Genomic DNA, 144,179 nt, shown 5'->3' with positions numbered 1-144,179 from the left:
TAGAACTGAGGACAAAATTCTCACCATCGAGATTAAAAAAGGGTGGAAAGAAGGCACCAAAATTACTTTTCCAAGGGAAGGAGATGAAACACCAACTAGTATTCCAGCAGACATTGTTTTTGTCATTAAAGATAAAGATCACCCCAAATTCAAAAGGGATGGGTCAAATATAATTTATACTGCTAAAATTAGTTTACGAGAGGTAAGTTAGTAGGATATTGGATTCTGAAACCAAACAGAATTATACATGTAATCTTAGGGAATTTATCTAAATAATAACTAACAATGTTTACTACACAGCATTCTTACAATTTTCATAAGAACCCTCTAAAGTAGTACTACTACTTTGCCTCTTTTGTGGATAAGATTATATTTTCTAAGTTTAGTTATTTATACTAACAATTTAAATGCCAATTTTGAGTGCTAACGAGATTATATACTATGAGGCCTACCTAGTGTGGATTATCTGTACTTTGTTTTTGCAGTTTGTCAAATCTGCATTACTGTAATCTCATTACCTTAGTCCATGTATAAGATTTCTTCCAAAGTTGTTAACTTGAGTTAATAATTATATAACAAACAAGGCATTAAAAGAGAAAATAAGTTATGAGGGTACTGCTTTAATACATTAGTTTGTATTTATTCTATTTTTAGGCACTCCTGCAAATATGCCCATGTCAGTTCCCTGCTTAAAATTCTTAAATAACTTCATAGAGCATCTACCATAACGTCTAAACTCTAGCTTAAACTAACAGGTTGTTTTTAATCTAATTTCTATCCATACGTGTGTATACATTTCCCTAAGTTTGATATATTATTATCTTGTATACCTCTGTATTTGTCTGAGTTGTCCTCTATGGAACACTGCTGTTCCTTGCTCTACCTCAACACTTACTAATGGTCCAGTGCTTACCTCAATCTGTATTCCCAGAAGCTAAGAGGGTACATTGAGTGCCCTTTGTCTCAGACAAGAATTTTGCACATACTTCTCTGACAACTTTATACTGTAAAGTTATTATTACTGGTTTGCTTCTGAATCCTTTGTGCATTCCTTGAGGTGGGGTCTGTGTTCATGGTCCCTATATGTTCAGCATCTAGCAGAAATATATGGCATATATGGTACTCAGTAAATATTTACTGACTAAAACAATAAATATATTTATTGTTCTAATGTTTTCACTCTGGAGAAGTATGTAGTTGCTCCTATCTTTTTCTTTCTGGTTCTTAATTTCTCCCTCTTCTCTTCTCCCATTCCATCCTTGCAACTTGAATGTTGTAATAGCAGCCTCAAACAATTCATTTCATTCTAGAACAATGTGAAAGACATTCTTTCCTTCTCTTTTCCTTTTTCCTTTTCCTTTCTTTCCCCTTCTCCTTTCCTTCTTTTGTAAACTATCTGATTATGTGTATCCTGAAGGGACTTTCTAGTGGGGAAAAAGTCTTAAAATTATTGATATTCTTTTGGAGGTTAAAAGTTTACCTTAGAATCATTCTTTACAGCTGGTAATATTTTTGTTTAGACTTTTATATTTTGAAGTTTGTTAATTTTATTTGGTTCATTTTAGGCATTGTGCGGCTGCTCAATTAATGTGCCAACCATGGATGGAAGAACCATACCTATGACAATAAATGATATTGTGAAACCTGGAATGAGGCGAAGAATTATCGGATATGGGCTACCATTCCCGAAAAATCCTGACCAACGTGGTGACCTTCTAATAGAATTTGAGGTTTCCTTCCCGGATACTATATCCTCATCGTCCAAAGAAGTACTTAGGAAACATCTTCCTGCCTCATAGAATGAAAAACTTTGTTAACCATATTTTGATAAGGCACTGAAAATATAAAAGGACTGGCCATTTACTGATGTAGATGTGAATTCTGTATAAAGACATGTAAATTATTTTGAGGGTTCATTACATTGCATGAATAGAGACGGGTCAAATAAAAAGGCAAAAGGGATTTTTGCAGTTAGAGATGAAGAGAAAACTACTCACTGTATTTTATTTCATTTCTCCCAAGTCAGAATTTTTTAGTATTTTGCTTACATGTAAAATTCATTTCTGTGGAGTTAATAGATGTATTTCTAATAAAGTACTAGGCTATCCAAGTACTTTATTTATTATATATTTACACTGTCAGTGTGATAGCTTCTCATTTATAATGGAAATTTAAATTCTTAACTAAACTATATATGTGATAGGTACTTCTAGAAAAGAAGAACCCAAGTTACTTGGAAATCTGGTTAACTAGATTAAAATCATATGAAATGCTGCTATAGGGCTGGTACCCATAAAAGAATATCCTAATACATATATTTCACCATTTTGATTTTTAAAGTATGCTGTAGCATTTCTTAATAACATAGTTATAATGTTCTTAAGACAGATGTTTTCTTCATAAAAAGGAAATTAATGGCAATTTATCTCCTGTGGAAATCCCAACTGCCTGAATTACTGATATTTTAGAAATAGGTTGTTTTTAAAATGCCACATATAATTTTATGGAAATTAACTATATATCTTGGACTTAATAAATTATAGGTACATTTTATTGTCCATTAGTTAAGGATAATTTGTTTGATAATAAACGTGTTTTTAGAGGAAATATTGTTACTTGGAATTAATTTTCCAATTACACAGTCTTCTATAACTAACTCATAATATGCTATATGTACCATATGCAATTTCCCTAAAAAGAATAAACTACCACTATGGTGTTAAACCAAAATATGGGGAAAATAAACACTAACTGCTGCTTATGAATGATGTTGCTACTACTTGTTATGCATATAAATATTTTACTTTTTCATATGTATAGATTGCATTTCTTAGGTGTTTTAATTTTTTTAATATATTTACGTTTAAAAAATTATTCTGTTTTCTGTTTTATAGCTATAGTAAGAATGATATTTTGAAACAAAGATTTTGGTTCAAAAGAAATTTTCAGGATAATTGGTATACAAGGTTTATTGGACCCTATCACCTTTTAGCAGAATATGGTCTTCTTTTAGAAATTCAAAACATAGATTTTAATCACCATATACTTTATACAGCTTTATTGAGATATAATTCTCATGCTAAAAAGTTTACCATCTTAAAGTACACAATCCAGTTGTTTTAGTGTATTCACCTTGTATAGCCACTTTGTAATTTCAGAACATTTACATCACCCTAAAAAGAAACCACATAACCATTAGCACTCACTTCCCATTCCTCCAGCCTCTGGCAAACACTAATCTACTTTCTACTTCAATGGATTCATCTATTCTGGACATTTCTTATAAGTGGGATTAAACAATATTTGGCTTTTTTGTTTGTTTCTTTGACTTAGCATAATGTTGTCAAGATACACCCGTGTTGTATCATTCAGTACTTCGTTCCTTGCCTTATGGCCGAATAATATTCTGTTGTTTGGATATACCACATTCTGTTTATCCATTCATTAATTGATGGGCATTTAGGTTATTTCCACTTTATTGGCTATAATGAATAATGCAACTCTGAACATTTTTGTACCACTTTTTCTGTACATAATTTTTTAATTTTCTTGGGTATATGACCTAAGAATAAAATCGTTGGGGATAACCATATACTTTAATTGCAAATGGAAAATGCTTGAAAAGTCAGAGAATTCATAATCATGCATATTTTTCCATTAATTTATAAATAATTCCTTTATAACTTTCTCTAAATGACAGTTAAAACTCCTTAAGGAAGTGTGAACATTGTGGAGATTTTCTCACATCTAAAGAGATAAGAGCTGAAAATCATCAGTAAGATTGGTAGGCATGGTTTCTATGTTAAACCCACTGTCATTATTTTCTTGATTAAGCATTTTCTCCCAAGTTAAATGATTTGTAGATTAGATAGATGAATGATCTCTGGATTAAAGAGTATTTGTTAAAGTACAGAATTATTCTAATACTAAAAAAAAATTAATTGGCATTGCTATATAAACAGTTTATCGGGGATACCCTGGTGGTCCAGTGGTTAGGACTGTGTGCTGTCACTGCCAAGGCCCTAGGTACAGTCCCTGGTCAGAGGACTAAGATCCCACAAATGGCGCAGCACAGGCCAAAAATAAAAAACAGTATATCAGTATCTCCCGGGTCTTAAAGGGTGTCAATAATACCTTCATATGTAGTAAGTGCCCACTTGTCATTTGTTGAGTGTTGACTTAATGTAGAAGTAGAGTTTTAAAGTTTTCTTACTTGCTTATCTTATGAAGGTACTTTTGATTTTAAAAGGTTCTCTTACGTTAAACCAGGTTCTTGGATACCTGGAATAGTTTTGAAAGTATTGTGGATCTTAGCAAGCTAATAGATAAAAAATTACCTATCCTACAACTAAAATTTAGTACATCATCTCTGTAGCTATTAGAGTTTGGGGTTTTGTGAATGTAGTTCTTCTTTTCTTTTTTCTTTTGGCCCCACCACGTGTCTTGCTGGATCTTGACCTGGGATGAAACCCCAGACTATGGGCTATGAAAGCACTGAGTCCTAACCACTGGGCTGCCAGGGAATTCTCAGTTTATGTAAATGTAGTTCTTAGCCATTCTTATAAAGAGGAAACTGGAGATTTAGGAAAAGAAAACTGGAGATTTATGTCAGTTTTGGATGCAACCTTAAACATGAGAAATAAAACAGAGGCAAAGAACTCTACTCCTATTTCTGTTAAAGGGATGGCACTGAGATGAAGATAAAAAACTTGGACCAGAAGGACTCCTGTATTAAATTATAATAGGAGGTCTATGTTAGAGAAGAGCTTGAGAAATATTTAGTTTTGTTTATCTAATAGATTAAAATGTGCACAGTGTTTTTAATCTCAAGTATATATTTTTCATATCTGGGACTGGGAATGAAGGGGTTCAAGAGATGGGATTAACTGAGAATCCTAAAACTTGGAAAATATGAAACTTTTGGAATGAGGGTAGGTTTCTTTTTATTAATTGCCTTCTTTATATGTCTATTATCTCACAAAGTAAAAATAAATTTGCAAGCATCTTAATGGAAACTGTGAGAATGAGAGATCCTGAAAAGTTTCTAGAAAGCAAGGAATGGTAAACCATATTTATTACTAATTAAAAATATAAATATCACTTTTTATTTAGTACAACCATCATTTTAGTTAGCATTAAAACTGACTTCTGGGTGCAGCCCTCACCCCAACCTAGATCCCCCACCCACCTCATCCCAACCTCTCCCACTCCAGGCCTGTCAAAGTGTGCCCCACTCCTGGGCAGCCCCACACCCCCTGCTCAGGAGCACCACGCTCTCCTCTGTGCAGACCTCCTCCCCACCCTCCATAGGATTGGGTGCCACCTCCAGGCCACACCCCCTCACCTCCTGCGCCCCCTTGTCCCTCTGGTTGAGTTCCCCCGACTCCCAGGAACATGCACGTTGACCAACCCACCTCTGGTGACCCCATTTCCCTGGCCTCTCTTCTCAAGTCCTTGGGCTCTTCGTGCCCTTTGGTACATGGGGTCCCCTCTTTTCACCCAACCCATCCTACATATTCACAGCCCCTCCTAGGGCAGCCCCCAGGCCCTTGCTAGCCAGTGGCTGAGCCTGGCTCTGGCCAGGCAGATTCACCGGCCACAAGGAAGGGCGGGTGCTGGGCCTCATCAGAGGGCCTGGCTGCTGGGGCTGGGGTGCCAATCCACCTTCCCCACGTCACAGATCCTAGAAAAACATTAATCTAAGAACCCCTTGAGTATGATGACCATTCGGTTGGAAACCCATATGCCCAGGCTCTGAAGGTCTTTATTTCTGTGTGATATTCTCAGCAGAGGGCGGCAGGGGTGTGTGTGTGTGTGTGTTCATTTTTGTCCGTCTCTTCAGAAACTTTGGGTGGGGTCGTTTCTGTTTGCTTCAGCAAGTTGTTCCTGTTTTGTGGTCTTTATGAGGAGAAAAGTCTGGAACCATCCAGAGGTTCCTGTTTGAGAGGTCGTTAAAAACACAAGGTCAGTTACAAACCGTACAGTGACCAGCAGGTGCCCAGGTGTGACCTACACAGCCAGGGTCAGTCTCTGCCTTTGCATCTGTATTGCAAGTGTGTATGTGTGTACATGCACATTTCCTGTTTTTTTGTGTGTGTGTTTCCTGTGTGTGTGTGTGAATGTGTGAATCCTCTTTACCTTATTTAGATTTTCTGATTTTTCTGTAATAAACTTGCTTTGCATTTGGTGAGGGTGGAGCAGAACTAGGGGTAAGGAAGCATAAACTACAATAGAAAGGAACACCAGTATTTTCAAGTTTGGATTTTAAAGTCTCAAATCCAAGAAAAGAAAAATGAAAAAGAAAACTCTGACATCTTAGGGTTCTGCCTAAAGCTTTTTTTTTTTCTCTTTTTCATAACAACTTAAAATTTCTTAGGTAATTGTTTTCCTACCAAATGCTTTCAGAAATGTAACCCTCTCAACTGGGGAAATTATATTTCACTCTAGCTTTTACAAATTACACTCCCTCACTTATTAAAGCAAACATGAGCATTGGCATAGCCCACTTCAGAGTAGTAATTATACAATAGGACTAGTTAAACATTTTATGTCTTTTTTCCCCCAAAATATTTGACTCATAATTCTTGAAGGAAATTTTTCAGAAGTTAGAAGTGGAACCCTTAACTGATAATGGGTCCTTGGTGGTGGTGGTGGTTTAGTCACTAAGTTATGTCTGACTCTTTGTGACCCCATGGACTGTACCCCTTCTTTTGTCCAAGGGATTTCCCAGGCAAAAATACTTGAGTGGGTTGCCATTTCCTTCTCCAGGGGATTTTCCCCCACCCAGGGATTGAACTCCAGTCTCCTGAATTGCAGGTAGTTTCTTTACACACTATGCCATCAGAGAAGCCCAGAGGGGCCTTGTGTGCTGTGCTTAGTCGCTCAGTCATGTCTGACTCTTTGTGATCCCGTGGACTGTAGCCTGCCAGGCTCCTCTGTCCATGGGGATTCTCCAGGCAAGAATACTGGACTGGGTTGCCATGCCCTTCTTCAGGGGATCTTCCCAACCCAGGAATTGAATCCAGGTCTCCCACATTGCAGGCAGATTCTTTACTGTCTGGGCCACCAGGGAAGCCCAAGAATGCTGGAATGAGTAACCTATCCCTTTTCTAGGGGAACTTCCCAACCCAGGAATTAAACTAGGGTCTCCTGCATTGCAGGCAGATTCTTTACCAGCTGAGCTACCAGACCTTAGTATTATTTAAAAATTAGTTGCTTGTTGGCAGAGTTTCCTCACCTTTCTGCTTGCATCTCTTACAAGCATCCTATATTAATTAATCTATTTCTTGCCTACTACTTTTCCTCTTGCTGAATTCCTTCTGTGCTGAGACACAAAGAACTTGAGGGTTAGTAAGTCCAGACAGCAGACCTGAAGATCATTCCACAGGCAGAACAACTCATTGACCTGTTTAACTTGGCCCTAGGCATGCTTGGTACAGAGATTTCCTCTTCTGAAGAATTCTGACATAACTCATTGGGGGAAAATATGCATTTTAATTGGCAAACACCAGAATCACTGAAATCTGTTACTACTAAATTACAATTCATTAAAATCTGGAAGGATTTCAGAAAAAATTTAGTTGTTGGCTTATACAAGTTTATTCTCATTATCCTTGAAGAAGGTAAGTGGGATTTATTTTAGGAATGCAAGACTGGTTTAGTATTTGTAATTTCTCCAATACAGCATTGTTCTCACCTCCTTTGTGTTGTTCTTGGCAAATATTCTACAAATATACCACATTTTTATATGTTATGGTTGATACATTACATACTCGTTGTTTTATACAATTGCTTCCTAAGTCAGTTAAGAGAAAGAAAGGAGAAGAAATATAATCTGCATCGTCTTTTATAATTATGTAATTATAATTACATATTACCTCATCCAGGGCTCTTTGTTTGTTCATGTGGATTTGAATTATTCTCTGAGGCCACTTGCTTTCAGCCTTAAGATCTTCTGTTAGTGTTTCTTATAATGTGGGTCCACTGTCAACAAATTCTCTCAGTTTTGATTTACCTGGGAATGTCTTTATTTTGCCTTCATTTTTGAAAGGCAAATCCTGAATACAGGATTCTTGGTTGACAGGTTTTTTTTCTTTGAGCAATTTTGATGTCTTATACCACTGCCTCTGGTCTCCCTTATTTCCAGTTATAAGTAAACTGATTTTATTGGGGTTCCTTCGTAAATGATGACAACAAATAGTTAGTCTCTTTCATTCAAGATTTTCTCCTTGTCATTGACCATCAGCATTTTTACCATGACGTCTATAGATCTCCATGCTTATCCTATGGGGAGTTTGTTGACTTTCATGGCTATATAGACTAATATTTTTCAATAACTTTGAGAAGTTTCCAGTCATTATTAAAAAAATTTTTTTTTCTTCTTTTTTCTCTCTCTCTCTCCTCCTTTTGGTACTACAGTATTGCATGAAAGTGAAAGTGAAGTTACTCAGTCGTGTCAGACTCTTTATGACCCCATGGACTATAGCCTACCAGGTTCCTCTGTCCATGGGATTTTCCAGGCAAGAATACTGGAGTGAGTTGCCATTTCCTTCTCTAGGAGATCTTTCCAACCCAGGGATTGAACTCAGGTCTCCCACATTGTAGGCAGATGCTTTACCATCTGAGCCACCGGCAAAGTCCACCATGAATTTAATGGTGTTCCACATTTCCTGAGGCTCTGCTCATTTTCCTTCATTCCTTTTTCTGTCTATTCTTTCTTCATTCTCTCTATTCTATTAATTATATCTTTATCAATCTATCTTCAAGTTTGCTAATTTTTTTCCTCCTGCCAGTTCAAATCTACTGTTGAGCCCCTCTAGTGAATTATTTCAGTTATTATCATTTTAGCTCTAGAATTTCCATTTGTTTGTTTTTCATAAGTTTTCTGTATTGACATTCTCTATTTGATGAGACATGATCATCATATCTTCTATAATTAATCATGGTTTTCTTTTGTTCTTTGAAACTATTTATAATGGCTGCTTTGAAATTTTTGTCTGTTAAACCCAACATCTGGTTGCTTCACATGCAGTTCTTATGCCTTCTTACTTTCTGATGGAGGGATCATACATTGTTTGTACGTTTTGTTATTTATTTTTTGAAATTAAGCATTTTCAGGCAACTCTAGGTACTGGTCCCCACTTTCTTTTTGGACTTGTTATTTATATGTTTGCAGGCTTCCCACGTGGCTCAATGGTAAAGAATCTACCTGCAATGCAGAAGGTGCAGGTTTGGTCCCAGGTTGAGAAGATCCTCTGGAGAAGGAAATGGCAACACCCTCCAGTATTCTTGCCTGGAAAATACCGTGGACATGGACAGAGGAGCCTGGTGGGCTACAGTCCATGGGGTTGCAAAAGAGTCATACGTGGCTTAGCAACTAAACAACAATATTTACATGTTTAGAGACTGGCTGAATAATTTAGTGAAGTTTATTTTCCCTTGTGATGGAAAGCCTCTGTTATTGCTCTTCAGAGGATGTAGACTTGAGTATGCTCAGTCACCCCAGGTTGACAGTGGTTTTAGTAAGGCTTTCTTTGTCTCCCTGACCACACCCTGAGGTTACATTGCTGACTGACACAACACCCTTGGGCCATAAAGTGCTCCACAAACTGATCCAATCAAATTCCTTTGAAAGAACAGTACTGAAATCTTGTTTGAGATTTGTTCTGATCCCAGGAGGCTTCCTCTCACTTGTCTCTTTTCTCTCTCAGGCAAATTAATGATGGCAGGTAGGAACAATATTGCCAGTCTTTCTGAGTGACACCCCAGCTTTCAGAGATGAGTGCTTCTGAGGTGGGGACAATTTGAGAGTGACACCAGATCTCAGCTCGTCTCTCCCAGCATGGAAACTCTGCCAATCAGTGTAATGGCACTGAAGGCTCCAGGCTTCTCAGCTGTGCCACTCCCAAGGTAGAGCCTTCATCCTAACTCGAGAGTAGAAGAAGCGATCCCTCAACTCTCCCTTGTGTGTGTATGTTAAGTCACTTCAATCGTGTCTAACTGTTTGCGACCCCTATGGACTGTAGCCCTCCAGGCTCCTCTGTCCGTGGAGATTCTCCAGGCAAGAATATTGGAGTGGCTTGCCATGCCCTCCTCCAGGGGATCTTCCCAACCAGGGATTGAACCCGTGTCTCCTGCATTTTCTGCATTGCAGGCAGATTCTTTACCACTGAGCGACCAGGGAAGCCCCCAACTCTCCCTTGCATGCACTCAGAACTTAGCCTCAGCAACAGAACAGGACAATATGAGAAATACTTGCATCCTGACTTCCTAGAAGATAATCTTCTGACTGGGTTATAATTCCTCCCGTTGGAGAAACAGGGTTTTCTTGGCTGTGGTGGTCTGGAGTGGAATTTCCATCTCACTGAGTTGGAAGAGGGAGGGGTAGTGTGGTTCTTGGTTCAAATACCAGATTCTCACTATTCTTATAAAATTGTAGTGGCTTTCCTTGAATAAATGTTTCTTTCTTTATGTGCTATAGGCCATTAGAACAATTTCCAGAGACTTTAAATAGTTGTTTTTAAAAATAATTTTCACCAGTCTCATAGGGGAGTAGATCTGTGGAGCAGATCATTACTGTCTCATACCAGAACCACATAAGTTTTAAATCCTAATAGATTTAAAAAAGCTTCTTATAAGGGTGATTGGTAGTTGCTTATAATATATTTTAGTTGTTTGTATTAGTGCAATTTTTAAGATGCCTAAGCTAGTAATGATATATTTTAACAAGTGTCTTTGGAGAAAGACTATGAATGTGCCTTTATTCTTTTTTTTAATGAGTAATTTTTTGTTTACTTCTGAAGTATAGGCTGAAATAAACTGCATAATAATATAGCACTAGAGGGTGGTCTATTTAAAATATGATCCACTAATGAAGGAAAACAAAACGTTGGTGGGAAGAATACTATTATGCTTCAGGTTTTACTAATAACCAACATTTGTGACCTTGGGCAGGTGGTTTAACTTCTCTGCTTTAGGTGTCCTCATTGATAAAACGTTTTAAAAAAAAATAAAAGGTTTAGTAAAACAATCTCTAATATTGTATTTCTAAGAAGGACACTTGAAAATATTGTATTTCTAAGAAGGAAAATTATGGAGTGATGACTTCAAATTTTTCTTTTCAAATTATTTTTCTCAGCAGGTCAAATTTTTAAAATTAGGGTATGATGCTATCTATAGTGTATCTATAGAAAAAGACTGGAACGACTTCCCTAGTGGTCCAGTAGTTAACATTCCATGCTCCCAATGCAGGGAGCCCAAGTTCAATCCCTGATCAGGGAACTAGATCCCACATGCTGCAACTAAAGACCCCATGTGCTGCAACAAAGACTGAAGATCCTGCATGCCACAACTAAGACCCGGCATAGCCAAATAGATAAATATAAATTTAGAAAAGGAAGAAAAAAGACTGGAGAAAAAGAAATCAGAATGTATAACAGTGAAGACTTTGAGATGGTGAGATTAAGGATAACTGTTGCCTTCATTTTAATTTTTCAATTTAAAAAATTTTCTTCAAGGAGCATGTGCTACATTTATAGTCAGAGAGTTGTTTTATAATGACCTGTGTTTAAAATCACATGGCATTAAGTAAAGAGAGGACAAATGTCTTTAGAGGTTGATTTGCTTGTCCAGAGTCACACAGCCAAAATTCATTCAACAACATTTTGACTGGTATCTGCTCAGATGTCAGGAGCTGAGGGAAGGAGCAGTGGACACAGACAGCTAGACTACAATGCCAGCCTCCCTTACAACTAGGTGTGGTTACCGAAGTCTCCTCCAGGAAATGTGAGCAGTGTGCTATCTTTTAGCACACACAGAATCTAGCTTGTTTTTCTTCCCAAGTCAAGAATTAGAACACTGGAGACTTCCCTGGTGGTCCAGTGGTTAAGACTCTGTGCTTCCACTGTAGCAGGTGTGGGTTCAATCTCTGGTCAGGGAACTAAGATGCCATATACCAGCAAGGCAAAAAAGTTATTAGAACATTTCTAGGACCCCAAAGCACCCTGTGTACCCTTTCCAGCACTAACCTCTTCCCTCCCTTACAGGTGACCAGTGACCTGATTTTACAATAATCTTTTTCTGGCTTTTGGTATACTTTCTTCTGTATTCCTAAGAATATATTTGGTTTGTATGTTTTTCAGTGTTCCGTGGTGAGACTCATATTTCCTTTTGTGTTTTGTTGTTGCTTAACATGTCTTTGAGGAGAAGGCGATGGCACCTCACTCCAGTACTGTTGCCTGGAAAATCCCATGGATGGAGGAGCCTGGTGGGCTGCTGTCTATGGGGTCGTAGAGTCGGACACGACTGAAGTGACTTAGCAGCAGTAGCAGCAGCAACATGGCTTTGAGATTTATCTGTTTCGTTTCCTGGAACTGGAGTTCATTTTTATTGCAGGATACTATTCCACTGTATAAGCACACACCACCTACCAAAGATGGATATTTGGGTTGTCTTTGGGTCTTGCTTACCATGTACAACACTGCTGAGAAAATTCTTGTCCATTGATTGCCCTCAGCACACACGTGCAGAAATTTCTTTAGGGTAAATACCCTGAAGAGAAAAGACATATCTTAGGATGTGTCCAAGTTCATATGATAATTTCTGTTCTCCAAAGTAGTTAAAATCATATTGTCAGAGCTCTTACAAACTGGATGTAAAAACAGCATCTCATCCTGTTCTTCTTTTGCATTTCCTTGACTACTGATGAGTGAGCAGCTTCTCACCAGCTTACTGCTCAGTGGTGTTCTCTCTTTGGTGAAATGAAATGACTGTCTCTGACTTTTTCATTTTTTATTGGGTTATTTCTGTTTTCTTATTGTAGTTCTGTATATTCTGTACATTAATTGAAAAGTGAAAGTGAAGTTGCTCAGTTGTGTCCGACTCTTTGAGACCCCATGGACTGTAGCCTACCAGGCTCCTCCGTCCGTGGGATTCTCCAGGCAAGAGTACTGGAGTGGGTTGCCATTTCCTTCTCCAGGAGATCTTCCCAACCCAGGGATCGAACCCAGGTCTCCCACATTGCGGGCAGATGCTTTACCATCTGAGCCACCAGGGAAGCTCATTGATTAAATGTGTTTGCAAATATGTCTTTCAAGGTTGTGGTTTGTCTTCTGGGTTTTCTTCATGGCATTATTTGGTGAATAGAAACTAGTAATTTTTAATGTAATCTGGTTTCTCAATCACTTCTTGTATAATCTGGACTTTTTGTGTCTTCAGAAATCTTTACCTATCTTGAAGTCCAAAAGATCTTATTAATATATTTTAAAAAAATGTTTTCAATGTTTTAAAAATATTAATCTACCTAGAAGTACTTTTTCTGTATGGTATGAGGCAGGCCTCCAGTTTCATTATTTCCACCTGAATATTCCTTGCTGGCTCATACAGTAAAGAATCTGCCTGCAAAGAGGGATCTCCAGAAAGATCCCCTGGAGAAGGGAATGGCTACCCTCTCCAGTATTCTTGCCTAGAGAATCCCAGGGACAGAGGAGCCTGGACTAACACATTTACTTTTCACTTTCAATCAGTGGTCACAGTATCATTTATTCAACAGACCATCCTCACCTTGGTTGATCAGCAGTGCTGCCTTGGGTATTTCATCTTCTGGGAAACCAGGAATCTAGGAGCAAACATTGTGGTGGTTCCATCAGATTTCAGCTCTGGGTTCAGGCATCAGGGAACTTGAGCTGGAGGAAGGGAGCGAAGGAAGAAGGAGGCGGGCAGGGGGAGCAGCAGGAAAGAGGTTGCAGGATGGGGGCATCCAGTGAGCACTGCGTCTGAGCCCCAGCTCACTCTGAGCTGGAGCACATGCTTACCTTTTTTGAAAAAAATTCAAATTCATGATTTCTAAGGAGTTTATTTTTCACATATTGTTGTTTCCAAATTCTCTAAATTTTATTTTTATTTATTTATTTTTAAAATTTATATTTTATTAGAACATATTGTTTTCATTTAAAAATTTTCAAAGTATCAAAATAAAATTAATTTATCATTTTATTTAAAAAAGCCATTTAGTTATTAGACAAGTCTTTACTGAGTATGTGGTATGTACATCACTGTTGAAGATGTGAACAATACAGTCCCATCACTAAAGACCTTATGTTCCAGTCATGGAAGCTAAAAATAAAAACGTTTAAAAATAATATATTTTTTGGATGATGATAAGCATTAAGAAAAAAAAAAAGTGGGATAGAAACTGACTGGTAAAGAAAGAACAGTGCAGCCAAAGAATGCCTCTTTGTGAAGAGTGACATTTGTACTCAGACCTCAGTGACGCAAAGGGGACAGCTGTCCAAGACCTGGTAGGAGAGCATTTAAGGAAAAAGGAATAGCAATTATAAAAGTCCTGAAAAACAGGAACCTTTACTGAAAAGAAGAAAAATACATTTAAGATTTACAGTCTAATTTTCAAACAGTGCTGATATAATGTTTCCTAATTCATACCCAAGAGGCAGAAGATAATGTTAAAAAAAGAAAATGGAACTAGAAAATGTCAAGGTGTTGACCTCTGATCCTGGCTTTCAGGCTATGGAGACTCAATCAAATTTCTTTTCAGGCTTGTTTTGCCTATTTGTAAATGGAGAATATTTATTTCTTCCTAATAGAATAAGATAATATATAAAGAATACTAGCTATGGACAGTTAAGTTCAGTTCAGTCGTTCAGTCGTTTCCAACTCTTTGCGACCCCATGAATCGCAGCACGCCAGGCCTACCTCTCCATCACCAACTCCTGGAGTTCACTCAGACTCACGTCCATCGAGTCAGTCATGCCATCCAGCCATCTCATCCTCTGTCGTCCCTTTCTCCTCCTGCCCCCAATCCCTCCCAGCATCAGAGTCTTTTCCAATGAGCTATGGACAGGATGATATTAAAAGAAAAGTTTACCAATACATTTTAAATTACAGTAAGTTAAAAATTTATATTTGGCTGAAGATTTTCAAATGAAGAATTTAAAAGACATATGGTTCTATAGCTCTTAGGCTGCTGATTCATATATAGGAGATAATATTCCTGCACATTTTTGGAGTTTTAAATTCTTACCTTTTGAAAATAAAAGTACAGAAAACATTTACAATCAAAAGTTTTAAAAAACATAATATTTTATGGTAGAAGCAATTTATTTTGTAGTCTTGGTTTCAGCCTTTCTATACCAATTGACCTTACATTATTTCCCCCCCATTAAGTCTTTTCAAAGAATTTTTTCTGCTGAAGAGACTATATTTATTAATAAAGATAATTTAATATATCAAACAATGCACCTGCATGTCAGCTACTGATAAACAGAGTGTAAACAACTAGAAAAACAACAACTAGAAAAAAAGACCTTGATGTTTAAAAATTATTCTCAGTTATCTGTTTGAGGATGTGTGAGTCCTCAATCAAGGTCCATGAATCAAGGCAAATTGGAAGTGGTCAAAGAGGAGATGGCAAGAGTGAACATCAACATTTTAGGAATCAGTGAACTAAAATGGACTGGAATGGGTGAATTTAATTCAGATGACCATTATATCTACTACTGTGGGCAAGAATCCCTTAGAAGAAATGGAGTAGTCATCATAGTCACACAAAAGAGTCTGAAATGAAGTACTTGGATACAATCTCAAAAACAACAGAATAATCTCTGTTGGTTTCCAAGGCAAAGCATTCAATATCACAGTAATCCAAGTCTATGCCCGAACCAATAATGCTGAAGAAGCTGAAGTTGAATGGTTCTGTGAAGACCTACAAGACCTTCTAGAACTAACACCCCCAAAAGATGTCCTTTTCATTATAGGGGACTGGAATGCAAAAGTAGGAAGTCAAGAGATACCTGGAGTAACAGGCAAATTTGGCCTTGGAGTACAAAATGAAGCATGTCAAAGGCTAACAGAATTTTGCCAAGAGAACGCACTGGTCATAGCAAACCCTCTTCCAACATCACAAGAGAAGGCTCTACACAAGGACATCACCAGATGGTCAATACCAAAATCAGATTGATTATATTCTTTGCAGCCAAAGATGGAGAGGCTCTATACAGTCAGCAAAAACAAGAGCAGGAGCTGACTGTGGCTCAGATCATGAACTCCTTATTGCTAAATTCAGACTTAAATTGAAGAAAGTAGGGAAAACCACTAGACCATTCAGGTATGACCTAAACCAAATCCCTTATGATTATACAGTGGAAGTGACAAATAGATTCAAGGGATTAGATCTGATAGGCAGAATGCCTGGAGAACTATGGATGGAGGTTCATGACAGTGATCATGAGAAGAGGTTCATGACAAGAGGCAGTGATCAAGACCATCCTCAAGAAAAAGAAATGCAAAAAGGCAAAATGGTTGTCTGAGGAGGCCTTACAAATAGCTGACTAAAGAAGAGAAGCAAAAGGCAAAGGAAGAAAGGAAAGATATACCCATTTGAATGCAGAGTTCCAAAGAATAGCAAAGAGAGATAAGAAAGCCTTCCTCAGTGATCAATGCAAGGAAATAGAGGAAAACAATAGAATGGAAAGACTAGAGATCTCTTCAAGAAAATTAGAGATACCAAGGGAACATTTCACGCAAATATGTGCACAATAAAGGAGAGCCATGATATGGACCTAACAGAAGCGAGGATATTAAGAAGAGGTGGCAAGAATACACAGAAGAACTACACAAAAAAGATCTTCATGAGCCAGATAACCATGATGGGGTGATCACTCACCTACAGCCAGACATCCTGGAATGCGAAGTCAAGTGGGCCTTAGGAAGCATCACTACAAACAAAGCTAGTGGAAGTGATGGAATTCCAGTTGTGCTATTTTAAATCCTAAAAGATGATGCTGTGAAAGTGCTGCACTCAATATGCCAGCAAATTTGGAAAACGCAGCAGTGGCCACAGGACTGGAAAAGGTCAGTTTTCATTCCAATTCCAAAGAAAGGCAGTGTCAAAGAATGCTCAAACTACCACACAATTGCATTCATCTCACATGCTAGCAAAGTAATGCTCAAAATTCTCCAAGCCAGGCTTCAACAGTACATGAACTGTGAACTTCCAGATGTTCAAGTTGGATTTAGAAAAGGCAGAGGAACCAGAGGTCAAATTGCCAACATCCATTGGATCATCAAAAAAGCAAGAGTGTTCCAGAAAAACATCTACTTCTTCTTTATTGACTACACCGAAGTCTTTGACTGTGTGGATCACAACAAACTGTGGAAAATTCTTAAAGAGATGGGAATACAAGACCACATGACCTGCCTCCTGAGAAATATGTATGCAAGTCAAGAAGCAACAGTTAGAACTGGACATGGAACAACAGACTGGTTCCAAATCGGGAAAGGAGTATGTCAAGGCTGTACATTTTCATCCTGTATATTTTAACTTATATGCAGAGTACATCATATGAAATGCTGGGCTGGAAGAAGCACAAGCTGGAATCAAGATTGCCAGGAGAAATATCAATTACCCCAGATATGCAGATGACACCACCCTTATGGCAGAAATCGAAGAGGACCTAAAGAGCCTCTTGATGAAAGTGAAACAGCAGAGTGAAAAAGCTGGCTTAAAACTCAATATTCAAAAAATAAGATCATGGCATCTGGTCCAATCACTTCATGGCAAATAGATGGGGAAACAGTGACAGACTTTGTTTTCTTGGGCTCCAAAATCAGTGCAGATGGTGATTGCAGTCATGAAATTAAAAGACACTTGCTCCTGGGAAGAAAAGCTATGACCAACTTAGACAGCATATTAAAAAGCAGAGACATTACTTTGCCAACAATGGTCCGTCTAGTCAAGCCTATGTTTTTTCTAGTAGTCATGTATGGATGTGAGAGTTGGAGCATACAGAAAACTGAGTGCTGAAGAAATGATGCTTTTGAACTGTGGTGTTGGAGAAGACTCTTCAGAGTTCCTTGGACTGCAAGGAGATCCAACCAGTCCATCCTAAAGGAAATCAGTCCTGAATATTCATTGGAAGGACTGATGCTGAATCTGAAGCTCTGGTACTTTGGCCACCTGATGGGAAGAACTGACTCATTGGAAAAGACCCCAATGCTGGGAAAGATCGCAAGCAGGAGGAGAAGGGGACTACCGAGGATGAGATTATTAGATGGACATCACCGACTCGATGGACATTGGTTTGAGTAGCCTCCGGGAGTTGTTGATGGACAGGGAAGCCTGGTTTGCTGCAGTCCATGGGGTTGCAAAGAGTTGGAAACAGCAGCAACTGAACTGAACTGAAGACTATTCAGGAGAATGTGGCCTAAGTAGATACCAGGGCATTTTTCTCTCCATGCAAAGTGGACAATCAAATGAGCAGCCTAAATTTCTGCACACTGAGGGGATTTCCCTTAAAGAAGTGTTTCAGGGCCACCCAAAGTGGAATGTCATGCAATAGCTTTCCATTTCTGGCTGGTGCCAGCAATACTGTGCAGATTCAGGCTTGTGTTTTTTCCTAACTAGTCTTTACTTGGCCCCAGTATCACCATATAATTTCTGTTTAATAAAATGTGTGTGTGCATGCTCAGTCTTGAAGTCATGTCTGACTATTTGTAACCCATGGACTGTAGCACACCAAGTTCCTCTGTGCATGGGATTCTTCAGGCAAGAATATTGGAGTAAACTGCCATTTCCTTCTCCAGGGGATATTTCCAATCCAGGGATCAAACCCACGTCTCCTGCCTGGCAGGTGGATTCTTTACTACTGAGCCACTAGGGAAGCCAAAAATCGAACTATATTACCTTAAATGATGGAAATTATATTATACTGATTATGAGTTTTCAGATAAAATTATAGTTTTAAAGCTTTCTGGGTAAGCTCAGTTTTCTAATTTTAATTATCAAGCATGGCAAAATATTTCTGGATAACATTTACTACTATAATTTTTCCAGTAAGACCGAGGAACAGTATGAAAAATATTTGGGCATGTTTGAGAACTGGTTATTTGCATGTATTTCAAATTAAAAATGGAACAGTTGGGGACAATTATCTCATCACCACTAATGACTATCAGGTGCTTACAATCTGTTACCTTTTCCCCCAGCAAATGGATAGTAGATCAACCTCAGATTTCATGTTTTTGACATATAACTGCTCCAGAATTTTTACCCTTACATGAGATAATTTTTCCCAAGAAAAAATACTTTTTTTGCCTTTGCTATGTCTTGACATCTCACATTCAAAGGTTACTTAGTTATTATTTTCATTAAAAATATTTGTTACTCTAAACAGTCTTTGCTCTAAATACTATTTTGGATTCTGTATAAAGGAAATTATTTGGCCAACTCTGAAGAGTCATCAAGGGCTTATATGCCAACTAATTACTATTTTCAGTTTTGAATATAGTTCTTGAATGATTAAAATATGTGACTTCTGAGACTTTCTAAATCCTACACAGCTTTTTAATATTTATATTAGTATAGAAGGACTTATGTTAATTTAGTTTACTGTTCACATTATTTTTGTTTCTTTACTCTTTTATTTACTGTAACCTTGGAGATGCAGAGTAAGTTGGATTCCAAGCCAGAGGATTTTCTCTAAGTGTCCATGGATGAGATGATGCATGTAATATAGTGGACACTATGCCAGGCACACAGTGGGTGCTCAGTGAACATCTACTTATTATTAACTTTATTCATCCCACTATATTACTTTGTTTTCTTTTCTTCTTCCCACTTTCCAGTTCTCAATTTCCAATTATTCCTACAAGGATTTAATCTGGATTTCAGCTAAATAAGGGTTATTTCTGTGCCTACTTGTCATCTTCAGTTGTTCAGTGTTGCCATGCAACTATAAAACACACTATCTTTAGTTCCAGGGAAAACTGCATAGGGTTTAACAAATCCTGTGTTTATTTTCTCCCAAGTACTTGCTTATTGGATACATATATAACTGGGGTCGGGGAAGGGAAGGGTGTTGAGGAGGTTGGGTAGTGTGTGTTTTGGTGGGCAGTGTGTATTTCTTCAGAATTCCTAATGTTACATGTAATTAGAGGTTATGTTTCCTGGGAAAAACAAAAACAAGTTAGTAAATCTGTCTTATGATTCATTTGATGACTACACCTTTTCTTTCAAACAAGGTAATATTATTGCTTTTGGCGGACATGTAAGTTTATATTAATTTAATCCTAGAATTTTTTTTGTGACTCACTCATACTTGGGCTAGAAACATGAAATGCTACTTAGTGGAAATACAGATTAATAACCTAAGTTGAAGTGTAAGCCTAGATATAAAGCAAAGACAATATTTTTGATTAGTTGTAGTTAATCATTTATCTTAGGTAGGAAGAAACAAAGATCAGTTTATTATAGCCAGTCATATTTACTGATATATATTACATATACACGGAGAAGGCGATGGCACCCCACTCCAGTACTCTTGCCTGGAAAATCCCATGGATTGGAGGAGCCTGGTGGGCTGCAGTCCATGGGGTCGCTAAGAGTCGGACACAACTGAGCGACTTCACTTTCACTTTTCACTTTCCTGCACTGGAGAAGGAAATGGCAACCCACTCCAGTGTTCTTGCCTGGAGAATCCCATGGATGGAGGAGCCTGGTAGGCTGCCGTCTATGGGGTCGCACAGAGTCGGACACGACTGAAGCAACTTAGCAGCAGCAGCAGCAGCATTACATATACAAAACTACGTGAAAATCTGGAGAGGATACCAAAACAGAATGTGAAACGTGTTTTCTACCCTCAAGAAACTATGTGGTTAGGTAGACAATTTCCCATACAAGAAAAAAGTGAGCATATATGCAAGTTCAAAACTGAAGAGTCATCAAGGGCTTATATGCCAACTAATTAATATTTTCAGTTTTGAATACAGTTCTTGAGTGATTAAAATATGTGACTTTGGATAGAACTCTCTCTGGTACAATAGATGGGGTTAAGTGGGCTGGTATTCCAGCCTCTCTAGACCCAACTTTCATTTTTTCCAATTTTTCCTGGAGACATCTGCAGTGTTGACAATATTAGCAGAGACTTTCTCCTCTGGCATCTGGTTTGGTTCAGGGTAGAGTTTGGTCCCGGAGAAGGCAATGGCAGCCCGCTCCAGTACTCTTGCCTGGAAAATCCCATAGGTGGAGGAGCCTGGTAGGCTGCAGTCCACGGGGTCGCTAAGAGTCGGACCTGACTGAGCGACTTCACCTTCACTTTTCACTTTCATACATTGGAGAAGGAAATGGCAACCCACTCCAGTGTTCTTGCCTGGAGAATCCCAGGGACAGGGGAGCCTGGTGGGCTGCCGTCTATGGGGTTGCACAGGGTCAAACATGACTGAAGTGACTTAGCAGCAGCAGCAGAGTTTGGTCCAGTGACCTGGGGAGGAAAATGAGGTCAGGGTAGGCATATATGTGGGACATGGACACCCAGATACCATATCCTAACTACTGAAAAATAATTGCTTAAAAACAAACTGTCAAATAATGTATGTTCTAGCTTCCTATGTGACCAATACATTTTAATAATGATCTAAAAGGTCAGGTTCAATATTTGAGGTTCCCAGTTACATAGAGGAGTGTAGCGGGACGTGGGGAGAAACAGGTCTATGCCTGAAGACTACCCCATTCTATTCCTCTGAAGCTCTGCTCTGTGCTCCTCCCCTTCCCCCACCTCATACTGTGCAAAGAGCGGCTCCTGGGCCACCGCCCCCCACCCCCCACCCCACCCAGGCATACCTTTGTGCATATCAGGTGTGGGCCTGCCTTGACCCTGGGAAAAAACTATGCAGTTTTTGGAACCAGACTTGGGCCCACCTGGGCAGGGAAATCCAGGATCCTGGGTATCCAGAGCATATTCTAGAAGGGAGGGCATGAGTTCTGGGTGACCATATCCCTTGAACCTATGGAGTCCATATCTTTTCCTCAGGTCTAAGGGTAATATTGGGCTTTTCCAGGTGGTGCTAGTGGTAAAGAACCCTCCTGCCAATGGAGGAGACATAAGAGATGTGGGTTTGATCCCTGGGTTGGGAAGATGCCCTGGAGGAGGGCATGGCAACCTACTCCAGTATTCTTGCCTGGAGAATTCCATGGACAGAGGAGACTGTGGGCTACAGTCCACGGGGTTGCAAAGGGTTGGACATGACTGAATATGCATGCACACATGAACCTCAACTTGAAAAACAGAAAATTTCAGGCCTGAATTGACCCAAGAGGTTAGGGAAAAGGAAAAAGCTTGGTATGATGACTCCAATATGTCTGGTTTGGGCCACAGAGTATGTGATCATGATTAGTGAAATCAAGAGAAACAAAGATATTTTCAGGAGAAAGGATGAGTTTGTACAATCTCAATTTTAGTCTCCTACAGTGCATTCTCTTTCTGGCAGATTGAACTGCAGATACAAATTTGGAGGTCAACAACATCTACTGAAACCGGAAGACTAGAAGTGGTCAATCAGGGAGAGTATGTAGGGTAGAAAGACAAGATGGCCAAGAAAAAAATGCCTCCAGAACACAGTTCCTCGAGAGTAGCTCTTAGCAAAGACAGGAGAGGTACCCCAACTAGTGAAGGTTGATCACCATTCGGCTCTACAAGAATTGAGTTATTAGTCACTGCAGCTGCTAACCTTTAACATATCCTGACAGGAGGTCAGGTTGAGGTACTCTGTGCTTTGGCACATACTGGCAGAACAAGCTTTCAGACAGTTAAATATTTTCAGGAGAATTTTCTATGAACCTGGATTCTTGCATCTTTCCACAATTGAACAAGCACCAAAACCATTAATGAAGATATCTGATCCTCATGACTAGCAGCAACCTTCTACTGAGATGTGTGTCTGCTTATATGTACTCCCTTTGCCAAAATCACATATACACTGACCTCCCCGCTTACCTCTTTTGGGCAGTTCCTCAGAGCCCTCCAAGAGGCTGTCTCCTGGTTTATAGTCCTACGTCTCTCAATAAAACTGAAACTAAGAGCTCTCACATTCAGTGTTTTTATTTCAGTTGATAGTTTTGGTGACCACTAAGGGAACCAGGGGCTTCCCGGGTGGAGCTAGTGGTAAAGAACCTGCCTGCCAATGCAGGAGAGTAAGAGACGCAGGTTTGAACCCTGGGTGGGTGCAGAGGGGGGAAGATCCCCTGGAGGAAGGCATGGCAACCCACTGTAGTATTCTTGCCTGAAAAATTCCACAGACAGAAGAGCCTGGCGGGCTACAGTCCATAGGGTTACAAAGAGTCAGACATGACTGAAGCGACTGAGCACGAACACCAGGGACCTAGAACAGACCTCTCTCCTTTACCTGAATTCTATGTGGAGCTGGAGCCTTGGTACCAGCAGGGCCCCTAGTGAGTGTCTACCTCCTTGGTGTGTCCAGACAAATTGGAGTAAGCTCTTCTGGTTCTTAGATCTTCCAATTATTGGTTGATGAACCAAAGTTTTGTTTAGTGGTATAGAACAGGCTCTCCATTTGAAAGATACTGGAGTTTTCTCAGAAAGACACTGAGTGGTCTGGTTGACTAGGTGGGAGGCTGGCCTAACATTTTTCCTAAATGAGGGTTGTCAGAAGGCCAGCCTCCCACCAAAACTTAAGTCAGGTTATATAAAACTTATATTTACAAGTACCAACTTAATTGAGAATTAAAGGAAATTTTGTCCCCTCAACTGGTCAAAATGGGCTCTTTTATTGCTTATGCAGTTAAGTTAAAAAAAGCCAGCTTGATGAAACGTCTTTTCACAATCCTGATCCTAAGAGAACAAGTCCTTCTAGGAGAAACTTGCATTTCTCTTTTTGTGTCTTGAGATGTGTATATTCTACCAGGGCTCTTAGGAACTCATCTCTTATCCTAGACCATCTCCAACTTCTGAGACTGAGAAAAAAAAGAAGGGAAAAGCCTTTTTAAATTCAGGTGAGTAAACAATGTATTCCAATTGTTATTTATAAACTAGTGAGTTTTATAGTGTAATACTTGATTCATGGCTAAGTTTTAAAATCAAATTGTGAGATCTCTGTGTCTACATGGATGTATATATGTCTGTATGTATGTTAGAGATATGATATGTCTCTACCTCCAGGTGGTATAACCAAAATTAATTTGGAAATGAGTTCTATTTAGTTGATTTAACAAAAATTAAGTGCTTACATAAATTCTGAGAAATATAAAAGAAACCAACCCAAATGAATTTCAGGTTCATATGAACTGGGAAATATTCAGTATTAAAGTAATATTTATTATTAAAGTTAGTTTAAGTTTGTTGGTTTAATACAGACATATCTTTAGAGCTATCAACATTAAGTATAATAGTATGATTGTACCTAGGTTTACTAGAAGTCAAATAAGACCTTATTATATCCGGTGCAAAATTTATAAGGAAGAAAAATCACTTGGTATGATAACATTGTTTATAAGTAAATTAAATGTAAATAAGATAAGAATATTTAGGTAAACTCTTTAGGAATAATTATGTTTTAGGCCTATCTACTTAAAAATAGCTTCTCCAGATTTTGGAAACTTAAAATTTTAGAGTTTTACTAAATTAAATTAATGATGAAAGTTTATTGACTAGGTCATTCTCAAATAAAATAAGATACTGAAACATTAATTACTGAACATTGGGTTTCTTTTACAGAGAAACTAAAGGTATTTAGGACTATTAATAAGTATGTTTGCTGCAACACTGGGACATTTTCTATAAGAAAGCACATGTTTTTAAACATTATGAATAATATTTAAAATTTTGCCCATGTTTAGGATGATAATGTAAAAGTTCCTAAGTGCTTACTTCTTATTTTTCACTAGAAATTGATTTTCAAGAGTTGAGAATTCTAATTAAAATATGTATTAAAGCTACTAGAAATAATAATGGAAACATTTCAGTATGCAAGAAAAGTATAAGTTGTATTTTCAATAAAAGATATGAGGAGTGAAAATGTGTTTTGTTGAGGGTAAAGAAGGGGCTTCCCAGTTGGCTCAGTGGTAAAGAATCTGCCTGCCAATGCAGGAGACATGGGTTTGATCCCTGGGTGGGGAAGATCCCCTGGAGAAGGAATGGCAACCCACTCCAGTATTCTTGCCTGGAAAATCCCATGGACAGAGGAGTCGGGCAGGCTACAGACCATGAGGTCACAAAGAATCAGACAGGACTTAAGGACTACAACAAAAAACAATCCTTGTAAGCAGAATTGAAACATTTGTCTTTTCTCTCTACTTGATTCCTCCAGAAATTGGAAACTTTTAGGTTCCCAGCAGCCTTATCAGGTGAATAATGAAGGACACCTCCTGACAAGTGCAGGAATTTTAAGATATCTTAGCGATTTCAAGAAGAGAGGAGTTCATACCAATTTGTAGATATCACAACTGGAATTGAGTTATTAGCCACTGCAGCTGCTGACCTTTAACACACCCTGAAAGGAGGTCAGGACACATTAAGAGCAAGACTTTGGCAACACTGGTAGAACAAGGCTTCAGATAGTCAAATATTTTGAGAGGAAATTTTTTTTATAAACCTGGGTTCTTGCATCTTCTCACACTTAGAAAAGCACTAAAACCATTAATGAAGGTTCCACACGACTAGCAGCAACCTTCTACTGAGATGTGTGCTTGCTTGCATGTACCTACCCCCTTTGCCAAAATCACATACACATTGATCTCCCCCCTCATCTGAGCAGTTCTTCAGGCTATCTAAGGGGCTGTCTCTTGGGCTTTGTTGTTGTTCAGTCACTAACTCATGTCTGACTCTTTGTGACCCCATGGATTGCAGCACACCAGGCTCCTCTGTCTTCCATTATCTCCCAGAGCTTGCTCACATTCATATCCATTGAGTCAGTGATGCTATCTAACTACCTCATTCTCTGCTGCCCTCTTCTCCTTTTGCCTTTAACTTTTCCTAGCACCAGGGTCTTTTCCAATGAGTCAACTCTTTGCATCAAGTTACCAAAGTACTGGAGATTTAGCTTCAGCATAAGCTCTTCCAAGGAGTATTCAGGGTTGATTTCCCTTAGGATTCACTGGTTTGACCTCCTTGCAGTCCGAGGGACTCTCAAGAGTCTTCTCCACTGTTGGAAGGCATCAGTTCTTCTGCACTCAGTCTTCTTTATGGTTCAACTTTCACATTGCACACACTGGGCTATTGTTGTTGCTCGGTCACTAAGTCGTGTCTGACGTTTCGTCACCACGTGAACTGCAGCATGACAGGCTTCCCTGTCCTTCACTATCCTCAGGAGTTTACTCAAACTCCTGTCCATTAAGTCGATGATGCCATCCAACCAGCTCATCCTCTGTCACCTGTTTCTCTTCTTGCCCTCAAACTTCCCTGGATCAGGGTCTTTTACAATGAGTCAGCCACATCAAAGTATTGAAAAGTATTGAAGTGGTCAAAGTATTGAAGTTTCAGTTTCAGCATCAGTCCTTGCAATGAATATTCAGGGTTTATTTCCTTTAGGATTAACTGGTTAGATCTCCTTGCTGTCCAACTGAGCTCTTGAGAATCTTCTCCAGGACCACAGTTTGAAAGCATCAATTCTTTGGTACTCTTCAGTCCTTAGTAAATCTCCAAATAAAACAGAAACTCAGAACTCCCATATTGTACATTTTTATTTCAGTAGACAGAATCCAAAACAGAGGCATGATTTAAGAATAAAGGTGGTCAATGCAGTCAGATACTCCAAAAGTTGAAGTAAGATAAAGACCGAGAAGTGTTTATCATATCTGATGACTAAATGCTGACCATAGTAAGAGCAATTTCAGTGACACGTGGGGGTAAAGTCTGATCACAGCGAGTCTAAGAGCAAAGAGGAATTGAGGAAATGCAGCTAATAATTTAAGGCTGTTTTGCTTGGTTGTGAAAATGTAGAGGTGACTGCAGGGGTGGAGGTGTGGAGGACTTGAAAACAATGTGAAATATTTGGGCTTTTGACCATCAGTGGGTGGCACCGAGTGGGGAGGAGAAACAAGAGTCAGCTGGTAGCTTAAGCATAGAGACCCTTGAGGAATGAAGAGATCAGAACCAGGGTGAAGTAAAAAGAAGAGATTTCTTCAGAGTTTGGAGAAAGGAGGTGAGTGGAGTTACAGACAAGGGGTTGGGAATTAAGGAAGTTCAGGAGTCACACTGAATGGCCTCAGTTTCCTCTGTAGAATGAAACAGGGTTTTCTGCAGAGATCAAGGAGGGCAGAGGTGGAGAAATCACTTAGGTAGAGTGCTGAACATTTGGGAGAGAAAGTGAAAGTGAAGTCACTCAGTCGTGTCCAACTCTTTGCAACCCCATGGACTGTAGCCTACCAGGCTCCTCCATCCATGGAATTTTCCAGGCAACAGTACTGGAATGGGTTGCCATTTCCTTCCCCAGGGGATCTTCCTGACCCAGGGATCGAAGCCGGGTCTCCCACATTGCAGGCAGACGCTTCACCATCTGAGCCACCAGGGAAACTGGTGAGAGAAAGGTACCCAGGAAAAAGTAACAAGGATTACTGAGAGTTGTTGAGGGGTCAGCTGAGGGTATGTGACTATAAACACATGTATACCTGTGGCGGATTCATTTTGATATTTGGCAAATCTAATACAGTTATGTAAAGTTTAAAAATAAAATAAAATTAAAAAAAAAAAAAAAGAAAAAAAAAAAAAAAAAAAAGAGTCTTCTCCAACAAAAAAAAAAAAAAAAAATCTAATGCGGTACTAATCTCAAAACTTTTCCTTCCAATTCTGCCTTGCAGGGTATATGCTGCTGCTGCTGCTAAGTTGCGTCAGTGCGACCCCATAGACGGCAGCCCACCAGTCTCCTCTGTCCCTGGGATTCTCCAGACAAGAATGCTGGGGTGGGTTGCCATTTCCTTCTCCAATGCACGAAAGTGAAAAGTGAAAGTGAAGTCCCTCAGGTGTCTGATTCTTTGCAACCCCATGGACTGTAGCCTAGCAGGCTCCTCCGTCCATGGGATTTTCCAGGCAAGAGTACTAGAGTGAGTTGCCATTGCCTTCTCCAATGGTACAGAGAAAAAAGATGGAGATTGTCTTCCACTTAAATTCTTATCTTCTGTGTACAGACATGAAAGCATGTGGCCCGGCCACAAACATGTGAGCCCCTACCACACGTTTATGACTGTCACCAGAAGGGCCATCATGTTATATCCTAAGATGTGGTGCTCTGTAGAATCAGCATCCTAAGCCTTTTATAGAAATTGAGCCAAATTTTTTTATTTTTTAAAGAGGGAAAAGAAGCTAGGAGATGAGATGAGGGAGTGGGTTATCAACTGAAGAACATGCACAACCTAGAAGTTTCGAGTTAAGTTTCACTTGAGGACCTTACTTTAGCTGAGTAGACAGCCTCTCAGATAGCTCTGAGAAACTGCTTAGAAGAGGTAAGGGAGGAGCCAGGATATATGAGTGTTTCTGTTGGATAAAAACATGTACTGGAATATCAAAAGATTACTGCCAATCACAAAGAACAGACATTTCAAGTTAATGACTGTAGAATTTTCCTATGTAAGAGAAGATGAAAGAGTCTGGGTTCACTGAAATTATTCCTTAAGATATGCATCTTAACTATCTAGGGACACTCTCCAAAGCACAGAATGCTTCCTTGTTTCCGCATCCTGAATTCCCCTCAGGGCGCGGGATAGGGGTAGGGTCAGCAGCAGAGGCTGATGGCTTGATCTTTGTAGAACTGGAAAGGCAGGCAACATTCCCTATCCTGAGGTCCAACTTTTCTTCTCGCAGATCCCTCCAGAGGGCTAGTGGCCGCTCCGCCTGCAGGTGCAGCTCCTCCCAGTGGAGCCCCCAGTGGAGGAGGGGGCCCTGACCAGACGGGGCCCGGCCGGAGGCCCTCTGCTATTGGCCCAGCCCAGGCTGCACCTGCCTCGAGCGGGCGGGCCGCTGGGCACAAAGTCCAGGGGGCCGGCCAAGGAGGCAGCAGCCCGCTGGCAGCGCAGGTGGGCCGCCGCCCTCGGCCAGGCAAGATGCCCCTGGGGCTGCGGAGAAAAAAGAAATTCAACACCAAGGAGACCTCCCGACTGGTGGAGGGCGAGCATACGGATGCGGCTGTCCGCAGCCTGCCCAGCCCTCCGGCGCCCGCCCGCAGGCTGGTTTTCCACACGCAGCTGGCCCACGGAAGCGCCACGGGCAGAGTGGAGAATTTCTCCAGTATCCAGGAGCTCTATGACAAGATCGCGGGCGTGTTTGAGATCCCTCCGTCGGAGGTAAGGGCCGGGCGCTGGGGCTCAGCATCTCCCACCCCTGCTGCGCAGGCTTAAATTGGCTCCGGCTGCGCTTCCCCGATTCCGAGGTAGAAAGAGGGATGGGGTCCCTCGTGGGGGTCCCTCGTGAGCGCCCCAGGGGCAGCCAGATTGTTTTACTGGGAAGGGAAAACGGCAGTCCCAGGACCGGAGAGAGTCACGTTCTCCAGGCTCAATGTGGCTTCTGGGAAACGCGGGACGACCTTTCTTCCTCATGCAAATGAATAGGCTCTAGTAGCCCCAGATTCAGCAGCTTCAGCAGCTTTCCAGCGTCGAGATCTGGTTGGTAAATTAACACCCTTCACTTCATCTGGACCTTGCCCTCCTGCTTCCTCTGCTGGGGTGAGATGGCCACGCTGAGAATCTCCAGGATTGAGGGGCTAGGTGATGCCAAACTAGGTGATGCCTTCTAGGTGATGCCAAACTGAGCCCCACTTTGTCCCTCATATGTCATGTCCAGCACCAACACTTTGGTGTTTCCAAGAAGATTATTATTCCAAGGGTGGATAACTAAGAAAGTTATACTGAACTGCAAGGGACTAGTTGACAGAAATTTCAGAGGGGCGAGCTCTACATTTGACACCGTATCCTTGAAAGGGGACTGAAATTTGCCTTAATTAGATTGATGGCATGTGTGCCAGGAACTGGAGTTTGTTATAGCTAGTTTCAGGAGACATTTATGTGACTTTTTATACTTAACAAGCTAACTGCAAATGCAGGTGTGAGGAGTTAGTCCAAGAAAGTATTTTGTCCATATTTCAAGGAGAAGCACAAGGTCTTGAGGCCCTGAAGACCTCCCTGGTAGCTTAGGGGGTAAAAAATCTACCTGCAATGCAGGAGATCTGGGTTCATCCCTGGGTGGCAAAGATCCCCAGGAGAAGGGACTGGCTACTCACTCCAGTATTCTTGCCTGGAGAATTCCATGGACAGAGAAGCCTAACGGGCTACGGTCCATGGGGTCGCAAAGAATCAGACACAAACCGAGCGACTAACACTTTGTTGCCCTGAACTCTTGGGAGTACCTAGAACTGTCTTTGGCTGGCTGTCCTTTAATGTTGTTTATCAGATCGGCTCAAGTGAAATTGAGGTAAAGACAAAATTCCAAGATGAGATGAAAGAGATTGAAGCTAACCTTTCAGGGTTCCCAGGCACTGAGGGGCAGGCAAATCACAAGCCCATTCTGTGATGTTTCAGTTCACAAAGTACTCTTGCAGGAGTAATGTTCTTTGATTTTCCCTAGGAGAGGTAGGTCATTTGGGTAGTTAAGTACAGGATTTGGAGACTGATAAACCAGGCTGTGGATCTAGGTTCTACCAGTTACTAGCTGGGTGGCTTTGAACAAATTTAATTTCTCTCAATTTCAGCCATTTGTAAAATAGAGGTAAGAGCCTCTAGCTTGAAGGGTTATTGTGAAGACTGGAGCACATAGATAAACATCAGATTGCGTTGGCATATGGTCAGTGCTTTATATATAGTAACTATTAATATCATTAATACTTAACAATTAAATGAGGGGGCTGAGGTAAAATGTGACTGGCCTTTGGCCACGGTCACATAACTAGTAACAAAAAGGCTGGGCCATTATTTAAACTTGGATCTTCCGGGTTCTAAGCTAAGTGAGCCTGTTAGCATTCTTAATTGACAACTTTAAACTTCTCTGCTGTAACTAGGGACTCCAGATTTATTTACTTTGCATTAAGTCTTTGTCATCATAATGTGTTATTATTTTGAGCTCAAGATGCATGACTTTACTCATTCCACTTAATACCTGAGAAGTATTATTATTAGCTCTGTTCATAGATAGAAAATTAATGCTTTGAGGTTTAGAAAATTTTCAGAATTTGTGTTTCATTTGTGTTTCAAATTACATGTGTTTGTGAGGTTGTTTTTTTGGCTGCCCTTCAAGGCATGTAGGATCTTAGTTTCCTGACCAGGGATTGAACCCATGCCTCCTGCAGCAGAAGCGTGAAATCAACCACTGGACCTCCAGGGAAGTCTCTAAAATCAGGGTTTTTCCTGGCTCCAAATTCCATGAGGTTATATTGCTATATTGCTTCCCATGTTTTCCAGGGTGTCTCAGTAATAGCTTGACAACCATGTTCAGCATTTTTGGTTTCCAATGTGCTGACTTGCATTAGAATTTCAAGACAAACAGTGGGTATTTTGATGTGTTTTATCAAAGTTCATAAATTTTTGTAACCCTAGGCATATATCTTAGTATGTTGTTGTTGTTTTGTCATTAAGTTGTGTCTGACTCTTTGTGACCCCATGGGCTATAGCTTGCTAGGCTCCTCTGTCCATGGGATGTCCCAGGCAAGAATACTGGAGTGGGTTGCCATTTCCTTCTCCAGAGGACCTTCCCGACCCAGGGATCGAAACCAGGTCTCCTGCCTTGCATCTGAGCTATGAGGGAAGCCCCATATGTTAGTATATTTATGTATATAAACAATGTTAATGCAGGTTTTCCATTTGGATTAAAAAGAGTTAAGTATATTGAGGATTAAGTATATGCATCATCATAGTATATGTCAGAGTATTTCGATAGTTACTTTTTAAAATAGTTAATTTTTGGCTGTGCTGGGTCTTCATTGCTGCACATGACTTTATCTAGTTGTGGTGAGCGGGGGCTACTCTCTAGTTGTGGTGCATGGGCTTCTCATTGTAGTGGCTTCTCTTGTTGCAGGGCATGGGCTCAAGCTGTGGGCTTCAGTAGTTGCAGTGCATGGGCTCAATAATTGCAGCACATGAGTTTAGTTGGCCCGTGGCATGTGGGATCTTTCTGGAACAGGGATGGAATTCATGTCTCCTGCATTGGCAGGTGAATTCTTAACCATTGGACCATCAGGAAAGTCCTCAGTAGTTACTTTTGAAACAAGTAATTTATTAAAATAAAATGCACACCAGTGAGATCCATTTGTCATCCCATCCTCCCAGCAAGAAGAATAGTGGTATAAACTTGAGATGTCAGTGGGGAGGAAAACCCCCCAAACAAAAAATTTCTCCCTTTTATATGATTATCTCAGAAGTCCTGCCTTTTCTCTAGAGAGGTGGCTCTAAGGATACAAATGGCACTGTCTGAAGAGCTGTACTTTCTCTGCTAAGGAAGAAAGGGAAGGCTTTGGCCTGACCTGATGGCAGGTGTAGCAGATCCAGGTGGATTTACTGGGAGTCTATAATGTGCCCCTGGCTGTGCCAGGCGTGTAAGTCTACATGGTGGTCATCCCATCCTTGCCATTGCACTGAGGCAAGATTCTTTTCATTTTGCCATTGAGCCAAGTGAGGCTCTGAGAAGCCAAGCAGCTTGCCTAGAGTCACGGGACTGGCGTGGGGTGGAGCTGGGATTCGAAATGTTTCCTGGTTCCAAGTTGACTACGTAGCAGCCATGGGATTCTCAGTAACTTCATTTGAATTCCAAATACAAACCAGCAAAACTTCTTTTTTAAGCAAATGATCTTTTCAAGAAAAGCCTCAGACTCAACCACAAAAATACTTACTGCCTCTGAAAGAGGCTGTTGTGAATCTGATAATTATGGATTTCACCTATTTCCTGGTTCCTGAAGGAGGAAGCTAACGAAAGCTATGGGTTGCTTGCAGGGTGCAGTCTGTAATCATTACCTTGAAACAGATGGCCAATTATGCAAAAAAAACTCTTACAGCTGATATCATTTTTCTAAACAGCTAAATGAGCAATTCAGTAAAGGGAAAAAAAAATCTCATCTAAAAGAACAGTTAACTCATAAATATGGGGACAGTCTTACAAAAAGTTTAACACCATCTTTTAAAATATTCAGGATTCATTTGAGTTGGTCACTACGCTCTTGAGCTGTGGTCATAAAACTTGTTGAAGGGCATTTTGATTATCTGAACCACTGTAATTGTTTGAGAAGCAGTTTGTGTCTTGATGTGTTTTCTTAATTCTCTATTATGTGGAAAGATTGCAGGAAAAGAGTGAATTTGAAAGCTATTAAGAAATAAATTTTGTTAGATACTTTACATATCCAGAAACTGAAACCTCTAAAGATTTCTGAAATGATTAACTTTGATTTAGTTATATTAGTTTGTATGTGATGTAACTACTAAATAATTTGCTGATTGAATGGGTCAAGCAAATACGGCCCCTTGTCTCTCAATAAGCAGTCAAATACAACAAGGTACTTGGGAAGCAGATAAGGCAAAAATTGTGATTTTTAATTTCAAGTTGTATATTCAACATGCAATCATGCTATTTGTCTTTAAAAAAAAATGAAACAAACTTTTTCTTGTCACCTGCTCCCCACCCTCCACACTATTACCCCATTTCTCCTTTATAACAAAACTCAAAAGTTGCCATCTCCAGTGAGATAACATTTCATATCTCATTTCTCTGTTCAAGACTGATAGCTCCTCATCTTACTTAGAGCAAAAGTCAACATCCAATGATGGTTACAGGCCCTGGGGCCACTCTGTCATCACTGTTCTTTATGCTCCACCCAGTATGGCCTCCTGGCTAGTCCTTAAACTCTAGAGCCTTAGGGCTTGTGCATCTTTCCCAGAAGCTATCCCTCCTTAGCAGAATGCTCTTCTTTTTTTGTTTTTTGTTTTTTTTTTTTGGCCAGATACCACCCAGTTTGAGGGATCCTAGTTCCTTGACCAAGGATCAAACCTGCACCCTCAGCAGTGAAAGCTCAGAGTCCTAACCAGTGGACCACCAGAGAATTCTCAGAATGCTCTTCCTTAAGTCGGCTCTAACATTGCCTTCTCACTGAGACTGGTACTGATCATTCCATTTAAAATTACAGTACCCCTAAAAAAAGAGGGAACAAAACACCTAAGTTATAGCACCTCCTGTTCCCTTCAGCACTTAATTTCCTCCATTGATACTAACATCCTATATATATTTAACTTGTCTTTTTCTCTCCCATATACTAGAGTATAAGTTCCACAAAGAATTTTGTCTATTTTGTTTTCTGATGCAGCCCACAAGGGCCTAGAATTGTACCTGAAACATTGTTGGAGTTCAAAATATGTTGAGTAAAAGATTCTTCATGAAAATATGGCATTTAAAATCCTGAATCTTTAGCATAAAGCTTTAGTACTGATTACAATACTGGTATCTTATGTATGTGTTAATTTTTTTTTTTTTTAATACTATAGTGTGAGGAAAGAAACTAGTCTTTGAGGGGGTTAGGCATGAGGAGCATCACTCATATCTTCACTGGGGAGTAGTAAGAGGGTGAAGTATGAAGACTGAGAAGCTAAGTAAAAATGACTTGGATCCAATGTTTACGTGTCCACAAATTCCAGAAACTGCAAAGCTGGAATCTCTGTTGGTAAGTAGAATGCTTCCTAAGTAAGTTACAGTGTATGGGGTGCTGTCTCGTGAAACCTTCCAGAAACTGAAACTGCTTGCTTTTCTCAACTTGCTGACACCAGCCCTGAGCCCCTGTGGAAGTCAATATTCTGTCATTGTGGCACTTTCTGGAGACTGTGAACAGTGATGCAAACTTGATCATTTCCCAGCAGTGCAGATAACTGGCAAGTTGAACAATGTCTTTCTGGTTCCCATATGAGAAATCTAGGAAGAGAGAACAAAATGGGGCTCATTGACTTGTATGCTGCTCTCCTAGGAAAAACAGTAAAAACACAGGTAAATGAAGGAATTGGGAGTTTGGTGTGCACTTTATCATTGAGATCTGAGGATTATGAAGCAAGCCCAACAACACTGAGCAGAAAGAGTGTGAGAAAGAGAAAGTCAGTTCCTGATATCTGGGAGTAGACCTGACGCTCACAGGCAGGTCATGATGGTTTCATGTTGGACATGATAATTTCATAGAACATCAGCATCAGACGGGACCATTCTGTGACTGTGATGGGTCAGACAGAAGTAAGACTACTCTGTAATCATGTCTGAACAGAGACAAAAATGCAAACATTGTCCATACCACAAAAATAATCAGACATCCCCTTGCCTTGACTAATCGACTGAAGCTCCTTTTACCAACCACAGCTTTACTTTTGACATTTTTTTCCCACCTTTTAATAAGTTTACTAGGATATTGAGTCATAGATTTGGCACCACTTCCTGACAGCAAGTCCACGCTTCCCTAACATCACCTGACACAAGCCCAAATCTTTTCTAATACCCTCCTACTCAGACTCTCCCCACAGTTCTCCATGGTGTGCTGTCTCCTTTGTTGCAAGGGACAGTAAACTAGAAATGAGCATTCCTGGTGGCTTGTGACTGGAACGCATTGACAGTGGTCTATTACAACACAGATTCTAAAGGGGCACCCTGAATATGATTTCCCTGATCCCACCCATCCTTTATCTTTTTCTTTTAAAAGTTTTTTTGGTCATGCCACGCAGTGTGTAGGATCTTAGTTCCCTGACCAGGGATTGAACCCTTGCCCTTGCACTGGAAGTGGGGGTCTTAACCATTGGACTGCCAGGAACTGTCCCACACCCATCCTCTATTTTAATATTGATGCTCTGATTATACCAGTCTGAAAAAACCACAGGGCTCCCAGTTACTGTCTTATTCCTTTCAGGCTGCTATAAAAAAGTAACACCAACTGGGTAGCTTATAAAAAACCAAAAACTTATTACTCACAATTCTGGAGGCTGGGAATCAAGGTGCCAGTATGGTTACCTCTGAAGGCTCAGTTTCCTAGTTCATCACCAGCACCTTCCTTCTGTGTCTTCACTTGGTGAAAAGGGCTAAGGATCTCTCTGGAGCCTCTGTGATTAGGCACTAATCCCATTTATGACAGCTCCACCCTCATAATTTGAGCAACACCCAAAAACCCCACCCATTGACACTAGGATTTCAACATTTGAATTTTAGGGGAGGGAAGATAAGCATTCAGACCATGGCACTTACAAATAACCCCCACCAGCCACATGTTTTCTAGTCTGGCCTGCCTGTCTAGAGTCCTGCTTCATGTGTGCTTAAGTCTCATGTCCTAACAACCTTTTAAATCCAGAATGTTTAACTGTTTAAGTCCTCTGTGCCTTTTCTCTTGATGTTCTCTCTTTTTTGTTCTGATAGCTCCTACTCACCTCTTGAGTCTCAACTGTCACCTCCTCGAAGAAGCCTTCTTTGTGAATCTGTCAACCTAGCCATGTTTAATACCCACAACTGCATATTTTAACATAGCATTAGCACATTTAGTTACTTCCCTATCTCTTACTGAGGGCTGGGAGGATTTTTTTCCTTAAAATCTCATTTTCAGAGTTGCTAGATGGCTTAGATGCTCCATTAAAGTTTAATAAATAAAAGTAGATGTTGAAAGATATATGTATATGTTGAACAGATTCATTTTGCTGTACACCTGGAACTAACACAACATTGTAAATCAACTGCTGCTAAGTCGCTTCAGTCGTGTCCGACTCTGTGTGATCCCAGAGACGGCAGCCCACCAGGATCCCCTGTCCCTGGGATTCTCCAGGCAAGAACACTGGAGTGGGTTGCCATTGCCTTCTCCAATGCATGAAAGTGAAAAGTGAAAGTGAAGTCGCTCAGTCGTGTCTGACTCCTAGCGACCCCATGGACTGCAGCCTACCAGGCTCCTCCGTCCATGGGATTTTCCAGGCAAGAGTACTGGAGTGGGGTGCCATTGTAAATCAACTACACCCCAATAAAAATTTAAAAAAATAGATGATGAATCCAGTAGGAGATGAAGCTGAAGATGTAGACAGTAGTGAGATTACAAACGTCCTTAAAGGTGTATAGGTTTTATTCTGTAGGCAATAAGAATAACTCAACTGTTTTTTAGCAGAGGAATGATCCCTGGCTGGTGTTTTATCAAGTTGAAACACAACTGACTATTCATTTGCTGTGTTTTCTTCATAAAGTTTTGTTTAAGTCAAATAGGATGGTATTTTCTGGAACTGCGCAGTACTATCTGAGAAGTTCTAAATATACTACAATCATTATGTGTGCTCACTATGCCTATTGAGCATCAGCCTTGGTTTTATATGAAGAATGCAAGCAAAATCAAAGAAACAACCCCCGCCCCCTCCGCCCCCCGACAAGAGCTGTAACTCATTTTGAAAAGTGGGAAGTTACTCTCACCAGACTGTCCTATAGACCTCGTTGCTATGAGGAGGATAAGAAATGGATTTAAGATTGTTGCTCTGTGTTTTGGAGATCCTCTGAAGTAGGTGTGTAAACAACAGTAGAATCAAGTCTGAACCCCTCCCCAAGCCTCTGCTACCTCACAGACAGATGGTGGCCCCTTTGCCATCCCTCCCCTGCACCCACCCCTCCAGACATCCTGAATGCATGTGGTAAGAGATGGACACACTCAGGTTACCTTGGACAATGTGCATGTATTGGTTAGGACATACAGGGAGGTGAGAAAGCCCAGAATCACCTCTGTAGCTGGACAGTCCGGTTCTGTAGACTGCTGGAATATCACTCATGCTTGTCTGAGTGAAAGCAGTAACTTTAGACTCTGGGAAACCAAGAGCAAGTCCTTTACCTTCCCTCTCTGCCACTCTCTCCCTACTTCTTACTCTTTTATTTTTAATTTTATTTATTGATTGATCTACTTTTTATCTGTTTTGGCTGTGCTGGGTCTTTGTCGCTTTGCACAGGCTTTCTCTAGTTGTGGCGTGTGTGGGCTACTCTTTGTTGTGGTGTGAGGACTTCTCATCGCAGGGCTTCTCTTGTTGCTGAGCACAGGATTTAGGTGCATGGGCTTCAGTAGTTGTAGCACTCCGGCTTCATAGTTGAGGTGAGGGGCCTCAGTAGTTGTGGTGCACAAGCTTAGTTGCTCTGTGGCATTTGGAATCTTCCTGGACCAGGGATCGAACACATGTCTCCCACATTGGCAGGCAGATTCTTATCCACTGCGCCAGCAGGGAAGTCCCTCTTACTCTGTTCTTGACTGTCCTCTCATCCTTTGATTTTGCTCCTTTAAGGCCCTTATTGCCTCCTCTTTGTGTCTTTGAGTTTTGGTCTCTGTATTTGTGTCCCACTCTGTCTCAAACTTGAACTGCTTGAGAATGAATTTCTGTTGGTGGGTCAGGGTACAGGACAGGTGGGGCAAAGGTGGCCTGTCGATCAGTGCTCGTCTCTGGTCCAGTGTAGGTCCTGTAGTACAAAGGCAGATGAACAGCAGATAAAGAGTCGTGTTGGAGAGGACACTGGGGAGAATATGTAGCCCAAGACTTCTTGATTTAGGGGTGTTGCAGATATCTTCCATGGCTTGTACAGAACGTGAGACTATTCTTAGTTCTCTGACTTTTGTCTATTCTTCCCTTTACCTGGAAAAATACCGTGATTCTTTCCCCATTTACTCTGTTAAAAGATAAACTGAGCCTTATTAAAATTGAGTATATTTGAACAAAAATTGATTTGGGCAGCAGCAAAAACCAGGAGGGGTTAGGGAGTGCTCTGCCAACAGGAGTCAGAGGCAAGGTTTTTACAGAGGAGTGTGTGCATGCGTGCTCAGTTATGTGTGACTCTTTGTAACCCTATGGACTATAGCTTACCAGGCTCCCCTGTCCATGGCATTTTCCAGGCTAGAATACTGGAGTGGGTTGCCATTTCCTACTTCAGGGGATCTTCCTGATCCAGGAATCAAACCTGCGTCTCTTGCATCTTCTGCATTGGCAGGTGGATTCTTTACCGCTGTGCCGCCTGCGAAGCCCAATTTAGTTATATGTGTATATGTATCTTTTCTTTTTCAGATTATTTTCCAATATAGGTTATCACAAAGTATTGAATAGAAGTCCCTATGTTATACATAGGTTCTTATTGATTATTTTATATATAGTAGTGTGTGTATGTTAAACCCAAACTCCTAATTTATCCCTCTCTCTCCTTCTGTCTTTCCTCTTTGGTAACCAAGATGAAGTGTTTTAAACTCAGTAGAAATCTTGGGAAATAGAATGCCATGTATCTGATTCAGTAAGGTACAGTAATATGAATTGAAATAAAATTTTAGGAGCTAAGACATTTTCTGCTTTTGTGACATCAAATATGTTTCTTAGACATTTGGGATTGTGGTATCACACAAATTCTTTTGTAGTTACCTCAAAACTTTTTATATATAAACATGAGAGCTATAATCAATGCTATGCTATGCTATGCTAAGTCACTTCAGTCGTGTCTGACTCTGTGTGACCCCACAGATGGCAGCCACCAGGCTCCCCATCCCTGGGATTCTCCAGGCAAGAACACTGGAGTGGGTTGCCATTTCCTTCTTCAATGCAGGAAAGTGAAAAGTGAAAGCGAAGTTGCTCAGTCGTGTCTGACTCTTAGCGACCCCATGGACTGCAGCCTACCAGGCTTCTCCATCCATGGGATTTTCCAGGCAAGAGTACTGGAGTGGGGTGCCATTGCCTTCTCCGGCTATAATCAATATATAAGATATATTCCTAATCCAGCCTGTCTCATCTCTTGACCTCCTCTTCAGTGTTATTAATTATAACCTACCTTCCCTTCCATTTGTTGGCTGTTAGTTAATGAGCCTGAGAAGGCAGTGGCATCCCACTGCAGTACTCTTGCCTGGAGAATCCCATGGATGGAGGAGCCTGGTGGGCTCCAGTCCATGGGGTTGCTAAGAGTTGGACACGACTGAGCGACTTCACTTTCACTTTTCACTTTCATGCACTGGAGAAGGAAATGGTAACCCACTCCAGTGTTCTTGCCTGGAGAATCCCAAGGACGGGGGAGCCTGGTGGGCTGCCGTCTATGGGTTGCACAGAGTCGGCCATGATTGAAGTGACTTAGCAGCAGCAGCAGCAGTTAATGAGCATATCTATGTTTGACCAAAGGCCACCAAAGGAAAATGGTTTCTGTGGTTTTGTTTTATTCATTCACTAAATCTCCAAGCAGAAATAACTCTCTGAAGCAGAAGTCCACAGTGGAGCTATATAGTAAATGTTATTTAAAACCAATTGTTAATTTAATTGAAAAAATAATATATGCACTTAGTGGAAAGGGTATCCACTTTTTTTTTGGTGAGGAGGGGGGAGTGGGAACCATAGTTCCCTAGTCCTTTTTCCCCAGAAGCATCTGGCTTGGCCACTTTTTTGACCATCTTTATAGAAAAATAAAATTTGTGAATTTATAAGTATGTGTGTGAAAGTAAATGCATATCTGTGTGGATGTAAACCTCCTTTCTACTTTTAACCAAATTAGGAGCATACAGTATATCTGTTCTGTACAGTTGGTAGTAGCAGAAGCAAAAAAGTGGACCTGACACTGAAGCCTGGAGATGATAAGAGTCATTGCAGTCTTTTCAGGGTCACAGAGGGCCATCAGAGTGTCATTCATGTCAGGAGAGCTGAGAGTGTGTCTTTAATGGCAATGAGCCAATTTTTAGTAATTTCTAAGAAGCCTGTTTTCTGAAAATATTTCCTGTACTTTTGCTTCCCTGTGTCTCCTTATGATAAACCCCTATCACCTGACATAACCAGAGGTATTCATTTTTTAAAAAAATTGAAGTAGAGTTGATGCATAGCATTATGTTTCAGGTATACAACACAGTGATTCACAATTTTTAAGATATATTCCATTTTTAGTTATTATAAAATATTGGCTATATTCCTGGTGTTTTACAATGTATCCTTGTAGATTATTTTTTATATATAGTAGTTTATACCTCTTAGTCCCCTATCCCTCTCTTTCTCTCCCTCCTTCCCTCTCTCTACAGGTAACTACTAGTTTGTTCTCTATATCTGTAAGCCTGTTCTTTTTTTGTTGTTCTTTATTAACTAGTTTGTTGTACTTTTTTTAGAGTCCACATATAGGTGATATCATATAGCATTTCTTTTTTTCTGTCTGACTTGTTTCACTTAGTGTAATACTCTCCAGGTCTATCCATGTTGCTGAAGTGGCAAAATTTTTTTCTTTATGGCTGAGTAGTATTCCACTGTATGTATATACCACACCACCTTTGTCTATTCACATTTAGGTTGTTTCCATTTTTTGGCAATTGTAATTAATGCTTCTGTGAATTTTGGTGTACATCTAAAGGTGTTCCTTGAAACTATTTATTCAATAAAGCAACTAGCAAATACTTTTGGGCTAGATACTTGCCAAGGTAAAGAAACGAGAAAGCCAACTGAGAATGGATGACTGTCACTGTTTCTCTGTATTGTGATCCAAAAACTGCTTTTTTTTCTCACTGTCTTAGAAACTCTAGCTTTTCTGTTTGGGGTGTACTGAGTACTCTGAAGTTTTGGTGATTAAAATGTGGAGTAGAAAGTTGAAGCTTGGACATGGCTAATACCAGGGAGGTCCTATGGCTTCTATAGATAAGTGAAAGGGTAGAAAGGATCTTAGATCTTGTCAGTGATAGAATATTTGCCTTTTAGGGATGTATTTGGATCCAGTTAGTAGTGGCTAAGAGGCTCAAGAACACTAGCACTCCAGAAAGTGCATCTGCTATTGTATAAAAATCTCCATGGAGATAATCAAAGCACACATAGAGGAAAAGTTCCAACCTTAAAAAAAAAAAAAAAAAAGGCTAAAATCTAGGATCTGTATCTCAGTCTGTAAAAGTCACAGGTTCTTAAGTTACAGTGTTAACTTTAAGTGGTCTTACAGGGATACACAGTAACAAGATTGAAGAAATGATAATTCTGTATCCATTCTTAGAACAATTTGCATAGCCATATATTGCATTAAGTAGTAGTGTTTGTGTGATTGGCATTAACAACCTGTTCTTCATGATCTAGGGCCAGAATGTAACTTGATCTAGGGCCAGAATGTAACTTGAACCTTCTCACATCTGATACTAACAATGTGTTCTGGGTATAGTTAAGTATTAGGTACTGGTCATGATTTGTTACTCCCTTTCTCCTTTTGTGTTCTTTATACTTCCTGCTTCCTATCTTAATTTTCCTGCCTTTTTGTAAAGCTAAGTGGGGGAGGGAAGCACAGCTTGAGCATTGAGATGGGAGTTATTGTTGAACACCTATCATTACTACTTAACCTGTGCTATTTAGTCTGAAATAGCAGTTCTTAACAGCACTCCCGGAAATGACTGTGATTGATAGATGAGGCAATGGTAGCTCAAAACAAAAATAAACTACTCATATCATGTAGTCCAAAGAGATATCGTTTATCTTATGTTTGTCAAACTCCCAGCTCATGCTCTTTCCTTTATACAAGTGGTTCTTAACCTTATTGGACCCAAAGTTCCCCTGTAATAACAAATATTTTGCGGCATCACTTTTACTTATCCTGAAATAAATATTTAAACAATAACATCTACCTATGTATATAAAACTTTAAAAATTAATATATTCCTTAACAGTAATACTAGAAACAAATATGGATTTCAATGCAAATACTTGGGAAAACTATCTTAGAAGACATAATGAAGCAGTCAGTTGCTTGTATCTATACTTAATAGCTAATCAGTTTAGTTCAGTTCAGTCACTCAGTCGTGTCCGATTCTTTGCGACCTCATGAATTGCAGCACGCCAGGCCTCGCTGTCCATCACCAACTCCTGGAGTTCACTCAGACTCACGTCCATCGAGTCAGTGATGCCATCCAGCCATCTCATCCTCTGTCGTCCCCTTCTCCTCCTGCCTCCAATCCCTCCCAGCATCAGAGTCTTTTCTGATGAGTCAACTCTTTGCATTAGGTGGCCAAAGTACTGGAGTTTCAGCTTTAGCATCATTCCTTCCAAAGAAATCCCAGGGCTGATCTCCTTCAGAATGGACTGGTTGGATCTCCTTGCAGTCCGAGGGACTCTCAGGAGTCTTCTCCAACACCACATTGCAAAAGCATCAATTCTTCGGCGCTCAGCCTTCTTCACAGTCCAACTCTCACATCCATACATGACCACAGGGAAAACCATAGCCTTGATTAGATGGACCTTTGTTGGCAAAGTAATGTCTCTGCTTTTGAATATGCTATCTAGGTTGGTCATAACTTTCCTTCCAAGGAGTAAGCGTCTTTTAATTTCATGGCTGCAGTCACCATCTGCAGTGATTAATTTAAAAAGAATAGAACAATAGAAATAAGACAGGAATATTTTGATTCTATCTTATCTTTTGCTCTCTTAAATATTTGTAGATATTCGTAGAACTATTTAACAATAATAGGAGCAGCTGATATGTTTTATGTTAAATTCAAATAATATGGACACAGTGACTTGACTTTCTGAGATGAACAACTCTTGATAAGGTTCTATGCAAATAAGAAAGGCTTTCTTTGGTTTACGTGGCAATTGCAGTCCAGGAAAACTCATAACAAAGCCTACTTTATCTGTAACACAGAGGATCTAGGTTTTAATCATTATGTATATATTCTCTTCCCGACATGAATCTCTAGTAGGACATTTGAAAATCATGCAGGGGACTTCCCTGCTGGTTCAGTAGCTAAGACTCTGTACTCCCAATGCAGGGGGCCCTGGTTCAATCCCTGGTCAGGGAACTAGATCCTGCATGCAACTAAGACTCAGCACAGCCAAAAAGAAAAAAAAAAAAGAGAGAGAGAAAATCATGCAGAATGCCAAACAGCTCTTCACTGAGCTGAAGCTCTCTGAGATTAGAGTTCATGCAGTATCCTTACCTCATCCTCTACCTCTCCCACTGCCAGTGGTGTCACATCATCATTGTAACAACCAAAAAAGCTCCCACAACATTTCAAACAGTTTTCCAGTATCACCTCACCCACCCACTGGCAACATTGCTTTATGCCAGTTTGCTTGAGGTTGAGCACTTGCTCTGTGCGGTGAAGCTAGGCAGTAAAGGAGGGGGCGGTGGGCAAAATGGGAAAGCAACAGGAAGGGAGAAACAGTAGAAAGGCCTCCTGTTTTACATTTTTAGTTTTAGGATCAGTCTTATAGGACTGTAATTATATGGAGTGAAACATGGATAGTTAAATTTGTGAGATTCCAAGCTTTTGCAATAGCTCAAAGCTACATATCTGCTGTGGCTATTTCACAGGCTTGTAGGATCCTGTGATAGATACTCAGGGTGGCATGACCACAATGCTTTAGGTCAGTCTAATGGGGAGGTGCTTTCTGGGTAGGATGGTGTGCCCTGAGTTTGGTGCCTAGAGATGCCACCGAGGAGCTTCAATTTTCTCACCTGGAAAATTGAGTAATGGAATCGAACCCGGAAAATATACAAATAATGTCTGCCTTATAGGAGTGTTGTTAGAACTGAATGAAATAGCATATTAGGTATCTAGAACAATGATTCAATAAATGTTAGTTCTTATTCCTTCTTTTCCTCAAAAAAGATGCTTTTTAGGCAATTTTTGACTAATCTTTTGTAATTTTTTCCTTTTAATTTTTCTATTCTAGACCTGTACAGTTTCATTCTCCTACTTTTTGCCTAATCCCAGAAAGTGTGGAAAGCAAATTTAAAAGTTTGTCTCTATACATGATCCTCAAACTAAGCTATCTCAGTATGGAATTCTATGTTACGGCAACTAACGTGGACTCTTGTGAGAAGGGCTTCTTCAATGAAGCTTAGTGTAAACCTAATAAACTATTTCAGTCAACAAAAATCTCAGTTAAACTTGAAATATTAAATATATTAATTTATTCAGAATTATTTTGCATTGCATTATCGATGCTTATTTCTCTTGAGCCAAAAATAACTCTGTAGGAATACCCATATTTCTTTTTGTCATATCTCTAGATATACCTGTGACAGAATTTTCCTCAGCGTGAAATTCTAAATTATTCTACTCTCTTTTGCCACAGAACACTTAGAGCTCATTTTCAACTCTCTCCATGTTTGTTAAGACTCATAGAATCTTAATTGTGCTTCAATCATGGACACTGACTTCCAAGAAGTTTCTGGGTAAGATTACTTAGGTGCTAAAGGATAGAGGAAGAACTCTACCATTACCTTACTTCAACATGCAAATCACATGTTTTTCCTTTTATCTCATGTTGTCTGGTCTTATCATCCTGAAAAGGAAGCGTGCTTATTTGATCAGCTTAATAGAAGAAGTATTATAAACAGATGGCTAGGGAACTTATATTTCCTACCCAGACACTTCACAGAGTGAAAAGGAAGGTATTAATAATTACTCTGGGACAACAGGGATAAACTAGGACTCAGAGTCCCTCTAATTATAGAAAAGGAAAAAAAAAAGGTGACGTGAGAAAGTTTATTGTACATTTGCTAACTAAGCACCCACAAGTTAAGCCAGTTTCCTGGGCAGTAAGGAAGGTTTTGAATGGTAGGGATTTGGGGACGGTGTGGGGAGAGGAGGGTGTAGGGATAAAAATAGAAGCAGGTAGTGAAGGTACAGTGTCAGCACTAAGCTTGAAGCCAGGAGACACTGGTACTGCCTGTCCTGGCTCTGGCCTGCTGACACATTCTTGGGAGTTGAGGACGGAACCCTGCAGCAGCCTGCCAGCTTCTTCGGGAAGCTTCCTGGCCCTGCGGGGTCCTCCTCCCCTCTTCTCTAACTCCTCCCTCTACCCCAGTCCCAGGAGTCCCACGGGCAGGAAGGGCAGGAATGTTGGCCAGCAGAGGGTGGGAAGAAGCTGGTTCGTGAGGGGGTGGGGTGGGAGCGGGTCATAAACAACTCTGGAGCAAAGGTGAGAGGCTCTAGCCGGGGTTGTGACTAAGTGTCTCCAATGCTATGACAGGATTCTATTCCTGGCAGCTCCTCTCCATGTCTTCCCAGTCTCTCTTCTTGGCGCTGTCTACCCGTGGGGTGGGAGGTGGCTCAAAATTGAGCAACCCAAGCCTAGAAGAATCTTCACACACTCTCCCTTGCATCTCACTGGCCCTACCCATGGGTGAGGTTTTCTGTGCATCTCAAGCCTTCTAATGAATAAGGGTCTAAGGTGGTCAGTAAGTTGCCTCCACTCCCTCACCCCAGCCCTTAGTCACCTCTCATCGAGGGAACCCCATAGTACATTTTCCTTTGTCTCCTCTTGCCCTGTCACTCTGATATTTTTCTAATGTCTTTCAGGTGTCCTAGTTTAGAATAAAAACCAATTGCAATTTTTCTCTCTTCTCAAGATGTTTACAGTTTCTTGCATGGCCCATTTTCTTCATAAAGCGCTCATCTCTTTCCGTCAGGATCATATCCCCTCATCACTCTGTTTTGACCCCTGGTGGCTCCCCATGCTTACTTCCCAGTTTTCCATGATTTATTTGGATGGGTTTTTTGTTTTGTTTTTGTTTGGCCATGCCGCAGGGCTTGTGGTCTTTTAGTCCCCTGACCAGCAATTGAACCCGGGCCCTCAGCAGTGAACATACAGAGTCCTAACCACTGGACTGCCAGGGAATTAATTCCCTTGGGTTTTGAAATATCACATACCTCATAGATAGTTCATTGTAAGTGTTACAAGTCTGCTTCCTGGTTAATATGAATGTGGTAATACATGAGCATTTTGCCAAACAAATTTCAAAATTTTGTTTAAGGACCTGTTGGGGATCAAATAGCTTTTTTTTTTTTTTTTAATTCATGTTTGTATATTTAGTAAACTGGAAAGTTTAGTCATAGGTCTCTTTACTAATATAATTTAATGGCTCACAAACTGCTACATTCTTGGATGTAAAACATCTCGTTATAGTTTCTCCTTCCCATTTGAGGTTCTCTTGCATCTTAAGTGTCAAACAAGAGGAAGCGTTTAAGAGGATAAGTGGTTTAGAAACCTGGAAAATTTGAGACAGCACCTGACATGGGGAATATTGGTGATTTATGATGTCTTTCAAATTGGCACCTAACCTTACAGCATTATTATACTAGGCTAAAGCTCAGATATCTCCTCTGACCTGAAGCATATTGTGGAAGAGGATAGATATATATAGCTATCCATGTTTGATTTATCTTACTCGTTGCTTTAGTGTCTATGTAATATCCACAAAGGCTAGACTAAAACTTACTGCTATTCTTTTAACCTTTTCATATGTTTCAAGAATTGGTTTGAGATTATCAAAGACTTTCTTTGATAACATAGTTGCTTTGATTAGATTTCATTAACAAAGTAAAATGTTTGGTTACTCTGGGAAGTCATTTCATAGATTAAAACATGTGACTTGATTTTCCTTTTTTGGGGGGTAGGGAATAAAATTATTTTTGTCACATTATTTTGTCCATTAAAAAAAATGGGGAAAAACAGTGGTTGTACCAGGGAAAGAACAGTACAAAGAATGAATCACCTTTTATTTAAGAAGCCACTGCTGACCCAGGACAGCTAATTTAGAAGTGAATCATTTATAGAAAGTTCTACATAGTTCGAGGCAGGGCTTTGTACAATATCCTTATGAAGGTCTAAAATAGAGCATACAGTATCAGGTTTCTAAATATCTGTCTTGTTGCCAATTTTATATCTTTGAGAAACTGAAACTTTTTTCTAGATGACTGTAGCCATTGTCAAGGTGAAGGCAAAGATATCATATTTATAAAATGATATATATTAAAAAAACAAATCTTTAGAAATTTATTACATGTGTTATACTGAGAAAATAACAGATCTTAAATATCCATTTAATTACATCATTTCTTTGGGTTATGGTCAGTTTTAAAATAAACTGGAAGAAATAATTTAAAATGACATATTAAGTCAAACAATGTATTAATATTAAAAAAAATTATTTGTCTGTGTTGGGTGTTAGTTGTAGCATGCAGAATCTTTGGTTGCGGCCTGCAGAACCTATCAGTTCCCTGATCAGCAATTGAACCTGGGCCCTCTGCACTGGAAGAGTGGAGTCTTAGCCACTGGACCACCAGGGAATTCCCTGTATTAGTATTTTGATATTAATCAAATATATTAGGTGGTTAATATCAATATTTTGATTGATATTTTATTTTTTAATACATTTGATTTTTAAAATCCAATTACAAAAGCTCCTTTTTGTAAGCTACCTTAACTCATTTTTTTAAAAAATTAAAAAATATATTTATTTATTTGGCTGCACCAAGTCTTAGTTGCAGCATGTAGGATCTAGTTCCATGACCAGGGATCTAACCCCAAGCCCCCTGAATTGGGGGCATGGAGTTTTAGCCACTGGACCATCAGGTTAGTTCCTTAACTCTTTTAAAGAAGTGGGTGGTTTATTAAATAAACAGTGTATTTGGCTCCATGTAGAGCAAAAACTTTGTAGTCTCTGCCTTTTAGGAGTTTTAGGTTTAAAGCTAAATTTATATTTGCATCACAGCTATGGTATCATGGCTTAGAAAAAGCACAAAAGTCTGAATTCCAGTTTTGACTCTGTCATTCACTAGCTATGTGACTTTAGACAAATCATATAAGGGGTGTTGAGCTTTTTTTTTTTTTCCTTCTGCATAGGGTGTAGTGATGCCTGCACTCCTGACCTGATGCTCTGAGCTAATGGATTAGCTGAGCTAATGCTTTAGGAAGTGATCAGTAACTTGGATCTCTCTGTGCAGATATTAGGTATGAGAGAGGCAATATTGTAGGGGAAAGAGCTTAGGGTTGGATAACCAGGGCTGAAGTTACATGTGCACCAAATACTACTTAATCACAAACTGTTTTTATCTCTCTAAATATTTATATTCTCATCTGTAAAATATTTATGTTCTCATCTGTTCTTATCTCTCTAAATATTTATGTTCTCATATCCTATGTTCTCATGAGATAAAAATCTCATCTCATTTTATGCCTCTCACATAGAATTGTCATAGGATTAAATGAGGTAGTATGTGGAAATGCCTGGTACACATAAGTGATCAGTTAGTGTTTCTGAGATCTTAATTTTTATTTACTTTGTTCTTCCAGACCTTTATCTTCCCAGTTCTTTCACTTTTACAGTGGTCTACTAGAGCTGGGAGCCAGTCTCCAAACTGTGTAGAGCTTAGAGGGATGGGCAGGTGTCCCAGTCATGAATGTCATTGAAGAATTGTTTGAGTTCTAGAAGTTCCTTGATACAACACATCTACCAAATATTTTGGGGAATCATGTAGAATAAGACACTCAGTTTTTGGAGAGAGTTTTGAGTAATATAATTCTGTCACTAACCTGGCTATAGTTTCTTTTATTCAAGCACTCAGGATAAGTGGGTTATCTTTTTTACTCAATAATTATTCTTAGTTTCAGGTTGTTTTTAATTCCTGCTATTTTAAAGGCAATTGACTAGATGGAAATACAGTCTTTTTTCTCTTTTTGAGAAAAAGTCTGTGAGGTTTAGATAATAGCCTAAGTAGTTCTATCTGAGAACAGCCCAGATAGAACCTTAGTCATTAACAAAGAAAACATAATCCAAGTGGTTTTCTTGTGTACAAAGATGGTGGTATTAACTCCGGATGAAAGTATGGTTAATTACTAGGTTTAGTATTATTATGTACTTTCTCATCTTTATTTTCTGTAATGACATTGGCTGATATTTCTATAATGCTTATTTTAGAAAAATATAAAGAGTTAGCAAGGTTCTTGTTAGAATTGAGATGTAGGAAAGTAGTTGTATTAAAGTATTTGGTAACACTGTTATTTTAGATAATCACAGGAGGTAGCTGTTTTAGTTGCTTATGTTTAAAATCACATTCCCAAATATTGTAATGCGAGCCATATAAGCCCATAATTTATTCCAGAGATTTTGGAACATGTGGAATCTTGGGCCAACTCAGTTCCTGTTTAAGGAAGGCATTAAACAAAAAGTTGGAAATGGACTTCCTGGAGTTTTAAAAATGAATCTGATGTGTTTCTGGAGAGATTTGTGATCTGTTTGTGGGCCAGAATATCTTTTGAAACACTAATGGCAAATGATTTATTTAAATGTATTCACAAGACATACTTATGGAATATATAATGGCACCACCAGAGAAAAAGTAATATTATTTTATATTAATGGCTCTATACAGTAGTTCAGACTCTTATCATCCTAGCCATATTGAGTTTCTAGGGTAAATAATCATAACCATGTGATAAGAACTGAAAAAGCAATTGAAATATAAAAGCATGGTAAACAAATGGTCATAAGTTACACTCAACAAAAAAAGTTGAAGGATACTGTAATTTATGGGAGAAAATGAAATCCATCTTGGTTATGACATTAAAAAGGAGCAAATCTAATTTTCAGGAAAAATAATGCAATTTAAGAAGCTGTCAAACGTAGGTGTAAATATTATTCAAGGAGCACCTGTATTCCAGGGATAATACTGATAATAACCTTTAGAAGCACTTTTATGTATACTCTCTTACTGAGTTTTAGTAATAGCTGTGTGATGTTGACCAAGCTTTCCTAATGCCAGGATGTCCATGAAGACCAAGAAGGTCAAATGACTGAACTCGTGGGAGTACAGAATTGGGACTAGATGTGGGTCTTTTACCCCTTAACCCACTGTTTCCTTCTTTTGTTTACTTCTATTTTTTTCTTTCTTTTTCATAACCATTCCAAGTATAACATAGCTCCTTTCTAGATATCTGTTTTGCTGGTATTGGAGTAAGGGAAGGCTTTACTTTGTGCCTGAAATTTTTGAGAGGATATGAAATTATGGGATAAGAATGCATAACACTTCAATGCCTAGCATTTCATTGCATAACACTTCAATTCATAACAATTACATAACACTTCAATGCATAACACTTCTATGTATTAAAGGAAACACAATTCACCATAGACCTCAGAGTTACCTCTTTTTTTTTTTTTTTTTTTAAGGATAAAATGAGATAGGTAGAAAGAACTTTTAAACTGTGAATTACAAGGAGATCCTGTAGTCTAGTGGTTAGGAATTTGTGCTTTCAATGCCTTGGCCCAGGTTCAGTCCCTGGTTGGGAAACTGAGGTCCTACAAGTGGTGTGGTGAGGTCAAAAACAAAACAAAAAAGCCCTCTGTGAGTTATGAAGACACAAAAAATACCCCCAATTAAAATAAATTTATATTAAAAACTAATTCTATCAGTTAGAAATCTGTTAGCCCGGAATTGGTTGGTGAAATTATTGGCTTCTGGGATAGGACTGTATATCAGATAGGATTTTTTCAGCTACAAGTAGCACAGAGCTAGTTAAACTGCCTAAGACAACTTGTTTTACTTACAAGAGGTATTGTGGTTGCCAGAGCTGGTTATCAGAGCAACTCACCAATGTCAAGGACCTAGGTTCACTCTAAATCTTTGCCTTTCTTGGTGTTGATCTCTTCCTCAGTTAGTAGTAAGGTGGTGGTGGAAGGTCCTAGATCACATACAGGTAAGGGTACCTACAGGGGCAGAGGGGATGGTTGTCTTACTGTGTTTGCTTCTTAGGAATGAAAAGATACTTCTCTGAAGCTTCCTGGACTTCCTCCCACGTCCTGTTGGCCAGGATTGGGCCACATGCTTACTCCTGTCACTGCTTTACTAGTTTGAGCCTTATGTCTGTAACGGAGGAGGTGAATTTTCCTCCAAAACACATAGAAGGTGTAAAAGTGAAGTCACTCAGTCATGTCCAACTCTTTGTAACCCACGGACTGCAACTCACCAGGCTCCTCTGTCCATGGGATTTTCCAGGCAAGGATACTGGAGTGTTTTGCTATTTCCTTCTCCAGGGGATCTTCTTGACCCAGGGGTCAAACCCGGGTCTCCTGCACTGCAGGCGGATTCTTTACTGACTGAGCTACCAGGGAAGCACTTCACTATCTGAATATTACCTTAGGAGGGGAAGCGGGTAACAGCTTCCAGTGTCCATTACTGAATGTCTTCAGGTGAGACGGGATCTAGAGGCTCTACCTTCTGCATGTGCTTTGTCCCCAGGGTCAGTCTTCTAATGTTGAAGTGACAGCTGCAGTTAGTCACATCAGAGCGGGAGAGATACCTTTCTAGGAGCTTCTGTGGAGAAGAAGAATCCTTCCCCAGAAATCTTAACAAATCCTTTCTTGTATCTTTTAAAAATAATTTTATTTGTTTGGCTGCCCTGAGTCTTAGTTTCGACATATGGGATCTTCTATCTTTAGTTGCAGCATGTGAGATCTAGTTCTGTGACCAGGGATCAAACCCAGGCAGCCTGCCCTGGGAGTATAGAGTCTTAGCTACTGAACCACCAGGAAAGTCCCTCTTCTTTGTATCTCACTGGCCTAAGTTGGATTATAAATTAGTCATTAACTGATTTAAACCTAATCATGAGTCATTTCTGATGGTACCGAGGGTGGGGTCACTCGTCCCCAAGTTACCATATGGCTTAAAATGGGGAATGAAAGGGCATTTCATTGACAGGGCAGGGGAACGGGTACTGTAGATATTGATGTCCAGCACAATAACAATTTAAGGCTCTCCATCTGTCCCCAGAGGGCCGTGGCTTTCTCCTTGCCTTAAGCTGTCTCTCCTATAAATCAGTGACAGGCATGCAGTAAGACAAATATGACAATAAGATGAATTCCTACCTACCAGAAGTTTACAAAGCAGCACATGGTAAGTTCCACAAGAAATGTATAAAATTTGATAGGTGTATAGAAGATGAAGTAATAGTATTAGCTTAGGGTGTTGTTAGAAAATGTTGTTTAGCTAGACTTTATTGGATGGGGAAGATTTTGATAAATATAGACTAGATTTAGAAGTCGAGTTTCAGCCATGGCGTGTTTGGCCAAGGGAATGACATGTATAGATATATGGAGATGGGAAAAATACAAAGTATAAAATTATTAAAGACAAAAAAAAATGTTAAAGACATGGGATTCTAGAACAAAGCTGCTCAATGGTAGCTGCAGTGTTCTTGCCTGGAGAATCCCAGGGACGGTGGAGCCTGGTGGGCTGTCGTCTATGGGGTCGCACAGAGTCGGACACAACTGAAGCAACTTAGCAGCAGCAGCAGCAGCCAAATATAGATATTGAGTATTTTAAATGTGGCTAGTCCAAATTAGGGATTTCCCTGGTGGCTCAGGGGGCTTCACTGGTGGCTCAGATGGTAAAGAATCTGACTGTGATGCTGGAAACCCAGGTTTGATCCTTGGGTCAGGGAGATCCCCTGGAGAAGGAAATTGCAACCCATTCCAGTATTCTTGCGTGGAGAATTCTATGGACAGAGGAGCCTGCTGAGCCCCAGTCGGTGGGGTCACAAAGAGTCAGACGCAAAAGGGTAAACATACGTTAGATCTTAAAAACTTATTAAAAATGTAAACTCTCAATTTCATTTTTAAAATAAATGATTAGATGTTGAAATGATATTTTGGATATATGGGGTTATATGAGGAAATTAGATTAGTTTCACCTATATCTTTTGTTGATGTGATTTTTTTAGAAAATTTAAAATTATGGTGCTTGTGTTACATTACTATTGGGTAGTACTGCTTTAGGGAGAAGGCAATGGCAACCCACTCCAGTACTCTTGCCTGGAAAATCCCATGGATGGAGGAGCCTGCTAGGCTGCAGTCTGTGGGGTTGCTAAGAGCTGAACACAACTGAGTGACTTCACTTTCACTTTTCACTTTCCTGCATTGGAGAAGGAAATGGCAACCCACTCCAGTGTTCTTGCCTGGAGAATCCCAGGGACGGGGGAGCCTGGTGGGCTGCCGTCTATGGGGTGGCACAGAGTCGGACACGACTGAAGAGACTTAGCAGCAGCAGCAGCAGCAGCAGCAGTACTGCTTTAGAAAGTGAAATAGTCATAAGTACTCCATCAAGCTTATGAAAATTGGCAATGGTGTTGATAAAACACCAAATATAGATACCCCAGAAGATGTTAAGGATTTCATTTTACAATAAAAATCATCAGAAAGGTATTTCTAATGGTTGGATAATTTTCCTCATATAGTACCTTACTCTGAGTTTACTTTCCTTTGATTTAATTTGTTCACCAGAGAGTATAAAAAATGATGTTAACTACCATGTTGTCCTGACTTTTACCTAGTATATCTCTGGAAGCGAGTATTTCTTAGAGGAGCATTGAATCTATAATTGCTTCAGTGTTTCTTTTCTTGTATTTTTTTCCCCTTTCTTTTGACATCAAACATTATAGTGCTAATTGGATAAAGTCATAATTTTCTCATCCACAAAATGAGGTTAATAAAACTTAGTACACAGGTTGGTTTTATTAAATGAAGTAAGTGAATGTGCAGAAAATGCCATTAGGATATCAACTGAGCAGGGCACTGTATTAAGCTTCATAGGAGAGAGAAAGATGACTAAGATCTCATCTCTGAGTCAGGGTGACAAATACATGTTACACCAATTGGACTTGAAGGGAAGGTGACTCAGACACTCAAACGAGGTGCTAGATTTAAATGATGTGAGAGAAGTGGAAAGAGTGATTCCACCCAGGCAGTCACATCCCTGCAGAGTCTCAATAGACAAGAGCATGGGGATAGGGTGGATGCATGGGTGGCAGGCATTTTAGATTTTGGATTGAAGGAAATGTCTGAATGGAGATAGGAAAGTTCCCAATATGTAAGAGATTCCTTTTTTTGTTGTTTTAAATCTCTAAGACTCTTAATATATTGTAACTGGATTATGTTGCTCCACTGTATGTCAGTGGATCATTGCCTAGCCTGGGAGTTTCTTGTGTACAAGGGCTGGTCCTAGTCATCTTTGTACATCTAGTATGCACCACAGAACTTGGCAAAAAGCACCTGTCCAATAGAGGATTGTGAGTAGATGAATGAGCATGAACTTTCCAGCATTTAGAGAGTCATATATCACTTTTTTACTTTTCAGTTCAAAATACAGTATCTATGAGGAGTCTTTGAATCTCTAGACCTTTATGACATATAGATGTATTCACTGATAAGCTGTGCATTGAGATCGTGTGAGTGATAGGATTTTTTCTTTCCTTGAGGGACTAATCTAAAGCCACAGAGTTTCAGTTACCTGCTGCTACAGAGGGCTCTTTCTCCACCTCCCAGGGACCATGACATTTCTGTTGATTTTCAACATAACCTTCTGTGGAACTCCATTCCATGGCTTTACACCTTCCAGGAAAGAAACCCTGATGCCTTGTCTGCCAACTGCTGGCTGCCCAGAGCTGAACATAATTCTGTCTTGGAGGAAGCATAATGGGGAAGGGTTATACCTAACAGGAAATCTAGTATTTGCTCTGCAGTGAAGTACGTGAAAAGATTGAAAGAAAGGATGCAGCTTAGCAACTAGATGTTCACTTTGTGTGGGATTTCCTTTGAGGGCTTTTCCCCTACCCTATTTTGTCATCATTATGTTTTAATGTTTTATTTCCTGTCTACTCAGTAAGTTGCTTTATTAGTGGTGGTTGGATCTACTATGAACACCATTTAACAATTCACTGGAAAAAGAACAAGGAGAAAACTTTTTTACTCACTTTCTATCATTTTGAGAAAGGAAGTGAGAAAAGCTGTTTTCTATGCATACTACTTCTCCCTTTTATCCATTAATAATCAATTTTGTTAGTGGACTAATTAATACTACTGACTTCACAATTGGAGTAAGAAATTGGGGCCATTATTGGCCTAAATGACTTCTCGTCACTCCCCACCTTGAATAATAAAAATTTAACACCAGCAAATATTTGCAAAGAGTAACTATAAAGCCAAATGTATTATGTCCTCACTGGGACACAAAGGGTTACGTTAAAGGTCCAGCAGTTATTAGCACAGCTCACCGAAGACCTGGATGAGAGAAGGAAAGGGCAGGGGCAGCAATTCTTGCCTGCAGGCACTGATCCTTCGTACCCTGCGGCCTCTTCCTTGTCCTCATCACTAGCTCCTTTCATATACCTCTGGGATTTGATCAGGCCTTTGATGAACATGCTGGACCTCTAACTGTAGAGCAGGGAGAGCTGTTCCAATTCAGACATATTTTAATAGGGCTTAAAAGCCATTTAACAGGTAGTAATTGTGCAGTTTTTGAACTCCAGAGGTTTATGGGTGTTTATGGTTTAAAGCTCAAGCAGGGAAATCAGAAATGGTGTGAAACTCGGAGAGGTAGAGAGAGGGTTGGAAGTTGAGAGCTGAGGCCAAGGCTCAGGAATGGCAATATCTATGGCAAATGTTACTTGATAACAAAAGGTACAATTTTTCACTTAGTCATTTTGGTATAAAAAAGCTGCATTAAAACATCTTTGGTACACAGAAGGTACTCAGTAAATATTTATTGAACTTAATCTTTAAACCAATGGCATGTTTTTTAAATTTTTAAAAAATATGTATTTATTTATTTGGCTGCACCAAGTCCTAGTTGCATCACACAGGATCTTTGACCTTTGTTACAGCGTGAAGGATCTTTAGTTGTGGTGTTCAAACTCTCAATTGTAGCATATGGGTAGTTCCCTGACCAGGAATTGAACCTGTGACCCCTGCATTGGGATCAAAGTCTTAGCCACTGGACCACTAGGCAAGTCCCCAGTGGCATATTCTTAACCCTCCTTCTCCTCTTCCATTTTGTAGTTGGGCCCTACAAATTACTGAAATTATGGTTGGCAACCTTGAGTAGCATTGCAGATTTTAGCAAAATAAATTGTATTTTTTAAGGAAAATGAGGTCAAACAAAGACTTGGTAAATGTAAGAAGTCCCTTTACAACCTCCACACAACTTCTACCATCCTGTGTATCTAAGTTGCATTAGCCTCTCCAGCCCTCACTCAGTTCCTCCATTTTTAGACCCAAGGGATTGCACTAGTCTTCAAGGTCCATTTTAGACATGTTTTAAACAATTTTTAAAAAAATGACTTCACTCACCATTTACTTTTCTCAAGCACAAAAATACAAGATCAATGAAATTTTCTTTATTTTAAAAAAAACTTATGAGTTTTCCAAAATAGTGTTGCCTCTATTTTCACTGTGTTATACATATCATGACCTTTGGGAACACGGCCTTTGATGTCAGCATTGTAAATAACAGGTAACAAAGCAATGTAAACCTCTTTGAAGTTGGTGAGAACTGATCTTGAATCCTGGCTCTGACAAGTACTATCTTTGTGACCTTAGGCAAATAACTTACTCTCACCAAGGCTCAATTTCCTTATTGGTAATACGAAGATGATAATGTATTTAAAAAGCTGTTGTGAGGATTAAATATAATAATGGATATAAATTGCTCAACACAAAGCCTGGCCTGCAGGAAACACACAATTCATATTACCTAATGTTAATGACCAGAGAAGGCAATGGCACCCCACTCCAATACTCCAATACTCCCACTCCAGTACTCTTGCCTGGAAAATCCCATGGATGGAGGAGCCTGGTAGGCTGCAGTCCATGGGGTCACACAGAGTTGGACACGACTGAGCAACTTCACTTTCACTTTTCACTTTCATGCATTGGTGAAGGAAATGGCAACCCACTCCAGTGTTCTTGCCTGGAGAATCCCAGGGATGGGGGAGCCTGGTGGGCTGCTGTCTATGGAGTCGCACAGAGTCGGACACGACTGAAGCGACTTAGCAGCAGCAGCAGCAGCAATGTTAATGATATAACTGCTGGCATTGTAAATTGTAGACTATTTCACTGACATTGTAAATTGAAGTATTGATTGAGTAAACTAATGATCAGAATGTTTTCCTGATGGAAACTGACTTAAAATATTTCTTTTTCTTTGCAGATCTTATATTGCACTTTAAACACACCTAAAGTTGACATGGGAAAACTCTTGGGAGCGCAAATAGGTCTTGAAGATTTCATATTTGCCCACATAAAAGGGATCAAAAAAGAAGTGAATGTGTACAAATCTGAGGATTCACTTGGTCTCACTATTACAGATAATGGTGCTGGCTATGCTTTTATAAAGGTAAGTATTTAAACAAAACAAAACAAAAACAACTGTGTGACTTAACTGAGGGTAACACTTAAGAAAACTTACCAGGTCAAAGAAAGTTTGAAATGATCTTTAGAGTGAGAACTAGTTCAGTAGGAATGGATGGAATGGTAATGTTTCCTTTAAAAACTGTTTCAAAGACACCATTCTTTTGTTTACCTCCTTGAATTTTTTCCCCTTCAGTTTAAACTTCCTCTAGGATTTTGCATTTACAGAAGAGGAAAGCCTGGCCCTGGTGCCTACTCATCGATATGGGCTCTTGTACATCTGTAAGCTCATCATCTGGTGACTTCCATGTTGATTTCCATTGATTTAGTGTTATTTCCAAGTGCATATTTATTTGGCCACCTATTTTAAACAAGGCTCTTTAAAAATTTCTAAACTATGTACAGTTGCTTCTTTTTTTTTTTTTTAATTTATTTATTTATTTATTTTTCTTTTTTTTTTTGTACAGTTGATTCTTGAACAACACGTTTGAACTGTTGGGTTCATCTATATGCAGATTTTTTTCAGTAGGAAATGTTATACTATAACAGTCTATGCTATGCTAAGTCACTTCAGTCGTGTCCAACTCTGTGTGACCCCATAGACGGCAGCCCATCAGGCTCCTCCGTCCCTGGGATTCTCCAGGCAAGAACACTGGAGTGGGCTGCCATTTCCTTCTCCAATGCACGAAAGTGAAAAGTGAAAATGAAGTCGCTCAGTCGTGTCTGACTCTTAGAGACCCCATGGACTGTAGCCCACCTCTATAACAGTCTAAGGTTGGTTAAATCTGTGGATGTGGAACTGTGAATATGGGGAACTGCTGACATGGTGGGATTTTGTACAGGGACTTTCCATTGAACAAAGTGTCAGCACCCCTAGCCCCTGCATTGTTCAAGGGTCAGCTGTAATTACTTTATCTAAATACAAAGAGCAATATAGAACTGCAAAGGCAAGAAAAGGAAGTTTGAAATGGTATGAAAAACTTTTAAGAACTGGAGTGGTAAAAAGATTCATCTTTTAAATAACAATTCTATTATTATAATAAGTAGTTTTTTTTTTTTTTTTTGCTGGGGTGGGAGAGACATAGGGCTTGTGAGATCTTAATTCCCCCAAATTCTAAGTCCCTGTAATGAAAGCTCTGAGTCCTAACCACTGGACTGCCAGGGGATTCCCTGTAAAGAGTAATTGTAGCACTGACTGTTATTGAATGCGTCTCAGGCATGTTGCATACATTTTCTCATTTAATACTTACAATTCTATTCGATACCATGTTTCCTTTTTAATTACTTAAAAAATATTTGGCTGCTCTGGTTATTAGTCACAGCATGTGGGATCTAGTTCCTTGATGAGATCAAACCTGGGGCCCCTGCATTGGGAGCATGCAGTCAGCCCCTGGGCCACCAGGGAAGTCTCTTGATTACTTTTTTGTTGAGGTGTAACAGATATAAATCTTTAATGAATGTTCACAGATCTGTGTAAACACCGCCCAGAGCAAGGGAAATTTCATTTCTACCACCTAGAAGGCTCCCTTGTTCTCCTTCTCTGTCAATACCCTTCCCCAACAAAGGTAGCCATTAGTTTGACGTCTATCACCATAGTTTTGCTTATTCCTGAACTTCATATAAGTGAAATCACATATTATTTACTCTACTGTTTCTGGATTTTGCTCAACATGTCTGTGAGGTTCATCTCTGGGTAGGCGCTATTATCAACTTATTTTATAGACATAGAAACAGGTTTGGGATGGTTAAGCAGCTTGCCCAAAGTTATGCAGCTAGACAAATTCAGGATTTGAATCCAAACTATCTGATTCCAGAGCTGGCGGTCCTAACCACTGTGCAAAGAATTACTGATGAAGTTTCTTCATACATTTTTTTTTTGTCCAAACAAAATAAAAAATTTTGCTGACACGTCGTCATCGTTGAAAAAAACTAGCCTTAGGGAAATTATCCTCTTAACTGTAAATAGTGCTTTATTTAACTTCCCACTTGATAGAACGGCTATTTTTAGCTCTGCAAAAGATATGACTCTGCTGAAGGTTGAGTGGGTGACCAAATGGAAAATCTGTGAGTTGGGAAAGTCATGTGGGATTATCTGGGGGAAGCTCAGGACATGAGGCACATGGAGCAATGCCTTTCTAATGTCAGCAGGGAAGGGCTTGGAAGTTTTGCAAACACGCATGGAGTTTTTAGATCTTAGCCTCTGATGTCCAGAGCTGTGTTTCTATTTTTTTATGCCTCTTCAAACATGTGCCTGCCTCAGAGTACTAGTCACTAGCCCCATGGAGACGGAGAACATGGTGTCAAAGAGAAAGTGGAGTCTAAGCCAAACCTCTGGCTTATAGTTCAACTTAGAAGAGAGATGAATATCATACAGCATAAAAGATTGATGTGTTTTTTTAAAGTTAAGAGGGGATGATTTCAAACTTCTTGAAAGTTGTAATAATACAAAGAACTCACATGATACCCTTTACTCAAAAAAAATTTTGCCATTTGTCGTATTTGCTTAATTCTCTTTCATGTATATATATATATATGAACACAATCAAATCTATATGTAAATTTTCCTGAGCCATAGGAATAAGCAGAATGCACATATAATATCTCTTTATTCCTTAATAATTTAAAAATGTAGTTTCTAAGAACAAAGATACTCTCTTCAATATACCTACAGTATAGCTATAAAATTCAGAAAATCTAATAGTGATACAAAACTCCCAAACTAATCTAATGTTCATATTGCAGTTTTTATCAGTTGTCCTAATAATGTATTTTTCCTGGTATAATTCCAATCCAGGATCATGTATTTTATTTAGTTATCATGTCTTTTTAGTGGTCTTTAATCTAGAACATGGAGAAGGCAATGGCACCCCACTCCAGTACTCTTGCCTGGAAAATCCCATGGACAGAGGAGCCTAGTAGGCTGCAGTCCATGGGGTCACTAAGAGTCGGACACGACTGAACGCCTTCACTTTCACTTTTCACTTTCATGCATTGGAGAAGGAAATGGCAACCACTCCAGTGTTCTTGCCTGGAGAATCCCAGGGACGGAGGAGCCTGATGGGCTGCCGTCTATGGGGTCACACAGAGTTGGACACGACTGAAGCGACTTAGCAGCAGCAATCTAGAACAATTCCTCAGCCTTTTATAGGATGTCCCTCAACGTGGACTTTTCTGATGTCTCTTCATGTTGTGAAAGAGGTTATTGTGCATTTTTGGCATGAAAAGTAAATAAGTGATGTTGTGTCCTCAGTGTATTATGTCAGAAGGTGCATTTTATTGGTTTGTCTCAATATTCATGATGTTAATTTTTGTCCCTTGTGTACTCAGTGTCTGCCAGTCTTATTCACTGCAAAGTGATGTTTTCCTTTGTAATAATCTGTGGGGAGATACCTTGAGATTATGTATATATCTTGTTCTCTTACTTGCATCCCACAGATTTAGCATCTATTAATGAGTCTTGCCTGACTCATTTGCAAAATGGTGATTTTTATAATTCCATCATTTCCTATATTTCTTTAAAACATTCTAATAAAGCATGCCACTTATTTATTAGCTATTAGCAATATGGTACATGCTTAATTACTCAGTCATGTCTGACTCTTTGTGACCCTTGGAGCTCCTCTGTCCATGGGATTTTTCAGGCAAGAATATTGAAGTGGGTTGTTAATTTTAAAAAATCACCTGTTAGCAATGGACACATGATTTTTTAAAATTAATCTTTATTGCTATACAGTTGATTTACAATGTTGTTCTAGTTTCTGCTATACAGCAAAATGAATCAGCAAAATGTATACATACACATTTATCCACTCTTTCTTACATTCTTTTCCCGTGTAGGTCATTACAGAGTATTGAGTAGAGTTCCCTGTAGATACAGTAGGTCCTTAGCAGTTATGTATTTTTTGTATAGTAGTGTGTATAGGACACATGATTTCTCATTCAGTGGGTTCATTACAATCATTTATTTTGATGCTCAAATTTCCTGAGGTTTGGTCTGCAGGAGTCCCATCCAGACAGCTCCTGTATCCTTTTGACCTGCCTCCCATAATTTTATTGAGCAGTTCCTTCTTTTCTGGTGCAACAAGATGTTCTAAACTCATCTTTTATCTTCTTTTCTCCAGACTGGAAATCAGCCATGTCTTCAAGGAACTCTTGTTTGTTTGTTTTCAGTGAGAACTGGTATTTCAAAATCAAGATCTGAATGCTGGTTGCCTGCATTCATTGCTACCAGTGTGTCACTGTTCTAGATCCTTTCAGGTGCCATATAAGAGGTTCAAAAACATGTATTTTAGAAATTATGAATTCATAATTATGCCTCCAGTTCTAATCCTGCCTCACAGTGTTCTTCCTTGGCTTCCCAACTGAAATATTTACTTTCAAAATTATTGAAATATTTACTTATTTCCTTAGTTCTGTAATATACACAAAACAGTTTCAGAATTTCTATATATTTGTACTCTGAAAAATAAACCTATTAAGAGTTCAAGATTTGTAGGGACTTCCCTGGTGGTCCAGTGGTTAAGACTCTGCACGAATTCAGTCCTTGGTTGGAGAACTAAGATCCCACATGCCATGTGGTGTGGCCAAAAGATTAAAAAGATTTCAAGGTTTGTATGTCCTTTTTGTCTTTAAATGCATGTGTACGATCAAAGTATTCTCTTCAGGAGTTATGTGGAATAGGTTCTCACTTGCTCTGCCTCCCTTCACCCCATAATTTTTATTCATTTGAAATACTGTTGAATCCGTTTGCTTCTCTTTGAATTGAGTTTTCCTCTCATGTTGATTTTAATTTTCTGAATACATAAAATGATTTCAAAAGTCAAAACTATAATAAAAGTTGTATTCATAGATGTCATTCCTTCCCTGACTCCCATTACTCATTTCCCCCACTCCTTAAAGTAATCAATTTCATTAATTTCTGGCTCACTCTTCCAGTATGATTTGCCAAGATAAGCAGAAAAAGTGGAATGTTCCAAGAGTTTGCATGTCATCCTTGTTCAGGGGCTATTCTAATCTTCTCTGTATGGTTCCAATTTTAGTGTATGTGCTGCTGAAATGAGTACTTATATGCTTTTAGCAGTGGTTGGAAGTCAGAGTAGGTTGATGTAAGAGGATGTAAGGGGATTCAGACAAGGGTAAGGAGGCAGGAGTCCCTGATTAAGAAGGCAGAGCTGTGTGGCCCACAGGACCATGGGCTTTAGAATCAAGCCTGTTTTCACTCTTGTTTCCACCATTTATTTACATGCTGGGTGACACCTTAGACAAATCATTTTATGCCTTCTTTCAGATAGCAATATTAGAACCCACTTTATATGATTATTTGGGTATAAACTAATGACACATCTGCAATGTTTGAGAGTACCTATAATTGATAGCTAATATCTTAATATCAGCAAATCATCACATAATTAGGAGATGAGACTGATGGCAGAGAGATGTATTTAATAGTACTGCATGGTGTTCACACTAGAGGGGTTGGATGAGAGGGGTGGGAGGGAGGTCTAAGAGGGAGGGGTATATGTATACTGATGGCTGATTCATGTTCTTGTATGGCAGAAATCAATACAACATTGTAAAGCAATTGTCCTCCAATTAAAAACAAATTAAAAAAAATAGTACTGCATGCTGCTGCTGCTGCTAAGTCGCTTCAGTCGTGTCCGACTCTGTGCGACCCCATAGGCAGCAGCCCACCAGGCTCCCTGGTCCCTGGGATTCTCCAGGCGAGAACACTGGAGTGGTTGCCATTTCCTTCTCCAATGCATGAAAGTGAAAAGTGAAAGTGAAGTCGCTCAGTTGTGTCCGACTCTTAGCGACCCCATGGACTGCAGCCTACCAGGCTCCTCCATCCATGGGATTTTCCAGGCATGGTTCTCGTAAATGAGCCTCTTCAGGTGGAGAGACAGCAGACTTACATATTTGTAACTTTTGTACCTAAATGTTAACATTTCCCAGGAAAAAGTGTATAAATAACTTAATCAGAAAAATCAGAGTATATTTACAACTAACTTTGCAAATTCCTAAAATAGTTTAATACTAGAGTTGGGGTACATTTTCTATAAAGGGTCAGATAGTGAATATTTTAGGCTTCTTTAAAATTTAGGGTCATACAGTCTTTGTTGCAACTACTCAACTTGACATTGTAGCACAAAAATTATATACCATACTTAATAAATATAGATGTCTTCTAGTAAAACCTCATTTATGGACACTATAATTCAAATTTTGTATAATTTTCATATGCCATAGATATTGTTTTATTTTTTCCTGACCACTAAAAAAGGTAAAACCATTTATAACTCATCGGTTGTATAAAAGCAAGTTGTAGACCATACTCGACCTGTGAACCATTGTTTGCTGATTCCTGGTTTAAGTGAAGAAAATAATTTTAGATTCAAAATAAAGATAAGGGCTTTACCATGCAATTAAGACATGAAAATCTAATTGACTTTGAATTAAAGTAACTTATAAATAACCACAGAATGGTCATTTTCAGAATGTTTTCATATAGAAATCTTCATGATTTGAGGTACTTTTACTTTAGCAAGATCTTCTAAGAAATACAGTATTCATTTATTTATAACATTTTGATTGTTTAACCATCCAGAACTAATAATTAGTAAGGTTGGACATGTACAAGGTCAAGAGGTGTGGGGGGTTCTGGGATGGGAGCTAGGATCTCTGAGAAGAGGTATGTACAGTGAGAGTATAAGTGGTGAGAAGTGGTGATCTGAGAAAAGAGGTAACATTGAGATCTGGAGGCCTTGATACAGATGAAGAACAGCTTAGTAGAGGTAAGAAAAAGTAAAGTAGGAGGGTGGGAGTTGTTAAAAAAAGAATCAGAGTTCAAAGATGATAGGTCATTTTTTTCTAGCTTTATTGAGGTATAGTGGAAAGTGGAGTCGCTCAGTGGTGTCCGACTCTTTGCGACCCCATGGACTGTAGCCTACCACGCTAGTCCATCCATGGGATTTTCCAGGCAATAGTACTGGAGTGGGCTGCCATTTCCTTCTCCAGGGATCTTCCCGACCCAGGGATCGAACCCAGGTCTTCCGCATTGTAGGCAGACGCTTTACCATCTGAGCCACCAGAGAAGAACACCATGTAAATTTAAGGTGTACAGTGTGCTGATTTGATACACTTACGTGTTGTAAAATGACTATCAAGGTAATAGGATACATCATCTGGGATAACTACAAACTCCAACTCTAATCCTGAGGTCAGAAGACTTTGGATTCTTCATCTGACTTTTCTTTCTTTCTTAACCAGCCATGTGGTCTTGAGTTAGTTAGATCTGTGTTGATTGGGAGTGTTTTGAGGAAAGAGCATGATGTCTTATAATTATACTACCTTTGTTTGAAACTCAGTTTGCTTGCTTATGAGCTATGCTTCTTTGATTAAGCCATGTCATTGTTGTGCTTTGAGTTCCTCATTCACTAATGGAATATTAAACATTCCCTCCCAGGCTTATTAGGACTAAATGAAATAACTATGTACAATTTTTATTTGAATGTTTATTATTATGAACAAGGTTTGAGGTCAGTATTTGGAGGGTCAGTAGCAGAGACTCAAAGTTGCTGACCATGAGGGCAAGATCAGCTCAGACAACCTTGAATGAGAGCTTGCGACTTTGAGGATGGTAGAATGCCATCCTAGAGTTCTGATATGTGATGAGAAGATAGAGTTTTGTAATTATATGGGATGAATCGATAGAAGTTAATATAATAATGATCTGAAATATTTGGGAACTTCTAAGTTTAATAATATTGTAAATCTTATCTTTTAAAAAATATTTAAAGTTGTCTTTACATTTTGTAGCATCAAACTCTAAAGCCTGATGACTGAAAGTTCCAAGTGTTATAGAGAATGATATTAAGTGACTCAGTAAATATAAATATAGAATTAATACCTCTTTTTTTCTCCGAAGTCCTTTGTGCCTGAGCAGCACTTTTAGCAATATTTTTAACCCATATCAAGTTATGGTATGATTATTAAAGTATAATAGATTACAGAAGCTTGTCGCGGTTGCTACCTCATTCTTTATTCTATACTTAGGAAGTTGGGGTTCAGGTAACCCACATAGTATAGCATCAGTGTCTCCCACTTTGCTTCTACATATGATTCACCTTATGATACCCTTCTCCAAGTTTCTTATGTTGGTTTTCCTCTCTCTTTATCCCAGATTCTTATCTGCTGGCTCTGATGATTACCTATGCTTTGATTTTTCTCTTGCTCACCTGGATTCTCACCTTGCTGCCTGCTGACTTCTGGCAATTGTCTTTCCACTCTCTGGACACTGATCTGGCTACCTGTGGCTACTCATAGGCTCTGGTTACCCTATATTCTGTTACTCTGCCCTTTAATTTACTGGTTTGATTCATAGTTGTCTTTAAAGTCTTTCAGTTTTATATAATGCTTATTTTGTAAATAAAATGACAACAATAAGTCTTAAAAATTAAAAATACGTGGAGCTGAAATTTGTATAATGTAGGTCATCAAAGGAAAAATAGGTTCAAGATGTATCAAAAAATAAATTAGAATAAAAATTAAGAATGAGTTATAGATTTTCACATTTGCCAATGACTTAAAAATGGTGAGATGACAAAATATTAATTTTTTCTTTGTTTCTTAAGCTCTAGTCTTTTGTTTAATTTCACTTATGTTTCTATGACAGTTTAGAAACTCCAATTGTACTGAGTGGTACCATGTGTTGTGGTTACCCTTGTTTGTTTCTGTAGCTTGTAAGTTGAATATGGATTTACTAAAGAAAATATTGTCAGATTATGAAATTTCTAGTTTTTTTGCTTTATAAGTAATTACTTGTAATGATAATAATTTCCACTTGAATTGGCATTTTTGTATCATTTGCATAAAGCATTTTAACAGTTATTACAATGAACATAGCCATGTTATTGAAATTGGGTGATAAAAAAGAAACCTACTATAGGATTTGGTATATGGTTATAAAGTTTAAAAATTAAAAATGACTAGCCTTCCTAGGTTAGTCTTCTACAACTTGTTTTTTCTTGTGACAATATTATGGAGATGCTAGGGTACATGGGATCAGTTTTTCTCTTAACTCCTGGACACAAGGATCAATCCCCTACTGACTCAGAAGATGTTGTTATTCCACCTGATAAAAATGTAGGATACACACAGATCTATTACACAATAACAGCTGCTGCTGCTAAGTTGCTTCAGTCGTGTCCGACTCTGTGCGACCCCAGAGACGGAAGCCTACCAGGCTCCCCCATCCCTGGGATTCTCCAGGCAAGAGTACTGGAGTGGGGTGCCATTGCCCTCTCTGACACAATAACAGCAGGCCCTAATAATTCTATCAGGTCATTCTCAAAAAGGATTTGTGATGCCCAAGGCAGATTGTGGCCTGCATTTTGCCATGTTCTTCAATGCTGTTGAAGAGTTTGTATATCTTCTGCTGGGTTGTTACCTGTGCAGAGTTTTCTGGAAGTTCTTGTCCCTAAAATTCTTTCAGAAATTCTTAGTATTATCTTAGGGAGTCTTACATCTCATTTTGAAAGTCTGGACTATTGATGTATTGTTTTCATACCTGTGATAGGAGGGAAAGGTAACCTGCTTCAATATTCTTGCCTGCCTGGTGGGCTACAGTCTACAGGGTCACAAAGAGTCAATAGGACTGAGGTGACTTAGCACACATGCACATACCTATGATAGAGTTGCTGCTGCTGCTGCTGAGTCACTTCAGTCGTGTCTGACTCTGTGCGACCCCATAGATGGCAGCCCACCAGGCTCCCCTGTCCCTGGGATTCTCCAGGCAAGAACACTGGAGTGGGTTGCCATTTCCTTCTCCAATGCGTGAAAGTGAAAAGTGAAAGTGAAGTCGCTCAGTCGTGCCTGACTCTTATCAACCCCATGGACTGCAGCCCACCAGGCTCCTCCATCCATGGGATTTTCCAGGCAAGAGTACAGGAGTGGGGTGCCATTGCCTTCTCCGATGATAGAGTTAGGAAATACCAATTTGACATTTCTACTTGGGTCTTAAGTTCTCCTCACCTGAAATATATAAATAAAAAGTGATATGTAAATGAAAATCCTTCTCATTGGCTCCCCGGTGGTGACTGCACCTATCTACTACATATCAATTTTCTTGGTTAAGGTTGTACTAATTCTTGTCTTGGCTTTGTAACTAGGGTTTAAAGAATGTAGTCAATAGAAAAAGCTCAAGCTTTATTCTGATGTAATGTGCCTTAGTGATTGAGCAACAACAATAACAATGGGTCTCATGTTGAAATGATTCAACAACAATTTTCGGTAGGTATTGTGCTAGGCATGGGGCATGCGATGGTGAATAAGAGCATCTCTATCCCCAAGGATATTACAGTTCAGTAGTGGAGTTTGTTGTTTAGTTGCTAAGCCGTGTCCAACTCTTTTACCAGCCTATGGACTGTAACCCTTCAAGCTCTTTTGTCCATGGGAAAGTGGAGGCTGACAAGAAAATGGAAAGTTGCCCTGTGACGGTCTGTTGAACTTGACAAGTTGCTTGATCTTCCTGATCTAAGACATGAGACTCTCATAAAGGTTGTTAAATGAGATCGTGACTGTAAAGTGCTTAGCTTCGAGCTCAGCACATGTAGCAGAAAGTACTACAGAGGCATGAGATTAGGCACCGTGCCTAATCTTGGAGGAATGGGCTGGCAGTTGTCAGGAAAAGCTGCTCAGAGGAGATGGTGACCTCATGGAGCTGAATTCTGAATGATAAAAAAGAATGTTTGGGAGCAGGATGCTTGTCTTTGTTGTTTGGTCTTCTCTGTCTTTAACTGAACATTAAGCTGCATAGATGGGTTTTTGTCAATATATTATACATAATGTCTTAAGAGCTTGAAAAGTAGTGTTGCATGTTGCTATTTTTTTTATTATTACCCTTAATTTTCTTTCAGAGAATTAAAGATAACAGCATAATTGATTCAGTTAAAACAATCTGTGTGGGGGATCACATTGAAGCCATCAATGGAGAAAATATCGTTGGGTGGCGTCACTTTGATGTTGCTAAGAAGTTAAAGGAACTAAAAAAAGAGGAACTCTTTACCTTGACATTAATAGAACCTAAGAAGGCCTTCGGTAAGTCATTTTAGCTTATCTTTCTCAGGGAACTGAGTACTGTGATATGGTGTCATGTGCTTTTGAATATCAGTTAAGAACATAGGAAATGATAGACAACTCTACTTATAAGGAAAACAAACATAAAAGGAGAAAAAAAATGCTTAGAAGAACATTTTCTTAAAAGGGCATTTGAAGTTATGAAGTCTAATGTCTAGTGACTATGAATTTGTTCCAAGCTTGAAGAACTGCGCACTGCATTGATTCATGTTGCTGAGCAGGGAGATGTTTGACTGAGCTCTCTAAACAGTAGTAACTGTCATTCAAGGACCTCAGTAGCAGAAACTGTAGTTACACATAGAATTGGTATTTAAAGTAGCTATCTAGTCTATTTTAAATACTTCCTTCAATACTTTTCCTCCACTGGCATTTTGAACTTGGCAGCATGGAATGGTAGGGAACTGCTTCTGCTTTGGTGTGGCATCTGTACTTGCTTGGTTTTAGCCATGGCAGCTGTGTTCCAACTGTTGTTCAAGCCCCCAGGGCCATCTCATCTACAGGAATATGTGCCAGCCTCTCTCTCTCACTACCCTTAATCACAGCACTATTTTAATGAGCCAAATGATGGCCTAGTGTTCATCAGTGTTAAAATATCTTCAGCAGAATCATCCTAGGCCTGCCCTTACTCATCCGTGACTCCACCTACCTTATGTTCTTTCGTCTATCGCACAACATAAAGATTCCTTATAGTTTGTTTCCAGTGTCTGTTTTCTCAGGGAAGTTAATGACAGTGATGGGAGAATGTGGCAGGTCTGGGCAATTATATTTCCCCACCCTTAACAAGTAAGGGGCAGATCCTAGCCATATGAAATTGCAAAAATTTCTCTGGCTTCCAAGTGGTTCTGTGCCATGTAATAGAAATGTGGTGTAGGTGGCATTGCTTGTGGGAGACAGAGTTCCAAGAAGATGTCAGGAAAGGATGTCTTACGCCCTTGCTGCTCCGGGAGAGGCCATTCTAGGAAATACTGCTGCAGATACCATGATTCTAGATGGTGTATTATAGCATCTGAGCTCACTTACCACAGAGGAAGGTGGGCCAGCACTCAGATTTCCATCTAGCAGCTCCCTTTTTTTCTTTTAAAAAAACTTTTTATTTTGTATTGGAGTATAGCCAATTAACAATGTTGTGATAGTTTCAGGTGAACAGCAACGGGACTCAGCCATACATATACATGTATCTATTCTCCCCCAAACTCCTCTCCCACCTGGGCTGCCACATAACATTGAGCAGAGTTCTCTGTGCTGTACAGTAGGCCCTTGATGGCTATCCAGTTTAAATATAGCACTGTGTACATGTCGATCCCAAACTCCCTAACTATTTCTCCCCCCAATCCTTTCCCCTGACAATTATAACTTTGTTCTATAAGTCTGTTTTTGTTTTGCAAATAACTATTTGTATAATTTCTTTTTAGATTCCACATATAAGGGATGTCATATGATATTTCTCTTTCTCTGACTTCACTCAGTGTGACAATTTCTAGGTCCATCCATGTTGCTGCAAATGACATTATTTCATTCTTTTTAATGGTTGGGTAATATTTCATTGTATATATGTACCACATCTTCTTTATTCATTCCTCTGTTGATGGAAATTTAGGTTGCTTCCATGTCTTGGCAATTGTAAACAACGTTAGCAGCTCCTTTTGAAATGGCTTTGTTTAGTAACCAGCTTCCCAGACATCATAGCATATAGAATGATAGGACGTAGGCAGTTTGAGATAAATAGTATTTGATTTAGGTTCTTTGTAAATCGAAGTTTTTCTCTTAGAACAATTCAAGTAGTATAGTTTCTTTCTACATTTATCTCTACCACAATCTATTTTCCAGAGTTAATCTCTTCCTGTTTTTCCTTGTCTGCATATAAATTTTGTGGTCCCTGTGTTTTTTTGTAGAGAGTTGCTGATACACCTTAAGTTGGATGTTAGGTTGATACTAGTCTTGGATGTTACAGAGGTCATTGTATTTAGCTGTTTCTGCTCTATGATTCGGAGAAGGCAGTGGTACCCCACTCCAGTACTCTTGCCTGGAAAATCCCATGGATGGAGGAGCCTGGTGGGTTGAAGTCCATGGGGTCGCTAAGAGTCGGATACGACTGAGCGACTTCACTTTCACTTTTCACTTTCATGCATTGGAGAAGGCAATGGCAACCCACTCCAGTGTTCTTGCCTGGAGAATCCCAGGGACGGGGGAGCCTGGTGGGCTGCTGTCTATGGGGTCGCACAGAGTCGGACACGACTGAAGCGACTTAGCAACAGCAGCAGCTCCATGATTAGAGTTTTCTTTCAATATTTGAGACACATGTGTAGATAGTTGGTGTACTTCACTGCCTTACATGCCTGCAATGGCTGAACCTGGTCTTTGCTTCATGTGAATTCCATGGACAAATTTGAAAAGGACAATGAATAGGTTTTTCCTAACAAGGTTACGTTATTTTGGCAGCTCACATTCTGGTGATAAAGGTTAAGGTACCTAGAGATTGATTTGGGAGCAGTAACAAGTTTTTGTTTTCCAAGGTTTCAAAGGCAGCTTCACTCAATTTAACCCAAATTATACCTGCTGGTCTATATGCATTTTCCACTCTGTTGATTGATCTTTGCCTCTGGGCTCTAGCCTGGGGTCTTTTAGAATAGGACTGGTTTCTCTGCCTACCTTTGAGCCCTTAATTTTGGTGCCTTTCTTTTTTGCCTCTTGGATAAAGACAATTCATTTGTTTCTCATCCTGTGACCTTTTTCCAGCACTTAGCTCTTTGCTGGGAAGGCAGTATACATCAGGAGGTTCATGGGGGACCAGTCTTGGCCCCATTTTCTCCATCCCAATCTTATCTTTTGCTATGTTTCCTTCCCGCCTGTGTTTTTTCTAGCATTTTCATTGATGAATTGATTCAAATTTAAAGTTCTTCATGATTATCTGACTCTCTGTCATCTTGGATTCCTACCAGGAGAAAGGGCCAGTCTAGGTAAGGCAGAATTTTATAGCTTCAGCCAAGATGACCTAAGTCATTTCTGGGACTTTACCAAAAGCTGTCAGAAATAGCCACACACTCCAGTATCTTGACGTTTTCCTACCAACTTCCCAACAATTTAGCTGGGGAAGGCATGTGGACTGTGTCCCAAAATACAGGAGGGAATAATGTAGTTGGCAGCGGTGTGCTTACACAGCAGATACGATGAGCTGCTGATGAGGAACTCCTTGCTGCCCACTCTATTTCTATATTTTACATTCACCACTACCAACACCCAACTTCTGGGGTCCATATATGTGTCCAGATTCTTTGAGAGCTACACAATAAGCACTTTCTAATGTTAGGAAATGTCAGTTTTTGGAGAGACTATCAGTTTGGTCTCAGAAACAAAGACAGTTCAATCAAGTCTTGGAAAGGTAGGAACCAAGCCTGTTTCAGGGATGTATGAACCAGGAACCCTTCATGCTGCTGCTGCTGCCAAGTCACTTCCAATGCATGTATCTTTAGGTTACTCCAATTAGGATTCAAATTCCTTGGAGGGGGAGTTTATTAGGTCATATGTCCATCTTGATAGTGGAGAAGGCAGGCTACTTAACTGACAGGTGAACAGTGAAGGGGAGGAAGTTTCTTTTTGGGTAGGAAAAGGCAGATTTCCATGCCTTTAAACCATTTCTTTGGAGAAGGCAATGACAACCCACTCCAGTACTCTTGCCTGGAAAATCCCATGGATGGAGGAGCCTGGTAGGCTGCAGTCCATGGGGCTGGGAAGAGTCGGGCATGACTGAGTGACTTCACTTTCACTTTTCACTTTCACGCATTGGAGAAGGAAATGGCAACCCACTCCAGTATTCTTGCCTGGAGAATCCCAGGGACAGGGGAGCCTGGTGGGCTGCCATCTATGGGGTCACACAGAGTCGGACATGACTGAAGTGACTTAGCAGCAAACCGTTTCTTTAAGCTGTTACACTTCTTTTAGGTAAAGAAGTGTTTGTTTTCTTTTGACTTTGATTCTAGCCATGCATGATGCTATCAGTCTGAGCATATCAGAATGAGTCTGGAGAGAAAGAGAATATTGTCAACTGGCTTTGGGTGTCCAGTCTTAAGGATTTTATTATTCCACTAAGTGTTGGGTTCTGTATAAATGGCTCTTTAGTACAGGGCCATCTGGAGACCATGACAATATCAAGCTCTCTTTCAGGGAAGGGCTAAAACTCTTCTTGATGCTGGCCACCAAACTTGGAAGGGGCTTCACTCCATAGATTTGGACTGCACTCCTGGAAGATCCTTCATTTATATATGCCACAAATAATTTGAAAATCGGCTGTGTTCCAGGTACTCTGCTAGACATGGCAGATACTAAGAAAGAAGACTTAATGTATAGCTCCTGCCTTTTGAGGCACTCACAGTCTAGGAGGCCGTTATGGACTGAATCGTGTCCCCCTAATATTTGTATGTTGAAGTCCTAGTCTCCAGTACCTCAGAATGTGGTTATATTTGGAGATAGGATCTCTAGTGAGGTGACTAAGTTAAAATGAGGTCATCAGAGTGGCTCCTGGTGCAATATGACTGGTGTATTTATAAGAAGAGGAAATTTGGACATGGAGGCACATAGAGGGAGAATACCATGTGAACATAAAGACAGCCAAATGCAAACAAAGGAGATAGACCTCAGAAGAAAGTGACCCTGGCAACAGACTTCTAGCTTCCATAACTGTAAGAAAACAAGCTTTTGTTGTTTAAGCTATGTGGGTCTTCATTGTGATAGTGCTGGGAAACTGAGGCAGAGGCCAATAAGCAAAAAAAAAAAAAAAAAAAGAAAGAAAGAAAGAAAGAAAGAAAATATAGTGCAAGTTCTTTTACTATGGCAGTAGATCTTGGATTTCCTGACAATATAGAAGATATAGGTAAGGTATCTTAGCAGTTCTTTGGCCCTGGGCAGATGGTAAGAACATACTGATATGTTTTCATTTAACAAATAATTGAGTAATTAGCATACAATGGTCTTAGGGTACAAGTTTGCTGGGGTAATAATCATTGCTTATTGAGAGCCTCCTGTGTGTTCCATTACCACACTACATGATTGGTATATCCATAAATAAGACCAGTTCTTGCCTTCAAGAAACTCATATTTAGTGGGAAGAGATAGATACAAAAAATTTCAATAAAGGATGTTAGAAGTGATAGAAGGTACTGGAGGTCTTAAAGATGGGATATATCAAACCAACCAAGGAGTTTAGAAAAAGCTTCCTGGAGAAGGAATTTGAGCTGAATCTTAAGAGGCTGACTCAGAGAACAAATTAGACAAGGTTGTCCTAGGAAGTAGGACTAGAATAAGCAATGTGCAGAATCACAGAGCAGTGTTGTGTATCTCAGAAAATGATGTCTTGGGGTGTGATTAGAATAGAGGTTCTAGTGGTGATGTGGCAAGAGAAGAAGCTCAAGAGGCAGTGGTGACCAAATGATCAAGGGCCTTATGTATGCAGCTAAAGAGTGGACAGTGGAGAACCACTAGGGGGTTAGGCAGTGGAAAACCTTAATGAGACTTGGATTTTAGATAGGTATTTTGGAGACTGTGTCAAAAGGTAGGGCATGATTTAGAGGTCAGGAAATCAATAAAGACTGTCGTGTTGAGAAGAAGAAGGATGAAATCCTGAATTAAGGCAGTACCAGTAGGTATGGAGATCAGAAACGGTTCCTTGGAATAGACAGTAGTGTGCTGGAACCATTCATACCCATCTGTTTCAATTCCATGTTCAGTGGCATCAAGTTGGTTGCTTGAAACTGGCCCTGGGTGGGTGTTTACATCATGGAAATAGGCAAGTACTACAAGTCAGGGCTGCTGCTTCTTATTTTTTTTTTAATTTGGAAGGTTGATTGTTAAACATTTACCTGCATACCACTGAATATTTGTTTGTTTGCACCAGGTCATAATTGAAGACTGCAGGATATTCCCTCTTCATTGTGGCAGTGGGATCTTTAGTTGTAGTGTGTGGGGTCTAGTTCCCTGACCAGGGATCGAACCCAGGGCCCCTGCATGGGAGCACCAACCACCACTGAATATTAAGAACGTAGACTTGGTAACCCATTGGATGTAAGGATATAGGAAAAGAAATTGCAAATTGTGACTCACAGATTTGTGGATTGTGCATTGCCATTCTTTGAGAGGAGGAAAACTGGAAAAGAAAGATTTAGGTGAGGAGACAGGGAAAAGAGATTGTACTTACAGTGCAATTTTGAGTCTTAAGAGTTTGAAATCTGTGGGGCAATTCAGTTGGCTATCTGTAAGAGGTAGGTGAGCATTTAGAATTGGGACCTACAGAATGGGATTTCTGAGTAATTTGAAGCCATGGAAATAAAATCCAGTTACTCAGAGTAATAAGAGAAAAATGACAAGACCAGAGCTGTGGGGGAACCCTGCATTTAAGGACTAGAAAGAATAGTCAGCACAGTGAGGAATGGCTGGACATGGAGAAGCCAGTGTCTGGCTGGCCTTTACCCAAGCACTCAGGAGCAAGTCGCTTGTCCCAAGAACAGATGCGCCATTGCAGTTTTCCTAACTTGGCTGTGGGGCTCTGAGGGAGGAATAATGGCTATTATTATAAAACATACCCTCAGAATCTCCTCTGCTGGTTTAAATCACTGTTTTCAGCTAGTAGATCTCAACCAGTGTGCTGAGAACACAAAATAGAATAGAATTGGAAATTTCATAGTGCTTTGTGCCTAGTAAGGGTAAGTGTTTTGGTTTCAATGTTTTCATATATGCATATATGTGTATTTCAGTTAGGTATATATTTATGGGTCATGATATAAAGTATATGGGCTTCCCTGGTGGCTCAACTGGTAAAGAATTTGCCTGCAATGCAGGAGTCCCCAGTTCGATCCCTGGGTTGGGAAGATCTCCCAGGGAGGGGATAGGCTACCCACTCCAGTATTCTTGGGCTTCCCTGGTGACTTAGACCGCAAAGAATCCGCCTGCAATGCAGGAGACCTGGGTTCAGTCCCTGGGTTGAGAAGATCCCCTGGAGGAGGGCATAGCAACCTACACCAGTATTCTTTCCTGGAGAATTCCCATGGACGGAGGAGCCTGGGGGGCTACAGTCCATGAGGTTGCAAAGAGTCAGACATGACTGAGCGACTAAGCGCTTGCGTGCGCGTGCACACACACACACACACACACATTTTATATATATATATTTCTCACTTTGTATCACAGTAGCAACTGGTTTAAATGACTCCCTTGTTAAAACCTTGCAATTTAATGGGAAATCTTATTCATACCTAACATGGTTTCTCCTGGTCAGCTGCTTTCAGATCCAAATTTTCCTCCTTCTAGCTAGGAGTTGATGGCAGCCTTCCCAGTCCTTATCAAGTAGCGGCTGGAATGCCTCTAGTGGTAATTTTTTTTTTTTTTTAGGGCATGGCTCACTTCCTTTCCTCTTTTGCCAGTGAAAAGGAACATGTCTCCACAATGAGCTCAACCCTCCAGAGTCTGCCCTATAAACCTGTTTCCCAAGGCTATGAAAATTCATTCTTCCATTTAACTGGCTTTAGGATCAGACTTGCTCAACTAGTTTATTTTCTTATGAGGTCTTTAATAAATATTATGAGACTTTGATTCAGTTTTATTTAGATGAGTCTCCACTTCACTTATCCTGGAGAATTTCTTTACTTTGTTATTGTTGCCCTTTATGGAAAGAGGTTTGTGGAAGGTGGTCTGAAATATTTCTGTGAAGTGTTTTGAAAACCAAAAAGGGGGTTGAAAGAATGTGTGCCTCCTAAAGCATTGATAGTCTTTGTTTTGAGGTTAGATTTTGTTACAGATCTCTGGGCTCTGTCTTCTTTTAGAGACCTCATTTCTGTGCTGTGTGCCCATCAGAATAGGATGTTCAGTATGTGAAGTACGTCCGAGTCCTTTGAGTCATTCACAGCTGGAAAACTCGGTCTTCATCTTTGTGATTCAGCCTAACGGATGTGTTCATTTTCAAGGACTAAGTCTATTAAGGGAAACTCTATGACTGTTTAGATAGACACTTCAAACATTTAAAAAATAATTTCTATTATTCATGGTATTTCGAGTGAACATCATTCAAGCAACAGTGCTTTTGGTACTTTTATATGTACTAAGGAATATGTTGCTAAAGGGACACCAAAGTGTAAGTAGTTAAATCCATAGACTCTGCCACATCTGGGCTGTGTGTTAATATGACATTGGATGAATTAATCTTTCTGTGTTTTGGTTTCCTTCCACAAAAATAAAGATCATAGCATCAACAACATTGGGCTGTTGTGAGGATTAAATGACTAAACACATGAAAATAATCTTAGAATAGTCAGTCCCTGGTGCATAGAAGTGTTTGGTAAAAGTTAGCTGCTAGTATTACTGTTATCTTGAAGGGATAGCCCTTTCTTTAAGGAGTAATTTTATTTTATTTTGAAAACTATGTATTTATTTGGCCGCTCCAGCTCTTAGTTGCAGCATGCCGGATCTTTGATCTTTGTTGCAGTATGTGGGATATTTAGTTGCAGCCTGGGGGATCTAGTTCCCTGATCAGAGATTGAATCTGTGCCCCCTGCATTGGGAGTATGGAGTCTTAACCGCTGGACCGCCAGGGAAGTAAGGAGTAATTTTAGCAACAAAATGAGCCCACATGAAGCAAGGAAAGCAAAGTGGGTGAGTTGGTGATTAGCAAGTGTTTGTTGAGAGCTCTGGCCCTCTTCTGTATCCTGGAAGGACAGATGGTAAATCACATCTCATATCAAATAATGAAACATATCAGTATGTCATTGTCATAGCTGCCATTCACTTTCCTAAGTACTTTCTAAATTGGAAATAATTTAATCCTTACAACCATTCTAAAAGGTTAGGCAATCTGTCCAAGGTTTTAGAGCTGGCTAGTGAGGGAGGGAGGTAGGCTTCTAACCCTGCAATGAGCGTCCACAGCCAGCTCCCTAACACTTGTTATGGATGAGTCAGCATGTTTTTATTCTCCTCAAGGAGCTTTGCAATTTACATAAAGAGGCAAATACATTAACACTCAAGTAGTTCTACCAATAGCAGTCATAGTTACCATTTGAAGCAATATGGTATAAAGAATAAGAGAATATTAGAAGCAATATGGTATAATGAATAAGAGCATAGATTCTGAGCCAGACTGCTTGGGTTGAATTCCTATCTCTGCTGCTTCTTACGTGATCTTGGACTACTTACTTATTCCCTTTTATGTCTGTTTGAAGTGAAGTGAAAGTGTTAGTCACTCAGTCTTGTCCAACTCTTTGTGACCTGCCAGGCTCCTCTGTCCGTAGAACTTTCCAGGCAAGAATACTGAGTGGGTTGCCATTTCCTTCACCAGGGGATTTTCCCGACTCAGTGATTGAATACGAGTCTCCTGCATCGCATATGGGTTCTTTTACCCCAAGCCATTGCGGAAGCCCCTGTGTCTGTTTACTTATCCATGAAGTGTCGTGGGGGTTGAATGAATTAATATATGTAAATCACACACAATAATGCTTGACACACAGTGCTGCATAAATGTAAGTCATTGCTACTAGGATTTCTACTATTCTGGCTTGACTTAATCCTTGTGTTGTTCCTGTGAGGGTTTTCCAGATAAGTAAACTGAGGTTTTGGGCAGTTTAATACCTCCTGGAGGTCATTTAGTGCAAGTATGGTACTCCATTCCTGTTTACTCCTGAGGCTTCTGTTCTTAACATTATGTGTTACTGTCTGTTTGACAGTGGTGGTAATGGTGGTGGTTTAGTTGCTAAGTTGTGTTCAACACTTGCCACTCCAGGGACTGTAGCCCACCAGGCTTCTCTATCCATGGGATTTCCCAGGCAAGAATTTTGGAATGGGTTGCCATTTCATTCTCCAGGGAATCTTCTCAACCCAGGGATTGAACCTGAGTCTCCTGCATTGCAGTTGGATTCTTGACTAACTGAGCCACCAGAATAGCCCCTTTCTTAGAATATAATGCAAACCGTATGATCTATATGCTGTAACAGACTTAAACAAAGTGTAGTTCAGCTGAGAGCTGATATGTCCATGATTGGGAAGGCTCCTGAGGCTGAGAGTGAGGGAGGCTGGGAGATGTGGTAAGATTGGGAAGGCATTTCCCCAACAAGTAAGCTATAGGACAGATAGCTTTAGCATGTCCCAACAGTATCAAAGACCAGTGTCCCAGTTGAGTTCAGTAGCTTAGTCGTGTCTGATTCTTTGCGACTCCATGGACTGCAGCACACCAGGCTTGCCTGTCCATCACCAACTCCTGTAGCTTACTCAAACTCATGTCTATTGAGTCGGTGATGCCATCCAACCATCTCATCTGCTGTCATCCCCTTTTCCTCCCCACCTTCAATCTTATCCAGCACCAGGGTCTTTTCCACTGAGTCAGTTCTTCACATCAGGTGGCCAAAGTGTTGGAGTTTCAGCTTCAGCATCAGTCCTTCCAATGAATATTTAGGACTGATTTCCTTTAGGATGGACTGGTTGGATCTCCTTGCAGTCCAAGGAACTCTGAAGAGTCTTCTCCAACACCACAGTTCAAAAGCATCAATCCTTTGTTACTCAGGTTTCTTTATAGTCCAACTCTCACATCCATACATGACCACTGGAAAAACCATTGACTAGAAGGACCTTTGTTGGTAAAGTAATGTCTCTGCTTTTTAATATACTATCTAGGTTGGTCATAATTTTTCTTCCAAGGAGCAAACGTCTTTTAATTTTGTGGCTGAAGTCACCATCTGCAGTGATTTTGGAGCCCCCAAAAATAAAGTCTGTCACTGTTTCCATTGTTTCCCTATCTATTTGCCATGAAGTGATGGGACCGGATGCCGTGATCTTAGTTTTATGAATGTTGAGTTTTAAGCCAAATTTTCACTCTCCTCTTTTACTTTCATCAAAAGGCTCTTTAGTTCTTCTTTATTTTCTGCCATAAGGGTGGTATCATTTGCATATCTGAGGTTATTGATATTTCTCCCAGTAATCTTGATTCCAGCTTGTGCTTCCTCCAGACCAGCATTTCTCATGATGTACTCTGCATATAAGTTAAATAAGCAAGGTGACAATATGCAGCCTTGATGTACTCCTTTCTCGATTTGGAAACAGTCTGTTGTTCCATGTCCAGTTCTAACTGTTGCTTCTTGACCTGTATACAGATTTCTCAGGAGGCAAGTAAGGTGGTCTGGTATTCCCATCTGTTTAAGAATTTCCCACAGTTTGTTGTGATCCACACAGTCAAAGGCTTTGGCATAATCAATAAAGCAGAAGTGGATGTTTTTCTGGAACTCTCTTGCTTTTTTGATGATCCAACAGATGTTGGCAATTTGATCTCTGGTTCCTCTGCCTTTTCTAAATCCAGCTTGAACATCTGGAAGTTCATAGTTCACATACTGTTGAAGCCTGTCTTGGAGAATTTTGAGCATTACTTTGCTATCGTGTGAAACTCCAAGACGGCAGAGTAGAAGGACATGTGCTCATCTTCTCCTGAAAGTACTCCAAAATTACCAGCATCTCATTCCCATGGAACTCCCCATGAGAGGTGATAGGCCCCCTGATAGAGTTGCAAAGGGAACTCAGAGCTGTAAGAGCTGTCTCCTTGCAATCTGAGGTTAAAGAGTCTCTGTGCCCTGGGCATGGATATATTGACTTGGACATTGAGATTCAGGGTAGCATCTGTGTTGGACTGAGCATCACATCAGTCTTTTGGATCCTGAGACGGGGAGACTCCAAAGCAAAACCAAGACTCAATTTCTCACCAAGATTGTAAAGTGAGGGGCTCCTAGTCAGATTCCATCTGATATTCTTTTCTCCAGAATTGTGGAGCAAAAATTTAAATCTACTGCAGAGATTTAAGTTGGTCTATATAGTCAAAGCTATGGTTTTCCCAGTAGCCATGTACAGATGTGAGTTGGACCATAAAGAAGACTGACACTGAAGAATGGATGCTTTCAAACTGTGGTGCTGGAGAAGACTCTTGAGTCCCTTGGACTGCAAGGAGATCAAATCAGTCAAACCTAAAGAAAATCAACCCTGAATATTCATTGGAATGACTGGTGCTGAAGCTCCAATATTTTGGCCCCCTGATGCAAAAAGCCCACTCATTAGAAAAGACGCTTATGCTGGTAAAGACTGAAGGCAAAAGGAAAGAGGGCAACAGAGGATAAGATGGTTGGATGGCACCATCAACTCAATGGGCATGAGTTTGAGCAAACTCTGAGAAATAGTGAAACACGGGGAATCCTGGAGTGCTGCAGTCCATGGGATCGCAAAGAGTTGGACATGACTAAGCGACTGAACTGAACTAAATAAACTAAGAGCTCTCAGAGCAAAGAGCTGGACATGCCTTAGCAACTGAATGATGAAGAAAGGGTAAAGATATTAGTAGGTGAGGAAGATTGTTGAAAAAGATTACAGTTGAACTTGGCCTTATAAGATGGCAGGAAAAGTACACATAAAGAAGGAGGGCTTCCTGTGGAAAACAACCTAGTCTTGGAGGGACTACAGCAAATCAGGCTGCAAAAGAAGCTCCAAGCCATGTTAAGAAGATCTCTGGAAACTAGGTGGGGAACCTGAGCTTGTTGGAGAGGATAACAGGGAATCATTGAGATATTAGAACCAAAGAATGAAGTAATGAAATCCTTTGGGGAATTAAGCCCGGAAGAGGAATGTTGGCTGTATTTGATTAGAGGAGGTGCCATGTCAGAGGCCGCTGCAGCAGTCCAGGAGGAAATAATAGGGCCTGGGATTGGAGGCAGCAGTGGGAATTTGACTGAATAATATTGCAGAGGCACAAACGGGGGTTGGAGGTGGGATTATGCTCTTTAGCTAAAAGACGGAGGAGACAAGGGTTTGGAAGAAACAAATGTGACCCTAGGTTTCTATTATCAGAGCCTGTGATAAAAGTGGTATTTGGAAATGGGGGAGTTGAATGTAGTAATGGTTTGAGAGAAAGGGAGAGAAGTTTAATTTTAGATACATTGCATTTTATGTGACAGTGATACTCTCATGTATTTTTTTGGCAAAGACTTAAGGTCAAATTTGGGGGCTGGAACATACCACTTAATCATCCCTTTATGTCCCAGAGTTTATTCTGCCCTTCTTATATCTAGATAGACATGGGTTTGGCATTTACCACAAAGATACTCCGGGAGAAGATAAATGAGGAGCCAAGTTCTCTTTCGTGGGGTGTGGCGGATGTGTTAGATGAATGCTGGGTGTAACTGATAAATGTGTTTCCCATGTAAAGACTCAGCTGGATAAAGTGAAAGTCACTCAGTTGTGTCCAACTCTTTGTGACCCTATGGACTATACAGTCCTTGGAATTCTCCAGGCAAGAATACTGGAGTGGGTAGCCTTTCCCTTCTCCAGGGGATCTTCCCAATCTAGGGATTGAACCCAGGTCTCCCACATTGCAGGTGGATTCTTTACCAGCTGAGCCACAAGGGAAGCCCCTCCTTTGATACAGACCCAGGCTAAATATTCAGTCTTTTCTATTCTAGCTATAAACTCTCATTAAGGAAAACTTACTAAATATTCATGTTTTTAATCCATGAAAAGTAAAATTATTATATTCTATTATAGGAAAAACTCTGTCATCTGTATTACCCAGTTCACTTACCCTAAACAGTGATTGATTTCTTAGAACTACAACATTTAAGGAGCCTTTGGAATTAATGACAACCACAAATAGAAGGTAGATAATAGTTCTTGGCTGTTTGTAGGCTTAGTAATTAAAATAGCAATAGACAAAGGGGTCAAAACTGATGCTAATATGTGATATGTCTTCCTTAATATGGTGTAACAGTGTAAAGGTAATGTCACATTGGTAAAATTGCTCTTTTTCTAATAATGCACATTCTATTAATAACAGTATTTGTATAATGGGAGTTGTCATATAATTGTAAGAAATGGATCTGCCAAATTACACTCAAAATTGTCAGAGTGTGTCTTCAGAAAAAGTTAAGCAGATAAACAGTTCTCTTAATGTATAGGAAAATGTTTGATAGATTAAATGAAAAGGCAATTACAAAACAATGTACAGTAATATCCTTTTTTAAACTATATTTAAATATAGAAGAAAAATGACTTGCAGTGTGTGTGTATATATATATATATATATATATATATATATGTATATATATAGAAATGTTAACAGTTATCTCTGGCGGTGGGTTTTGAATGACTTGTTTGTATATGCTCAGTTGCGTGTGACTCTTTGCGGCCCCATGGACTGTAGCCTCCTAGGCTCCTCTGTCCATGGGATTCTTCAGGGAAGAATACTGCAGTAGGTTGCCACTTTCTACTCCAGGGAATCATCCCAATCCAGGGATCAAACCCATATCTCAATCTCCTGCATTGGCAGGCAGATTCTTTACCAAACTGCAGATGGTGACTGCAGCCATGAAATTAAAAGACGCTTACTCCTTGGAAGGAAAATTATGACCAACCTAGATAGCATATTCAAAAGCAGAGACATTACTTTGCCAACAAAGGTCCGTCTAGTCAAGGCTATGGTTTTTCCTGTGGTCATGTATGGATGTGAGAGTTGGACTGTGAAGAAAGCTGAGTGCTGAAGAATTGATGCTTTTGAACTGTGGTGTTGGAGAAGACTCTTGAGAGTCCCTGGGACTGCAAGGAGATCCAGCCAGTCCATTCTGAAGGAGATCAGTCCTGGGTGTTCTTTGGAAGGAATGATGCTAAAGCTGAAACTCCAGTACTTTGGCCACCTCATGTGGAGAGTTGACTCATTGGAAAAGAGTCTGATGGTGGGAAGGAGTGGGGGCAGGAGGAGAAGGGGACAACAGAGGATGAGATGGCTGGATGGCATCACCGACTCGATGGACGTGAGTTTGAGTGAACTCCGAGAGTTGGTGATGGACAGGGAGGCCTGGCGTGCTGCGATTCATGGGGTCACAAAGAGTCGGACACGACTGAGCGACTGAACTGACTGAACTGACCTAGTGCCATCTGGAAAGCCTGACTTTTTTCTTTAGGTTTCTTGTGTATTTCACATTTTAAATATAAACTATTAACTTTTATAACCAGAAAACAGTTATTTAAAAAAAAAAAAAAAGACAAGGATTCCTAGTCTAGGAAGTAGAGAAATAGAATCATTTTTCTTTTAGAGGCTTTATAGTTTTTAACGGAGAAGGCGATGGCACCCCACTCCAGTACTCTTGCCTGGAAAACCCCATGGATGGAGGAGCCTGGTGGGCTGCAGTCCATGGGGTCACTAAGGGTCGGACACGACTGAGCGACTTCACTTTCACTTTTCAGTTTCATGCATTGGAGAAGGAAATGGCAACCCACTCCAGTGATCTTGCCTAGAGAATCCCAGGGACGGTGGAGCCTGGTGGGCTGCCGTCTATGGGGTCGCACAGAGTCAGACACGACTGAAGCGACTTAGCAGCAGTAGCAGCAGCATAGTTTTTAACTATATACTCTTTTTAGAAAGTTTTCTTTAGTATTATCTTAAGTGGTCTATGTTAGAAATGTGGTAGATTACACTGTATCGACTTTTTAAATTGGTGGGATTGTTTTTGCAACTACTAAACTTTTTAAAAGCTGGAGGAAAATATGTGTAATAAACCACTAATAAAAATGAACAGTTTTTGAATTCCCATAAAATCATCCTATGGATAAAATAAGTATAGAAGGATGAAAATACTTTAGCCATCCTTTAAAATTCTTTGTATTAATATTAGAGTCTAGAGGTTTATAATATTTTTTTGTAACACAGTCCCCTCTGGATTAAAATTATCCCAGATATGCATTCTGTAATTTCAGGGAGTTGTGAAAAATAGGGTTGAGTTTTTCTTAGATGACACCTTATCTAAAAGAACAAGATGATTTTTGGCATAGTATTTCCCTTCTGACACTTGTCATACACTGTTAAGTCTCATCAAAGGAGCAGTTAAGTCACTTTCTTTAGCCTTTTTTTGTGGGAGGGTGGGGTGGGGAGGGTTGGGTCACGTGTTGCCAGCCCTTTGATCCAATAGCTGCCTTGTGTATGTGGCATCCACTTATCTCCTTTTCCTTCTTATCTGTGCCAGCACCCTGCCAGCTGAATCAAAACATAAACAACCCCATTGCTAAAGACATATGAGGAATGTTGGGGAGAGGAAGGACACATAGAAAAAGGGAATGGACAGTTAAATTTTTAAATTCTGGGGCAAAGCTAGATATTATGTCAACTATTCAGAGAGAGAGAGTGCGTGTGTGGTGGGGGTGAAGGTAGAGAGGGGAGCACAGGAGCTGTTTATGGACAGTGCTGTTTGTATAAGTTCAGGCATTGGAAATTCTTTTTATTTTTTTTTTTAAATTTTATTTATCTTGCTGTGCTGGGTTTTCCTTGTTGCCTACAGGATCTAGTTCCTTAACCAGGGATTGAACCTAAGCCGCCTGCATTGGGAGTGCAGAGTCTTAGCCACTGGACCACCAGGAAAGTCCTGGAAGGCCTTTTTAGAAGCTTCATTGCTCAGACACAATTCTGTATCTGTGAGGTATCTTTCAGTTGGAGACAGTAGAAAACCTTACCAAACTGGCTAATGCAGAAGAGGGAATCTTTTAAATCAACCATCCATGAGTGATGCTGGCATCAACAAAGCTCTATGTAAGGGCACATACAATGTGATCAGGACCCCATTTATTGTCCTTCCTTTCTGTTCTGCCGCCTGAAGCATCAGCTTCATCATCTATAGGTCATCTTAAGGTGGCCCAAGATGGTGGTCAGCAATGGCTGGGACCATGTGCTTCCTTATTCACACAGAACAGAAAAGGAGAGTGTCCTTATCTCAGAATTTCTAGTAAAAGTCCTTAGATTTTTTTCCCACTGACCTTTGTTCATGTGTCCACCTCTGAAACCATCACTGTGATCAGATCAGATCAGATCAGCTGCTCAGTCGTGTCCGACTCTTTGCGACCCCATGAATTGCAGCACGCCAGGCCTCCCTGTCCCTCACCAACTCCCAGAGTTCACTCAGACTCATGTCCATCGGGTCAGTGATGCCATCCAGCCATCTCATCCTCTGTTGTCCCCTTCTCCTCCTGCCTCCAATCCCTCCCAGCATCAGAGTCTTTTCCAATGAGTCAACTCTTCACATGAGGTGGCCAAAGTATTGGAGTTTCAGCTTTAGCATCATTCCTTCCAAAGAAATCCCAGGGCTGATCTCCTTCAGAATGGACTGGCTGGATCTCCTTGCAGTCCCAGGGACTCTCAAGAGTCTTCTCCAACACCACAGTTCAAAAGCATCAATTCTTCGGTGCTCAGCCTTCTTCACAGTCCAACTCTCACATCCATACGTGACCACAGGAAAAACCATAGCCTTGACTAGACGAACCTTTGTTGGCAAAGTGATAGAGAGGATCAATTAGATTCCATTTGTGTGGCCCATCCCTGAAGCTGGGAGCAACCAGCTGGGAGAATTTCTAGTACCTGGGACATATTAAATGATCAGTTTTTAAAAAATCACCTTTATTTTATTTTTTAAAGATTGTTTTTTTTTTTTTTTTTTGATGTGGACTCTTTTTTAAAATCTTTATTGAATCTGTTACAATATTGCTTCTTTTTTTTTTAAATAAATTGTTCTTTAAAATTGTATTTATTTATTTTTGGCTGCATCAGGTCTTCGTTGTGGCTTGGGGTGGCTACTCTCTAGCTGTGGTGTTCGCTCTTCTCGTTGTGGTGGCTTCTCTTGTTGTGAAGCACTGGCTCCAGGCATGCGGGCTTCAGTAGTTGTGACTCACTGGCTTAGTTGCTCTGCAGCAGTGGAATCTTCCCAGACCAGGACTTGAACCTGTATCCCTTGCACTGGTAGGCAGATTCTTAACTGTTGGACCACCAGGGAAGTCCTCCTTCTGTGTTTTTTTTTTTTTTGGCTGCAAGGCATGTGGGATCTTACCAATGGTGGAGATTGATTCCATATCCTCTTCATTGGAAGGTGAAGTCTTAACCACTAGACTGCCTGAGAAGTCCCAACATTACCTTTAAATTGTCTTCCCCAGATGATCCATGTTATTGTCCCTAGATGAATTATAGTATATATATGTGTGTGTATATATTTATTTCTTTGAAATAAAAGTGTGCTCTAAGACAGGCACTAGTATAAGAAATGGCAAGTAATGCTTCATAATCATATGTAGTGAGAAACTCTGTATCTTGATGAAATTTGAAATTGAAATTGAAACTTGCTCAGTTGTGTCCAACTCTTTGCGATCCCATGGACTATAGAGCCCATGGAATTCCCCAGGCCAGAATACTGGAGTGGGTACCCTTTCCCTTCTCCAGGAGATCTTGCCAACCCACAGTTGAACCTAGGTCTCCCGCATTGCAGGTGGTTTCTTTACCAGCTGAGCCACCAGGGAAGCCCAAGTGTCTGAAAAGGAGGGCAGAGAGCTGCAGACCCCAAAGTAAAGTTGTCAACTCTAATTATTATTGTTTTGTAGGCATGTGTCAGCCTCCAAGAGAAACTTAACATTTGATTTTTGATGAGAAATCACCCAACTTTTAAAAGTTGGCAATTAACTTAAAAAGTCTGAAAACACTGCACACTCCCAAACATGCCCGTGGACTGTGTGCCACTGAGTTACCTGTTGACAGCCTTGGCCCATAAGAATTATCCTCTGTGCTCATGTCCTTTTCCCCGGTGTCAGCCATGCTCACTAAGCTTCTTAGGTACCCAGCTGGAAAAAAATTTCAAGTGATTTATTCCCAAGAAGGGTAGAGAGGCCTGATAAACTGAGAGTCGTGCAGTTGGGAGGGACTCTAAAACATCTACTGTCCATCATTTGCTTTTGGAGTCTTGGAACCCAGGGTCTGGGGCACACTGCCTTCTCTCCTCCCTTAGCCTTGCTGTCTTGGACCTTCATGGCTGGGTCTTTGCTTATACATTTTGCCCAGGAAGTTTCTGGCTCATGAGAGGGAAGCACAGGAGCCCACTTGGACCCTATGATTAATACAGTGATGTGATGACATCTGTTCTTGTGAATCTGGTTAATGTGAGTCAGTCCCTAAGACTCAGGTCAGCTCTGGGAACACTGGAAAAAAGCCTTTCTGGGCCTGCAGTGCTGAAGGTCATTGGCGTATACAACTTGCCAAGTCCTGCAAGTCCTGAGTTGCCATCTGGCTGCCGTTTTGTTGCTGTGTAACTCCAGAGCTGGAAATTATAGAAATGAATTAGTGAATCTGGTGAAGTAGCTTAGTTCACCTACACAGGTGGTTAGAGGAGGAGGCTGTGTATTTCCTCTTCCAGGATGGAGTGTTGATGTGTCTGCTCACTTGATCACATGGTGTCATGTAACTCTAACAAGAGACGTTTTGAGTGGGGATTGGGGGGTCCAGTGAGATGGACACTGGAGGGCCCCCACTGCTCAGTGCTCCCCTGAGGGGCTTGGCTTAAATTCAACTGGGCCACTTCGGAGAGTCTGAGTAGAGTAGTGGATCATCTTTTGTTTGTACCCTTCTGTAAATGGAAGGGAGAAAAATCACAGTTCTACAGGAGATAGAATGAAAAGGACACCTTTGTATTTGAAGTGATAGCTTTCTGAACATTCAAAGAGAGACTTGAGCATGTTTCTCATCCCGAGAAAAGCAATGCACGTGGTTTTGTGGGAGAGGGCGTGGGAAGAGCAGATGGCTCTCTTTCCAGGGTGGATGTGTCAGCAGAAGCCAGTGCATCAGCAGCTGCCCCTGTGTGTGAGTTGGACCACTGGGCATGGCACCTTTCACCAGGCAGCCGTCTGAACGCGTTAGACAGCATTCTATCTAGCTGGTGTCCTCGGTGCACACGCAGATGAGGTGTGGTGGTTTAGTTGCTAAGTCGTGTCTGACTCTTCTGAACCCACAGACTATAGCCTCCCGGGCTCCTCTGTCCATGAGATTTCCCAGGCAAGAATACTGGAGTGGGTAGCCATTCCCTTTTATGGGGATCTTTCTGACCCAGGAATTGAACCCGGGTCTCCTGCATGGCAGGCAGATTCCATACTGACTGAGCTACGAGGGAATCCCTACAGATGAGGACTTATTCCTAACTTCACAGAATTTGTAAATGAGTAGCTGTGTTTTAACTCAGAGTCTCTGATTATTAAGTCCATTTCTTGTTGGATACAACTATGTCTGTACGTACCCTCCTCTTATGGACATCAGGGCTCTGAGCCTACTCTGAATTGTACTCCAGGCCAATTCAGGCCCTCAAGGGAACAGAACAAGAAGTTGTTCTGTGCAAAAGCAGGAGAACGCCCCGCCTCCCCACACACGCCCTGTGTGGGTTGAGGAGCTAACCCACACAACTTGGTTTACTTGTTCTCCGCCTGAAGACAGGGCCTTGGCTGATGTCAGCCCTCCTCTTGTCCTGGGGCTCAGGGTGGGACCAGAGACAGACATCTCCTCACCTCCTCCGTTCCCCCATCTTTCCCTGAATGTCAGGATGTAGCAGGGGCCGGGCTGTTTACTGACAATGCCAGTTAAAATGGTATCATAAAAAATGACAAGTAGATATAAGCATTTTATTTAAAACATAAATCTTCATTCTTTCCCTACTCTTCAGATGTAAAAAACTCTGAGAGGACACAAATTGGAGTTCCATTAAGTCTTTCTTTAGTAATCAGAATGGTAATGCACATCTATGGGTTCTGTTTCATATCTAAAACCCAGATATGTGAAATGCTGGATGTTTAAAGATATTTTCCTAATCTCCTAGTGTCATCTTGCCCACACCTTTTTTTTTTCTTCCCCCCAACTCACCTTTATGGAGTCTTTCCAAAGCAGTTAACCTAGTTTTCCTAGTAATAATAACTCTTTTGTTTCACACTTCTTTCATCAGTTCATATAGTTTTAAGTTAAATTACATAATTAGAGTAATAGATATAATTGCCACAAAAGGGTTTGGGAGACGACTGCTTCCTGGTGACATCATCTCAGCTGTGGGAGCCTGCTGTGCACCCCTGAGCTGTGAGTGGGTGGGGGGAAACCCGGAATCTAGTGGATCCTTGGAGCTGCAGACTGATTACCAGTGTCTCCTGTGTGAACTGCATTCCTCCCATAGCTCATCCCCAAGAGAGGCCTTATGCACATCCATTCATGAGGAGTGAAATGGTGGATTTAGGGCTCAGCCTGGTTGGTTTGAGAAGCTTAGATGGGCCAGCACCCTAAAAGTAAGCCAGATAAACAATATTTACAAACATTAAAAAAACAAAACTTTTCTTTCCCCTGCAGGCTAACAGGACCATCCTGCCTGGTTTTATGTATAAACCAGTTGATTTACTTCCCTGAATCAGGATGGTAGAGGAACATGGCTTCTGTTTCTTCAGCCATAAAAACTGCCTTTTGGGAGGCTAAGCCAGAACTAAAATTTCAGCTTTTGTTTTGGTGCCACCAAGTGGTTGGCTTTGAGATAACACTTTGGAGCCGAAGATGACTTGACATGATTCAAAAAAAAAAAAAAAAAAAAAAATCTGGGGTGAACAGGCAGTGCACAGAGAATTTTTAGGGCAATGAAACTACTCTGTATGATACTGTGATGATGAATACATGTCATTATTCATTCTTCCAAACACACGGGATGTGCAGCACCAAGAGTGAACCATGATGTAAACTGAACTTGAAGTGATGTGATGTGCCTGTGTAGTTTCATTGATTGTAACGAATGTACCACTGTGGTGGGGAGTGTTGATCATGGGGGAGGTGATGCATATGTTGGGGCAAGATGTGTATGGGAGAGCTCTGTCTTCTCAATTTATTGTGCACTTAAAGCTGCTTTAAAAAGTTGTTGTTCAGTCACCAAGCCATGTCTGACTCTTTGCGACCCCGTGGACTGCAGCATGCCAGGCCTTCCTGTCCCTCACCATCTCCTGGTGTTTGCGCAAGTTCACATCCACCGAATTGGTGATGCCATTCAACTATCTTATCCTCTGTCACCCTCTTCTCCTTCTGCCCTCAATCTTTCCCAGCATCAGGGTCTTTTCCAATGAGTTGACTCTTCGCATCTGGTGGCCAAAGTATTAGAGGTTCAGCTTCAGCACCAGTCCTTCCAATGAGTATTCAGGGTTGATTTCCCTTAGGATTGACTGGTTTGATCTCCTTGCAGTCCAAGGGACTCTCAAGAGTCTTCTCCAGCACCACTGTTTGAAGGCATCAATTCTGTGGCACTCTGCGTTCTTTATGGTCCAACTCTCATATCCATACATGACTACTGGAAAGACCATGATTTTAAAAAATAAAACCTATTAGAAAACAATCTTCCAATCTACATCACATTTTCTCTTTTAGCTACTGGTGTTTCAGGTGAGAGCCAGGTGCATAGAGACATAGGGAGGCTGGCTGACTTTTCAAGCCTGGATGACAATCCCTCCGTGAAGTTCCAGCATTCCAGGGCCTGGGTCCTTAGCTTCATACATCCCAGAAATCTTTAATTTCTCCAGTGTATCAAGACTTGGGCAATTCTCTAGGGTTATATCATGCTTACCAAATTTACAAAAGACTTGTTGATAAGTCAGAACTCCTGTGTGTTACTTTGCAATCAGAAATGTGTATGTAGTGGTAGACCAAACACAGGTGTTAAGTGAGCATTTCCCACCCTTCAGCACACTTCCATGGGAAGACACATTATATGGAGTAGGTTGCTTGGTGAAATCTCAGTGGATGTGTGTAAGGTTGTTTATCTTGGAGGTTAGTATCATTCAGGTTGAGGCTGTCTTGACGGCCATACCTCTGTACGTGAATCCAGCCTGGTCAGTGCGAAATCCTGGTCAGTGCTGGTGACTGACCTCACCTTCTTCTTTGGGTATTCTGTTGGAAACTCTGTGCTGAGTGAGCATTTTCCTCCTGTTAATTTTCTTCCCTCCGATGGGACACAGTGTGACTGCCAAGGCAGATGCTGTAAACTTGCTGATACAGCTCTAGTCTCACAAGCATCTGTCAGGCCATCATGATCAGCATGAGCTCTGTCAGCTATCATTTAGAGGTTTGGGGTTAGGGGAACTGTCCTGGGTGTCACAGGATCATTAAAAAATTTTTTTTTTTTAAATATGGACCATTTTTGAAGTCTTTATTGAATTTGCTACAATATTGCTTCTATTTATGCATTGGCTTTTTGGCCACAAGGCATGTGAGATCTTAACTCCCCAACCAGGGATGGAACCCACACCCCTGCATTGTAAGGTGAAGTCTTAACCACTGAACCACTAGGGAAGTCCCTCAATTATTATTTTTAATAATTTCACTCTCAGAGGAAAACTTATATGTTTTGGTGACTCTGTCCTCAAATACATGTTAAAATTAACATGTAAAATCCTACCCACCTTGGAGTAGATCCCCAATAGTGAAACAGGGCTTGCTAGAGATGAAAATTACCCTTGATTATAAGGAAGGATGCATTCGTGCAGACCACCTGATGTCCTTCAGTGCTCTGTACAGATCTCACTACCTGCTCACACACCACAGGCTGCCCTGCAACTTTGCATCGGAGCTCAGTTATCTCCCGGGCTGGTTGCTGTGTCTTCCCACCCCCACCTCCATCCTTGCCTCAAACTGCTGCTCCGGAGTCCTCAGTCAAGAGGACCGGGGGGATACCTGCAGGAGTTCAAAACTGGTGGCCTGTGATTGGAACCTGATCCACAAATCTTTTATTTTTGTCATTGTGTTGTTTTAAAGTTTGATTTAATTGCTAAAAGTTAAAACTCTGGCACAAAACAGTATTCATTTTCTTTGCAAACAAACAGGAGATCTGTCTGCGCAGTGCCTACTTTCTGACAGGGCAGGCAGTCGCTGGAGTGGCCTAGATAGGGTCCTCTCGGGAGTCATCCTCCATTTCCATTCTACCCTTTCACTCATTTATGTTACTGTCTGATATTGAGGGACGACTCTTGGTATGTTGGAAAAACACAACCAAAATAAAACACACACGTAGAAAGGAGCAGCACCATCGTGAACTCTTGCTCCATCATGCTTCCTGTTCTCTTCTTTCTTCTGAGAGGACTTCCTTCCTGGGAACCTGTTCCTAGCCTCCTGAGGAGCCTGCCTGTCTCATCCATCCACCTCTGAATGTATTCCTTGTGCTTCCAAGAGGCGTGGTGGTGAAGTGTTGTGGAGGAAAGCATACAGACTTGGGGGTCACAAGACCTGGATTTGAATCCCAGCTCCAATTGCTTCCCTAGTGGCTCAGATGGTAAAGAATCTGCCTGCAATGTGAGACCCAGGTTTGATCCCTGGGTGGGAAGATCCCCAGGAGAAGGAAGTGGCAGCCCACTCCAGTATTCTTGCCTAGAGAATTCCATGGACAGAAGAGCCTGGCGTGCTGCAGTCCAGGGTGTTAAAAAGAGTCAGACATAACTGAATGACTAAAACTTCACTTCCAATCTCTACTGAGTTCAATTTCCTTTTCTGTAAAGTGATGGCTCTAACTTGCCTCTTAGGTTAGTGTGAGAATTAAATGGGATTTTGTATTTAAAGTGTCAATCAGAAGGTAGGTCCTCAAATAATGGTGCCTCCATCCCTGTCTTCTATCAAGATATGACTCTTTCCCTTCTTCATGACCTTGATGAAGTCCAGCTGCACACCAACCTCTGCCTTCATGCCACATAGACTTCTTTACTCTTACAATAAAACCAACTGTTTTAATTTTTGTTCCTTGTAACTTCCAGTCTTTCACATCAGCACATTTCACATATTCCCTTTTCTTTTTGTAGTCAGACCTCCCATACCTCTCTATCATTTGAGAGACTCTTGTATGAGAAAAACAGATGACAGGTGAATTTATTTTGGGAAATTCTATCAGGCATAGCTTTTATAAAATTTTACAATAACTGTACAAAAATTTATGATGGAAACTCCATTAGCTTTTATAGCCATCAGTTGAAATTCTTAATATGTATACCTTTCCCTATCCATTGTATTTTTATAGATATGGAGCCCAGGTCAAAAGCTGGAAAGTCATCAACAGGAAAGATTGGTACCGGAAGGGAGACACTTCGTCTGAGATCGAAAGGTCCTGCCACCGTGGAGGAAGTGGTATGTTAGGTTCACTTAATCCTTATTCAGCTTGGAAATGCATGAACATTCATGTTTGTCAGAGCTGAAAATAAAGGTAAAATCACAAGATTAAGTAAAAGCCTTTGTATTCTAATTAAGGCATGGTCTTTAATTCATTGTCTACTTAGACAATATGAATGTTATTGAAGGCATTTGAGAAGGAAATACAGAAACTAAGTGTGTGAGGAGAGATTGTGATACAGCAGTCCTCAGCTACCTGCAGTCAGTTTTTTCTAGAGTATACAGACATCTGGACTGCCTAAAAACTTAAATCAGCCAAAGCTCTCTGAGGTCTAAGAAAAAGTCACTGAGCCACCTGTAGGAGTAAACAGATTTGAGATTTTGATAGTGAAAGATGATGTTCATGAAAACCAGTCTCCTCAGGCAAAGCATTTGATAATCATCTGGTCTCCTCTTTCATGTCCCACACCCCTTCCATCAGCAAATCCTTGTGGATCCACCTCCACAGCAGAGCAGAGCGACCAACTTCTCCCCACCTCTGGCCCCCCACTCTGACCTAAGGCACCAACAACTCATCTCAACTATTGTGGTCACCAGCTCATGCTTCCTGCTTTCTCTCTCCCTTGCCTTCTTACCCTCTTCACCCACACAGCAACTAGGGTTATCCTTTGAAAATACAAATGAGATTGTTACTTTTCTGTAACAATCTGTTCAAAATCCTCTAGGGGGTTCCCTCAGAGTAACAAGCTAACATTCTCAGAGGGACCAGCGTGATTTGACTGTGTGTTTCTACTCTGATCTCATCTCTCTTTCCTCCTGCCTCCCCCTGCTTCAGCTACTTGAGTCTCCTTGCTGTCCACAAACACTCTAAATACATCCCCATCTCAGGACCTCTGTATGAGGTGTTATGTCTGGCTCATGCTCTCCTCGCTTATGGGCATGGCTCACTCCCTTGCTGCCTTCAATTTCTGTCTTTGTCCCACCCTGTCTAACCTCTGAGCATAATATAATAGCAGTTCCTGCCACCTGCACTCTGCCCAGTCTTCCTTACCCTTTATTTTCTCTAAGGCACTGAACCTGTTGGGCCTCATTGTATCTTTGTTTCCTTTTTGTCCCTTATCTTGTTCTCATCTGTTCTGATCACTGCCATATCTCCAGCACCTAGAACAATGCCTGACACTTCAGAGGAGCTCGGATCTTTGAATTTAATGAATTAGTGAGTGATTCATTTATGCTTGATGGGAGGAAGGGTTTTGCTGATTGACTGTCTATGAGAAGGTCAGTATTTAAGTGAAAAACACCAGGAGAAAAGATGAATGGAGGGAAGGAGAGCAGAAGAGGGCAGCAGTGGTGAGGATTCAAAGTGGCAAATGGCAGGCCTGCTCACCACAGGAAGCCAGCAGTGATGAAGCCCTCCTGTGGGGGAGGGCAGGACAGGCAGGCCTCTGAGCTCCAGACTGCCTGCCTGAGGTGGGAGGGACGTGTGTGTGTGTGTGTGTGTGTGTGTGTACTGTCCTAGGGCTTCCAGCTGCTTGAAGAACAAAAGAGTGAGACAGATGAATGGTAAGGAGGCTGTTATCATAGGATCCAGAGCTTGTGGGGGACGATGTCAGGGTCAGTCATGGGTGTGGTTTGTTGGAGCAGATACTTCAGGAACCACGAGGCCAAGGTTGTCTTCTTGAACACTGGAGTCACCTAGGATGTTGTCAGTTCTGGGGACTCCAGAGGAAGATTCCGAGTTGGGTGTCTTGTTCCTGGGTGAATGAGTAGATTGAAATGGAGGCTGGTGACAGCGGAGAGGGCCAGGAGGGCCAGAAGCATTTTGAAAGTGAGAGATGATGAGGTTTGTGAAAAAACCCAGGGCAGTAACTTGTGGTCGTTCCAGAGTCTTTACTTTTTCAGTGTTCAGCCTGCTGCCTGGCATACTGCTGAAGGCCAGTAAGTGTTCATTGAATAAGTGAACACACCTAGGTGGAAGAAAGGAATCTGTAAGAGGGGGGAAGGAGCTGGGGGTCCCAGCTGTGCTCTGCAGTGGAGCCTGGGAGGGGAAAAGCACAGACCTTCAAACTGCTTGCATAGAAACTGGAGTCGGCAGGAAAAACTCCATGTCACTTCAGGAGGGAGGCTATCTTCTAACAGTTCACGTGGATCACATATATCTGTTTATTTATGAGCAGCAGTTGTGTATCAGGTGCTGGAATGAAAAAGAATAACTGAAGATCTGCCTGAGGAGGTGGGAAAGATTCATTCCAAGATAAACTCTAAATCTCTTTTCCTATTTGCATAGCCTGTTTCTTGAAATAGGGCAATTAAAATAGCTCATAATAAAGGGGGGGGGGGAAAACTAGTTTGGCACTAATATTAAATCTGATACAAATTTAATACCTATGATTTAATTTCAAACAGTAAAGATTTGAAACCATGCAGCTCATCACCTAGCACAAATTCTGAAAACTGAACAATACTCCACTTGCATGAGTTACTTGCTGTGTGTTTGTTGAGACAGGCACAGTCCAGGGACTGGTAACACAAAGGTGATTAAAGACCTTGTTTTTCCTTTAAAGGGAAGAGGCATGAAAATAAACTTGTTACAAACCAGAATGTTTTGTAATGCCACAAGGAAGGGGCTAGCTGATGAGCTATAGTTAGGAATCAGTAAAGAGGGAAATTGGGAGAGTTGCCTCCATAAGAAATAGTTGAGTTAGTCACAGATGGAGAGAAGAGTGTTCTGGGCATGAAATGATAATGGATATGGGAACCTTGTAAATGTCTATGAGGCTGGAGTGTGGCTGCTGAAAGTATCTGGTTGGAGGTGTTGAGACTGGAGATAGAGGCCTGGGTCAGGGCATGAAGGGTCTGTAAATAATGCTAAGGGTGGTGGTGGGGGGTGGCTATTTAAAAATTGCAAGGGAAAAAAAAAAAAAAAAAAGGCAAGGGGAGCAGCAAGTCGGTTTTGTGTTTTAGAAAAATCCCTTGGTTCTAGGGATGGAATGTTGAACAGGCTAGATTTGCAAGGGTGAAGATTACCGGTGGGGAGACCCATTAGGAAACCTCTGCACATAAGAAAAGACGAGGGAGTATAATTCAGTCAAAAGAAGGAAATCCTGCCATTTGTAGGATGTGGATGGACCTGAACAATAGTGTAATACGTCAGAGAAAGACAAATATTGGATGACCTCAGTTTTATTATCTCCCCCTCTCCCATTCCAAACAAAACAAACCACACCTTGTGTAGAAACAGAGCAGATTGGTTGTTGCCAGAGGCAGGGAGTTGGGCAGGCGGGCTGGGTGACATGGATGAAAGGGGTCAAAAGGTACAAACCTTCAGTTATAAGTAAGTCCTGAGAGTGGACTCACAGCTTGGTGATTATTGTTGATAATACTGTATTATATATTTGAAAGTTGCTAAGAGACTAGATCTTAAAAGTTCTCATCACAGGGAAGAGAAAACTATGTGTAGTGATGGGAAACTAGACTTAGTGTGGTGATTTTTTTTTTTTTTTACAGTATATACACATATAAAATCATTATGTTGAATACCTGAAACTAATAGTATATGTCAATTATATCTCAATTAAAAACAATTAGGACTGAACACAGGCAATCAGAATGTGAATGGAAGAGGGTTGATGAAATCAAGAGCTGTTTAGAATAGTAAGATCTTGGTGGCCATTTTTGTGTGAGGAGTACTGATACTTGTTGCAATAACCTGCAATGTATCTGGATAAATGCAAAGATAAATACATAAGTTACTTTGCATAGCCTGTCACTTTACACAGACTATTCAAAATACATTGTAAATAAGTCAAGAGTGATATATCATGTCTCTTGTCTCATTGTTTTAAAGGCCTAGTTAATATAAATAAAAGTACATGAAAGTTGTAATAATATCCTCAAGGAAATAAAAATAAAATTTTAGTGTAGTAAAATGTATTTTAAAATAAGTTTTGAGAATACAAAACAACCTATATTTATGGCAGTATTCAAAGTATTATGACTTTTTTGCAACTTAATCTTGAATTCAACATTTGTACCTATGGTCACGCATTTAATATCTTTGGGCAGTTTTTTTTTTCCAGCTCTGAAGCCATTTAAAACCAAATATTAAAATAAAATAAATATAGAACCAGACTTTACCACATATTAAACCAAGATTTTTAAAGAACAATAAAATATATGTGATCATGTTTTTTCATAGAAACTTTTACTAAATAGTTAGGAAGAACAAAAATATTTTAGTACCCTTAATACACATATTATATATGTAATTGATAAAGAATGCATACAGTAGTCTCCTCTTATCCACAGCAGACACATTCCAAACCCCCCAATGGATGCCTGAAATTGTAGATAGTACTGAGTTCTGTGTATACTGTTTTTCCTGTACATATATACCTATGATAAAGTTTAATTTATAAATTGGGCACAGTAAAAGTTGATGACAAGTAATAGTTAAATAGAGCAAGTATAAAATGTACTATAATAAAAGCTATGTGAACGCAGTCTCTCTCTTTAAAGATTTTATTTTACTGGACTCACTCTTCTTGTGCTGATGTGAGATGATAAAATGCCAGTGTGATGAGATGGAGTGAGGCGAATGACACCGGCGTTGTGACGTAGCATTAGCCTTCTTACTCTAGGTCAGAAAGAGGATCATCTAGCTGTGATGATGGGGAAGGTTGGATCTCAGGAGCAGATGATGTTGATGGTTGGGGGTTCTGGGATGGAGCAGATGGTGTGAGGTTTTATCATATTACTCAATGGCACACAATTCAAAACTTAGAAACTGTTTATTTCTGGAGTTTTCCATTTAATATTTTTGGACCTCAGTTGACTGAGGTAACTGAGGAGGAAAGCAAAACCACAGATAAGGATGGGGGACTAGTGTACAAATAATTAGACGTATGTGTTTAGGATGTTTTACTCTTGGGGTGAGCTCTGCCCTTTTCAAGGCACACAGGACCCCTTGAGATCTAGTCATGTCACATGGGATATCTTGCAGTCCCTTTAACCTGCAACCTGCTGTACTTTTCTATCAGACTCTGTGACCCCACATAGACTTCATGTCTCTGTTGTCTTCTATCTGTCCTGGTTTATCTGACACCAGTTAATTTTGAAAACACAGTTCTTAAATCACCTTTCTGAAGTCTTCCTGGACTCTTAGAGATTTAAATTTACTTCCACTGGGACTTCCCTGGTGGTCCAGTGGTTAAGAATCTTCCTGCTTATGCAGGGGACCTGGGTTCTATCCCAGCTCTGGGGAGATCCCACATGCTGTGGGGCAACTAAGCCTGAGTGTTGCAACTACTGAGCCCATAATTCTAAGGTCTGTGAGCTGCAAGTACTGAGACCTTGAACCTCACCTTATGAAGCCCACACACAGCAAAGAAGACCCAGCACAGCCAAAAATAAATTAATAAATAAAAAAATTTATTGCCCCTGTGATGTCTCTGTACCTTTGACATCCTTTAGAAATTGTCCTTATTGTGGTTAAATAGCTATTTTTTTCACATCTCTCTCCCTTCTAGATTGCTAGCTACTTGGAGACACCATTCCTAGTTCTTCTTCTTTGAATCTGTAATACTTACCACAAACATTAAAAATAAGTATTTACTGTATTGATTTGTATTGAATTACAGGGCACATTCTAGATATATTTCCATTAAAATTAGCTGAAGTACACAACCAGGAACTGGCTCTACTTCAGATTTCCCCCATGTGTGCCTCAACATTCAAGAGATTGCATGTAAAAATGTCTTATTTCTCTTTTCTTTGATAAAGCCTTCTGAAGCCAAGGAAAAGGCGATTGGAAAGGTTGATGATCTTCTTGAATTGTACATGGGAATTCGAGATACTGATTTAGGTAAGATTATACTATTTAAAAAAGTCTTATGTGTCTTAATTTTATGGAACTTAATGCTTATTTATGTCTTGCTTGCATTTATAGTCAATTATACTTTTCAAGGTAAAAAGTGTTTGTGGAGTGATCAAAAGCATAATGAAAATGAAGATAATATATAAAAGTAAAAAGAACACTTTGCCCTTATCCCTTACTAGTTTTGAGGCCTGAAAGCCAAGTCAACTTTTCTAAACCTCAGGGTTTTTTTTTTTACAGGAAAATGTTTAACTATTTTTGAAAAGTTGAAGTAGGGCTGATCTTAAAATATTGTGTTTTAGATGTACAGCAGAGTGATTCAGTTATATATTGATATATATTTTAGATTCTATTCCATTATAGGTTATTACAAGATACTGAATATAGTTCACTGTGCTATACAGTAAATCCCTGTTGTTTATCTGTTCTATGTATAGTAGTGTATATCTGATAATCCCAAACATCTAATTTGTCCCTCCCTCCCTTTCCCCTTTGCTAACAGTAAGTTTGTTGTCTATGTCCTTGAGTCTGTTTCTGTTTTGTATATTAGTTCATTTATATTATTTTTTAGATTCCACTTATAAGTGATATCATATGATATTTGTCTTTGACTGACTTCACTCAGTATGCCAGTCTCTAGGTATTAGCATATTTTTCTTTATCTGTCTTACTTCCACTATGTTGCTACAAATGGCAATATACCATTCTTTTCTATGACTGAGGAGTATTACATTGTGTGTGTGTGTCTGTGTATATGTATATATACATATCACATCTTTTGTATCCATTCATCTGTCAGTGGACACTTAGATTGCTTCGATGTCTTGGCTATTGTAAATAGTGCTGATATGAACACTGGGATGCATGTATCTTTTTGAATTAAAGAGTTTTGTTTTCATCTTTTCTGGATATATGCCCAGAATGGGATTGATTGCTGGGTTATTATTATTTTTAAATTAATTAATTTATTTTAATTGGAGGCTAATTAATTTACAATATTGTAGTGTTTTTTTGCCATACATTGGCATGAATCAGCCATGGGTGTAAATGTGTGCCCCATCCTGAACCCCCCCTCTCACCTCCCTCCCCATCTCATCACTCAGGGTCATCTCAGTGCACCAGCCCTGAGCACCCTGTCTCATGCATCGAACCTGGACTGGTGATCTGTTTCACATATGATGATATACATGTTTCAGTGCTATTCTCTCAAATCATCCCACACTTGCCTTCTCCCACAGAGTCCAAAAGACTGTTCTTTACATCTGTGTCTCTTTTGCTGTCTTGCATATAGGGTCATCGTTACCATCTTTCTAAATTCCATATATATGCATTAGTATACTGTATTGGTGTTTTTCTTTCTGACTTACTTCACTCTGTATAATAGGCTCCAGTTTCATCCACCTCAGTAGAACTGATTCAAATGTATTCTTTTTAATGGCTGAGTAATACTCCATTGTGTATATGTACCACAGCTTTCTTATCCATTTATCTGCCGATGGACATCTAGGTTGCTTCCATGTCCTGGCTATTGTAAACAGTGCTGCAATGAACATTGGGGTACATGTGTCTCTTTCAATTCTGGTTTCCTTGGTGTGTATGCCCAGCAGTGGGATTGCTGGGTCATATGGCAGTTCTATTTCCAGTTTTTTAAGGAATCTCCACACTGTTCTCCATAGTGGCTGTACTAGTTTGCATTCCCACCAACAGTGTAAGAGGGTTCCCTTTTCTCCACACCCTCTCCAGCATTTATTATTTGTAGACTTTTTGATAGCAGCCATTCTGACCAGCGTGAGATGGTACCTCATTGTGGTTTTGATTTACATTTCGCTGATAATGAGTGATGTTGAGCATTTTTCATGTGTTTGTTAGCCATCTGTCTTCTTTAGAGAAATGTCTGTTTAGTTCTTTGGCCCATTTTTTGATTGAGTCGTTTATTTTTCTGGAATTGAGCTGCAGGAGCTGCTTATATATTTTTGAGATTAATTCTTTATCAGTTGCTTCATTTGCTATTATTTTCTCCCATTCTGAAGGCTGTCTTTTCACCTTGCTTATGGTTTCCTTCGTTGTGCAAAAGCTTTTAAGTTTAATTAGGTCCCATTTGTTTATTTTTGTTTTTATTTCCATTACTCCGGGAGGTGGGTCATAGAGGATCCTGCTGTGATTTATGTCAGAGAGTGTTTTGCCTATGTTTTCCTCTAGGGGTTTTATAATTTCTGGTCTTAAGTTTAGATCTTTAATGCATTTTGAATTTATTTTTGTGTATGGTGTTAGAAAGTGTTCTAGTTTCATTTTTTACAAGTGGTTGACCAGTTTTCCCAGCACCACTTGTTAAAGAGATGATCTTTTCTCCATTGTATATTCTTTCCTCCTTTGTCAAAGATAAGATGTCTATCAGTTCAGTTCAGTCACTCAGTCGTGTCCGACTCTTTGCGACCCCATGAATTGCAGCATGCCAGGCCCCCCTGTCCATCACCAACTCCCGGAGTTCACTCAGACTCATGTCCATCGAGTCAGTGATGCCATCCAGCCATCTCATCCTCTGTCATCCCCTTTTCCTCCTGCCCCCAAACTCTCGGGTATGTGGATTTATCTCTGGGCTTTCTATTTTGTTCCATTGATTTATATTTCTGTCTTTGTGCCAGTACCATACTGTCTTGATGACTGTAGCTTTGTAGTATAGTCTGAAGTCAGGCAGGTTGGTTTCTCCAGTTCCGTTCTTCTTTCTCAAGATTGCTTTGGCTATTCAAGACTTTTTGTATTTCCATACAAATTGTGAGATTATTTGTTCTAGTTTTCTGAAAAATACCATTGGTAGCTTGATAGAGATTGCATTGAATCTATAGATTGCTTTGGGTAGTACACTCATTTTCACTATATTGATTCTTCTGATCCATGAACATGGTGTATTTCTCCATCTATTTGTGTCATATTTGATTTCTTTCATCAGTGTTTTATAGTTTTCTACATATAAATCTTTTGTTTCTTTAGATAGATTTATTCCTAAGTATTTTATTCTTTTCATTGCAATGGTGAATAGAATTGTTTCCTTAATTTCTCTGTTTTCTCATTGTTAGTGATAGGAATGCAAGGGATTTCTGTGTGTTAATTTAATATCCTGCAACTTTACTGTATTCATTGATTAGCTCCAGTAATTTTCTGTGAAATCTTTAGGGTTTTCTATGTAGAGGATCATGTTATCTGCAAACAGTGAGAGTTTTACTTCTTCTTTTCCAGTCTGGATTCCTTTTATTTCTTTTTCTTCTCTGAGTGTGGTGGCTAAAACTTCCAAAACTATGTTGAATAGGAGTGGTAAGAGTGGGCACCCTTGCCTTGATCCTGATTTTAGGGGGAATGTTTTCAATTTTTCACCATTGAGGATAATGTTTGCTATGGGTTTATCATATATAGTTTTTATTATGTTGAGGTATGTTCATTCTATGCCTGCTTTCTGGAGATTTTTTTTTTTTCTCATAAATGGATGTTGAATTTTGCCAAAGGCTTTCTCTGCATCTATTGAGATAATCATATGGTTTTTATCTTTCCATTTGTTAATGTGGTATATCACATTGATTGATTTGTAGATGTTAAAGAATCCTTGCATCCCTGGGATAAAGCCCACTTGGTCATGATGTATTATCTTTTTAATATGTTCTTGGATTCTGTTTGCTAGAAATTCGTCAAGGATTTTTGCATCTATGTTCATCAGTGATATTGGCCTGTAGTTTTCTTTTTTCAAGGCATCTTTGTCTGGTTTTGGTATTAGGGTGATTGTGGCCTCATAGAATGAGTTTGGAAGTTTACCTTCCTTTGCAATTTTCTGGAAGAGTTTGAGTAGGATAGGTCTTAGCTCTTCTCTAAATTTTTGGTAGAATTCAGCTGTGAAGCCTGGGCTTTTGTTTGCTGGAAGATTTCTGATTACAGTTTCAATTTTGGTGCTTGTGATGGGTCTGTTAAGATTTTCTATTTTTTCCTGGTTCAGTTTTGGAAAGTTATACTTTTCTAAGAATTTGTCCATTTCTTCCAAGTAGTCCTTTTTATTGGCATTTAGTTGCTGATAGTAGTCTCTTACGATCCTTTGTATTTCTTTGTTTTTTTCTTGATGAAAGTGAAAGAGGAGAGTGAAAAAGTTGGCTTAAAGATCAACATTCAGAAAACTAAGATCATGGCATCCAGTCCCAACACTTCATGGCAAATAGATGGGGAAACAGTGGAAACAGTGGCTGACTTTATTTTTCTGGACTCCAAGATCACTGCAGATGGTGATTGCAGTCATGAAATTAAGAGACATTTACTCATTGGGAGGAAAGTTATGACCAACCTAGACAGCATATTAAAAAGCAGAGACATTACTTTGCCAACAAATGTCCATCTAGTCAAAGCTATGGTTTTTCCAGTGGTTATGTGTAGATGTGAGAGTTGGACTATATAGAAAGCTGAGCACAGAAGAATTGATGCTTTTGAACTGTGGTGTTGGAGAAGACTCTTGAGAGTCCCTTGAACTGCAAGGAGATCCAACCTGTCCGTCCTAAAGGAGATCAGTCTTGGGTGTTCACTGAAAGGACTGATGTTGAAGCTGAAACTCCAATACTTTGGCCACCTGATGTGAAGAGCTGACTCATTGGAAAAGACCCTGTGATGCTGGGAAAGATTGAGGGCAGGAGGAGAAGGGGATGACAGAGGTTGAGACGGTTGGATGGCATCACTGACTTGATCATGGGTTTGGGTGGACTCTGCGGGTGGTGATGAACAGGGAGGCCTGGTGTGCTGCAGTTCATGGGGTCACAAAGAGTCAGACACGACTGAGTGACTGAACTGAACTGAATTGAACTGTTGTGATTTCTCAATTTTCATTTCTAATTTTATTGATTTGATTCTTCTCCCTTATTTTCTTGATGAGTTTGGCTAATGGTTTGTCTATTTTATTTATCTTCTCAAAGAACCAGCTTTTAGCTTTATTGAGTTTTGCTATGGTCTTCTTTCTTTTGCATTTATTTCTGCCCTAAATTTTATGATTTCTTTCCTTCTACTAACCCTGCAGTTCTTCATTTCTTCCTTTTCTAGTTGCTTTAGGTGTAGAGTTAGGTTATTTATTTGAGTTTTCTCTTGTTTCTTAAGGTAAGCTTATATTGCTATGAACCTTCCCCTTAACTCTGCTTTTACTGAGTCCCGTAGGTTTTGGGTTGTTGTGTTTTCATTTTCATTCATTTCTATACATATTTTGATTTCTTCTGTGATTTGTTGGTTATTCAGAAGCATGTTGTTTAGCCTTCATATGTTGGTATTTTAAAAAAAATTTTTTTACTTTACAATATTGTTTTGTTTTTGCCATACATCAACATGAATCCCATATGTTGGTATTTTTAATATATATATGTTTTTTCCTGTAGTTGACATTTAATCTTACTCCATTGTGATCAGAAAAGATGCTTGGTATGATTTCAATTTTTTTGAATTTACCAAGGCTAGATTTATGGCCCAGGATGTGATCTATCCTGGAGAAGGTTCCATGTGCACTTGAAAAAAAGGTGAAATTCATTGTTTTGGGGTGAAATGTCCTATAGATATCGATTAGGTCTAACTGGCCCATTGTATCATTTAAATTTTGTGTTTCCTTGCTAATTTTCTATTTAGTTGATCTATCCATAAGTGTGAGTGGGGTATTAAAGTCTCCGACTATTATTGTGTTACTGTTAATTTCCCCTTTCATACTTGTTAGCATTTGCCTTACATACTGTGGTGCTCCTATGTTGTGTGCATATATATTTATAATTGTTATCTCTTCTCCTTGGATTGATCATTTGATCATTATGTAGTGTCCTTCTTTGTCTCTTTTCACGGCCTTTATTTCAAAGTCTATTTTATCTGATATGAGTATTGCTATTCCTGCTTTCTTTTGGTCTCCATTTGTGTTAATATATTTTTCCAGCCCTTCACTTTCAGCCTGTATGTGTTCCTTGGTTTGAGGTGGGTGTCTTGTAGACAGCATATATAGGGGTCTTGTTTTTGTGTCCATTCAGCCAGTCTTTGTCTTTTGGTTGGGGCATTCAACCCATTTACGTTTAAGGTAATTATTGATAAGTATGATCCAATTGCCATTTACTTTGTTGTTTTGGGTTCGAGTTTATATACCTTTTCTGTGTTTCCTGTCTTGAGAAGGTCCTTTAGCATTTGTTGAAGAGCTGGTTTGGTGGTGTTGAATTCTCTCAGCTTTTGCTTGTCTTTAAAGCTTTTGATTTCTCCTTCATATTTGAATGACATCCTTGCTGGGTACAGTAATCTGTCTTCTTTTTCTGGAACTTCTATGATTCGAATGTTGGGTGTTTCACATCGTCCCAGAGGTCTCTGAGGTTGTCCTCATTTCTTTTAATTCTTTTTTCTTTTTTCCTCTCTGCATCATTTATTTCCACCATTCTATCTTCCACCTCACTTATCCTATCTTCTGCCTCAGTTATTCTACTGTTGGTTCCCTCCAGAGTGTTTTTGATCTCAGTTATTGCATTATTCATTATTGATTGACTCTTTTTTATTTCTTCTAGGTCCTTGTTAAACATTTCTTGCATCTTCTCAATCCTTGTCTCCAGACTATTTGTAACTCCATTTTGTTTTCAAGATTTTGGATCATTTTTGCTATCATTATTCTGAATTCTTTTTCAGGTAGACTCCCTATCTCCTCCTCTTTTGTTTGGTTTGGTGGGCATTTATCATGTTCCTTTACTTGCTGAGTATTTCTCTGCCTTTTCATCTTGTTTAGATTGCTGTGTTTGGCATGGCCTTTCTGTATGCTGGAAGTTTGTGGGTCCTCTTTATTGTGGAGGTTCCTCCCTGTGGGTGGGGTTGGACGAGTGGCTTGTCAAGGTTTTCTGGTTTGGGAAGCTTGTGTCTGTTTTCTGGTGAGTGCAATGAAGTGTCCAGTAGTGAGTTTTGAGGTGTCTATGGGTTTGGTTTGACTTTGGGCAGCCTGTATATTTAGGCTCAGGGCTATGTTCCTGCATTGCTGGAGAATTAGCGTGGTATGTCTTGCTCTGGAACTTGTTGGCTTTTGAGTGGAGCTTGGTTTCAGTGTAGGTATGGAGGGCTTTTGGATGAGCTCTTATTGATTAATGTTCCCTGGAATCAGGAGTTTTCTGGTGTTCTCAGGTTTTGGATTTAAACCTCCTGCCTCTGGTTTTCAGTCTTATTCTTATAGTAGCCTCAAGACTTCTCCATCCATACAGCACATATCATAAAACATCTAGGTTAATGGAGAAAAGATTTTCCACAGTGAGGGACACCCAGAGATGTTTGCAGAGTTACATGGAGAAGAGAAGAGGGAGGAAGGAGATAGAGGTGACCAGGTGGAGTAGAGGGGGAATTAAAAGGGGGGAGAGCAAACTAGACAGTAATCAAATCCCTATGTGCTCTCCACAGCCTGGAACACCCAGAGAGGTTCATGGAGTTACATTGAGAAGAGAAGAGGGAGGAAGGAGATAGAGTTGACCAAGAGGAGAAGAGGGGAAGTCAAAAGGAGAGAGACAGATCTAGCCAGTAATCAGTTCCCTAAGTGTTCTCCACAGCCCAGAATACCCAAAGAGAGTCACAGAGTTAAGTAGAGAAGAGAAGGGGAGGGAGGAGATAGAGGTAACCTGGGGGAGAAAAAGAAGAGTCAAAAGGGGGAGAGGGCAATCAAGCCAGTAATCACACTCCTAAGTAAAAATGGGTACTGAAGATTGGATTCTTAAAGGTACAAAATTGATAACAAATACCAAAAAACAAAGATTAAAAATCTAGAGTAGAGGTTAGATTCTCAAAAATACAATATTAAAAAAAAACACAAAAATTATAAAAAAATATATATGAAATTTACTTTAAAAATAGGGTCTTTTTTCTGCAAGGTAATAGTAGGTTATAAAAATAAAAATTAAAGGAGTAATAAGGAACTTAAAAGTAAAAAAATTTAAAAAATAAAAAAAAAATGATAATAGTAAAATATACCTAGGAATTTCTATGGAGCTGTTGTGGGCAGCATGGAGTCAGTTCAGTTTCAAATAGTTCCTTGTTCCAACTTATACTTCTCAAGGTCTATAGGCCCCTTCCAATAGAGTCAGTGCTAACTACAGGGTTTTAATCTGTTGCACCTGTCACTTTCAAAGTGGTTCCGTCTGTTTATTTTGGCTTCTTCTGGGTGCAAGTCTCTTTAGTGTCTAATTTCCACCCTGGCACAAGGGGGCAAAGGTGGTCACTTATTTAGGGTCACTTTTTCAGTTGTGCTGTGGGGAGGGAGGAACACTAAAAACAAATATCACTGGCATGTGTGGGGAGTGCTCGCAGTGTCTGGGCCACACTGGGTTTGCCCCCGCTCACGGCGTGTGTGCTTTCCTGGTCTACACTGCTCAGGCTCCAGGTTGCTCTGCAGGGGAACTGTCTAAGGCAGGCCCTGGGTTGCATGCACTTCCCAGGTCTAAGCCGCTCAGGTTCAGGTTCTTGGGTACTCCACAAAGGCGTTTTGTGCCCTTCCCAGGTCAGAGCAGCTCAGGTGACCAGGTACTTGGTGAGTGCACTCTCCCCAGCTTGGCGGTGCGTCTTATCACCTTCCTGGTCCCAGCCACTAGATTTCATGGGTGCACAGCAGGAGTGCCATGTGTCTTCTCTGAGGAGCTGATCTCTGACTGTGGCCCTCCTGGCGGATGTCAATCATCCTGGATTCCAGGAAGACTTGGTTAGCAACTGGGAGCCTGCTCGTAGTTTGGTAGAGAAGACTGTCTCTGGGGCCAAGATTGCCCCTTTCCCGCTCAGGCTGTTGCCCGCCTGCCTCTCTGCCTCCAGTGGGGGATGGGCTGGTCTAGCTCTCCTCTGGTATTTGCTCAGTCCTTTGTTCTGTGAGCTGCCCGGCAGTGCCTTAGGCTAGAGCTTTTCATGGGAAGGTTCTCTCTCTCTCTTTTTTTCTCTCTCTCTCTGGCTATCCTGTAATTTGGGGTGCTATCTCACGTTAGCTCCCTCAGATTGTCCTCAGGGCATTCAGGCCTGGTCCTTACCCTAAGCCTCCCTGTTCAGCCCCCGCTTACTGGTGGTGGATGCAAGCATCTGGGCTACTTCTCTGCTGGGAGTTGTGGTTAGGCACGTAATCTGTGGGTTTTATTTATTTTTTTACTCCCAGTTATGTTGCCCTTTGAGAATCCAAAACTCCCCACAGACCCACCGGTGACAGGGTTTCCTGGTGTTTGGAAACGTCTCCTCTTTTACGACTCCCTCCCTGGGATGAGTCTCTGTCCCTAACTCTTTTGTCTCTCTTTTATATTTTGTCCTACCTCCTTTTGAAGACAATGGGCTGCCTTTCTGGGTGCTTGGTGTCCTCTACCAGCATTCAGAAGTTGTTTTGTGGAATTTGCTCAGCGTTCAAATGATCTTTCGATGAATTTGTTGTGGAGAAAGTGGCCTCCCCGTCCTAGTGCTCCGCCACCTTAGGACTGCCCCTCCGGATTGCTGGGTTATATGGTAGCTCTACTGTTAGTTTTTTAAGGAACCTCCATACTATTTTCCACAGTGGCTGCACCAATTTACATTCTCACCAACAGTATAGAAGGGTTCCATTTCCTTCACACCCTTCCTGGCATTTGTTATCTGTAAACTTTTTGATGATGGCCATTTTGATTGGAGTGAGGTCACCACATTATAGATTTGATTTGCATTTCTCTGATAGTTAGTGATGTCAAGCATCTTTTCATGTTCCTGTTGGGCATCTGTTTGTCTTCTTTAGAGAAATGCCTATTTAGGTCTTCTGTACCATTTTTTGATTGGGTTGTTTGTTGTATAGCTCTCTTAAACTTCAGATTTTAATCTATAAATAATATTTCCTGCATAAGCTGTTTTTTTGTTTTATGGACTTAATATATATGATGATAGATGTTAACTTGATTTACTGTGGTGATCATTTAACAATATGTTGAGTTGAGTTCAGTCGCTCAGTCATGTCCAACTCTTTGTGACCCCATGGACTGCAGCATGCCAGGCTTCCCTGTCCATCACCAACTCCTGGAGTTTACTCAAACTCATATCCATTGAGTCGGTGATTCCATCCAACCATCTCATCCTCTGTTATCCCCTTCTCCTCCTGCCTTCAATCTTTCCCAGCATCAGGTTCTTTTCCAATGAGTCAGTTCTTTGCATCAGGTGGCCAAAGTACTGGAGTTTCAGCTTCAGCATCAGTCCTTCCAATGAACACCCAGGACTGATCTCCTTTAGGGTTGACTGATTGGCTCTCCTTGTAGTTCAAGGGACTCTAAGAGTCTTCTGCAACACCACAGTTCAAAAACATAAATTGTTCAGTGCTCAGCTTTCTTCATAGTCCAAATCTCACATCCATACATGACTATTGGAAAAACCATAGCTTTGACTAGACGGACCTTTGTTGGCAAAGTAATGTCTCTGCTTTTTAATATGCTGTCTAGTTTGGTCATAGCTTTTCTTCCAAAGAGCAAGTATCTTTTAATTTTATGGCCCAAATCTGCAGTGATTTTGGAGCCCCCCAAAATAAAGTCTCTCACTGTTTCCATTGTTTCCCCATCTATTTTCCATGAAGTGATGGGACTGGATGTCATGATCTTAGTTTTCTGAATGCTGAGCTTTAAGCCAACTTTTTAACTCTCCTCTTTCACTTTCATCAAGAGGCTCTTTAGTTCTACTTTGGTTTCTACCATAAGGGTGGTGTCATCTGCATATCTGAGGTTATTGATATTTCTCCTGGCAATCTTGATTCTAGCTTTTGCTTCATCCAGCCTGGCATTTCTAATGATGTACTCTGCATATAAGTTAAATAAGCAGGCTGACAATATATGTTCTCCTTGACATACTCCTTTCCTGATTTGGAACCAGTCTGTTGTTCCATGTCCATTTCTAACTGTTGCTTCTTGACCTGCCTACAGATTTGTCAGGAGGCAGCTAAGGTGGTCTGCTATTCCCATCTCTTGAAGAATTTCCCACAGTTTGTTGTGATTCACACAGTCAAAGGCTTTGACATAGTCAATAAAGCAGAAGTAGATGTTTTCCTGGAACTCTCTTACTTTTTCGATGATCCAGCAGATGTTTGATCTCTGCTTCCTCTGTCTTTTCTAAATACAACTTGAACATCTGGAAGTTCATGGTTCACATACTGTTGAAACCTGGCTTGGAGAATTTTGAGCATTACTTTGCTAGCATGTGAGATGAGTGCAATTGTTCAGTAGTTTGAATATTCTTTGGCATTGCCCTTCTTTGAGATTGGAGTGCAAACCGACCTTTTCCAGTCCTGTGGCCACTGCTGAGTTTTCCAAATATGCTGGCATATTGAGTGCAGCACTTCACAGCCTCCTCTTTTAGGATTTGAAATAGCTCAACTGAAATTTTATCACCTCTACTAGCTTTGTTCATAGTGAATGCTTCCTAAGGCCCATTTGACTTCATATTCCAGGATGTCTGGCTCTAGTCCAGTGATCATACCATTGTGGTTATCTGGATCATGAAGATCTTTTTTGTGTAGTTCTTCTGTGTATTCTTGCCACCTCTTCTTAATAGCTTCTGCTTCTGTTAGGTCCATACCATTTCTGTCCTTTATTGTGCCCATCTTTGCATGAAATATTCCCTTCAGTTCAGTTCAGTCACTCAGTTCAGTTCAGTCATTCAGTCGTGTCTGATTCTTTGCGACCCCATGAACTGCAGTACACCAGGCCTTCCCATCCATTACCAACTCCAGGAGACCACCCAAACCCATGTCCATTGAGTCGGTGATGCCATCCAACCGTCTCATCCTCTGTCATCCCCTTCTCATCCTGCCCTTGATCTTTCCCAGCATCAGGGTCTTTTCCAATGAGTCAGCTCTTTGCATCAGGTGGCCAAAGTATTGGAGTTTCAGCTTCAACATCAGTTCTTCCAATGAACACCCAGGACGGATCTCCTTTAGGATGGACTGGTTGGATCTCCTTGCAGTCCAAGGGACTCTCAAGAGTCTTCTCCAACAGCACAGTTCAAAAGCATCAATTCTTCTGTGCTCAGTTTTCTCTATAGTTCAACTCTCACATCCATGCATGACTACTGGAAAAACCATAGCTTTGACTAGACGGACCTTTGTTGGCAAAGTAATGTCTCTGCTTTTTAATATGCTGTCTAGGTTTTCATAATAATATTCCTTTAGTATCTCTAATTTTCTTGAAGAGATCTCCAGTCTTTTCCATTCTATTGTTTTCTTCTATTTCTTTGCATTGATTACTGAGGAGGGCTTTCTTATTTCTCTGTGCTTTTCTTTGGAACTCTACATCCAAATAGGTATATCTTTCCTTTTCTCCTTTGCTTCTTTGTCTTTGCTTCTCTTCTTTTCTCAGCTATCTGTAAGGCCTCCTCAGACAACCATTTGCATTTTTGCATTTCTTTCCTTGGAGATGTTCTTGATCACTGCCTCCTGTACAATGTCATAAACTTCCATCCGTAGTTCTTCAGGCACTCTGTCTATCAGATCTAATCCCTTGAATCTGTTTGTCAGTTCCTCTTTATGATTGTAAGGAATTTGATTTAGGTCATTCCTGAATGATCTTGTGGTTTTCTTCAATTTAAGTCTGAGTTTTTCAGTAAGGACATATTTAACAATATGTACATATTTAAAAAATATGTATGAAAAAAATTTGTAAATGATGTATGAAAAGTATTTAATATGTCAGATTTAATGGATAAATTATATATTTATTACAATATTAAAGTTGTACCCATTTAATAAGATTACTAAACCTTGTGAACAATGAATCACATAAAGAAAGTAGACACACTTGGTGTGTGACTAACAAGGCCATTTGAGCATTCTGTGCATTTCTTATTTCATCATTAGAATGTCAGTGTTGACTTATCTATTAAGACTCTATCAGTTGCAAAGAACAAATGAAACAAATGAACTCAAGAAATCTCCAACTGGTTTAAGGGGAAAAAGGAGGGAAAATGTCTTGGTTCTTATAGCTGAAAAGTTCAGAGGTAAATCCTGCTTCAAAAATGGTTAGATCTGCAGTTCTCATGCTGTCATCAGGATGTGGTTTGTTTTCTCTCAATTCTGGCTTCATTTCCAGTCTCCATGGTAACCCCTAACAGCTTCAGACCTTCCCTCATGGAGCCACGATGACAGTCATGGCTCCACCCTCTACAGCCTCCTGGTGGCAAGCACAACGGGAGAGGGGGAGGGCCTTTATCAAGCCATTCAAACAAAATGCTCAGAATTGTCTCATTGTCTCAAGTGAACCAGTCACAGAGACCAAGGAAGTGGTTAGGTCTGGGTCACAGGCTCTGTCTGTGGAACAGAGAGAGACTCTGAAGTACAAGGGCTGAGATTGTGAAGGTCCTGGCCTCTCCCATGTTGAAGCAAGATGATAAATTAAGAGTTCCCTTTAAGAAGGGCAAGTGGGTGCTGGGTGGGGAAATAGTGAATGAGCATGATAGTGGTGGGGTTTGTTACCTGTCTGCATCTGTGTGTGTCGGCATGAGTGTGTTTGTATCAGATATTTAATAAATTTTTTAAAGTCAAAGACTTGGAATATTTGATTTACTTGTTACCAGGTAAAGTATTTTACTCTGCATCAGCTAGGAATGTTTAAAACTCATTCTTCCTTTTCTTCTTCTACTCATCTTCATTTTTTCTTATAGAGTTTATCCTAATTTCTTCCCTGCCTGTCTGAACTTTAAAAACAAAATTTATGTTGGCTATACAGATGATGTAATTTAAAAAAAAGGGGTACTCTTTGATAGTTCCTTAAAGAGAAATATAAAATTTGCATATAATACCTCACTGCTATACACGGATCCAAAGTTAGAGCTGAGATGATCCTATAGAAAAAAAGTACTTTAAAACATTTCTCCCAACCTGTTTGTATTTGGAAAAATATAGAGATTTGCATAAATGATGTGGGCCTGTTACAGTTATAAAATGAACTTGCCAATGAGAGTATAGGGGGTTTAGAGATGTCAATGTTCTTAAACTTAGGTGAAGTGAAAGTTGCTCAGTCATGTCCAACTCTTTGCTTTACTACCCCAGAGACTATACAGTCCATGGAATTCTCCAGGCAAGAGTACTGGAGTGGGTAGCCTTTCCCTTCTCCAGGGGATCTTCCCAACCCAGGGATTGAAACCAGGTCTCCTGCATTGCAGGCAGATTCTTTACCAGCTGAGCCATAAGGGAAGCCCAAGAATACTGAAGTGGGTATCCTGTCCCTTCTCCAGCAGATCTTCTTGACCCAGGAATTGAATAGGGGTCTCCTGCATTGCAGGCCAATTCTTTTCCAACTGAGGTATCAGGGAAGCCCACTTAAACTCAGGTAGTATATGTTAGAAAAATAATATATCTCTATTCAATTAAGAGGTTTTCATATTGTATAAATATTGTAAGATTCAGGCATTAGGGTATCAGTTGCTGGGTCTTGATAAGCTTTAGGAGAACCACACTTTTCAAAAATGAGAACGTAAAGCAGTGCTCAGCTTTAGAACTTGATTTTGGGCATAGGTCCTATTGCTACTTAAGTATAAATTAGGCATAGCTAAATAAATTATATTTAACAATAAATCTTTTGTTATTAAAATATACAAGTGTACAGGGAAGAGTGTTGGGCAATGGTATAATAATTATAGATGAATTAAGAATCTTAATTAAAGTAAGATCCTTACTTTAAGGATCAATTTTCTTTCACTTTGACAAATTCAGGGCACTAAACATTTCTCACAAATTCCTTGTAAATTAACTAGTAATCACTTTATAAAGTTAATTAATCATCTGTAGCAAATTCTCCAATGACACAAAAAGTCATTATCATTATACATGATTAGCAATGTGATCAGTCACCTAGGGAGGTAAAGTTTAAGGAAAGTAATTATTTGGAGAATGTCAGCCATTGTTAAATTAGGAGTTTCTCTCATTATTCATATCTGATTAGCATGAAATATGAATCACAAATGTGACACTGATTCAACAGACAAATGAATATACTTGTTTGTATTCCAAGTATTTCTTAGCTTTCAGAAATGTTAAGTCTTAATGCAAATTACATTGATATCATGTTATTTTGGAGTTGTTAATATGCTTTTGTTAAAAATTTTAAGAAGTAATATGGCAATAAAATGACTAAAACCTGAAACACTATCCTCAGAAAAGCACTAGTATGTGTTTACCATTCAGTTCAGTTCAGTTCAGTCGCTCAGTCGTGTCTGACTCTTAGCGACCCCGTAAATCGCAGCACTCCAGGCCTCCCTGTCCATCACCAGCTCCCGGAGTTCACTCAAACTCACGTCCATCGAGTCAGTGATGCCATCCAGCCATCTCATCCTCTGTTGTCCCCTTCTCCTCCTGCCCCCAATTCCTCCCAGCATCAGAGTCTTTTCCAGTGAGTCAACTCTTCGCATGAGGTGGCATTAGGAAATGGCAAACAATTTGAATGAGTCTATGAAGGGCTCCCCCAGTGGCTCGGTTGGTAAAGAATGCAGTCAGTAAAGAATACTTGCAATGCAGAAGACCCTGGTTCGATCCCTGGCGTGGGGAAGGTCCCCTGGAAAAGGGAATGGCTGCCCACTCCAGTATTCTTGCCTGGAGAATTCCACGGACAGAGGAGCCTGGCAGTCTCTTTGCGGGGTTGTAAAGAGTTGGACACGACTGAACAACTAGCACTGTGTTCTTCTGCTGCTATGAAGGGAATAGTACGTCATTTGGTTGTAAAGTTGTGACCTATTTCACAACCAACCCAATGTCAGTCGGTGTGGCTTGCCTTGGAATGTTATCCATGGGAGAAAATGGTTTCTGGAAGATTTTGGGTCCTGTAAGACCTTATATGGGATTGACCTAACTTAAAGGAAAGTTGTCAAGCAAGTTTCTTCATGAATATTTAAGGCAGTAGTGTAAATTGTATATGGAACTACAGTAGGTTCTGATGATACCAATTTAGGAGTTTGGAGATCATTTCAGCAACTTCAGAATTTTAGGATTTCTAATTTATAAAGAGATCTAGAAATGTGTCAGAAGGAAATTTGAATGATAGTTTCTCAGTAATTTTTTTCCTGTAAAATCTTTTATTTGCTACATCACTTCAGTCATGTCTGCCTCTTTGTGACCCTATGGACTGTAACCTGCCAGGCTCCTTTGTCCATGGGATTCTCCAAGCAAGAATACTGGAGTGGGTTGCCATGCTGGAGATCTTCCCCACCCAGGTATCGAACCCACGTCTCTTATGTCTCCTGCATTGACAGGCAGGTTCTTTACCACTAGCACCACCTGGGAAACCCTGTAAAATCTTTAAAGATCTTTTAAAAGTATATGATAATATTATTTAGAGATAATGACATTGCTTCCTAGAATTATTTTCTTTTTTTTCCAGTGAATTCAAAGCAATGAACACTATAGAAAGTCATCCTTCTCAGATAAAGCCAAAGAAATTTTGGAAATAGATTTTCCTTAAACATTCCATGCTGGCTCTGTTTTTTGATGTTTGACACATATGTAAGTTGCTTGAAATGGGTTGATATTTATGGAAACTCTTAGGGAAACTAAGTGTTGGAGACCTTATGTAGAGGCACAGTTATAGATTTAATGGTTAAAATTAACAATAGTGGTCACTTCAGTTCAGTTCAGTTCAGTCGCTCAGTCGTGTCCGACTCTTTGCGACCCCATGAATCTCAGCACGCCAGGCCTCCCTGTCCATCACCAACTCCCGGAGTTCACCCAGACTCACGTCCATTGAGTCAGTGATGCCATCCAGCCATCTCATCCTCTGTCGTCCCCTTCTCCTCCTGCCCCCAATCCCTCCCAGCATCAGAGTCTTTTCCAATGAGTCAACTCTTTGCATTAGGTGGCCAAAGTACTGGAGTTTCAGCTTTAGCATCATTCCTTCCAAAGAAATCCCAGGGCTGATCTCCTTCAGAATGGACTGGTTGGATCTCCTTGCAGTCCAAGGGACTCTCAAGAGTCTTCTCCAACACCACAGTTCAAAAGCATCAGTTCTTCGGTGCTCAGCCTTCTTCACAGTCCAACTCTCACATCCACACATGACCACTGGAAAAACCATAGCCTTGACTAGACGGACCTTTGTTGGCAAAGTAATGTCTCTGCTTTTGAATATGCTATCTAGGTTGGTCATAACTTTCCTTCCAAAGAGTAAGTGTCTTTTAATTTCATGGCTGCAGTCAGTGTCATTTACCTTTATCTGAATCCTGCTTTGTGCCATTTTCTAGATTTGAGGACAGATTCAGAGACATTTGGTAACTTGTCCAAAATCAGCTAACAAATTAAGGACTGAGATTTAGTTTTGGGACTTTGATTCCAAGATTTTTCACCTGCAGTGGTTGGTATCTTATGTCTAAAAGTTATGTTTAAGTATTAAAAATGGAAAATATAAATTGACCTATATCACCAAAATAGGTTTGTAATTAGTAATGATGTAAAGGTTATTGAGGGTGTCCCTCATAACTCAGTTGGTAAAGAAACTGCCTGCCAGTGCAGGAGACTCAGGTTTGATTTCCAGGTGGCTCAGCTGGTAAATTATCTGCCTGCAAATTGGGAGACCTGGGTTTGATCCCTGGGCTGGGAAGATCCCCTGGAGAAGGGAATGGCAACCCACTCCAGTATTCTTGCCTGGAGAATGCCATGGACAGAGGAGCCTAGTAGGCTACACTCCATGGGGTTGCAAGAGTCGCACATGACTTAATGACTAAACCACCACCAGAACATGTTAGCTAGCATCCTTCGTGGGGCCTTGGAACTTCCTCCTGGACCACTTTTCTCCCAGAGATCTCCAGATATTTACATGGCTCATAGTTACATGCATCTTCTGATATTTCCATAGCTCACTGCGTCACTTTCCTCAAGACGTTCCAGCTTCCCAGGTGATAGTAGTAAAGAACCTGCCTACCAATGTAGGAGATGTAAGAGACGTGAGTTCGATCCCTGGGTTGGGAAGATCCTCTGAAGGGGGGCATGGCAACCCACTACAGTATACTTGTCTGGAGAATCCCATGAACAGAAGAGCGTGGCGGGTTACACTCCATAGGGTCTGAAAGAGTCGAATACGACTGAAGCGACTTAGCACACAAAGATTATTCAGTAGCGATATTAATATAAAGATATTCTCAGTATGGCCACTAGAGGTCAGCACTTAGCTGCTTTAAGTGGTATAACAAATTCTGCATTTTAGTGTTTTTTTTTTTTTTTTTTGGCCAGGTTATATTCAGGTGCTAAATATTATTGTGGCATATTGCAGATATAATATAGTTAATAGATTAAAAGCATTTTAGTAGCTGTCACTATGTTAATGTAATAAAACTTTCTAAAAAGTACTTCCTTTTTTAAAAGTTTATTTTGCTTTTCTCTTAAATCAGAGATTCAATCTTTTATAATACCAGCTAATTTCTCTTGTAAAACATATTTAAAATCTATGTTTATAATTTATAGACATAGCAAATTTATGAACATTAGCAAACAATTCATAATTTGTTCAGAGCATGCTCTGTTCTTAATTTCTTTTAAAATATAATAGCAAATTACAGGTTTTGCAAAGATCTATGGAGCAATTTATTACATACAATATTTCCAACATAACCATGAAGCTGCCTAATTGATACTTTTCTTGCTTCTACAAGACCAGGGGTTCATGGAAGGCAGATAACTTGCTCAGTTTTTAATCCCAGCTCCTACCCTAGTACTTCTCCCAGAGTAAATATTTGGTAAATGTTTATTGACTGAATGTCTGTTAAGAGGCACAAAAATAGTGAATCCACTGGGAGTAAGAGTCCTGATGTCATTTTTGAAGCTTTAGCCATTGGGCAAATTATTAAACTTTGAACCATAAGTTATTTGTCTTTGTAAAAGGGTATGATAAAAAACCACCTTATTGGGTTGCCAAGGCATTAATTAAATATGTATAAAGTTTCTGTCACATCATGAATAATAGGTATAGCTATTATCATTCTTAGCAATGATTACTAACAATTATTACTAGTAATACTGGTAGTGGTAGTAAAGGTAGAAACATGTAGTGGGTCTGGCCAACTCTGAGGCTGTATTTAGGATGGGAGTTTTTCTTTCTGCTGTGCCAACATAGTGAGATTGTACAGTTTGGACTTTAATGTTGTTGTTTAAAGAAGAAAACCATCTTCTTTTTTCTTTTTTTTCATTTTGTAACTAAGGAACACAAACCAGAGATTGCAAGTCAGGGTAGATCAGGTCCAGGTTCCTGAGCTCAGTGCACTAGACAGTGCTGCTGAACTTCTGAGGCACCAGAACCATGTAGCAAGTTGTTTCTTTCAGCCTGTGTGTGTGTGTGTGTGTGTGTGTGTGTGTGTGAGAGAGAGAGAGAGAGAGAGGGAGGGAGGGAGGGAGGGAGAGACTGATTCAGTGTCCATCAGCGAACATCTGATCCTGGTCATTGTTTCATCCAGCATTTAAGAGCATCAATCATATGCACCATTATTTTCTGCTTCTGAATGGTCTGTAGATTTCCTTATATCTTTTATTTTTTGCTTTATTGAAATTTATTTATTTTTAATTGGAGGATAATTGTTTTACAATATTGTGTTTGTTTCTGCCAAATATCAGCATGAATCAACCATAGGTAAATGAAGGTCCCCTTCTCCTTATATCTTTTATTTGTGCACATCTTACTTCTTCCTTGAAGAGCTTGTATATCACCCATATGTCAGTATGATCTTCAGGTAACTGTCTCAGTAAAGGCTGTCTATAGGCCCTATGAGAAATATTTAGCATTGCAACCTAAACAAAATTCTGAACTTTTGCAATATTATAAGTTTTGGCTGCTCTTTCACATTCTGGCTACAGGATCAGAGTTCTGGGCCTCACTTTCTTGAGTGCATACTAACTGCGCAGGTGCAAAAATTCTTTAACTGTAATTACAAGGATTCTTTCTGTACCTACCCATCTACCAGCACATACTGTATATAAGATTCCAAACTAGTTCCCCTGGGCATAAAAGACTGACTAAACTATTCAAGATATATTGGGAGTTTATTTTTTTAATAGGGGTGATATGTAGATGAAAATAATGACAATGTAGAGCAATGTTAAATATGCTCTATAAGACCTTATTCCTCAAAGTGTGGTCTAGGAACTGGCATCACCTGGGGGTCATTGGAAATGCAGAATCTCAGACCTTACTGCAGAACTACTGAAGCAGTATCTGCATTTTGCCAAGATCTCAGGCAATATGTTTACATATTCAAGTATGATAGCACTTTGAAGGCAGAAGGCTTTAGGGAATGCAGATATCACTTCCACCAGTTGGGGACCCAGAATTTCATGGAGGAAGGAGCCTTGAGGGAGACAAAGGAGTTTAATGGTAGAGCTGGGATTAGGAGGAGGCTGTCCTGGGCAAAGGTAGGAAGGAGAGGAAAGATGGTTTTTTTGAGTTGTCAGATTCCTAAGGTACAGCATTAGTGCAAAGGAGTAAGCCATTTGGGAGGTGGGGGTACTTCGGATCAGAGTGCCAGACTAGGGTGTAGAGTTTTTAAGATTGTACCTGTGACCAAAGGAATATTTTCATATATGTGAATGACACAGTCCAGAGGTGGAGAGGAGCTTCCTGGTCCTTTCGTCTTATTACCTAAAAGGATCAGAGCTGTCCTTTAGGAAGAGAAATCTAATGTGCCTCTGAGAGGTGGTTTGTGACTAGACCCAGAGATTAAAGAAATAGCATGGTATAACCTCAACAAAAGGCAGGGTAGAGAGATGCTCACCAGTCCCCAGCTGTTCCAGTCATTCCAGCTGAAATGCAGACATGTCAGTGAAGAAGCCAGATGAGACTTCATGTGACTCCAACTCCTGGTGTTGACTGCAACAACATGAGAGACCCCAAGGGAGGACCGCCCAGCTGAGCACAGTCAACCCACAGAACTGTGAGCCACAAAGGTTGGGTGCCGGGGACCAGCCCCGGCTGAGCCAGGGTATTCGAAGGAGAGACGGCTAGGCGAGGGTCAGGGAATAACTGCTTAATTACACTTTAATTAAGGATACAAAGAGTAATAGAATAAGGATAGCTCAGTGAGGAAATTCAGTGGAGAAAAGCGGCTGAAATAAGGATAGCTCAGTAGGAAAATTCAGTGGAGAAAAGAAGCTGAGTGGCTTGGTTTACGCGGAAAATCAATATAACCCGTGACACCAGGTTAGCTCTGACCACGGAGGCCGCAGGCGCCCTCTCGAATAGCGGAAGGTGCCCCACCTTAGACACCTTCTCGAGTGGGTCTTAGAAGCCCAGGCAAATAAATGGTCGCAGAGGACATCCGCGCTCCAGATGGACGCTCAGCCGGAAGTTAAAGGGAAGAATGACATGGGGAGACCAAGTTTCAGTGAACAAGGCCCGCACTTTATTTTCCAAAGTAGTTTTTATACCTTAAGGTATGCATAGAGGATAATGGGGGAAGGGGTAGAGTCATGCAGCAAGCCAGGCTTTCTTCCTGCAAACTTATCATATGCAAAAGTTCAGGTGATTGACATCATCTTCTGGCCCAGAGGCCTGTTAACATTTTAAGAAACTTATCTTTCTCTAAAGGTGATTATTCCAAAGTCAGGCGCCAGCCTTCCAAAAAGCATTGGACAAAGCGGCATTTTGCATTTCTATACACCCATTATATCAATCAATACACTGCCAAGGACACAGTAGGTAAGGAGTATGGAGACTTAGCAGCAAACATTGGCCCAACAAGTGAAAAACCCTTCACCAATACAATTTCTAATCAATCTCTTAACTACTCAAAGGAATCTGTGTTTAGGCAGTTTAGAACATCTCCTGCCTCTCACAGTTGGGAGGCTCTGAACAATCACATGTGGCCGGAAAAACCCATTCAGGCAGGCTAGAGGATTTCCAAAGGAGTTTGTAGGTTGAAACACTGTCACACCCAGGAATTATTAACTGGAGCTGTAAGCTAACTCTCTTTTTCAGAGAGAGGTAGTGGGAGACAGCCCCCCGTAAAGTCAGAGGTGTAGGTGAAAGCACAAAGCAGAAAGTAGGCAGACTCTGGTTTTGGGGGTAGATGCTCGAGAATTTCCAGGGGGACTCCTGAGGCTCGATCCCGCCTTTGCGTATGCCGAGCCTCTTTCCTCATGACCTTTGTCATGGGCGGAGTGCCTCACGCTGGCTCCCGGCAGTGATAGAATTCCAGTTGAGCTATTACAGATCCTCACTCAATATGCAATATGCCGGCTCCCAGCAGTTGGGGGTGGTTTACTGAGCAGCAACAGAAAACTGCGATGGGGAGCGATGGTGACATCTACCTTTTAGGACTGTCACAAGGGTAAAAGAAGATTTTTATTTGCTAAATCCTTAGCCCACAGCCTGGAATAAAACAAGCCTTCATTGTGTGTGTGTGTGTGTGTGTGTGTGTGTGTGTGTATCTATTATATATACATATATATAATATATGCTATATATATATAGCATAAAAGGAAATAGTATGGTGGCAGTGAGGATGGAGTGAAGATTAGAGAGGTTGCTGAAATAGAATCAAGGGGAGGCAGTGTTTGGTATACAGGCAAGAAGAGAAAGGTAATAGGGAGAATGATTGCACTGTTAACGACACTGGTAGCAACAGAAGGAGTAGCAGTTCATTCAGAGAGAAGTCATTTGGTTTCTTGACATGCTGGCTGAGATGCTAACAGAACACAACTAGAAGACTTGTGCACCCCTTATTCAGAAAGGAATATTGTAAACTTGTGAGAGAAGTCAGAGATGGAGCAAAGCTTCGGGACTTCTCTGCAGCAGCCATGGTGAAGCTAGTGTTGTGGTTAAGACCCAAGGCAAGACTACCTGAGGAGTGAAGGGACCCAGGCAGGTGCACAGGGAATGTTGAGTCTGTTTCCTGAGCACTTGGCTCCCACTGTTCGGAAATGCACTCTGAGGGCTGCTTTCCTCCTTTCTTGACTGTGATACTGTCGAGAGCAGCATTCCTTGTAGACATTAGAGTGTTTCTCAGTGGCATAGGAAATGATTTCTAAAATACAGCTGGTACCCATGAGCGCATATAGTTTTACTGCATCGAATAGGCCATAGCTAAAAAAAAAAAACAAAACTCAAAAACTGTCTCTCCAATTTGGATTTATCTACTGTATTTTAAATTTTCTTCCATTGTGTGTGTAGAGGTCTCTCTCCCTAATATTTTATAATGGTGATTTTCAAACATACAGTATGATTAGAAGACTTTTAAAATAGTACTTCATAGCAATTGCCTAGATTCTAACAATATTTTTATTTTATTTATTTTTTCTCTTCCCTTTATTTTATTTTTTTAATTAAAAATTATTATTATTATTATTATTTTACTTTACAATATAGTATTGGTTTTGCTATACATCAACATGCATCCACCACAGGTGTACACGTGTTCCCCATCCTGAACCCCCCTCCCACCTCCCTCCCCATACCATCTCTCTGGGTCATCCCAGTGCACCAGCCAAAAGCTTCCTGTATCCTGCATCGAACCTGGACTGGTGATTAGTTTCTTATATGATATACATGTTTTTTTTTTAATTCATCTAATTTTTTACTGAAATTGAAGTACATGCCAGGCACAATGCTAGGCTCTTTTCAATATCTGACAGGAGAAGTCTGAAGAATCCACTTGAAGTTCAAGACTTCTAACAGATTTACTTTACATGGGATAGTTATTTTGTTGATGGAAACAATGTGCTGGTATTATTAATTCATAAGGTCAGAAAAATGATACTTGAGTTTATGATAAATATCAAAAGTTAAGATGAAAAACTATTCTAGAGATAGAAGATGGAAAAAGCAAACCCAAGACCAACGTTTTGAAAATGTCAAGCAGAATTTTGAGCTATCAACTAAAAATTAAACAAAAATGCAGATAATTAAGATTGTTGTTGTTCAGTCTCCAGGTCTTATCCTACTCTTCACCCCCCCATGGACTGCAGCACACCAGGCCTCCCTGTCCCTCACCTTCTCCCAGAGTTTGCCCAAGTATATGTCCATTGAATCGATGATGCCATCCAACCATCTCATCCTCTGTCGCTTTCTTCTCCTTCTGCCTTCACTCTTCCAGCATCAGGGTTTTTTCCAATGAGTTGGTTTGTTTGCATCAGGTAGCCAAAGTATTGGAGCTTCAGCTTCAGCATCAGTCCTTCCAATGAGTATTCAGGGTTGATTTCATTTAAGATTGATTGGTTTCATCTTCTTTTTGTCAAAGGGTCTTTTTTTTTTTAAATTATTTTATTTTATTTCATTTTATTTTTTAACTTTACAATATTGTATTGATTTTGCCTTACATCAACATGCATCTGCCATGGGTGTACACGTGTTCCCCATCCTGAACCCCCCTCCCATCTCCCTCCCCATACCATCCCTCTGGGTCATCCCAGTGCACCAGCCCCAAGCTTCCTGTATCCTGCATCAAACCTGGACTGGTGATTCGTTTCTTATATGATATTATACATGTTTTAATGCCATTCTCCCAAATCATCCCCCACCTCCCTCTCCCACAGAGTCCAAAAGACTGTTTTGTACCTCTGTGTCTCTTTTGCTGTCTCGCATACAGGCTTGCTTTAACGTACACTTCTCTTTTTACCCATGCTATGTAGAAATTTTTGTAAAAATGTAGTGTGATTGTAATATAAAATTTTTGTACTTCTTTTTCAGCAAATATTAAAACAAAAATATTTCCTCACATTATTGCAAAGTTATAAACATTGTTTAAAATTACTTCAAAATAGTTCATGTAATTTATTTTATCATGCTAAAGGTGACTTCATGATCCTGTGTCTTATTAAATAAAAAAATGATTCTGTATCTTAGGTTTTTTTAAAACAAAATATGAATGCTAAATTCTTTTCTATTTTTAAGACTTTTTTTTAAAGTATAGATTCTCTTATGTGAAGAAAATGAAGATACTGTGTTGAAGAGATATCTGTACCCTGTGTTTGTAGCAGCATTGTTCACATCAGTCTAAGAAAATAGACTAAGGAAATAACCTAAGTACCTATGGGCAGGTGAATGAAGAAGTTGAGGTATATATACAATGGAATATTATTCAGCCATAGAAAGGAAATCCTGCCATTTGTGACAACATGGATGAGACTTGAAGACATGCTAAGTGAAATAAGTCAGAGAAAGAAAAACACTGTATGATCTCACTACTATGTGATCTGAAGACAAAACCAAACACCAAAAACTAAGCTCGTGGAAAAAGATCAGATTTGTGGCCACCAGAGGTGGAGGGTAAGAGGAGGGAGAATTGGCTTAGGGTAGTTAAAGGATACAAGCTTTGAGCTGTAAGATAAATAAGTACTAGGAATGCACACGTGCTGACTATAGTTAACACTGCCCCAGGATGTTTATGACAGTTAAGAGGGTAAACCCTAAGAGTTCTCATTACAAGGGAAAAACACTCTTTGGTATCTATGTGAGATGATGGATGTTCACTAAACTCATTGTGGTAATCATTTCATGATGTATATAAGTGAAATCTTTATGCTGGGTACCATAAACCTGTATAGGAATGTATGTCAATTTTATCTTAATAAAACTAGAAGAAAACATACAGATTCTCAGAAGTGGAAATAGTAATAATAGATCAAAGGATGTGAACATTTAAAAGATAGATACTTGTCAAATTGTTTTTCAAAAGCCAAATTTATTAATACCAAGGTCCACACCAGTATATTTGAGTGTTTGCTTCACTATATCCTGGCCAGCCTTGCCGTACATTAAAAATACATAAAAGTTTTAAGAAACTTGGCAGGGCCCTTGGGTTGGAACAGATCTGCCTGCAGCTGGACCTCCTTCCCTTTTGAAGTATGTATTTCTAGGTTAATGGTAAATGGAGAAGCTTTGGGGTCATGGTTGAAGCCTGGGGCAAGGTGAGAGATGGGGGGATGATGAAGGGAAGAGATTCAATTTTCCCTCACTTTTTATTGCTTAAAATATTTTTTGAGGCAATCTCAAAACTTATAGAAATGTTATACAGTACAAATTTTTTTCTCTTGAACCATTTGAGAATAAATGAACAATATACTATTGCCCCCAAATACTTTAGTGTGTATTTCCTATAAACAAAGGTATACTTCTGTCTAACCCTAACATAACTATCCAAATCATGAAATTAACATTGATACATTACTAACAGCTAATCATATCCTGTTTTTATTTCACCAAGTACCTTAATATTCATTACAGCAAAAGAGCACATTCAAAATCCTGTGTTATTTTTCCTTGTGTCAATTTGGAACAGTTTCCCAGCCTTGATTTTTATGACCTTCACACTTTTGGGGGGTGCAAGTCAGTTATTTTGTAGAATGCGCCTCAGTTTTGGATTATTTTTTCATAATAGCATTCAGGTTGCACCTCTGGCAGAAATATCATAAATGTAGTGCTGTGTTCTTTTCATTATGTCTTACCTGGAGGCATAGGACTTTGATTTGTTCTGTTTATGATGTTATGTTGATGACTTCTTTAGGTGGTATCTGCTAAGCTTCTCCACTGTAAAGTTATCCTCTTCATAATAAGTATTTGGTGAGGATATATTTTGAAGCTATGTAAACATCCTGTTCCTTGTGAATCAACCAACCAAACTTTCATCCATCTATTTGTCAATCAACCAATCATTTCATTACGGATTCTTGGTTTCCTGTTTTGTTCAGTAGGATTATAATCTATGACCATCACTAATTCTAATGCTCAGATTGTCCCTCGTTGGGTCAATGGGAATTCTTCCATTCTGATTTCTGTGTCTTTTCACATGTTCCCACCATTTTTTGGGAGACATTAGTTTCTGGAGGAGACATTCTTGGTTCATATTGTACTTTGCCTACTCCAGCCCTGGAATCAGCCATTTCTCTGAGGAACTCTGATTCTTTTTAGTGGAGAATGATATTTAACAACCAAGATCTGGGTGTTTTGTCTGCTCATTGCTATTGGGATGTCGCTTCTCCCAGACCCTCCCAGTGGATTGGGAAATGTGTGTGTTCATGTCTTTACCTCTATAGTTTTTCATCTCTCTCTAAAAATACGTATTTTACTGATCTCTACAATTCTAATTTAGCAGGGTTCATTCTAGTTTTCTCCTTTTTTCCTGTTACTCTTTCTCTGACAGTGACAAAACTTGGTTCCCATTATTCAGTGTTTATATGGTTATGTGATCCGTGCCCATGTATATAAACAATCTCTCATCATTGTGGCTGCTGTCTTCCTCTCCCCTCCCCCATTACCCCCTTCCACACCTGGACTCCACCCTATACCAGGCTGTCCAGCCAAGAGGAAGCCCTTCTTACTTAATTAGGACTTTGACCCCTGCCCCAGGTCACCCCATCCACATCCAACTTCTGCTCTGATTATGGTGCTCCTGTATGGGCCACATCTCTTCCCTTCCCCCAGCCTACCTGTGTTAGTACTGAAACGTTTGAGATGAGAAACAGTTCTTAAATGTCCTTAAGAGATCTAGTGGATTTTCATTGGAAGGACCAACCTCTTGGCTCATTTATAGAAATCATACAACCTTTGGTTTGTTTAACCTTAACCTGGGGACTGCCCTGGTGGTACAGCGGATAAGAATCTGCCTGCCAATGCTAGGGACATGAGTGTGATCTCCGGTCTGGAAAGATTCCACATGCCATGGAGCAACTAAGCCCATGAGCCGTAGCTACTGAGCCTGCATGCTGCACTACTGAAACCTGTGTGCCTAGAGCCTGTGCTCCATAACAAGAGAAGCCACTGCAATGAGAAGCCTGCACACCACAGTGAAGAGTAGCCCCTGCTTACACAACTAGAGAAAGTCTGTGTGTAGCAATAAAGATCCGGAACAACTATACACACACACACACACACACACACACACACACACACACACACACACACACACATATATATATATAATGGAGAAGGAAATGGCAACCCACTCCAGTGTTCTTGCCTGGAGAATCCCAGGGACAGAGGAGCCTAGTGGGCTGCCGTCTATGGGGTTGCACAGAGTCGGACACGACTGAAGTGACTTAGCAGCATACATGTATAAACATTAACCTGGGGGAAAAAAAGAGGCTGGGCTTTGGTATTTCCCTTTACCCAGCAGATTTTCACCCAAGTCCCAAATCGCATCCACACTGTCTCTTCTGGTAGCTAGTGCTTTAGAGGAATTACAAAAAGCCAGCGGTCTTATGGGGTCCCCACCAGGTGGTGCAGGTCTTATGGAAATGTTTACTCCTGAAGATGCTGGTTTCCCAGACTTAAAATATGTCCAGGCAACTCATTAGAAAAACAGAACCAGGGCACCATCTTCACTTTCTAACCCAAACTGGAAATGGACTCAAAAAGAGCTACTTCAATTCCATGAGTAAACAGATTAACCCCCCTTCTCTCCAGCTTGATTGCTCCATTACAAACTGTTATTCTTTGTCTTTTTTTATAGTTGTGGGTGGGGGACTGGCAGAGGGGACAGAACGAGCTAGTGACTATGGGGAAGTGGGGAAGGGTGTACTCTGGGTTTCCTGTCTGGGTTAGCCACAGGGTTTTCTTTTAGGAACTCTTGCTCCACCCACAGGGGCACTAGAAGTTCCTACCTGATGGACTTCAAGACAGAGGAGAGGTCGGGGCAGCAGCTGCAAACCTGGGTGCAGAAGATAGATGGTTTAAAACATCTTTGCTAACTTGATATGTGATGATAGCATCTTATTTTGTGCTAGAAGTATGTATATATGTATTTGTGTAACTTTTAGAAAATGCTTTTCTTGTTGCCCTTTTTCTCAGTCCTCTGATGCTGTTTCATGTATCATTAATATTTTTTAAAATTATTTTTGATAGCTACTACAATGTTCGAAGCTGGAAAGGACAAAGGTAATCCAGATGAATTTGCTGTGGCACTTGATGAAACTCTTGGAGACTTTGCGTTCCCAGATGAATTTGTCTTTGATGTTTGGAGAGTCATTGGTGATGCCAAACAAGAATGATTATGATGCAAATGATCGACTCTGGAAGAATGAACCATTGTTCCTTAAGAAAAAAGTAAGATCTGCCTTCAGACACTGTTATGGACTCTGGCTTGGTTTTACGTGTATGAATACATTCTTTTGAAATATAGTCTTGATTTTTGGGCACTTTTTAAATGCAGTTGTATATGGAGTATGCTTAAGATAAATTACCTCAAATGTAACCAATTTTAATATTCATTCAAAAGCTTTTTAAAAGTTAGTTTTAGAGAGTATTTCTAGATAGATAATTTTGTTTCCCATTGACAGCCGTGTTTTGTTTTTCACATAAAAGTTGATTGCAATAGCTTTGTAATTCTTTTGCAAGATCTTAATGCAGTAAAAACTGGGATTGCAGTATAGTTTGCCTCATAGAGTCTTCATTTTGTTATACTAGTTTTAACAGGATGGGTTCAGAACATGAAATGTGAATCATGCCTACTAGATGTCTAGTAACATATATATTTTTTTAAACCTGCTGAGTAAGGGGAGGAAGATTCCTACAGCCTGTTAAAGTCTATGGCCTACTTTCTGTCTTTATTAAAACAAGGATTGATTAACTTTTATTTTTTGCTTCTTTGTAATTGCTTTCTTGATTCTTAAACTTGTTGAAATCTATTGTGTTGTATATGTGTTTGCATGTGTAGAAGAAGGTGAAAAAGAGGAAGATAGTTTAGAAAACACTAATATTTAATTTTTTTTTAGCAGTTCTTACATTATTTCTTTTCCACTCATATCTACTCTTATGTTACCCTTTATAGTATTCCAGAGAAAGTTTTTTATAGTCTTTGTAGAACTTTTCTTTTGAAAGATGTTTACTCAGAAAATAGCTGTGTTTGAGGACATTTTTGGGGGTGGTTAAAGAGCAAAACTTTTAAGCCTCCTGAACTTTTAAGGAGATGCTATCAGAATAGATTTCCCCCAAGTGAAAATGCAGGAGGAAGGGAAAGTTGAGAAAAATATGTTCTATTACTTTGGAGTTCTAATGCACTCTTTCTAAAACCTTACATTATTGAGAAAATTGAGGGTAAATGACTGTCTTATCACTGTTACTTGACATTTTATAGATGTAAGGGAAATAGAAATGAATGGTTTCAACATAGATCATTTAATAAGGCAGAGCATGGTGTGACCAAGCATTTTTCTAAAGTGTTAGATGGAAAATGCTGCATACTGCCATAGTAATCGGAAATAATAACCTGTGTGAGGTATATTCTAGGAAATCAGAAGTAGTTCCCTTTTCATGCTGGGTTAATGCTTAGATAACTTGCTTTCTGGTGCGACTTCAGTTTTACTGCCTTCCACACTCTTTTTCACATACATTTAATTCTTTGAAGCTTGATATTCTTTGTCTCATTGATCTGAAACCTTCACAGAAACTGTTTGTCATTAACATGGAACAAAAATAGTTTATAGGAAGTGGATTGTCTTACTGCCCTTGCCCATCATTTGGAAATAGGATCCAGCTCAGGCTGTAGTAATTTGTTGCTACTTGTTTAGTGAATTTCTTTTGGAGGTTCCCACGTACCTGTTAATTGTTAATACCATTTCTTGTAGAAGAACATACTATAAAAGAGCTGATATTTTTTAGGATAGGAAAGTTATTGGATGACTTAGGAGGTTCACAGAAATATTTCAGTTTAAACAAAACAAATTTTTTGGCACTAGATGTTAGATCTGAAATGATGAGGCATTGTTTATTATTGATGCTGTCTGGTTCTCTTTCCCTTTTGCATATGGATGAATGCTGACACTTGGTGCAAATTCCCCGTGATTTATGGAATCCCGTATTTACAAAGTGGTTGTCCTTACCATGATTTCTCTAGAATTTTGATGTGTAAGGTACTGACAATCATGTACAATTGCAACTGTAACTTGCTTGTTAACATTACATGAGCATTTATCATTAAGGGTCTTAGCTGGGCACAGGTGCTTTCTTAGTAATACGTTTATGCCTTGAAATGTTCTCTCTCACTTCTACTCTAAACTGATAACAAGGTCAGTTTCTTTATGTCATTTTGTTCTCTTACTTGAAAATATATCACTTTTTGTACCTTTGGTAAAATTCCCAGTGCATAAAAAAAACAGGTTTTTAGGTCTCACAGTCTACAAGATGGGGCTACCCTTCTACTGTTATAATGACACAGGCATTTTTTAAACTGTGCCGTGTTTCTGGGAACCACTAAACATTTTCAGAATTCTGTTGTTTTTTCTCAAAGAACTTTTTTTTCATAGTGATGGATGATTGTTTTATTCTTTTTAAAATTTTGATTCTTGTTTTATTTATTTTATTCTTGTTTTCCTTTCACACAAAACAGCACCTTTCAGTGGCCACTAAGAGCTCACTCCATTTCCGGCCCCCCCCACCCCACCCCCCCACCCCCCCCCCCGTGTAGAAAAATCAAAGGATGTTTGAACTTTGGGTTCTTGAGCATAGCTTGGGTCTGACCAGGTTTACACATTCTGATGATTACAAATGAGTACATTTTGGGTTTCTGTGATGTTTCAGAAATACAGTTATATAATTATACCATGTGAAACTCTTTAAGAATTCAATTATAAAAGATTTAATCAGTCAACCTCTTTTTGAAGCTGTTATAGCCAATAGTCTAATGTGACAGATATTTAGCTAAATAGAGATAATTTTTCCAAATAATATTTAATTTGCAATATTCCCCCACACCTTTAACAAGTAGACATTTTCCAAGTGAGGCACACTTTATTTAGCTCGTTGTTGTTGCTAGACCTCCATCAAGTCCAGAGAGAGCCTTCCTGTTTCCTTCAGTTATTGCCTCCCTAGCATAGTAGCAAAATGAATTTCATCTGCAAATGGTGTTTTCAAAATAATGGTTCTTCTAATAGAGCACAGTTATCCACCAAAGATGTAAAAGAATGATCATATGATTACCCTTCCACTCTGTGATACAGCTGAAAAATATGAATACTAATAGTATGCTGTGATTTTGGAGGAAGGAATAGATTACAAGGACAGGTGAGTATTTTACTCAAGCTGTGGGTGAGTAAAGAGATAGAAGCTGCTATTCAACTCACAGTCCCAAGTATTAGTGCTCTGTGTAAAATGCACTTTTATTATCTTCTTGACACAGGTTGAAAGCGCTATCAGAGTAATTTATCATGATTATAAAATGTTTCTAAGATTGTGAAGTGTACCAGTGGCACAGCCTGTCCCTACCTGTTACCTGAAAACCTAGTTCCAAGAAATGACTCACGGTTATTATCTGCTAGAAGGGCAAGCAAAAGTTGAATATGACATCTTTATTTCATTGGAGGCATTACGTCTCCATGACACTTATGTACAGTCATAAATATTTTCAAGCTATAGAAAAAAATAAAAAAATTCTGAAGGCTAGTTTTAAGTAAACATTTTATATTTTGAACTGTTTTGCCATGCATACAGCATTGACTATATACAGGTAAAATATTCTATTTTTTTGAAAAGAAATTTTTTTTCTCTTTTATAAAAATCATATCTTACACTTTAAGATGTATTTTTGAGATTGAACTTGGAAATCTATTAATATGTGATATTAAAATTATATTTGATTTTTCTAAAAACAATATTTGCTGTATTTCTACTTACAGTGTATAACATTTCATGTATTGATCAAAAATAAATTATTTGTAAAGCTAACATAACTTTATATTTCTTATATTTAAAATAGAACTCCTCAAATAAAAACCTTTTAATGAAAAAAAGTGATGAGTGTTTTTATGATGAAAACAACAAAAATTTGGGGTTTTAAATGTCAGACTCCTTAGTTTTGTCCAAATGATGGGAATAACACACATGATTGTCTAGGCCTTTGTGATTTTAGCATGTGTGGCGCTGTGCTTAGTTGTGCAGTCGTGTCCGACTCTTTGCGACCCCATGGACTGTAGCCTGCCAGGCTCATATGTCCATGGGGATTCTCCAGGGAAGAATACTGGAGTGGGTTGCCATGCCTTCCTCCAGGGGATCTTCCCAACCCAGGGATTGAACCCAGGTCTCCTGCATGGCAGGCAGATTCTTTACCATCTGAGCCACCAGGGAAGCCCAAGAATACTGGAGTAGGTAGCCTGTCTCTTTGCCGGGGGTCTTCCCAACCCAAGGATTGAACTGGAGTCTCCTGCTTTGAAGGTGGATTCTTTATTAGCTGAGCTACCAGGGGACCTGACCTCCACCCACGGTGTTCCTCAGGCCTTGGGCCTATCCCCTACTTTACCTCTTCTTAGGTGACTCATCTGTTCCTGGGCCTTTAAACATCTTTATATTTTCAACCCCCAAATCATTATCACCAGGATGGGCCTCTTTTGGAGCTCTACCCTCAGATATTCAACTGTTTCCTTGACATCTCCACCAAGTATGTCAAAACCTTAACATGTCTAGCATGAAACATTAGACTTTTCTTGAAAGTCTTACTTTCCTTAATTTTCTGTGATAGGAAATGGCATCATAATTCACCTCATTGCTGTTTTCCTTTGTCAAATTCAGCAGCAAGTCGTTTCAATTCCAAAAAATACTTACTGAATATGTCTACTTCTTTCCAGTGTCGCTGCCGGCTATTTTATCCACATTTTATCATGTCCCTGTAGTTGCTCCAGCAGGCTGTGTGCTGACTGGTAATGAAGGTGCTCTCAAGAGGCTTACTGCAGGACAGGAGTGTTCAGATTCCTTTAAAATGAAAGTGTCAGCGCCTCATTTTTTTTCTTCTCTGAAAAGGTTTGACATTAAGCTCTTTTCTTTCTTTGAAGGAAGGGGCACGACTTTTTGGATGACTCAGCTTCTACTAAAAGTTTCACCGAGTCTACTGTGAAAGAACTAGGGGGACAGAGGCAAGACAAAGAACTTTCACAGGTGCAGACTAAAGCGGGGAGGGGAATGAGGAAATGTCACAGAGGTAGACTAAAGGCTATGGGCTAAAGTGTGTGTGCACATGTGTGTGTGAAGGGCAGAGAGAGGGCAGGTCTCAGGGGCCCAAACAGAGGAGGATGGGACCTTGTTTTCCTGCAGCCACATTGTGGTTAGATGGAGTGTTTACACCAACAGGAACAAAATTCTTTGAAAGATTTCTGATCTTTCATCATGGCACACAGGGAGACAGACCCACAGTGAGGAGTGGTGTTTGAGCACCCAAGACCAAGTGAGGAGTGGTGTTTGAGCACCCAAGACCAAGTGAGGAAGCTTGAATCATTGACCAGAGAGCACCAGCCTTCATAGAGCCAGTTCTTCCCACCCCCTATTTATTTCTATCCTCAGTGTTTAGTGACGGTTTTGTCTGTCAGCAGAATTGCTGGTTGTCCTGCAGGAGTGTTACCTCATCAGTTGGAACATCTGGCTTATTACTCTGATGGCCCAATTTCCAGGCTCTTTTTTCCAGTTTTCATACGTTTAATGTATATGTATATAACCATAAACAACATGTAGCATTGCTCTTTGTGTTCTTACAATTAACTCCAGTTGTATCACACTGACTGTGCCCTTTTGCAACTGATGTTTTTCATTTTATGTTTTTGAGACTTAACCATCTTTTTTCACCCTAGAATAGTTTTATTTTTAAATGCTGTGTAGGACATACAGAAAGTGTATGAATGGTTGAGAAAAGGGAACACCTGTAACTACTACCCAGTTACAGCCCATCACTGTCACCCCGGAAGCCCTGTTGTTATTGTCTGAATGCTTGTGTAGCCCCTGTATGCATGTGTTGAACCAGACTTTTTTTAAAAAAATTACACATAAGCTTTAGAAAAGTGAAATGGTCTCTTGAACACCTGGTGACATGTGGGGGTTACTTCTGTACTTGGGAGGCTGACCTGAGCTAGCACATGGCCCCCTGCTGAGACCTGGCAAATGACATGTTAATAGGATGGCAGAACTCCTTTTCAAGCTCCTTACTGTGCTCTCTAAAGCGCTGCCCGCTCCACTGACTCCCTCAGCTCTGTGCTCTGCTTATGTTGAACTTTCTTTTGACCTCTGTGCTCTTACCTTTCTCAGATCTTTTTCACTTGCTATTTTCTCTGCCTTGAACATCCTTTCTCCTATTTGCACAGCTTGGTCCTTATCATCTTTCTGTTGTTAAAGGCCAGTTCTTTGGAAAAGTCTTTTTTGGTTTTCTCCATTTCCTTTATTCTCTGTATTCTTGATCTCAGCCTTTTTGTTTCCATCACAACACATTGTTATTTGTGATTATTTTCTTAATTTGCTTTTATTCTGTATTTCCTATTTGAATATCAGCTTCTTCAGGGTGGGAATGTTTAGGTTGTTCTCATAGTTTTACCCCCAGCACTCATCATGGAGCCTGATATATATCAAGCACTAAAAAAGTAATTGGACTTTCCTGGTGGTTCAGTGGTAAAGAATCTGCCTGCCAATGCAGGAGATGTGGGTTCGATCTCTGGGTTGGGAAGATCCCCTGGAGAAGGAAACAGCAACCCACTCCAGTATTCTTGCCTGGAGAATTCCATGGACAGAGAAGCCTGGTGGGCTACAGTTCATGGAGTCACAAAAGTTAGACACAACTTAGTAACTAAACAACAACAAAAAGTAATTATCGATGAGAAATTTCAACAAATATATGTTGAGTGCCTACTGTGTGTCCAACCGCAGGAAATGCTGTCACCTCACCTAAGTCTCAGCCTCCTCCAAGGTAGGTCAAGATTACCCCATTTTAAAGATAAAGAGACAGGTACAAAAAAATTAACTTGCTCTAGGGCACATATTTTGGTTAGTGGCAAAGACAGTATTTGAAACTAGTTTTGAATTTGTCCTGAACTCTCTGCAAAATTGATCCTGTTAATACTTTACCAGAGCAATGTTCTGAATCACTCAACTGATGAAAGATGTGGAGGGGATCAAAACCAGGAGAACAAGGTTATAGACCTAGTTAACTGCTCTTACTGGCCTGAGTAAGGGAGCACATACACAGAGGTCAGGCCAAGAAGTATAAAGTAACAGATTTTAGGTTAGAACATATGCTAAAGGATTTTAATAGTTCCAGGTTAAAAAATATTAGTATTAATAATAAGTCCAGATTTTTTATAGTCACTGGCATGATTATTTCCTGCTAGTTTGACTGAAAAAAAAAAAAAAAAAAGATTAAGAAAAGAAAGGTCCTGACCATTTTTTGGAGAAAAAGGACTGGCCTTAGAAATCCTTCAATGCTTCTTTGGGTTGAAGTGATTTCATGGTTTAGTTGTTTTGACTTGGGCTTTGGGTATATTGCTTCTGGAGTCATTATTTGTTTATGTTTCAGTAAACTATTAAGGGGTGATTGCTGTGTTCTTCACACTTGTTTTTAATAGGATGCAACAAATTAAAAAAAGCAACAGCTTGTTATCAGATACACTGCATGCCATTTACTATTTGAAAATGTCATTAGCAATTGAAGTTTCATGGAGCATGGAATCTTATCATTAACCATTTTAAGACTAAGATACTTGAGTTCTGAGAAATGAATTGGTAGTTATATTGTTTCAGAAGGCTTATTTGTGGACTCATATTCTTAATTTATATGCCAAAGGGGTGAGTTTATAGAGATGATTATAAATTCCCTGAACATATTCCCTACTCAGTTCTTTTGTACACATGAGTAGTCAATTTCAACATATTAACTTTTGAGTTGATGAGTAGGGAATATTTGTGAGGCTTCCCTCAATATTAAACTGAAAGTAAGACTATTTGTACCTGTGGTGATTTAAAAATTAAATCAATCATGTTCCTTCCAGGGGTTACATATTCATTTGTAATTTGGACATGTTTATTGAATTCCTATTGAAATGAGGTGGAAAGAAATTCTGAGTGGGAAGTTACACTGACTGAGATAGAGAGAGGTAGAATTTTCAAGAGTGATCATTCTAAAAGTCCAAGGAGTAAGTCTGTGGTTCTTCTTTTTGATTTTCTTGATAAACATTGTTAGTAACCTTGGCTTAATCTTTAAAAATTAATTAGCTTCCAGAAAGATTCCTCCAGGTGATCTAATGCTTATTTCATTAACTAGAAACTCTCCACTACCTCCTTGCCAATATGGCAGAATTCACTAGGCAATTTAATACATTTACCTTGGCTGTCCAGAATGTGGCATTACCTGCCTTGACTTCTCCCTCGAGTCTATCTTCCCCCATGTGAACCTGAATAGCAGATCAGGTATTTGTTATACTTTCGTTGTATCCATTCTGACTTGTCTACAGATTTTGAGCTCATCAGAGATCCCACTAAGCATAGCCCCTTGACAACTAAAGTGCCTTTGATACCCGGATAGCTTCTCCTCTGACTCTTGGGGATTAGATCACGCAGTTTCAGGTAGTATTCAGAGGGATGACTAATTCTACAGAACCAACCAAGATTCCTCTAGACCCGAGAGGCAGAGAAATGACTGAGTGCTGATATGCTGCAGAAGTAATTATGGTTAATATCCTGTGAAAATTACAGCCGGTTTCATACCAAGCATAAAATTAACTAGGAACATTTAAAACGTTAAAACCTCATCCATGACTTCAAAACTTTTAAATAAGATTCAAGCAAACAGTTAATTGTGAATTTACTTGTTCTTTGCCTGAATAAATAAAACAAGTTGAGCTTCTTTGGACTTCATACTGAATATCAAGGGGATGATTCACATCACTAAAAAGCTTGTTTCCATTGAGATAGAATTCTGGCCAGACATTGATTCATATGTTACTCTTTCAATAGTTATTACTTGAACTAGCTTTTGTTCTCTCTGATATTTTTCTCATTTGAATAATTTACCAACAAATTTGAGGTACATCAAGGACTTTCACGCTCATCATAGGATATTTCCTTCTTGTTGTATATTAGCTCTATTAACACCTAATGTTACTTGAGAGGCTCATCAACTATCGTTAAAGAGCATTTGTTAGAAACAAGAGTGTTTAGAGTTGAAATTATAATAATTTCCTTTCATTATAATAATATAGAATGGCTTTCTTACAGATCATACCTGTTAATTCAGGTCCAGGGTATGTATGAATGATTTCTTGCTGCTGTATGAGGTAGAGTTGCCCATAAAAGAAGCAGTTGAATAAATTAACACCATCAATTCAAAATGTTTTCTTTGGGTTTTATGACTGGTCATGGTAAAACAGAACCTCACAGAGAATGCTGCTGCTGCTGCTGCTGCTGCTAAGTTGCTTCAGTTGTGTCTGACTCCGTGCAACCCCATAGACGGCAGCCCACCAGGCTCCACTGTCCCTGGGATTCTCCAGGCAAGAACACTGGAATGGGTTGCCATTTCCTTCTCTAATGCATGAAAGTGAAGTCGCTCAGTCATGGAGATATTAAAGCAAATGGAAGTTGGCAGGAATCAGTGGCTTCTAGAAAATTTCCCTTCACTAGACCTACTGAAAAGCCCTGCTGTAAGCATTGATTTTATTTTGAATATCCAAAGTCTTTATGTTGTTTTGATAATAAGGATTTTATAATCTCTAGAGTTTAGTAATTGGTTACAGAAATAGCATGGATGCTTAGGTGGTTAATGATAGTTCAGTTGCTCAATCATGTCTGGCTCTTTGCGACCCCATGAACTGCAGCATGCCAGGCCTCCCTGTCCATCACCAACTTCTGGAGTCCACCCAAACCCATGTTCATTGTGTCGGTGATGGCATCCAACCATCTCATCCTCTGTTGTCCCCTTCTCCTGCCCTCAATCTTTCCCAGCATCAGGGTCTTTTCAGATTAGTCAGCTCTCCACATCAGGTGGCCAAAGTATTGGAGTTTCAGCTTCAACATCAGTCCTTCCAATGAACATCCAGGACTAATCTCCTTTAGGATGGACTGGTTGGATCTCCTTGCAGTCCAAGGGACTCTCAGGAGTCTTCTTCAACACCACAGTTCAAAAGCATCAATTCTTCTGCGCTCAGCTTTCTTCACAGTCCAACTCTCACATCCATACATGACCACTGGAAAAACTATAGTCTTGACTAGATGGACCTTTGTTGGCCAAGTAATATCTCTGCTTTTTAATATGCTGTCTAGTTTGGTCATAGCTTTTCTTCCAAGGAGTAAGCGTCTTTTAATTTCATGGCTGCAGTCACCATCTGCAGTGATTTTGGAGCCCAAGAAAATAAAATCTGTCACTGTTTCCATTGTTTCTCCGTCTATTTGCCGTGAAGTGATGGGACTGGATGCCATGATCTTAGTTTTCTGAATGTTGAGTTTTAAGCCAACCTTTTCACTCTCCTCTTTCACTTTCATCAAGAGGCTCTTTAGTTCTTCTTCCCTTTCTGCCATAAGGATGCTGTCTTCTGCATATCTGAGATTATTGATATTTCTCCTGGCAATCTTGATTCCAGCTTGTGCTTCATCCAGCCAGGCATTTCACATGATGTACTCTGCATATAAGTTAAATAAGCAGGATGACAATATACAGCCTTGATGTACTCCTTCCCCAGTTTTGAACCAGTCTGTTGTTCCATGTCCAGTTCTAACTGTTACTTCTTGACCTGCATACAGATTTGTCAGGAGGCAGGTAAGGTGGTCTGGTATTCCCATCTCTTGAAGAATTCTCCACAGTTTGCTGTGATCCACACAGTCAAAGACTTTGGTGTAGTCAATAAAGCAGACATAGATGTTTTTCTGGATAGCCAGAATGTATTTATATAAATTGGTAAACTATCTGTGCCACCACACTTCTACTTTTAAATAAAACCAGTTTTTAGTGAATTAAAAATAGCTAGCATCTTTTGCAGATATTTATGTGAAAGTTGGGGAAACATTGGACATAGAATAAAATAGTACCACCCAAGCAGACCCTGTTGTCTTAAGAAAACATTGTGTACATTATAGGATTTTCTTTTTGAAGATATGAAGCAAAAGTGAGCTTCATAGATTAATTGTTGAGGTGTGTGGTGGGAGGCAACTTGTTGGTATACTCCCTTTTCTGTATTTCTCATTGGTCATATGGGACATCAGGGCTGTTTTTAGTCTGGGACTCAGGGAGTGGGCAACCATTCACTGCGTTTTTGTTTCGTTTGTATTTTACTTGTTGGGTGATTCAAATGTTTCAATTTTCTTACTTTTCCTTAAAAAGATCATTTGTTCCTATACAAAAGTGGACTTTTCTTAGGCTTACTTCATTATTGCAGGGGATTCATTGCACTGGGCACTGACAGATCATATTAGGGAACTAGTATGCTCCAATTGATCTAAATGAGCAAATGGCTTTCTTGCCTCCCTGTTGTTCATGCCAAAGCATCTTCTCAATGAATTACAGTTTTACTTTCCAAATTGGATTTTGTTAATGCAAGCAATGCTAAATGGTAGTGATACTTTCTTTTATTTGTGCTAAGAATTGATCTAACTGAATGCTTATTCTCTAATTATTTTAGTCACTGACTTGTGGCTACTATAATTCCACCCCTGACTATTTGATTGTTGTGATACTAGTTTGGCCATTCTCATAATAGGTATTTTGATTTTGCTTTAAAAATTGTATATAATTAATGTTTTAAATGACCCACACACTGAGAAATTCATGCTTCTGCAAATCTCTTGGCTATAAGATGTCAAGTTGAGTGATAATATCATTGCTATATCATTTAATGTACCATAGAACAAGCTTTGCACTTAGAATTCCATTGTGGCAAGACAATGCTGTAGAAATGTATGACATTTTCAATTTTGGGGAAAGTCTGGAATTTTCTACACCTATCCCTCTTACATGGTGGTAAAGCCTTTTATATCTAATAGTGTCAAATTCTTTTTCCTTCTTTTTCAGTTAGATTCTTTCATCTGCAATAAGTGAGAGAAATAATTAATATATATAAACATATCAAAAGGAACAGTAGGGAAAAATGGCTCATAATGGGAGACGTATTGCAAAATGATTAAGGAAATGACTTGGAGTCATTCAGACTTGAGTACTAGACCAGGGCCACAACCTAGAGATTGGATAAATTACTTCTCCAACATTCCATTTCCTCATCTCTTAAATGGGAATAATAATACCTACTTGCTGTGGGGTTGTACTAAGGATTAGATTAGAGTATATACCTAAAGCACTTAGCATTTTATCTGGAGCAGAGTAAATATTTAACAAATGTATTATTGTTGTTGTTACACTTTCAGGCAGACGTTGAGTTTTTTAAAAAATTATTTTACTGAAGTATAGTTGATTTACAATGTTGTATTGTAAATCAAATTGTAATGTTGTATTGTAAATGTTGTATTGTATTGTAATGTGTTGTATTGTAAATGTTGTATTGTAATGTTGTTAGTCATCAGAGTGATTCAGTTGTACATATATGACAGGATAAGATGGCTGGATGGCATCACTGACTCAATGGATATGAGTTTGAACAAACTCCAGGATGGGAGATGGTGAAGGACAGCATCGCTTGGCGTGCTGCAGTCCATAGGGTTGAAAAGAGTTGGACATGACTTAGCAACTGAACAACAGCATTTATATTTTCATCTTCTTCTCCATTATTATTTATTACAGGATACTGAATATAGTTCTCTGTGTTATAAAACAGGACCTTGCTGTTTATCCATTCTATACATCAATGGATAGTTTATATATAGAAAGCTTCTAGTAATCACAGACTCCTAACCTATCCATCCCCTTTTGCCCCCTCTTCCTTGGCAAAGTCTATTCTCTATGTCTGTGAGTCTGCATCTGTTTCATAGAAAAGTTCATTTTGTGTCCTATTTTAGATTCCACATGTAAGTGGTATCATATGGTATTTTAGACATTGAGTTTTATAAGCTGATGGAGAGGTTCTTGTATATGATTGCAGCGAGCTATAAGTACCTGATTTGTCTTCTCATACCTTCCCATTTAAATAATCTTGAAGAATATGGAAAACTATGATATTCAGCAACAATCTTCCCTGGTTGAGAAGGACTTTCCACCACCAATAAAATATGTACTTTTCTGGAAAAAATTACCTAAATTGATTTAATGTAAGTAGAAAATCTAAATAGTTCATCACCTCCCAAATGACTCTTAATGCACATAGTTAGAAAAAGTGAGTTTTTTCAAATTTTGGAAAAAGATAAATCCCATTTTATAGAACCTGTTGCAGAGCATAAAAACATAATGCTAAAATTTTATCAATTAATTTAAAATAGTAGCATAATACTGCAGATGGTGACTGCACCCATGAAATTAAAAGACGCTTACTCCTTGGAAGGAAAGTTATGAACAACCTAGATAGCATATTTAAAAGCAGAGACATTACTTTGCCAACAAAGGTCTGTCTAGTCAAGGCTATGGCATTTCCAGTGGTCACGTATGGATGTGAGAGTTGGACTGTGAAGAAAGCTGAGCGCCGAAGAATTGATGCTTTTGAACTGTGGTGTTGGAGAAGACTCTTGAGAGTCCCTTGGACTGCAAGGAGATCCAACCAGTCCATTCTGAAGGAGATCAGCCCTGGGATTTCTTTGGAAGGAATGATGCTAAAGCTGAAACTCCAGTACTTTGGCCATCTCATGAGAAGTGTTGACTCATTGGAAAAGACTCTGATGCTGGGAGGGATTGGGGGCAGGAGGAGAAGGGGATGACAGAGGATGAGATGGTTGGATGGCATCACTGACTCGATGGACGTGAGTCTGAGTGAACTCTGGGAGTTGGTGATGGACAGGGAGGCCTGGCGTGCTGTGATTCATGGGGTCGCAAAGAGTCAGACATGACTAAGCAACTGAAGTTAACTGAACAACTGATATAAAACTTGATAAAATTTTTGAACGCTTGAACAGAGTTTTGGATACAAAGATGATCATCATGATGGAATGTCATTGAAATGCTTTATTTAAAAACATTTACTATCATGAGAAAATGTATAATGTTAAGTGAAATGAAAAGACATATTACATTTAGGATCCATTTTGTTAGCAAAGTATATAAAAGGAAAGTAATTAATATAAATATTAACAGTAGTAAAATCTGGGTATTACAATTTGGGTGACTTTTGTTTTCTCCCTTGCACCTTTGTCTGTTTTCCAAATTCTCTACAATGAGAGAATTATATATTATTTCTATACTTGGAAAAGTAACATTACTATAAAAGAAGACTGACTACATCAAAATATAATCATGAAAGATATAATAAAATTGATAATATTTATGAAAGAAGATTTGTTAGGCACTTTCACATGACTAAATTTGCCTTTGGAAAGCTTGGGAGGTTTCTATTTTAATTTTTATTTAAATTAATTTATTTTTTAATTGGAGGATAATTGCTTTGCAATATTGTGTTGGTTACTGCTATGTATCAGTTCAGTTCAGTCGCTCAGTCATGTCTGACTCTTTGCGACCCCATGGACTGCAGCACGCCAGACTTCCCTGTCCATCACCAACTCCTGGAGCTTACTCAAACTCATGTCCATTGAGTTGGTGATGCCATACAACCATCTCATGCTCTGTCATCCACTTCTCTTCCTGCCTTCAATCTTTCCCAGCATCAGGGTCTTTTCCACTGAGTCAGATCTTCACATCAGGGGGCCAAAGTATTGGAGTCAGCTTTAGCATCAGTCCTTCCAATGAATATTCAGGACTGATTTCCTTTAGGATGGACTGGTTTGAGCTCCTTGCAGTCCAAGGGACTCTCAAGAGTCTTCTCCAACACCACAGTTCAAAAGCATCAATTCTTCAGTGCTCAGATTTCTTTATAGTCCAACTCTCACATCCATACATGACTACTGGAAAAACCATAGCTTTGACTATACAGAACTTTGTTGGCAAAGTCATGTCTCTGTTTTTTAATATGCTGTTTAGGTTGGTCATAGCTTTTCTTCAAGGAAACAAGTGTCTTTTAATTTCATGACTGCAGTCGCCATCCACAGTAATTTTGGAGCCCAAGAAAATAAAGTCTGCCACTGTTTCCATTGTTTCCCCATCTGTTTGCCATGAAGTGATGGGATTGGATGCCATGATCTTAGTTTTCTGAATGTTGAGTTTAAAGCTAGCATTTTCACTCTTCTCTTTCATTTTCATCAAGAGGCTCTTTATCAATTGGATCATCCACAGTTTCTGGTAGATAAAATTCATCTGCTTAAATTTTTTTTTTTAATTTTTAAAGGATAAAATAGAAAATGAAGAAACATTAAAAGAGAAACCTGGGAAACCTGAGTTTAATTTTTCTTCATTTTCTATTTTGTCCTTTAAAAATTAAAAAAAATTTTTTTTAGTCAGATGAATTTTATCTGCCAGAAGCTATGGATGATCCTAATTTGGAATATAGTGGTGTTCTCTAGGGGATATTTAATGGTTGGGGGGCTTTCTCTTTTCATTTTTTTCCTGCTTCCCATAATATAACAAAAATAGAGGAAGGCTGGTTTACCAAAAACACAAAAACAAATAACTTTTATCAAAAATTTAACACAATATGGTAAAGCAATTATCCTTCAATTAAATATAAATAAATTTATTAAAAATTTGTTTTACACATAAATTCAATGAACTAATTAGAAAATACTGTTAGACACATTAAAATAATTTAATATAGCGAACAAAAAAATTTATATACTAACTTGGATCTTATGTTTACAAACTAACAAATTGAATTTAAAGCTGTAGAAGTATCTCCCTGCACAATAATAGCTGCTCAAATAGTACATGAAAAAAATTAATTTCTTCAAAAACTGTTATACTCCATGCTCTTCTCCAA

The 144,179-nt window shown here is 39.8% G+C and overlaps 2 protein-coding genes, 1 long non-coding RNA gene and 1 other non-coding gene across 18 annotated transcripts in view; 2 read left to right on the top strand and 2 right to left on the bottom strand.

The window, feature by feature from the left end:
* Window positions 1–2,758, top strand: part of DNAJB4 (DnaJ heat shock protein family (Hsp40) member B4) — a 43,889-nt gene extending 41,131 nt beyond the window's left edge. For all 5 annotated transcript variants that reach the window (XM_055585415.1, XM_055585417.1, XM_055585416.1 and 2 more), the window contains 2 exons: window positions 1–202; window positions 1,566–2,758. The exon at window positions 1–202 is cut by the window's left edge and continues 367 nt beyond it. In XM_055585415.1, coding sequence (XP_055441390.1) covers window positions 1–202; window positions 1,566–1,799 — 436 coding nt within the window. In that variant the 3' untranslated portion in view covers window positions 1,800–2,758. The remainder of the gene's footprint in view (window positions 203–1,565) is intronic.
* A 25,922-nt stretch (window positions 2,759–28,680) lies between these two features.
* On the top strand, window positions 28,681–129,124 carry GIPC2 (GIPC PDZ domain containing family member 2). 11 transcript variants are annotated; one of them, XM_055585373.1, is made up of 7 exons: window positions 28,975–29,080; window positions 34,250–34,425; window positions 57,472–57,657; window positions 68,585–68,765; window positions 93,662–93,768; window positions 99,532–99,613; window positions 128,395–129,124. In XM_055585373.1, the coding sequence occupies exons 2-7, from the start codon at window positions 34,336–34,338 to the stop codon at window positions 128,538–128,540; spliced, it is 792 nt and encodes a 263-aa protein (XP_055441348.1). In that variant the 5' UTR covers window positions 28,975–29,080; window positions 34,250–34,335; the 3' UTR covers window positions 128,541–129,124. The 11 variants fall into 11 exon arrangements, with proteins under 11 accessions (XP_055441351.1, XP_055441342.1, XP_055441343.1 ...); XM_055585374.1 differs by lacking the exon at window positions 28,975–29,080 and adding an exon at window positions 29,166–29,398; XM_055585370.1 differs by lacking the exon at window positions 28,975–29,080 and adding an exon at window positions 29,166–29,458.
* LOC129655232 (uncharacterized) lies at window positions 50,601–51,772 on the bottom strand. The gene is made up of 3 exons (XR_008715840.1): window positions 51,627–51,772; window positions 51,083–51,197; window positions 50,601–50,789 (listed from the first exon to the last, which is right to left on the bottom strand). It is a non-coding gene; the product is annotated as an uncharacterized LOC129655232 (long non-coding RNA).
* LOC129656654 (U6 spliceosomal RNA) lies at window positions 62,628–62,734 on the bottom strand. Its single transcript, XR_008716444.1, has one exon. It is a non-coding gene; the product is annotated as a U6 spliceosomal RNA (small nuclear RNA).
* Window positions 129,125–144,179: the final 15,055 nt, after the last annotated feature.

Source organism: Bubalus kerabau, chromosome 6, assembly GCF_029407905.1.
Source record: "Bubalus kerabau isolate K-KA32 ecotype Philippines breed swamp buffalo chromosome 6, PCC_UOA_SB_1v2, whole genome shotgun sequence".
Lineage (NCBI taxonomy): Eukaryota > Metazoa > Chordata > Mammalia > Artiodactyla > Bovidae > Bubalus > Bubalus kerabau.
The sequence above is the reverse complement of the archived record's forward strand: the minus strand, read 5'-3'. Positions and strand labels throughout refer to the sequence as shown.

What these genes read in the sequence shown, in the direction of transcription:
- GIPC2 (XM_055585366.1), top strand. Translation starts at nt 28,841, where the DNA reads ATGCCCCTGGGGCTGCGGAGAAAAAAGAAATTCAACACCAAGGAGACC. An exon ending in TTGAGATCCCTCCGTCGGAG is followed by an intron (nt 29,081 to 57,471) that starts GTAAGGGCCGGG and finishes TTTTCTTTGCAG; the next exon opens with ATCTTATATTGCACTTTAAA. An exon ending in AATTCGAGATACTGATTTAG is followed by an intron (nt 99,614 to 128,394) that starts GTAAGATTATAC and finishes TATTTTTGATAG; the next exon opens with CTACTACAATGTTCGAAGCT.